The sequence below is a fragment of the Salvelinus fontinalis genome, chromosome 14, assembly GCF_029448725.1.
Source record: "Salvelinus fontinalis isolate EN_2023a chromosome 14, ASM2944872v1, whole genome shotgun sequence".
Classification (NCBI taxonomy): domain Eukaryota; kingdom Metazoa; phylum Chordata; class Actinopteri; order Salmoniformes; family Salmonidae; genus Salvelinus; species Salvelinus fontinalis.
In genome coordinates this window covers 42216743-42320884 of record NC_074678.1, presented here as the reverse complement: position 1 = coordinate 42320884, position 104142 = coordinate 42216743, and the positions used below count along the sequence as shown (strand labels likewise).

Genomic DNA, 104142 nt, shown 5'->3' with positions numbered 1-104142 from the left:
GGCTGTCCTTATATCTCCCTTCTCTCCCATCATAAAAGACCAGTGAGACAGAAACCAGCCGCCCTCTCTCTCCCCCTCAGCCCCAACCCCCCCAACCCCCGGCAGCCATTCCTGTCTACCTGCTTGTTCTGGCCATTAGATACAGTGGACCTCCTCATCAAAGCCTCTCTCTCTATTTATCTTCATAGGCCCTAGTAAAAATCACATTTTCCCCCCCAATTAAACCACGCTGCAGTGTCTTTTGACTTCCAGTAGGTTTATTCCTTCTTTCCTACAGACTGTCCTTTCTTCCCCCTCTTCCGCCCAGCGGAATAACTGTCTGTTTGTCGCTGCCTGCCTGTGCTGTTGCCAGACTGGAGGAGCCTGGGCCGGGAGAGCACAGCACACATAGGGGATGTGTTTTATGTTAGCATTGTATAAAACTGTTTCCCAATCTTCAAAAAAATTTAAATAGTTCTCAGGACAGCTGAGTGTTCGCAGGCTTGCCTGTGTAATTGTTATAGGGTGCTCCAGCTCTCTCTATCAGCGCTGTAATGGAAAACAATATTCTTCAATGTCCTCTGAAGTACTAGAAGACCTATCACAGCTGGCTTTGCTTATGCCTGCTCAACAATGTGTGAAGTTAAATACAAATATGCAAATCTAATTGTAATCAATAAAGAGTATACATCTACATTCACGTGTGGCTGGTAGACTTTACATCATGCTGTGGGCGTGTAGGTCTACATACCATTAAAAAAGATAGCTCAAATAACTGGGTCAGGTTTTTTTTATTTGGGGTGTTTCTCTGGGAATCTATTTGAGTTGAATGACTCTTTAAGCTGATTTCTATGATAGCTCTTCTATTTCCAATTTATTCATATGCCAGCTGCTTGGTCATCCCTATTTTCACTTCATGGAGAGGGAACTCTTTCATGAAGCCCCCCCCCCCCCCCCCCCCCCCCCGGAAGCTCCAGTTGCCCATCCTCTCTGAAAATTGGCCATAACTAAAATCATACAATCATGCTATGTACTGTATAACTTCTTATTTAAAAGTCAGTCTTCCCCGGAGGTCAAAGAACAAAGGTTCTGCCCTCATCTGAATGTCAGATGTGGCAGTAGATTGCTTTGTGGTGTCCTGGATCCAAACGTCAGTGCAAAGCTAGACACAAGCTCATGCATTGCTGTCTGTGGCTTGACTATAGACCCATACAGTATCCTTAGTTATTGAAGTTAGACATATTATTGTAGAATATGAATGACCCAAAATGAATTGTATGGATATTTCCAGGTGGATATGGTGCTTCAAATAATGTCGCATTGTTCAATTATTTTTCATATTTAACCACATTCTTGTGTATTTATCATGGTGTGCACCTTATTCTCAGTAACCAGTTCAAAACATACTATAATATTTATTTTTTATTTATTTCACCTTTATTTAACCAGGTAGGCCAGTTGAGAACAAGTTCTCATTTACAACTGCGACCTTGCCAAGATGAAGCAAAGCAGTGTGACAAAAACAACATCACAGAGTTACACATGGGATAAACAAATGTACAGCCAATAAAATAATAGAAAAATATATGTACAATGTGTGCAAATGTAGTAAGATTAGGGAGGTAAGGCAATAAATAGGCCACAGAGGAAAAATCATTACAATTTAGTATTAACACTGGAGTGATAGATGTGCAGATGATGATGTGCAAGTAGAGATACTGGGGTGCAAAATAGCAACAAAAAAAGAAAACAATATGGGGATGAGGTAGTTGGGTGTGCTATTTACAGATGGGCTGTGTACAGTGATCGGTAAGCTGCTCTGACAGCTGATGCTTAAAGTTAGAGACACTTACAGTATAACATTAAATACAGTAGGCCTATATGACAGAATCCAAGTCCATTCAAGACTTTTAGTCAATGTGATGATCATTAAGAAACGAGGCCCAAAGCTCATTGGTTCCCTATCCTAAAATACAAGGCATATGCTAAACTCAGAGATCAGTAGCCGGTGGGGGGCCCTCTGGTGTGACGCAGTTCTCTCTCCAAATGAGAATGGGCTTGCTTGTTGGGAGTTTGAGCCCTCCCTGGCTTTCAGTCGGCTCCCACGTTGCGTCTCCCAGCCAGGGTGCGCCCTGAGCTGAGAGAACTCTGCAGCCCGGGCACCAGAGGAGGATGTTCACAAGCGAAGGAACCTAATCTTTCCCAGCAGGGATCCAAGCGGCTCTGTAAGTGTATGAATGGAGATAATATCTCTGTAATGAGGCCTGTTTTGTACCATCAAAGTCTTCAAAAGGGCTTGAAACTCGACCTCCCTCTTAGCACTGACGATCCCTCAGTAATAGCTCCTATTATTAATTGTTTTCTCTCTTTTGCTAACTCCACTGACTCACTCCCTGTTTCTGGACTTAATCTCTCTCTCTCTTTCTCTCTCTCCCTTCCTCTCCCTCTCGCTCACTCTGAGGCTCAATTGCTCTTCCCCTTCCTCTCTTTATCTCACTCACTCACTCTCTCTCCCCCTCTTTCCCTCTATACTTCTCTTGCTGATCTTCAAGTTTTATTACAGTAATTGTATGAATGGGATACACATGTTATACACCATCCAACTAAATGCTTACTTACAGGTTCCTTCTTGACGATGCAACAACAATAATAAATAATAAAAGATAAGACTATGAACATAATGTAAATGGCTCAGTAGAATAATTATAGTCCAATATTTACACGTGTTTTGGGAAAAAGGGGATTGAGGGGCAAGTGTTTAAATTGTACAGTATTTAGCAATCATAATAAGAGTATGCCAGCAGCTATGATGTGTTTGTAGCATGAATATATATGTGTGGATGTGTGTATGTCTGTGGGTGTGCGTGCGTGAGTAAGGTGCAGAGAATCAGAGCAGGTGGTCAGTCCAGTTCAAGTGTTCAGCAGTCTAATGGCTTATAGAGTCTTTCAGTTCCTCACCCCTGACCTTTCACTTTTTAAGCGCATGATAGAATAATTCTGCTCTTTTATCTCTTATCAAAATATTTAAAGGCAGATTTCTATTGTGAGTATACAAATGTCTTCACATTTACTGTAACAATGTGATAGCTAACGTCTATTTGTAACAGCTGTGGGAAAGTTACTAAATTCACAAGGGACATAATGTGTAAATACAGTGCATTCGGAAAGTATTCAGAACCCTTCACTTTTCCACATTCTGTTACGTTACAGCCACATTCTAAAATGGATTACGTAGTCGTCACCCCCCCCCCCCCCCCATAAATCTACACACAGTACCCCATAATGACAAAGCAAAAACATGTTTTTAGAAATGTTTGCAAATGTATCAAATAAAAAAAACATATTTATGTAAGCATTCAGACCCTTTACTCAGTACTTTGTTGAAGCACCTTTGGCAGCTTTTACAGCCTTGAGTCTTCTTGGGTATGACGCTACAAGCTTGGCACATATGTATTTGGGGAGTTTCTCCCATTCTTCTCTGCAGATCCTCTCATGCTCTATCAGGTTGGATGGGGAGCATCGCTGCACAGCTATTTTCAGGTCTCCAGAGATGTTTGATCAAGTTCAAGTCCGGGCTCTATCTGGGCCACTCAAGGACATTCAGAGACTTGTCCCGAAGCTACTCCTGCGTTGTCTTGGCTGTGTGCTTATGGTCGTTGTCCTGTTGGAAGGTGAACCTTCGCCCCCAGTCTGAGGTCCTGAGCACTCTGGAGCAGGTTTTCATCAAGGATCTGTCTGTACTTTGCGCCATTCCTCTTTCCCTCAATTCTGACTACTCCCAGTCCCTGCCGCTGAAAACCATCCCTACAGCATGATGCTGCCACCACCATGCTTCACCGTAGGGATGGCATAGGCCAGGGGATGAGCGATGCCTGGTTTCCTCCAGACGTGACGCTTGGCATTCAGGCCAAAGAGTTCAATCTTGGTTTCATCAGACCAGACAATCTTGTTTCTCCTGGTCTGAGAGTCCTTTAGGAAGCCTTTTGGCAAACTCCAAGCGGGCTGTCATATGACTTTTACTGAGGAGTTGCTTCCATCTGCCCACTCTACCGTAAAGGCCTGATTGGTGGAGTGCTGCAGAGATGGTTGTCCTCCTCGAAGGTTCTCCCATCTCCACAGAGGAAGTCTGGAGCTCTGACAGAGGTACCATCGGGGTCTTGGTCACTTCCCTGACCAAGGCCCTTCTCCCCCGATTGCTCAGTTTGGCCAGGCAGACAGCTCTAGGAAGAGTCTTGGTGGTTCCAAACTTCTTCCATTTAAGAATGATGGAGGCCACTGTGTTCTTGGGTACCTTCAATGATGCAAAAAGTTTTTGATAGCCTTCCCCAGATCTGTGCCTTGACACAATCCTGTCTTGGAGCTCAATGGACAATTCCTTCAACCTCATAGCTTGGTTTTTGCTCAGACATACACTGTCAACTGTGGGACGTTATGTAGACAGGTGTGTGCCTTTCCATATCATATCCAATCAATTGAATTTACCTCAGGTGAACTCCAATCAAGTTGTTGAAACATCTCAAGGATGATCAATGAAAACAGGATGCACCTGAGCTAAATTTGAGTCTGTTTATTTTTAATACATTTGGGGTTCGATCTTGCAACCTTTCGGTTACTGACTCTAACCACTACGCTACCTGCCGCCCCATTTCCCAGCATGAGCATAGGGTATTGTGTAGATTGATTGTATTTGTATTTAATTGTATTTATTGCATTTAATCCATTTTAAAATAAGGCTGTAACGTAAGAAAATGTGGAAAAAGTGAAGGGGTATGAATACTTTCCGAATGCACTGTGTAACACACTGCCAATCAGTTATTATAACAAAATAACCTCTGTGAATATGCAAATTCATCTGTCTTCACTTGTCGACTTCCTGCCAGTTTGGACCAATGCACGTGTTCTTGATATCTCTGTGTCACACTGTGGGTGACTGAGTAAACATCCAGGCCTCATTCAGGAACTGACCAAACCACCACCATCACTGTGCCGTGGCCTAGTCAGAGCATGGCTCATTTGCATATCCTGCTTCGTGACTATTGTCGGTGTCCTGGTAATAAACGGGGCACCTATCTGATGGACTGAACTGTTTTGAGAGACCCAGAAGCTATCCTCATCCTCCTACGATGGCGGGAGAAGATCTCAGGGCGATAGCACAAACTGTGGCTTTTTGAAGAAAAAAAGAGACATGACAGGTGTGATTAAGTAGCTGTGATTTTGCACATCAGTGATACCAAAGCAGATAATCAGAACACTGATAAGGTGAGACACAGAGATAGCGGTATGTAGACGTAGTTACTGTAATGACCTCTGCTGGCTCAGCATTTTAAAACCCCTCAGAGGTTTTGGACAAGAACCAAAAGGGTACTTCGAGTCTAGCATTAAGTACAGTGATGGGAATAACTAAGCATCACAAAGGCAAACTGTTACATGCACCTCTGTAGTCTCAGCCATTATTCCATTAAGTAGCACTTGTAAATACCAGCATAAAAAATCTTTACAATATTTTCCTAGATGACTCACTAATTCAAACCATCTTAATGTGCCTTGCCTCTTTGTGTGGGAAACCCTGTGAGAGTGGTGTGAGTCAGAATGGTCAAGATGTTAGTATTAATCCACTGTTGACACTCATACTTCAAATATTTGCTCAATCTGTTTGGTAAACGAACAAAAGAAAGTCTTGTAATTAAAAATGTAATTTATGTCAATATTCGGAAGAGAAGATGAATAATGAATACTTACGTAATATGACCAATGAAAACATATTTCCTATAAATGGCTATGCATATACTGTACTCTGGCGTACCACACACCCCTGCACCCCCTGCAAGGCGGAGGTTGGGTTGGGTTGGGTGAACCCTGGAGGTCTGCCCCCTCCCCAGATAGCATATGAACACGTCATAAACCATGACAGAACATTTAGAATTACAGGAAATTAGTGGTAAAACTGCAAAATTTTAATGCAGCCTTATGGCAAAATGTGTAGAATAGCAGGAAAAAAGCTTTAAAAATCTAAATTCTCTCAGCCTCATTGCAAATTGTGTAGAATAGCATGAAATTAGCTATAACACTGCATTTTTTTAAATCTTTGCCCCATGGTAAAATGTGTAGAATTGTTTGAAGTTAGCTGTTTCCCACCCAAAAAATCCACCAAAACAAAACAAAAAAATATACTTTTGGGTGGGGGAGTTTGCTCAGAAACTGCAGTACGCCACTGAGTGTATTATACATATACTGTCCAGTACACACATAATCATTTCCAAAATATGTTTTCTTGACCATTTCAACATTATGACTAATATTTGACATGTCCAAGAATGACTCCTCTAGGAAGTCAGTTGGACAGCCTAAAGCAGCCATCTCGAAAAACTTTTTTCCACAGGAATGTCATTTGTTCCATCTGAGAGGAACACACACACACACACACACACACACACACACACACACACACACACACACACACACACACACACACACACACACACACACACACACACACACACACACACACACACACACACACACACACACACACACACACACACACACACATGCCAAAAGCATTTACCAACACAAGCATTTCACAAAGCATCTCCATCAAGTTTCCCTGGCCAGGTGAACTTTCAAAACAGCGTCCATCTGTAAAACATATAGCGAGCCCCTACAGAGGTGTGCAAAGAATCCAGATGATCAAAGTGTGTGAGAATGGCAGCCTTGTCCTGGCCTGGCTATTATCAGGGCCATGAATGGCTGTCTTCTCGCCTTTTGTTGGCCCAAGCATTGACAGTCACTCACCCGGCAATGACTGTCACACCAGCGTAAAGAGCCAGCCGCCGACAGAGGCCAACCACATCAAACGAGCCTGTCGAGGGGCCCTGCTCGTGAACCGTAACGAGAAACACCTCCTGATCCTCACCTACATCTCAGCAGCAGACACCAACCGCTGTGACTGTGATCCCAACCACCACCTCCATTGAGAAAAGATGTACTGCCTGGACCGCATTTCCCAGCCTGGCCTCTCAAGTAGTACTTATGTTAACTTCCAGCGCCTCACACAAAAGGCTGCACAAGTCTTTAGGAATGCTTTACGGGTGACAAGAGGAATCTGACACTTGTTAGGTCAAACGGCGTGCAGGCTATTAGAACGATGTAGAATTTATTTTCTGCATTACTTCAATTAAGGATACAATGAAAAGGGCCTATGAAAGAATATTCAATTTTGATGCAGAGTGTAAGTGAATCTCATTGTATTGCAGAAGCACTGTGCATTTTTTTCAAAGGGTATGCTGAGTATGATATTGTAGTGAACAGAGGGGCTGTATGCATCGCACCAGTAGGGTTAACCGAACCAATTTACAAGCAGAACTAATATGATTATTTTTTTTAAATGGTGTTATATCGTAATTACACATTGACAACGTGGATTGGCAGTTCAAATGTGTTTCAAAAGTTAATCAGTGCTATTTGGAAGCCATCCAAAAGGTTGTGATGTGGCAATTTTTCCCTCCAACCAACACATAATTGTACCCGCAAGACCACTTACGTGTTACACCTAGTTTGACCTTTGTTCTACTTATTTTATGGTGAGGCTGCCACCTATAGGTGATATAGGTCATATACAGGTTTGAAACTCATTGTCATTTATTTTTTTCAGCAGTGGTCATAATTTCTATAATTTATCAGATATTCCCGAATAATACAATAAAACTTCATTTTCAACAAACATAAAAGTTATTATTCACTGAGAATAAAGTTAAAACAAAATCAACTTTGCGCATCAAATCAAATTGTATTTGTCACATACACATGGTTAGCAGATGTTGAAGCGAGTGTAGCGAAATGCATACATTTCACAAATTGCATATTTATGATTCCTTGTTTAATTGGAAATATTCTACACTCCATTTCAGAAAAAAACTTGAACCTTCTTCTTTCCAAACAAACACTGCTCGATTTATCGGTGCTCTTCTATCCGTGCCTGTACTCAGATCCATTGTGTTCGATTAGCTGGTGTAATTCAAAATGGCAGCCTAGTGTGGGGAAAAAGTAATGCGGTTATTATGTCAACATGTCACTTTTGAGACTCTGTACCTTTCCAAAGTGTCTGAGTGGTCGCATACTGTTGGAAATACGTGTTCGTCGTATGCCATATGCCGACCATTGCCTTACAATCCGGAATAACATTGAAAGGCACATTTCAGGTATGTTTTGTCCCTCGCTATCTAGCTAACGTTACTTACTGTATGTCAAGCCAAGGGGACGGGTGCACGAGAGAGTTCCAGCACAGCATTGTCATGACTAGTTAAAATATCCTTGCAATATTTGGTATCTCTCGATAACTATTTACTAGTATTATAATATAATTGATTTACCAGCTGTAGTTGACCAGCTATTACATACCCATGCTCAATTCTCATCCTGTCGAGATTTTAAAACCACGTTTGTAAACGCAGAGATGAGCTAAATTACTATTTACAGCTTATGTAACTATATTAGGATCTCCATATTATGAATTTGCAGGCCGTTGCCTGTCAAAAAGGTCAATGCAATATTTGCTCAATTTTATTTCTAAACCTCAACACGAATTGGCATCTGATCTGCGAATGTCCCAGGATTGTTTTTGAAAAACACAACTAAAGTCACAGTGCATTCAGTGTGTCAGTTTTTGTCAAAGAAAAGCTCACAACACCTTCTACTTGCAGAGCCACCATGGACATCACAACGAAGACATTTCTCAGCTCTGATCCCAAAGAAAGAAGATGGGAAAAAACGAGTATGGGAACAATCTCAGCTGCTGGATGGTGCGTATTCATAGGCCTACTTGCTTTACTAGGTTTGGAAATGGTCAATGGTTTTACATTTTGCATGCTATTCTTAGCATGCATGAGATACCTCATTCTTATGTTGATTTTCTATCGGATTATTTCATTATTTTCTCTCTTCCCTTCCTCTTTGCAGTGCTCGAAGCCAGGATCCAGCAACTCCAATCTGACGTCATTGTAGATGTCCAACATGAAACGGTGCAATTTGTCAAAGCTTCCAAGTCAGGGATAAGGGCTTCTTCAGGGAACAGTCCCAAGAATGTGTCTGGGGAGAGGACTGAGGTGCCCAAGGCGGGACAGACTATTAGTAAGGGAGGAGGTCAGACTGGTAAAGGAGAGGGCAAAGATGTCTCAGCCTCCAAATCCCGCTGGATGGAGAAACTGAGCCAGGAGAAGAAGACTAAAACAAAGAAACTGAAGCAGAAGTTAGGACTAGAGGATAAACCTGTGAAAAGCAGCAAAGGCAAACTGATGCTACCAGGTACCTCACATAAAACCATATCGACAAAAGCAGGAATACAGACTGCATCAACTGTTAAAAAGAGCAAAACTCTGAAAAACCAAGAGCACACCGTGGCAGCTTCAAAGCACGAGCACACTATGGCAGCTGCACTGGTTGCTAACCCTATTAGAAAAGCCAAAGGGAAGGGGAAAGCCTTGAAGGAGCCGACTCCTGAGTTGTCGGAGGCCAGGAACAGGGCCGAGGAGCTGGAGAGTAAGGCTGAAGCCAAGGCCCGGGAGCTGGCAGAGGTGGAGGAGCTGGAGAGGAAGCTGAACCAGTGGGCTGTGTCGGCCAGCCCTGAGCTCGTGCAGGATAACAGCGAGGCCAGGGTGTACGGCGACATCCAGCGCAGTGTGCGCTGCTACCTGGAGGCCTGTGTGTTCTGTGGGGACATCGACAGAGCCCACCGCTTTCTGCTCGGCCACCACCGTATGCTCAGCCGACGCAACCTGCTCAACATAGGACTCTACAACATCATGATGAGGGTCTGGGCCAAGAAGGTAAGTACAGCTCAGTCTTGTATTTCTATGGCATGTAGAGCTGCAATTCTGTGGTATTTTACGGACTTGTGTAGAAATTATGCAGGGCCTCCCCATGTGGAATATAAGATAGAGAATTATCCTGAGTGTGTCTCTCCTTGTTGTATTCCAGGGCACTTTAAACCAGATTGGCCGTATGTTCATTCTGATAGAAGAGGCTGGTCTGAAGCCTAACCTTGGCTCTTACTGTGCTGCTCTGGAGTGTATGGGTCGAAACCCTGACTGTTCCCCACATGTCATCAACAGGTAGGCTGACCCACAGACATTTACAGGCCTTAACTCATTAGTGTAACTCTGAGCCTCTTGATCTTGGATAAAGATAATAATATTTGCTATACATTATATTTTTGAGAATGCTTAGACCTTCAAGACTGTTGGAAAGTGGGATTAGAATGTTTAAGATAATTATTTGTGGTCTTGTATGATTATTACTAGGTGGCCACTGTATGCATTGCCTGAGTTTGCCACTAGATGTCAGACTCTCCTATTGGCTTTGCGGTTCATGTTTCTCTTTATTCTAGCCTCTTCTGTATACAGTGTTAACAACAACGATGTACGCATGCATTACTTTAATTTGCTTTGGTTAAAAACTTATGCCAATTGGCATTTATTATTATTATTATTATTATTATTATTATTATTATTATTATTATTATTATGTCTAGACATACTGGATTTCACAAAAGCCTGATGAAATATTCTGAAAAATAGACATTGAGCAGCTAGTTTCTTTTTCAAGACTGTTTAAATATGAGATATCTGATATTTCTGCCCATTTTTTTTTTTTTTTTACCCCACCCCTTTACCATGGTCTTCTATGTTAAAGGAAGCTGTTATAATAGTTACTGTAATATGTTGTTGAGTGGGGCATTGTGGCTCATTGTGGAGTGCTGAGCACGTGGACCAGCTGTGTGTGCAGAGGTGTTATGAGTGCCAGCGAAGCGTCTCTCCTGGAACTGAGGTGGCAGGTCAAGGAGAAGTGTTGTAGTTCAGCCTCCCTGATCCATCATTTCCTGCTCTCCTCCATCACTATAGGGCCTATTGTGGTCTCCACATCAACCCAGTGGAGAAAACTGTTTTCAAGTGGACTGGTTACTATGTGTAACATCCTGCGCTATTTGATCAATTATCAATTTATCCTTCTGACATACACTATATATACAATTGACTTCTTCTTAGTCAATTTGCCTATTTCAACAACACCCGTTGCTGACAGGTGTATAAAATTGAGCACGCAGCCATTCAATCTCCACAGACAAACATTGACAATAGAATAGCGTTACTGAAGAGCTCAGTGACTTTCAACGTGCCACCATCATAGGATGCCACCTTTACAACAAGTCAGTACATCAAATTTCTGCCCTTCTAGAGCTGCCCCGGTGAACTGTAAGTGCTGTTATTGCGAAGTAAAAACGTCTAGGAGCAACAAAGGCACACCTGAAAAGTGGTAGGCCACACAAGTTCACAGAACGGGACCTCCGAGTGCTGAAACGCGTAGCGCGTAAAAATCGTCTGTCGGTTGTAACACTCACTACAGAGTTCCAAACTGCCTCTGGAAGCAACGTCAGCACAAGACCTGTTTCGTCGGGAGCTTCATGAAATGGGTTTCCGTGGCATAGCAGCCACACACAAGCCTAAGATCACCATGTGCAATGCCAAGCGTCGGCTGGAGTGGTGTAAAGCTCGCCGCCATTGGAAACACGTTCTAGAGAAGTGGAAACACGTTCTCTGGAGTGATGAGTCACGCTTCACCATCTGGCAGTCTGACGGACAAATCTGGGTTTGGCGGATGCCAGGGGAGGGCTACCTGCCCGACTGCATAGTGCCAACTGTAAAGTTTGGTGTAGGAGGAATTATTGTCTGAGGCTGTTTTACATGTTTCCGGCTAGGCTCCTTAGTTCCATTGAAGGGAAATCTTAATGCTACAGCATACGATGACATTCTAGATGATTCTGTGCTTCCAACTTTGTGGCAACAGTTTGTGGACAGCCCTTTCCTATTTCAGCAGGACAGTGCCACCGTGCACAAAGCAAGGTCCATACAGAAATAGCTTTGTTGAGATCGGTATGGAAGAACTTGCCTGGCTTGCACAGAGCCCTGACCTCAACACCATCAAACACCTTTGGGATGAATTGGAACGCCGACTGCGAGCCAGGCCTAATCCCCCAACATCAGTGCCCGACCTCACTAATGCTCTTGTGGCTGAACAGAAGCAAGTCCCCAAAGCAATGTTCCAACTAGAGGTCGACCGATTATGAATTTTCAACTCCGATGCCGATTATTGGAGGACCAAAAAAGCCGATACCGATTAATTGGCCGATTTATTATAATAATAAAAAAATATATATATATTTGTAATAATGACATTTACAACAATACTGAATGAACACTTATTTTAACTTAATATAATACATCAATAAAATCAATTTAGCCTCAAGTAAATAATGAAACATGTTTAAATAATGCAAAAACAAAGTGTTGGAGAAGAAAGTAAAAGTGCAATATGTGCTATGTAAGAAAGCTAACGTTTCCGTTCCTTGCTCAGAACATAAGAACATATGAAAGCTGGTGGTTCCTTTTAACATGAGTCTCCAATATTCCCAGGTAAGAAGTTTTAGGTTGTAGTTATTATAGGAATTATAGGACTATTTCCCTCTATACCATTTGTATTTCATTAACCTTTGACTATTGGATGTTCTTATATTGCAAGTGTAACAGTATAGCTTCCGTCCCTCTCCTTGCTCCTCCCTGGGCTTGAACCAGAAACACAACGACAACAGCCACCATCGAAGCAGCGTTACCTATGCAGAGCAAGGGGAACAACTACTAGAAGTCTCAGAGCGAGTGACGTTTGAAACGCTATTAGCGCGCGCTAACGAGCTAGCCATTTCACTTCAGTTACACCAGCCTCATCTCGGGAGTTGATAGGCTTGAAGTCATAAACAGCGCAATGCTTGACGCACAACGAAGAGCTACTGGCAAAACGCACGAAAGTGCTGTTTGAATGAATGTTTACGCGCCCGCTTCTGCCTACCACCGCTCAGTCAGATACTTAGATACTTGTATGCTTGTATGCTCAGTCAGATTATATGCAACGCAGGACACGCTAGATAATATCTAGTAATATCATCAACCATGTGTAGTTAACTAGTGGTTATGATTGATTGTTTTTTATAAGATAAGTTTAACGCTAGCTAGCAACTTACCTTTGCTTACTGCATTCGCATAACAGGCAGTCTCCTTGTGGAGTGCAACGAGAGAGAAGCAGGTCGTTATTGCGTTGGACTAGTTAACTGTAAGGTTGCAAGATTGGATCCCCCGAGCTGACAAGGTGAACATCTGTCGTTCCGTTCCTTGGCCGTCATTGAAAACAAGAATGTGTTCTTAACTGACTTGCCTAGTTAAATAAAGGTGTAAAAAAAAAAATCGGCATATCGGCCATTCCGATTAATCGGTCGACCTCTAGTTCCAACATCTTGGTTGTAAACCTTCCTAGAAAAGTGGAGGCTGTTATAGCACCAAAGGGGGGACCAACTACATTTTAATGCCCATGATTTTGGAATGAGATGTTCGATGAACAGGTGTTCACATACTTTTGACCATATAGTGTATTTTAATATGCTCCTGCTATATTGTGTTTTCAATTCTTTCGACTCTTGGCCAACTGAACGGAAGCTTGGGAAGTTGTGAATACTGTAGCAGAGTAGCTATAGAGAAGATAATTGATGTGTATCAGGTGTCAATAAGGGATATAGGTATTGCCTCGTCCAGATGTATCACAACTATAGTGGGCAAATAACTTCTTAAAATTAAACACATTAATCTGCTTTACAAGGGGGGGGGGGGTAGAGCCTAACTGGCATAAGCAGCATGTGAGTTTCAAGTTTGGGGAAGATAATTTTCACCATAAAAATGCACCTTTATAATAAAAGCATTACATACATAATTGCATTTGCGGGCACTTTTGATAATGGTGTTTTCCCGCTAATGGAACATTCGCGCATCCCACAGCTGTCCCAGACTATGTTTGGAATATTTATTTCTCTCACAGAATCGAATAGGTCGACTTTTGTACTATGGGGGATAGTAGATTGACATAGACTAGTGATTTTGCTGTTCATTAGGCCTACTCATCTTGTTGGCTGATGAAAAGTAATGTGGACAGTTCTTCCAGTATCGTTAATATGCACCTCAGAATTGGATAAGGACGTGCGCAGTTATGTCCCCCATGTGACTCTTCACTTGTAGCCTGTGAGAAAGACCCCATCACGTGATAAGTGACAGGTGATTCAGAGCGCTCAGCACTCAGAGAAAGTTCATTGGTCGCAAAAGGCATGGATTTCTTTTAGGGTGCTTTACGGCCACACAAAGGGGATGCCGCCGTGAAATTCTAGCCATTGTCAAGTACTTGTCAAATTGTGAATGAGTGACTGATGTAGTGTGTACAGTATGCACACAAAAAAACGAGGCAGCTCATGCCTTTCAAGCAACTTTTTTTCAAATCATTAGTCGCATCATGCAGCCTTACAATGTATTAAAAATCAAACATATAGCCCAATGTTTGTAGAACTAAAGTTACATTAATAACTTTAAGTTAAGAATATAGGAATACCTATTACTTTGTTAAACGCTCAACACATTAGCCGTATGTGCACACTCCCTCAAATCTTTTGGAGAATATATGCATTCTATTTTATTCAGCTTTATTCAAATGTATTCTTCATACTATAAAATAATGCCACTGAATTCTAAGCAAATCTTGTCTGCTAAATGAACTAGTGTAGCCCACAGCCATTTGGCATAGCCTGATCAGGACCTAATACAAGGACAACTCAAGAGTATGCTATTCTATTCTTCTGAAATAGACTACATTTTCTTCATATCATGCTTCTTTAGACCTGTCTAAAATAAATAACGGATTTATTGTGAAGATGTAGGCTATATTACATGGATTTATTGGACTTTTTAAAATGTAGATGTTCCAAAGGTCTGCATCAGTGGCTTGTAGGCTATGTGGAAGCCAGGAGTGGCTAAATGTGTTTATGTTAATTAACGGTCAATTACCGTGAGACCGACAGTTATTTGCTTGACAATCACCGTCTGACGAAGTTTTGTCACCACCACAGCATTAGCCTGGGGGAGAAATCACCATTGAGTGTTATTAATTGAGTTTAGGCCAGTGGTGGTGTCAGTGACTGTATGCTTCCTCCAGACATAGATTTATTGCATGGCATGACATTTAGCATGGAGGCACACGTAACGCATCGCCACACTGTTCACCTCTAGCTCTCCCAGTACTAGATCTGTCATAATGAGTGTCTCTGATGTAGGCTAGGCCAATCTGCTGGCTGACTATATAGAGACAGGAGCCGGATGGATTTCAGTCAGGCCAAATGGATTGTGATTGATACTGTATGTTTTTTGGTTTCTTAACAACTTGCTGTCAGTAATTTGATTTTGCTTATTGGACAAGGAACTTACACAGATTTTTCACCAAGCTTACAAACAATTTATCGTTGTCAATTTGCTGACTAGAACGTTAGGCTAATTGATTCAATGTTTTTATTTTTCTCTCTGCACAAACTGGCTGGTATGAAGGTGTTAATATTCATAATAACACAGGTATTTCTATCAGATTTTCATTCTAGTTGTGTTGGATTGCAGAACTTGTCTCCAGCTATCCCCCCCTACTACTGTTCCCCCTGAGGATGTCACCCTATGCGGTGTGGCCCAATGACAAAGCAGGTTGCAGTGCAGTAGGGGTGGAGAGGGGCAGCTGGTTGGTCCATCGACCGCTGTAAGGTGATACCAATGACATTGTTGTTCTGCGGTGGTGCTCTCTTGCTAACTCTTCAGCCCAGCCAGTACATATTTTTCGCACACTCTGTTCTTCTTCCCCTGTTCGTCTCCAGTTCCCCCTCTCTCTTCCTGTCTCTGGCCGTACTGTATCTCCTGTCCAGATATGGTTGCCATTGTCCGCAGTGGTGTTGTGCCTAGCGACTAGCATCCTTTTAAAGCACATGTCATTCCTGCAGAACTAAAGTAAGTCTTCAGCTTGCTCAATTCAGCTTGCTTCCTCTGAATGGTGTTTGTTTTCACTGGTTGCCCTTTTCTTGTGGCAACAGGTCACAAATCTTGCTGCTGTTATGGCACACTATGGTATTTCACCTAATAGATAGGAGAGTTTATCAAAATTGGATTTGTTTTTGAATTATTTGTGGGTCTGTATAATCTGAGGGAAATATGTGTCTCTAATATGGGCGTACATTTGTCAGGAGGTGAGGAAGTGCAGCTCAGTTTCCACCTAATTTTGTGGGCAGTGTGCACAACCTGTACAGCGGCCTCTCAATAGCAAGTCTATACTCACTGAGTGTACATAGTCAAAGGTTTCCTTATTTTGGGGTATGTCACAATGGTCAGGTATTCTGCCATTGTATACTTTCTGTGTATGTTTTTTGGTTAATTCTTTCCATTGTGTCATGTAATTATATTTGTATCTCTTTGTTGTCCTGGGCCAGCTTGCTGAGGGGACTGTTCTTCAGGTTCATTGCTCTGTATCAGAGTTTCCTAAAACAATAATTGTCCACCTTACGGTTCAGCTGTCAGAGATTTGAGCACATAATGCATCAGGGCATTGCATGCATAGGCCAATAGGCTTAGTCGTCCACTGTGTGACATTTAATATAAAAAAAATATATACAGTACCAGTCAAAAGTTTGGACACACCTACTCATTCCAGAGTTTTTCTTAATGTTACTATGTTCTACATTGTAGAATAATAGTGAAGACATCAAAACTATGAAATAACACATGAATCATGTTTTAACCTAAAAAGTGTTAAAGAAATCCAAATATATGTTAAATTTGAGATTCTTCAAAGTAGCCACCCTTTGACAGCTTTGCACACTCTTGGCATTCTCTCAACCAGCTTCATGAGGTAGTCACCTGGAATGTGTTTCAATTAACAGGTGTGCCTTGTTCATTTGTGGAATTAATTTTCTTCTTAATGCGTTTGAGCCAATCAGCTGTTTTGTGACAAGTTAGGGGTGGTATACAGAAGATAGCCCTATTTGGTAAAAGACCAAGTCCATGTTATGGTAAGAACAGCTCAAATAAGCAAAGAGAAACCACAGCATCATTACTTTAAGACATGAAGGTCAGTCAGTCTGGAAAATTTCAAGAACTTTGAAAGTTTCTTCAAGTGCAGCCGCAAAAACCATCAAGCGCTTTGATGAAACTGGCTCTCATGAGGACTGCCACAGGAAAGGAAGACCCAGAGTTACCTCTGCTGCAGAGGATAAATTCATTAGAGTTACCAGCCTCAGAAATTGCATCCCAAATAAATGCTTCACAGAGTTCAAGTAACAGACACATCTCAACATCAGCTGTTCAGAGTAGACTAAGTGAATCAGGCCTTCATGGTCGAATTTCTGCAAAGAAACCACTACTAAAGGACACCAAGAAGAAGAAGAGAAACACGCACAATGAACATTAGACCGGTGGATATCTGTCCTTTTCCTTTGAGTCCAAATTTGAGATTTTTGGTTCCAACCGCCGTGTCTTTGTGAGATGATGCAGAGTAGGTGAACAGATGATCTCCGTGTGTGGTTCCCACAGTGAAGCATGGAGGAGGATGTGTGATTGTGTGCGGGTGCTTTGCTGGTGACACTATAATAGACAGCCTCTCCATAACAATTTGGCCCACTACAATTTTATTTATCGGCGTATTTATCGGCAATTACCGGCTAGTGAAAACCCTGCTCTGTATGTGATTGCTTTGTTATGGAAGGTTTGGGAATCATTGTCTTTTAGATAGTTGTAGAATTTAACGACTTTTCTCTGGATTTTTATCATTTGCGGGTATCGTCCTAATTCGGCTCTACATGCATTATCTGTTTTTTTACATTGTACATGGAGGATGGTTTCGCTGAATTCTGCATGCAGTCTCAATTTGGTGTTTGTTCCATTTTGTGAATACTTGGTTGTGAGTGGACCCCAGACCTCACAACCACAAAAGGCATTGGGTTCTATAACAGATTAAAGTATTTTTCGCCAGTGTCTAATTGGGATGTTGAATGCCTTGTATCTCAGATCATTTACAGCTTTGTGGAAGTTACCTGTGGGGCTGATGTTTAGGGGGGGGGGGGGGTTGGCTTACTATTGTCTTGGGGCTGCTTGTCTGCAGGGCAGTTGGTGGAGGTGATCAGACGAAGGATGGGGGAGTCATCACCAAAAGAGAGCTGTTGTGCTCTGATCCCCTAAAAGTCCTGCTGAAACCGCACCACCACTGTTCCAGACTTGTACATGTTGACAGGGGTTGTTTCAGTTTCATGGTCCTCAATGTCTATTGTTCTGAGTTTCCACCCTGGGCCAATAGCCTTTTTCATGACAGAGGGGTAGTGTGCTCTTATAGCACAGTGCCATGCCAGGAGATGGTCTGTGTGGAAAATTAAGCCATGGAGTAGAGGTCGACCGATTATGATTTTTCAACGCCGATACCGATTTATTGGAGGACAAAAAAAGCCGATGCCTATTAAAAAAAAAATATATATATATATATATATCATACACACACACACACATTTTTGTAATAATGACAATTGCAACAATACTGAATGAACAATGAACACTTTTAATCCGGAAACTATCATCTCGAAAACAAAACGTTTATTCCGTTCCGTATTATTTCTAACAGGTGGCATCCATGAGTCTAAATATTCCTGTTACATTGCACAACCTTCAATGTTATGTCATAATTACGTAAAGTTCTGGAAAATTAGTTCGCGAACCAAACTGTTGCATATACCCTGACTCTGCGTGCAATGAACGCAAGAGAAGTGACACAATTTCACCTGGTTAATATTGCCTGCTAACCTGGATTTATTTGAGCTAAATATGCAGGTTTAAAAATATATACTTGTGTATTGATTTTAAGAAAAGCATTGATGTTTATGGTTAAGTACACATTGGAGCAATGACAGTCATTGATTGATTTTTTTTTATAAGATAAGTTTAATGCTAGCTAGCAACTTACCTTAGCTTACTGCATTCGCGTAACAGGCAGGCTCCTCGTGGAGTGCAATGTAATCAGGTGTTAGCGCATTGGACTAGTTAACTGTAAGGTTGCAAGATTGGATCCTCCGAGCTGACAAGGTTAAAAATCTGCCCGTTCCTAGGCCGTCATCAACGTTCCTAGGCCGTCATTGATATATATATTTACATTTTATTTTTTTTTATCTGCAAATCGGCGCCCAAAAATACAGATTTTCCGGTTGTTATGAAAACTTGAAATCGGCCCTATCGGCCATTCCGATTAATCGGTCGACCTCTACCATGGAGCAGTGGGCTGAAAAGGTCACTGCATTTGGCTGGGGGAGGCTGTGATGGTCTGCTGCCATTGTTGGGTTTCACATGCTTTCTCACTTCACACCTCAGTGCTAATTGAAGTTTCAGCTGGGACATCTATCCTGTCCTAGGAAGCTCGTTAGCTTAGTAGCCTTATTAACTTAACATAATTTATATAACACAATTACATTGAGATTATTATTTTACTTTTTGCCTTCAGTGGTAGCTTCAGTGTTAACATTACTCACTCAGTTTTGGGTTGGATGGTATTTCCAGATTTCTTCTGTGTTTCTTCTGCAGGTTTTGGTTTGACAGAAGTTTTTTTCTGGATAGTCCTTGGTAGTAATAATCCTTCCAGGTAATTTTGTCCAAAATAATGTTTTTTAGATTTGGAATTTTGATGTAGAATCCCTTAAAGTCATTGCGAAAGAATCCAGGTTTGTCTCAGTTTTTCCAACTCTAATCATGTGCAGAAGAGTTCAGGGAGCCCATCAGGTCATGACCCCCCCCCCCCTCCTCCATCATTGTCTGACCAGTTTACAGAGGAGTATAGAGTGCAGTGATGTGTCCTATAAGGAGCATTGGTGGCAAATCTGATGGTCGAATGGTAAAGAACATCTAGCCACTCGAGAGCACCCTTACCTGCCAATCTATATATTATGTCTCCGTAATCTAGCATTGGTGGGATGGTCATCTGAATCAGGGTTGATTTGGCAGCTGGGGTGAAAGAGGATTTACGATAGAGGAAACCAAGTCTAGATTTAACTTTAGCCTGCAGCTTTGATATGTGCTGAGATGTGCTGACAGTGTACCGTCTAGCCATACTTCCAAGTACTTGTATGAGGTGACTACCTCAAGCTCTAAACCCTCAGAAGTAGTAATCACACCTGTGGGGAGAGAGGCATTCTACTTACCAAACCACATAACCTTGTTCTGAACACCTCCAAAACAAAAGGTAAAGTGTAGAGAAAGCTTTTTGGATTCTAAGAAAGCTTTGTTGTAGAGCATTTAACACAAAATCCGAGGGGCCAGCTGAGTATAAGACTGTATCATCTGCATATAAATGGATGAGAGAGCTTCCTACTGCCTGAGCTATGTTGTTGATGTAAATTGAGAAGAGTGTGGGGCCTAGGATCGTGCCATTGGGTACACCCTTGGTGACAGGCTGTGGCTGAGACAGCAGATTTTCTGACTTTATACACCGCACTCTTTGAGAGAGGTAGTTATCAAATCAGCCCAAAGACCCCTCAGAGACACCAATATTCCTTAGCCGGCCCACAAGAATGGAATGGTTTTCCGTATCAAAAGCTTTGGCCAAGTCAATAAAATAGCAGCACAATATTGCTTGGAATCAAGGTCAATGGTGACATCATTGAGGACCTTTTAAGGTTACAGTGACACATCCATAACCTGAGCGGAAACCAGATTGCATACCCGAGAGAATACTATAGACATCAAGAAAGCGTCAGTTGACTATTGAGAAGTTTTTCCAACACTTTTGATAAACAGGGCAAAATAGAAATAGGCCTGTAACAGCTTGATCTCCCCCTTTAAATAAAGGACGAACCGTGCACCGTCTAGCCATCTCCAGGTCTTTAACTGTTTCTCCAGAACTTCTTGGTGTTAGACCCAGAGAGAGAGAACTGCTCCTTAAAGTAACTAAGCTTGGCCTTCCGGATAGCCTGAGTGCACTTATTTCTCATTTGCTTGAACGATAGCCAGTCAACCTGAGTATGCGTGTGCCGAGCCTTTCGCCAAATGCAATTCTTGAGGTGGAGTAACTCTGCGAGATCACGGTTGAACCAGGGACAGAACCTGTTTTTAATTCTCATTTTCTTTATGTGGATGTGTTTGTTAACAATACCACTGAAAATATCAAAAAAGAAGGTCCAAGCGTCTTCGACAGAGGGGTTCAAACTGATTCTATACCATTTTACAGAGGCCAGTTCATGAAGGAAGGCTTGCTCATTAAAGGTTCTTGGCAAGCGTCTATGACAAATCAGGCCAGGTTGTATCACTGAGCAGCCATTATGAACACAGGCTGTAAAACAGTGAACACTAAGGTCATTACAGAAAACACCAGACTGATACCTATCAGCATTATTTGTGAGGATCACATCGAGGAGAGTAGCCTTTTCTGGGTGTTTGGAGTCATACCTTGTGGGATTGGTAATAATCTGAGAAAGATTTAGGGAGTCCCATTGCTTTAGGACTGGGTCAGGTGGTTTAAGCATGTCCCAGTTTAGGTCACCAAGCAGGACAAATTCAGACTTAGTGTAAGGGTCCAGGAGAGAGCTTAGGGTACAGGCCAATGCTGATGGAGGACGATAGCACCCAGCAACAGTCAACAAAGAGGTATTTTAAAGTTTAACCTTTCACGGGCCTCAACCCCGGATCCGGGAGCGCCCCCCCCCCCCCCCCCCCCCCCACACTGATTAGCATCGCTAGCATAGCGTCACAATTAAATAGAAGCATCTAAATATCATTAAATCGCAAGTCCAAGACACCTAATGAAAGATACAGATCTTGTGAATAAAGCCACCATTTCAGATTTTTTAAATGTTTTACAGGGAAGACACTATGTAAATCTATTAGCTAAACACGTTAGCAAAAGACACCATTTTTCTTTGTCCACCATTTTTCTCTCTCCACCAGTAGCTATCACCAATTCGGCTAAACTAAGATATTGATAGCCACTAACCAAGAAAAAACCTCATCAGAAGACAGTCTGATAACATATTTATGGTATAGGATAGGTTTTGTTAGAAAAATGTGCATATTTCAGGTATAAATCATAGTTTGCCATTGCAGCCACCATCACAAATCTCACCAAAGCGACTAGAATTACTACAGAGAGCAACTTGTATTACCAATTTACTCATCATAAAACATTTCTTAAAAATACACAGCACATAGCAATGGAAAGACACAGATCTTGTGAATTCAGACAACATTTCAGATTTTCTAAGTGTTTTACGGCGAAAACACAATAAATCGTTATATTAGCATACCACATATGCAAACGTTACCCGAGCACTGATTCAAGCCAAAGAGAGCGATAACGTAAATATCGCCAAAATATATTAATTTTTTCACTAACCTTCTCAGAATTCTTCCGATGACACTCCAGTAACATCATATTACAACATACATATAGAGTTTGTTCGAAAATGTGCATATTTAGCCACCAAAATCATGGTTAGACAATGACAAAAGTAGCCCAGCTGGTCGTGCACCATATTAGACAGTGATCTAGTCTTATACATAAATACTCATAAACTTGACAAAAAAATATAGGGTGGACAGCGATTGATAGACAATTTAATTCTTAATACAATCGCGGAATTACATTTTTAAAATTATCCTTACTTTTCAATACAGGTTGCGCCAAGCAAAGCTACACCTAACAAAATGGCGGAACGTGCGTTTAACATTTTTCTACAGAACAACGATTTATCATCTTAAATATTTCTTACTATGAGGTGATCTTCCATCAGAATCTTGGGCAATGTATCCTTTCTTGGGTCTAATCTTCTTTTTGTCGAAAGATGTCCTCTTGTCTGTCGAAATGCCCACTAACGTTCGACCGGGACCCCAAAACGTGCCCGGCGCTTCAAAGTGCACAACAAAGCAATGCCTCAAAATCGCACTAAACGGATATAAATTGCTATAAAACGGTTCAAATGAACTACCTTATGATGCTGTTAACACCTATAACGAGTAAAAATATGACCGGAGAAATATTACTGGCTAAACTAAAGCTTGGAAGGAGGCGAGTCGGATGTCCTTCGCGCGCCACGCGCAGGCAGCCAAAGGAAGTTACTTCTGGTATTTGGTGATTTATAGAGGCACTGATTGCGCAATCGACTCCATTCAAAGCGTCATCACGTACTGACACCCAGGGGAAGACGTAAGCAGTGTCTGTTTCTCCATAGCATTTACAGTGACCTTTAAACTGACTCCAGATCAGTGGCCAAGATGTTTGAAATCTGACTCCCTATCATGAAAAGTGCTGTAGATTGAGTTCTGTTTCACTCAGAGACAAAATTCCAACGGCTATAGAAACTAGAGAGTGTTTTCTATCCAATAATAATAATAATATGCATATTGTACGAGCAAGAATTGAGTACTAGGCAGTTTAATCTGTAGAGCAAATTATGCTAATGCGAAACAGCACCCCCTATAGTTGCAAGAAGTTAATGCTTAAAACCAGCAAATCAAATTGTTTGGGGACAGACTTGGTGGAGTCAACCGAGCACTGAAGGTGATCCATGGTAAAGATTGCCACTCCCCCACCTTTGGATGATCTGTCTTGCCGAAAAAGGGTATAACCAGAAAGGTTAACCGTATTAAACAGTACAGGGACTTTAAAAGCCAATCCAATGTTTAATTCCCGTCCAAAAGTATTTTAAACGATACCCAACACATGCAAAGAAGTCGGGGTGACAGAGGCAGATATCCTAGCGTTAAGCGCGTTAACAGAAAGGTCGCTGGTTCGAATCCCCGAGCCGACTAGGTAAAAATTGTCTGTACCCTTGAGCGAGGCACTTAACCCTAATTGCTCCTGTAAGTCGTTCTGGATAAGAACATCTGCTAAGTGACTAAAATGTCATTAAAAGGGTGGATTCTGTTTGGTTCTGTGAATGCCTAGATAATTGAACTGGAGTGGTAACAGTATGGCAGCTGCTAATTGTGTTAGCCTGACGAGGGGCTGCTGGGTGTTTAAGCAGGATTTCATGTAGAAGGTAATTAAGGGCCTGTTATTTAATCACTGTCTTGCAGAAAGGTGTAGAGGGCAAAGGAAGGCTCTCATTGTCAGAGGCTGATGACAAATCTTACACCCTTCCATCCCTTTGTCACAGTGTTCTGTTTTACTCCACTAGGGGGCAGTGGTAACACGTAAGCCCAGCAGGGCCCTCTGTCTCTGGGTTACATCAAGGTGTTACACATCACATGCCACAGCCTAGGCTGACTCTTCCTCTTCCTACAGTGCTCTGAAGCAGTCACATATAGCAACAGTTTAAATCAGAAATGTAGGTTGACTTAGCCTAGTAATACACTTCAGCTTTGTCTCTTGTTTTGTTCACAAAGGCGCCATCGGTTAAGGGTCTGCTTTAAATTAATCAGGCTTTAGTTTCCTCCCTCCCTTTTCAGCTTCAGTTGTGGCTCCATACACTACCATCTGTTTCCCACTGGCTGTTTGCACATAGCTGTCTCCTGAATTGAGCAGTTCATTTATGGCAGGTGTGGAGTCTCTGGATGATATCATTTGAATAAACATGACACTGACGTTCTCTGTGACCATCTGTCTGTGGACTGCCTGATATTTCCAATGCGTCTGAAAGAACCAAGTGTCAATGCAAATATTCTGTTTGTTATTCTGCCATTGTCAATCAGATTTAATAAAGCCATGCATAATAATATCAGAGGTGCTTTCAATTTGATTAAGTCACCATTGGGCCACTATGAACGACACTGAGTGTACAAACATTAAGAACACCTGCTCATTCCAAATTCATAGACTGACCAGGTGAAAGCTATGGCCCCTTATCACTTTTAAATCCACTTAAATCAGTGTTGGTTAAAGGAGGAGACAGGTCAAATAAGGATTTTTAAGCCTTGAGACAATTGAGACATGGATTGTGTATGTGTGCCATTCAGAGGGTGAATGGGCAAGACAAAATATTTCCGTGCCATTGAACAGGGTGTGTTAGTAGGTGCCAGGCTTCGGAAATCCGGTTTGTGTCAATAACTGCAACGCTATTGCGTTTTTCATGCTCAACACGTGTGTGTATATAAATGCGGAAGACACATTACAGTTGAATGCATTATTGTACAATCAAATTTGAATCAATCACATTTATTTATAAAGCCCTTTTGACATCAGCCGATGTCACAAAGTGCTATACAGAAACCAGCCTAAAACCCCAAACATCAAGCAATGCAGATGTAGAAGCACAGTGGCTGGGAAAAATTCCCATGAAAGGCATTAACTTAGAGCCTGGTTCCTCTCTAGGTTTCTTCCTGAGGGGTGGCCAGTCTTCTTCTGGCTGTGCCGGGTGGAGAATTCTAACAGTACATGGCCAAGATGTTCAAATGTTCATAAATGACCAGCAGGGTCAAATAATAATAATCACAGTGGTTGTGGAGGGTGCAACAGGTCAGCACCTCAGGAGTAAATGTCAGTTGGCTTTTCATAGCTGGTCATTCAGAGTTAGAGACAGCAGCTGCGGTAGAACAGAGAGAGAGTTGAAAACAGCAGGTTCGGGACAAGGTAGCCCGTCCAGTGAACAGGTCAGGGTTCCATAGCCACAGGCAGAACAGTTGAAACTAGATCAGCAGCACGACCAGGTTGACTGGGGACAGGCAGGTAGCCCTGAGGCATGGTCCTAGGGCTCAGGTCCGGGGAGAGAATACTTAAATTCACACAGGACACCGGATAAGACAGGAGAACTACTCCAGTTATAACTGACTGATCCTAGCCCCCCGACTCATAAATACTGGAGGCTGAGACAGGAGGGGTCGGGAGACACTGTGGCCCCATCTGACGATACCCCCGGACAGGGCCAACCAGGCAGGATAAAACCCCACCCAATTTGCCAAAGAACAGCCCCCACACCACTAGAGGGATATCTTCAAACCACCAACTTACTACCCTGAGACGAGGCTGAGTATAGCCCACGAAGATCTCCCCCATGGCACGAACACGAGGGGGGCGCCAACACGGACAGAAAGATCACGTCAGTGACTCAACCCACTCAACTGGTGCTCTTCCATGCCTCCTAGGGCCGGCATGGAAGAGCACCAGTAAGCCAGTGACTCAGCCCCGTAATAGGGTTAGAGGCAGAGAATCCCAGTGGAGAGAGGGGAACCGGCCAGGCAGAGACAGCAAGGTTCGTCACTCCAGAGTCTTTCCGTTCACCTTGACACCCCTGGGACAGACTACACTCAATCATAGGACCTACGGAAGAGATGAGTCTTCAATAAAGACTTAAAGGTCGAGACTGAGTCTGCGTCTCTCACATGGATAGGCAGGCCATTCCATAAAAATGTAGCTTTATAGGAGAAAGCCCTGCTTCCAACTGTTTGCTTAGAAATTCTATGGACAATAAGGAGGCCTGCGTCTTGTGACTGTAGCGTACGTGTAGGTATGTACGGCAGGAACAAATCAGAAAGATGGGTAGGAGCAAGCCCATGTAATGCTTTGTAGGTTAGCAGTAAAACCTTGAAACCAGCCCTAGCCTTAACAGGAAGCCAGTGTACAGAGGCTAGCACTGGATTAATATCATCACATTTTTTGGTCTTAGTCAAGATTCTAGCAGCTGTGTTTAGCACGAACTGAAGTTTATTTAGTGCTTTATCCATGTAGCCAGAAAGTAGAGCATTGCAGTAGGCTAATCTAGAAGTGACTAAAGCATGGATTCATTTTTCTGCATCCATTTTTGGAAAGTTTCCGATTTTTGCAATGTTACGTAGCTGTCCTTGAAACAGTCTTGATATATTCGTCAAAAGAGAGATCAGGGTCCAGAGTAACGCCGAGGTCCTTCACACTTTTATTTGATAGGACTGTACAACCATCAATATTAATTGTCAGATCCAACAGAAGATCCCTTTGTTTCTTGTGACCTAGAACTAGCATTTCTGTTTTGTCCGAGTTTAAAAGTAAAACATTTTCCGCCATCCACTTCCTTATGTCTGAAATACAGGTATCCAGGGAGGGCAAATTTGGGGCTTCACCATGTTTCATTGAAATGTACAGCTGTGTATCAGCCGCATAGCAGTGAAAGTTAGCATTATGTTTCCGAATGACATCACCAAGAGGTAAACTATATAGTGAAAACAATAGTGGTCCTAAAACGGAACCTTGAGGAACACCGAAATTTACAGTTGTTTTCTCAGAGGACAAACCATCCACAGAGAGGAACTGATATCTTTCTGACAGATAAGCTCTAAACCAGGCCAGAACTTGTCCGTGTAGACCAATTTGGGTTTCCAATCTCTCCAAAAGAATGTGGTGATTTGATGCTATCAAAAGCATCACCAAGGTCTAGGATCACAAGGACAGATGCAGAGCCTTGGTCTGACACCATATAAAAGGTAATTTACCACCTTCACGAGTGCAGTCTCAGTGCTATCATGGGGTCTAAAACCAGACTGAAGCATTTCGTATACATTGTTTGTCTTCAGGAAGGCAGTGAGTTGCTGCACAACAGCTTTTTCAATTTATTTTTAGAGGAATGGGAGATTTGATATAGGCTGATAGTTTTTTACATTTTTGGGGTCAAGGTTTGGCTTTTTCAAGAGGCTTTATTACTTTTAGTGAGTTTGGTACATATCCGGTGGATAGGGAGGCGTTTATTATGTTCAACATAGGAGGGCTATGCACAAGAAGCTATGCCATGCTCAAGTATGCAGCTTGAGGGTTTAGAGCCCATTACTATTTTCATCAATGTGTCAAGAGATCTACTATTAAAAAACTTGTGTCTCCCTTGGTCCTGGCAGACTCAGGACAACTGAGCTTTGGAGAAATATGCTCATTTAAAAAGTCCTCTTGGGGAATGCTGCTTTTTGGTTAGCTTTGCGACAGTATACAATTTTTTGGGGGGGGGGGGTTGTTGTTATTCGTCTCAATTAAGTTGGAAAAAATAGGATGATCAAGCAGCATCGAGGGCTCTTAATTTTTTTTTATTTTACCTTTATTTAACTAGGCAAGTCAGTTAAGAACAAATTCTTGTTTTCAATGACGGTCTAGGAACAGGGGCAGAACGACAGATTTGTACCTTGTCGGCTCTGGGATTCGATCTTGCAACCTTTCGGTTACTAGTCCAACGCTCTAACCACTAGGCTACGCTGCCGCCCCGGCTCTTCGATATTGCACTGTACTCACAATATTTATTCCACGGGACAAAACTAGGTCCAGAGTATGACTGTGGCAGTGAGTATGTCCGGAGACATGTTGGACAAAACCCACTGAATCGATGATGGCTCTGAAAGCCTTTTGGAGTGGGTCTGTGGACTTTTCCTTGTAAATATTAAAGTCACAAAAATGTAAATCTTATTTGCCATGACTACAAGGTCCGATAGGAATTCAGGGAACCGTGTAAATTAAAATGTGGTATCGTAAATGTTAGCAACACCTCCGCCTTTGCGGGATGCACAGGGGATATGGTCACTAGTGTAACCAGGAGGAGGAGAGGCCTCATTTAACACCATCAATTCATAAGGTTTAAGCCATGTTTCAGTCAGGCCAATCACATCAAGATTATGATCAGTGATTAGTTAATTGACTATAACTGCCTTGGAATGTGAGATCACAATCTCTTTCAATAATGACAGGAATGGAGGAGGTCTTTGTTCCAGTGAGATTGTTAGAGCGAACACCGCCATGTTTAGTTTTGCCCAACCTAGATCGAGGCACAGACACGGTCTCAATGGGGATAGCTGAGCTGACTACACTGACTGTGCTAGTGGCAGACTCCACTAAGCTGGCAGGCTGGCTATCTCATTGTGGCGCTAGAGAAGTTAGAGCCCTGTCTATGTTCACAGATAAGATGAGAGCAACCCTCCAGCTAGGATGGAGTCCGTCACTCCTCAGCAGCAGGCCAGGCTTGGTCCTGTTTATGGGTGAGTCCCAGAAAGAGGGCCAATTATCTACAAATTATATATTTTTGGGAGGGGCAGAAAACAGTTTAACCAGTGATTGAAATGATTCGGTGAGCGAGTTTATTAGCAAGTGCATCGGTGATGTTGTACCCACTGCGACTATTAAAACCTTCCCCAACCAGAAACCGTGGATTGATGGCAGCAACTGAAAGCGCGATCCACTGCTTTTAATCATGGCAAGGCGACCGGAAACATGACCAAATACAAATAGTGTAGCTATTCCCTACGCAATGCAATCAAACAAGCTAAGCGTCAGTATACGGCTCAACGGGTCAGACACGAGACGTATGTGGCAGGGTCTACAGTCAATCACAGATTACAAAAAGAAAACCAGCCCCGTCGCGGACACCGACGTCTTGCTCCCAGACAAATTAAACAACTCCTTTGCTCGCTTTGAGGACAGTACAGTGCCACTGACATGGTCCGCTACCAAAACCTGCAGGCTCTCCTTCACCGCGGCCAACGTGAGTAAAACATTTAAACGTGTTAACCCTCGCAAGGCTGCCGGCCCATACGGCATCCCTAGCCTCGTCCTCAGAGCATGTGCAGACCAGCTGGCTGGTGTGTTTACGGACATATTCAATCAATCCCTATCCCAGTCTGCTGTTCCCACATGCTTCAAGAGGGCCACCATTGTTCCTGTTCCCAAGAAAGCTAAACAACTATCGCCCCGTTGCACTCACTTCCATCATCATGAAGTGCTTTGAGAGACTAGTCAAGGATCATATCACCTCCACCCTACCTGACACCCTAGACCCACTCCAATTTGCTTACCGCCCCAATAAGTCCACAGACGACGTAATCACACTGGACACTGCCTTAACCCATCTGGACAAGAGGATACCTATTTAAGAATGCTGTTCATCGATTACAGCTCAGTATTTAACAACATAGTACCCTCCAAACTCGTCATTAAGCTCGAGACCCCGCCCTGTGCAACTGGGTCCTGGATTTTCTGACGGGCCGCCCCTAGGTGGTGAGGGTAGGAAACAACATCTCCACCCCGCTGATCCTCAACACTGGGGCCCCACAAGGGATGCGTTCTCAGCCCTCTCCTGTACTCCCTGTTCACTCATGACTGCGTGGCCATGCACGCCTCCAACTCAATCATCAGGTTTGCAAACGACACTACAGTGGTAGGCTTGATTACCAACAACGACGAGACAGCTTACAGGGAGGAGGTGAGGGCCCTCGGAGTGTGTTGTCAGGACAATCTCACACTCAACGTCAACAAAACAAAGGAGATGATCGTGGATTTCAGGAAACAGCAGAGGGAGCACCCCCTATCCACATCAATGGGACAGTAGTGGAGAAGGTGGAAAGTTTTAAGTTCCTCGGCGTACACATCACGGACAAACTGAAATGGTCCACCCACACAGACAGCGTGGTGAAGGTGCAACAGCGCCTCTTCAACCTCCAGGAGGCTGAAGAAATTTGTCTCGTCACCTAAAACACTCACAAACTTTTACAGATGCACAATCGAGAGCATCCTGTCAGGCTGTATCACCGCCTGGTACGGCAACTGTTCCGCCCACAACCGTAAGGCTCTCCAGAGGGTAGTGAGGTCTGCACGCATCACCACTAGGGGCAAACTACCTGCCCTCCAGGACACCTACAGCACCCAATGTCACAGGAAGGCCAAAAAGATCATCAAGGACAACAACCAACCGAGCCACTGCCTGTTCACCCCGCTATCATCCAGAACGCAAGGTCAGTACAGGTGCGTCAAAGCTGGGACAGAAGCTGTTTTTCAGTCTCGATCTCAAGGCCATCAAACTGTTAAACAGCCATCACTAACATTGAGTGGCTGCTGCCAACATTCTGACTCAAATCTCTAGCCACTTTAATAATAAAAAATTGGAGGTAATAAATGTATCACTATTCACTTTAAACAATGCCACTTTACATAATGTTTACGTACCCTACATTACTCATCTCATATGTACTGTACTCTATACCATCTACTACATCTTGGTGGCACCTCTGACTGTCGCACGGCCATCGCTCATCCATATATTTATATGTGCATATTCTTATTCATTCCTTACACTTGTGTGTATAAGGTAGTTGTTGTGGAATTGTTTGATTACTTGTTAGATATTACTGCATGGTCGGAACTAGAAGCACAAGCATTTCGCTGCACACGCATTAACATCTGTTAACCATGTGTATGTGACCAATGAAATTTGATTTGATTGAGTTGTGAGACTCTGCTGTAGAGCTCATCACTCCCCCTAACTGGGCGGGGGCCAGAGACAATTACTCGATGCCGACACATCTTTTCTAGCTGCTTTACACGCTGAAGCTATGTTGCGCTTGGTGACCTCTGACTGTTTCATCTTAACATCGTTGGTGCCGACATGGATAACAATATCCCTATACTCTCTACACTCGCCAGTTTTAGCCTTAGCCAGCACCATCTTCAGATTAGCCTTAACGTCGGTAGACCTGCCCACTGGTAAACAGTGTATGATCGCTGGATGATTCTTTTTAAGTCTAATACTGCGGGTAATGGAGTAGCCATGCTTCGGCGTCTCAGACCCTGTAACGGGTGGAGGAGAGGCCAGAGAAGGCTCAACCTCTGAATCCGACTTGGGAAAACCGGTTGAATGTTTCTGTTGGCTGAATGAGTGACACCGGTTGAACATTCCTACAGCATTTCCTTCCAGAAGCCATGAGAAAGTTGTCCGGCTGCGGGGACCGTGTGAGAGGATTTATACTACTGTATTTATTTATTGGTGGCACAGATGCTGTTTCGTCCTTTCCTACACTTAAATTACCCTTGCCTAACGATTGCGTCTGAAGCTGGGCTTGCAGCACGGCTATCCTCACCATAAGGCGATCGTTCCCCTGTACAGCGACTGCAATTAGAAGGCATCCACCAGCTTCGGCTGTCCAGATAAAGCATCCGGGGTGAAAAAGTTGAATGAAAATAGTTGAGCGAGGTGGAAAAAAAATTCAAGTATAAAACAGTAAAAAAACAGTATAAAACAGTTTAATTTTTTAAAATTAAAAAGTAAAAACCGTAAGGTTTGCAGGTAGCAAAGTAACGTTATCAACAAACCGCACAGCAGTACGTAAACAAGTCCACAAGTTGTGACCGGAAATTACATCAAAACTCCTAGCTGAACCAGTCTTAGTCCTGTCACCTGACTAGGTACCCCCCTTTCCCTTTATCAATGATGGTCTACTAACCAAAGGACATCCAGCCAACTTGACACAACTGTTGAAAGCATTGGAGTTAACATGGGTCAGCATTCCTGTGGAACGCTTTCGACACTTTGTAGAGTCCTTGCCCCGACAAACTGAGGCTGTTCTGAGGGCAAAAGAGGGTGCAACTCAATATTAGGAACGTCTTAATGTTTTGTCCACTGTGTATGAGACACTTGGCCCCACCTTATGAAGACTAAGGTCAAAATATTGACTTCTATGTTTTTATACTGATAAATGTGCATTCCTAACTTTGAACTTCAAGCAAATAACATATATTACCTAAAGATGGTGATCAACACTTGTAATCGATCCGTTGCCTTTACCCCCAAGGCACTTGTCATCTGGAAGTAGGCCTGGATATTTCAAATAAATATGGCAAAATTCTACTTTTTAGGGAATACTGTGTATTTTCTAACTCAACCCATTGTGTTTCCTGGCCTGTCCTCAGGGTCCTGCGTCAGATGGAGGAGGATGGCCTGCCTGTGGACGAGCTGTTCAGTCACTGTGTGTTCAGGCAGGACGAGAGGGACATGGTGCTCAGAGCCATCCACACCGTGCAACCAGACTTCCAGCCCACCATCAACACTATCCTGCAAACCTGCTCCTCACCACTAGTCAAAGACTTCTACACAGAGGTAGGACACAAGTTGAACCATGAGTAAAGTAAAGTAGACACCTCAAGCCATGAGTAGAATAGACACCTCAAGCCATGAGTAGAATAGACACCTCAAGCCACGAGGAGAGTAGACACCTCAAGCCATGAGTAGAATAGATACCTCAAGCCACGAGGAGAATAGACACCTCAAGCCACGAGGAGAATAGACACCTCAAGCCATGAGTAGAATAGACACCTCAAGCCACGAGGAGAGTAGACGCCTCAAGCCACGAGGAGAGTAGACGCCTCAAGCCACGAGGAGAGTAGACGCCTCAAGCCACGAGGAGAGTAGACGCCTCAAGCCACGAGGAGAGTAGACGCCTCAAGCCACGAGGAGAGTAGACGCCTCAAGCCACGAGGAGAGTAGACGCCTCAAGCCACGAGGAGAGTAGACGCCTCAAGCCACGAGGAGAGTAGACGCCTCAAGCCACGAGGAGAGTAGACGCCTCAAGCCACGAGGAGAGTAGACGCCTCAAGCCACGAGGAGAGTAGACGCCTCAAGCCACGAGGAGAGTAGACGCCTCAAGCCACGAGGAGAGTAGACGCCTCAAGCCACGAGGAGAGTAGACGCCTCAAGCCACGAGGAGAGTAGACGCCTCAAGCCACGAGGAGAGTAGAATAGAGTCAAATAGAATAATTATCACATCTATAGTAAGTAGACTGGACTAGAATGACAGAATATAACACTACTTCCATTGTTGGCCCTCTGCCATGCTGTCTGACACATAACATGCTTCTCAGTCCATGCCTGGAGCCCTCTCTGAAAGCAGTGGTTGGACTAGGTTGTGTTTTTATGTCCTATAACAAGCTCTATGAAATCATGGTGCATTAGCTACATGTATTTTTGAACATAATGTACACTTATTTTTAGACCTCATGTTGTTGTCCTACATACAGTTCATTGGTAGAGCAAAGGAAATCAACATTCGGGAACAGAGAAAGCTTGATGAATTTATTGATGAGGACATCATCATAGAAAAACAACAACTGACAAAGTAGTGTTCTAGGAGTAGTGATGAAGTGGGTGTTAAATAGGTGCTTAGCTGACTGTAGAGTTGGAGCAGCAGTGTGAATGAGGAATATGCCAGCCAGGAGACCCTAGCACTAGCAGCATGACTATGAATGATATGATTGTCACTCCTCCTTTCAGACAGGTATCATGATATCCATTTTTAGACGTGGTGGCAAAACGCTGCTCTCTATCTGTGGGTGCTGCTGTGCTGTGCTTCCTCACATGATTCATTTCCAGCCTTTTTACAGTACACAGTTATGTTTTTAGCAGTGTTGGCCCACGTTCATTCTCTTTTATATTTTGTGACTGGAGAAAAAATCGATTTAGTTACATATCGGGATATTATTTTTGACGATCTATCGTATTGTTTTGACAATATTGCAATATTATTTTTGCGCTTGTTGGCTGTACCTGCACCAAAACTCCAGTATTTTCCTTCATAGCTTGTTCTCCATTATCTTTTTAAATAGGCAGCCAATTTGCTTTCAGCACTTCTATTTCCATGCCTTATCAACACTTTTTATCTTGGCTCCCTCTTGTTTGGAACATTGATCACAGTATCGAATCACAATACATAGAATCACAATACATAGAATCACAATACATATTGAATCGCAGTACATATCCTAAAGGCACCAGAGTATTGAGATGATATGGTATTGTGAGGTCCCTGGCCATTTCCAACCCTACTTACATTATTTGTCAGGCTGACATATTGCAGGGTGACGGTCCTCATGAGAGCCAGTTTCATCAAAGCGCTTGATAGTTTATGTGACTGCACTTGAGGAAACTTTTAAAGTTCTTGAAATGTTTCGTATTGACTGACCATGTCTTAAAGTAATGATGAACTGTCATTTCTCTTTGCTTATTTGAGCTGTTTTTGCCATAATATGGACTTGGTATTTTACCAAATAAGGCTATCTTCTGTATACCCCCTACCTTGTCACAACACAACTGATTGGCTGAATTGCACTAAGAAAGAAAGCAATTCCCCAAATTAACTTTTAACAAGGCACACCTGTTAATTGAGATGCATTCCAGGTGACTCCTCATGAAACTGGTTGAGAGAATGCCAAGAGTGTGCAAAGCTGTCATCAAGGCAAAGGGTGGCTATTTGAAGAATCTCAAATATAAAATATATTTTGATTTGTTTAACACTTTTTTGGTTACTACATGATTCCATATGTGTTATTTCATAGTTTTGATGTCTTCGCTAATATTCTACAATGTAGAAAATAGTCAAAATGATGAACAAGTAGCTGTTCTAAAACTTTTGACCGGTAGTGTATAGGCCTGTAGATAGAATCAGCGAACTCACACATGCACACCCCCGTAATAGGACCCGTCAATCAAAGCAACTAGCGTTTCAGACACAAGCACAAATTTATTCTTTCCTTAAAACTTATGAAAAACCTAGGCCTACCTTAGGCTTTCTGAAAGTACGCTATAAGATAATGAATTGACAAGGGAAGTATGAAGGGGAGAGAGACAGCTATGTGATTCGTATGAAATTGACTGTCATTAAAATAGAAACAAATACATGTAAAATTTCCATTGCCTATTTATCAGCATTTCATTGGCCTATAAATTAAGAAAATATTCTGTATCAAATTATACCATGCCAGGTGGGAAAGGTTTGGCGCGTTGTCCATTTGACACAACAGTAGGGCGTTCTAGGCCTCAGAGCCAGAACAATCTTGTCTACTGCTGTTGAATCATTTTTGAAAAGTCACACATCCAACCTTTTTTGATTTTTTTTTTTAAAGAAGAATGATTTTTAAAATGTTTTATTATGTATTTTCATGAAGGTCTTCATCCATAACCGTCAGTTACACAGGTATTCTATTACCGACACAGCCCTACTTCCTGTGTAGCTAACAGGGCTGGGTAGGGTGTACCAGGAGAGTATATGATCTATCATATCCAGAAAAGGTCAACAGAACACTGTGCAGCTGACTACATGTAAAACAGGTCAAACGACATAGAGTTGAAGTCTACATACACTTAGGTTGGAGTCATTAAAACTTGTTTTTCAACCACTCCACACATTTCTTGTTAACATACTATAGTTTTGGTAAGTCGGTTAGGACATCTACTTTGCGCATGACACAAGTAATTTTTCCAACAATTGTTTACAGCAGATTATTTCACTTATAATTCACTGTATCACAATTCCAGTGGGTCAGAAGTTTACATGCATTATGTTGACTGTGCCTTTAAACAGCTTGGAAAATTCCAGAAAATGATGTCATGGCTTTAGAAGCTTCTGATAGGCTAATTGCCATAATTTGAGTCAATTGGAGGTGTACCTGTGGATGTATTTCAAGGCCTACCTTCAAACTCAGTGCCTCTTTGCTTGACATCATGGGAAAATCAAAGGAAATTATACAATTGTAGACCTCCACAAGTCTGGTTCATCCTTGGGAGCAATTTCCAAACGTTCATCTGTACAAACAATAGTACCCAAGTATAAACACCATGGGACCACTCAGCCGTCATACCGCTCAGGAAGGAGATGCGTTCTGCCTCCTAGAGATGAACGTACATTGGTGCGAAAAGTGCAAATCAATCCCAGAACAACAGCAAAGGACCTTGTGAAAATGCTGGAGGAAACAGGTACAAAAGTATCTATATCCACAGTATAACGAGTCCTATATCGACATAACCTGAAAGTCCGCTCAGCAAGGAAGAGGCCACTGCTCCAAAACGACCATAAAAAAGCCAGACTACGGTTTGCAACTGCACATGGGAACAAAGATTGTACTTTTTGTAGAAATGTTCTCTGTTCTGTTGAAACAAAAATAGAACTGTTTGGCCATAATGACCATTGTTATGTTTGGAGGAAAAAGGGGGAGGCTTGCAAGTCGAAGAACACCATCCCAACCGTGAAGCACGGGGGTGGCAGCATCATGTTGTGGGGCTGCTTTGCTGCAGGAGGGACTGTTGCACTTCACAAAATAGATGGCATCGTGATGAGGGGAAATTATGTGGATATATTGAAGCAACATCTCAAGACATCAGTCAGGAAGTTAAAGCTTGGTCGCAAATGGGTCTTCCAAATGGAAAATGACCCCAAGCATACTTTCAAAGTTGTGGCAAAATGGCTTAAGGACAACAAAGTCAAGGTATTGGAGTGGCCATCACAAAGCCCTGACCTCAATCCTATAGAAAATTTGTGGGCAGAACTGAAAAAGCGTGTGTGAGCAAGGAGGCCTACAAACCTGACTCAGTTACAGCAGCTCTGTCAGGAGGAATGGGCCAAAATTCACCCAACTTATTGTGGGAACCTTGTGGAAGGCTACCTGAAACGTTTGACCCAAGTTAAACAATTTAAAGGCAATGCTACCAAATACTATTTGTGTATGTAAACCTCTGACCCACTGGGAACGTGATGAAAGAAATAAAAGCTGAAATAAATTATTCTCTATACTTTTATTCTGACATTTCACATTCTTAAAATAAAGTGGTGATGCTAACTGACCTAAGACAAGTTCATTTTTATTAGGATTAAAATGTCAGGAATTGTGAAAAACTGAGTTTAACTTCTCTAGGGTATGTGGGACGGTAGCGTTCCACCTCGTCAACAGCCAGTGAAACTGCAGGGCGCCAAATTCAAAACAGAAATCCCGTAATTTAAATTCCTCAAACATACAAGTATTTTACACCATTTTAAAGCTACACTTGTTGTAAATCCAACCAAAGTGTCCGATTTCAAAAAGGTTTTACGACGAAAGCACACCAAGCGATTATGTTAGGTATAAGCCAAGTCACAGAAAAAGACAGTCATTTTTCCAGCCAAAGAGAGCAGTAACAAAAACCAGAAATAGAGATAAAATTAATCACTAACCTTATGATGATCTTCATCAGATGACACTCATAGGATTTCATGTTACACAATACATGTATGTTTTGTTCGGTAAAGTTCATATTTATATCCAAAAATCTGAGTTTAGGCGGGACGCTACAGTCTCACTTGGCAAAAAGCCTGAGAAACAGCAGAGCACCAAAATCAAATTAATTACTATGAAATCAAACTTTCATTAAATCACACATGAAAGATACCAAATTAAAGCTACACTGTTTGTGAATCCAGCCAACATGTCAGAATTCAAATAGGCTTTTCGGCGAAAGCATATGATGCTATTATCTGAGGATAGCACCATTGTAAACAAAGAGAGAGAAGCATGTTTCAACCCTGCAGGCGCGACACAAAACGCAGAAATAAAAATATAATTCATGCCTTACCTTTGACGAGCTTCTGTTGTTGGCACTCCAATATGTCCCATAAACATCACAAATGGTCCTTTTGTTCGATTAATTCCGTCGATATATATCCAAAATGTTCATTTATTTGGTGCGTTTAATCCAGAAAAACACAGCTTCCAACTTGCGCAAACGTGACGACAAAATATCTCAACGGTTACCTGTAAACTTTGCCCAAAAATTTCAAACTACTTTTGTAATACAACTTTAGGTATTTTTTTACTTTAATAATCAATAAAATTGAAGATGGGATGATCTGTGTTCAATACAGGATTAAAACCAACTGTAGCAAGCTTTCTGGTTACGCACTTCTATCTAAAAGGAAACGTAATGTGACTCTCGTTCAAGATGGCCGTTCTTCTTCATTACACAAAGGAATAACCTCAACCAATTTCTCTAGACTGTTGACATCCAGTGGAAGCGGTAGAAACTGCAAGCATGTCCCTTCGAAATCTGGTTTCCCAATGAAAAATCATTGAAAAAAGTGACCTAAAAAAAAAAAGATCTGAATGGTTTGTCTTCTGGGTTTCTCCTGCTAAATAAGTTATGTTATACTCACAGACATGATTCAAACAGTTTTAGAAACGTCAGAGTGTTTTCTATCCAGATCTACTAATAATATGCATATCTTATCTTCTGGGGATGAGTAGCTGGCAGTTTAATTTGGGCATGCTTTTCATCCAAAATTCCAAATGCTGCCCCCTACCCTAGAGAAGTTAAATGTATTTGGTTAAGGTGTATGTAAACTTCCGACTTCAACTGTAGGCTATACGTACCAAGTGGCATCCTATTCACTGTATAGTGCACTACTTTTGACCAGGGCCTTGGGGCTCTGGTCAAAAGTAGTGTACTAAATAGGGAATAGGCTACGGTGCCATTGCAAACACACCAGAGGTCTGCAACATTTACAATCTGCTTCTGCTTTCATAATTGAGTACTGGCTGAGAGAGAGAGAGTTGTTGTTTACTCAGTGCCAAGGTTTCATAACACTGTCTCATGAGAAGTCTCAATTACTATCGGCATAAGCTCATTAAAATGTTATTTGTGTAATGTACTATTTGGAAAATGTATGAAGTTTTAGCAAATGCAGTTTGATCTACTATTTAGACATTGTCATTGAAGATTTTGTGTTTTTATTCTTATAAAGCACACAGCCTTCTTAGTGGTCATTCATTTTGATGCCCTCCTGGGCTGTGGCTTAGCTGACAGATAAGTCTTTGCCAGGGGCCCTTGAAAACAGACAGTGAGGAGGAGGAAGACAGTGGGAGAGGCGTGGTAGTTGTCCCAGTCCAGCCTATGCTGATAGCTGGGAATCGCATGACACTGCTCCCTCTCTGGACAATCTCACAGCCCCTGGGCAGCAACAAGCATCTGACTCACTTCTTCTCACGCAAACAACAATACACATGAACAAATGCTTATTATTCAGTCCCCTCTCTTGGCCCAGAATGAACTGCCATAGACACGCTGAAACACAATGTCTGAGACCTACACAGAGATGTGTCTATGTACGTCAGTGTATATACTGTCATTTCTCAGCAGCAAAGCTTGCTCTTAAAAAAGATTAAGAGCCCATCTACTCCACAGAGAAGGTAGTATTTTGCCATGATGTAGTGCAGCAGAGCCAATGCCCAAGTGATTTATCTCCCGGGTAACCTTTAGCTTTGTTTTGGCTGCGGTCCAATAGCATGCAGTCTCTTCTCTTGAGGACAGATTTAGTGTTTGTCTCCTGGGTTAATAAAGCATCAACCCCTATGTAATGTGTTTACTGATAATACCCAGGTGTCCTTGCACAGGCCACTGACGTCCTCTTTCAATAATAAATGACAACATGTAAAAGCACACCGGACCTCTCAGTATGTAGGCCTACTCCGTACTCCTCCTGCTGGACCACTTAGCCAGCTCTGTATTTATATAATGAGTGTATATGGGTTTTTTAATTGGGTGGCTGCCATACCTTTGGTGCTGGTTAAGCTTAAAGCAGCAGCACATAACGATATAAGCATATTTATTTTTTAATTAGCCACAGGGAGGGTGATGGGATGGAAGTTAATTTGCATATCTACTGGCCGTTAAATTAAGGCTTTGCGAGGTTTGGTTTGCATTAGTTTGTGCCCTCGTTTACTCCGTATTTGTCTCTGTCAGGTGACTGCAGGCACAGGAGGAATGATGGCATGGGCCTTAGTCCATTTAGTGCCATCACTCCAAGCACTATACACACCCACCCTGTTGGGCCAGTGAGCAAAAGGTTGCTGGTTCAAATCCCTGAACCGACAAGGTGAAAAATCTGTTTGTGCTGTTGGGCAAGGCACTTAATCATAATTGCTCCAGGGTCGCCGTTGAATGGCAGACCCTGTCTGTGTCCCCGCTCTCCGAGGGCGTCTCAGGGAGAGTGGGATATGCAAAAAACACATTTCCAATCCACACACGTGTATTAACACCCACTTGTACATGTGTGAAATATGACAAATATAAGTACACACCACACACACACACAGAGAGAACTACATTGATGTTAAATGTGTTACCATCCAATTCTAGGTGTAAGCAATATCCACACCTATGTAAAGACTTATACTGCAGTTAGATTTTCACTTTGGCATTTAATTTCCGAGATCAATCGGTCAAGGTACCAGCTCACAGTAATACAATTTGATGGAGCACACAGGACATGACTACACGTTTTAACACCGAGCATAATGAGCCATTTGTTTTGCTTTATAGTCTTGTGGAGCTGAGCGTCGTGTGATTAAGGCTGGGTAAGGCTCTGTGTGGGTAAGGCTCAGCAACCTGACCTGACAAAACCCTACCCATCAACACAGTCCCTCATTATTCAGCACACACACACATACCCTCTCTTTGGCCAGGATTGCACACACACACTCTCACACACATACATACACATTCTAAAATGTATCAAAGCAATGTGTGTATTCTCCACAAGGAAACATTGATGTACCAGAACTATTAAGTCTAATAATATACTTTAGTTTTAATGTAGGCTCCCTTCTAGTGTGTCTCTCCTATGATGCAAGGTAATAGTCTCTCCCTGGAGATCCCAGTCTGTTTATGCCCCCACCCCCCCTGATCCTCTGCTCTGTCTGTGTGTTTCAGAGAGCGGATGCTAAATACCCCAAGATGGCCTTCAGCCTGGAGGAGCTGCGGGAGAGGTTCAGCCGTCAGCTGAGCATGGAGCAGGCCAGCACCATCACCATTCACTCTGTGGAGGCCATGAAGCCCGTCACCTCACACATGGCCAAGATGGTAAATAAACTGGCAACCTACACGTATAATCTGGCCTAGCTGGAGTAACACTGAAATATACTACTATAGTAATACAGTATGGAATAGAAATGCACTATAGTAATACAATATGGAATAGTAACACACTGAAATATACTACTATAGTAATACAGTATGGAATAGTAATACATAATGGAATAGTAACACACTGAAATATACTACTATAGTAATACAGTATGGAATAGTAATACACTATAGTAATACGGTATGTAATAGTAACACACTGAAATATACTACTATAGTAATACAGTATGGAATAGAAATGCACTATAGTAATACAATATAGAAATACAATATAGTAATACAGTATGGAATAGAAATACACTATAGTAATACAATATAGAAATACAATATACTAATACAGTATGGAATAGAAATAAACTATAGCAATACAATATGGAATAGAAATACACTATAGGAATACAGTATGGAATAGTAACACATACTACTATAATACAGTATGGAATAGAAATACAATATAGGAATACAGTATGGAATAGTAACACACTATAGTAATACAGTATGGAATAGATATGCACTATAGTAATACAATATAGCAATACAATATAGTAATACAGTATGGAATAGAAACACACTATAGCAATACAATATGGAATAGAAATACACTATAGGAATACAGTATGGAATTGTAACACAATATTACTATAATACAGTATGGAATAGAAATACACTATAGGAATACAGTATGGAATAGTAACACAATACTACTATAATACAGTATGGAATAGTACCACACTGAAATACACTATAATAATACGGTATGGAATAGTAACACACTGAAATACACTATAATAATACGGTATGGATTAGTAACACACTGAAATACACTATAATAATACGGTATGGATTAGTAACACACTGAAATACACTATAATAATACGGTATGGAATAGTAACACACTGAAATACACTAATAATACAGTATGGAATAGTAACACACCTTGCTGTCCCCAGTCCACCTGGCCTTGCTGCTGTCCCAGTTTCAACTGTTCTGCCTGCGGTTATGGAACCCCTATCTGTCCCAGACCTACTGTTTTCAACTCTTAATTATCGGCTATGAAAAGCCAACTGACATTTATTCCTGATTATTATTTGACCATGCTTGTCATTTATGAACATTTTGAACATCTTGGCCATGTTCTGTTATAATCTCCACCCGGCACAGCCAGAAGAGGACTGGCCACCCCTCATAGCCTGGTTCCTCTCTAGGTTTCTTCCTAGGTTTTGGCCTTTCTAAGGAGTTTTTCCTAGCCACCGTGCTTCTACACCTGCATTGCTTGCTGTTTGGGGTTTTAGGCTGGGTTTCTGTACAGCACTTCGAGATATTAGCTGATGTACGAAGGGCTATATAAAATAAACTTGATTGATTGACACACTGATATACACAAATAATACAGTATGGAATAGTAACACACTGAAAAACACTCTAGTAATACAGTATGGAATAGTAACACACTGAAATACACTATAATAACACAGTATGGAATAGTAATACACTGAAATACACTAGTTTATTGCCTGCACCTAGCAAACAGTTTTTTAAATGATTTTGAACGGCAAGCCAGGCATAATTAAACGGGCCTATTTATATAATGAATATGAATTTGGAGGGCAGACATTATTAAATATTAAAGTAATAAAGGAAAATATATATATATGTTTAAAGTGTGTGGTGTGTGTTTAAGCAATACGGCGAAGGGCTGTTCTTAGGCACGACGCAAACCGACCTCAAAAAGCACTAATCGCTCAGCACTACCAATGACAAAATCATATATTTTCATGATGTTTATGTATTTTTTTAATGTTCAGTCATTGTCATCTGTGAGAAAAGTTTGTGTCCAGACTTCAGTCAAAACTTTGAACATTATGCATTGAGGCCACCAGACATCAGCTATATTATTCTTGCGATGTGTCCCTCTCCCCATATCTCAGTGGTCTGGGGCCAGGCATTGGCATTTACAGTTTAAACTCTCCCTGCATTTCCAGACAATGTTTCAGACTGGAAGCGGGAGGACGAGGGTCCCTGGTGGTCCTGCAACATTTACAGCAGGCAGAGCAGCATGATAATATATTGTAATGAGGCTCTCCTGAGGAGGGAGCTGAGTCACCTTTACAGGCCAGGCCAGCATATCTGCTCAGTGTCAGCTGGGCTCTCTCCTCCTGGAGAGATGGGGAATATGACAGTCTCCTGGATGCTGACCTGGTTTTACAACCTGGCTGGAGACTTCTGTTCTCTCACCATCTCTGAATCTGAACACATACTTACTGAACACATACATACTATTTTACTGCTTGCATGAGTTACTTGATATGGAATAGAGTTCCATGTAGTACTATGCACCTCCCATAGTCTGTTCTGGACTTGGGGACGTTGAAGAGACCTCTGGTGGCATGTCTTTTGGGGTATGCATGGGTGTCCGAGCTGTGTGCCAATAGTTAAAACAGACAGCTTGGTGCTTTCAACATGTCAATACCTCTCACAAATACAAGTAGTGATGAAGTCAATCTCTCCTTCACTTTGAGCCAGGAGAGAATGATATGCATATTTTTAATGTTAGCTCTCTCTGTACATACAAGGGCCAGCCGTGCTGCCCTGTTCTGAGCCAATTGCAATTTTCCTAAGTCCATCTTTGTGATACCTGACCACACAACTGGACGGAAGTTCAGGTGCGACAAAACTAGGACCTGCCTTGTTGATAGTGCTGTTAAGAATGCAGAGCAGTGCTTTATTATGGACAGATTTCTCCCCATCCTAGCTACTGTTGTATCAATATGTTTTGACCAAAACAGTTTACAATGGAAGGTTACTCCAATCAGTTTAGTGTCCTCACCTCGCTCAATTACTACATTATTCATTACAATATTTAGTTGAGGTTTAGGGTTATATTTAGGACTAACTTATTCCTTTCCACCCATTCTGAAACTGACTGCAGCTCTTTGTTAAGCGTTGCAGTCATTTCAGTCGCTGTGGTAGCTGAAGTGTTTAGTGAGTAATCCGCATACATAAGCATACATGGCATGTCGTTAGTAAAGATTTTAAAAAGCAAGGGGCCTAGACAGCTGCTCTGGGGAATTCCTGATTCTACCTGGGGGGGGATGCAGGGTGGTATGCTGCTGGCTTAATAAGTGTAAGTGCTTGTTGAATGTCCTTCCCTTTAAGCGTGCTGACAGTCTGTCAATTTGTTTACTGAAAAATAGCATTGGATCTGGTCAAACACATCTAAATGGTTGGTAACAGGCTGATTAGTCGGCTATAACTTTTGCTTCCCTCCATGCCCGAGGGAACACATTTTCTACTAGGCAATAGTTGAAGATATGGCAAAAAGGAGTGGCAATATCGTCCACTATTATCCTCAGTAATTTTCCACCCAAGTTGTCAGACCCGGTGGCTTTTTCACCTCTTCCACACTTACTTTACGGAATTCAAAATTACGATGCTTGTCTTTCATAATTTGGTCAGATATACTTGTGTAGTGTCAGCGTTTGTTGCTGGCATGTCGTGCCTAAATTTGCTAATCTTGCCAATTGAAAAAAAAATATTAAAGTATTTAGCAATATCAGTGGGTTTTGGGATGAATGAGCCATTTGAATCAATCAATCAAATGTATTTATAAAGCCTTTTTACATCAGCCGATGTCACAAAGTTCTGTACAGAAACCCAGCCTAAATCCTCAAACCACAAGCAATGCAGGTGTAGAAGCACAGTGGCTAGGAAAAACTCCATAGAAAGGCCAGACCCTAGGAAGAAATCTAGAGAGGAACAGGCTCTGAGGGGTGGCCAGTCATCTTTTGGCTGTGGCGGATGGAGATTATAACAGAACATGGCCAAGATGTTGAAATGTTCATAGATGACCAGCAGGGTCAGATAATAATAATCAGCTGAGTTTTCCTTTTTGCCCAAAATGTAATTTAAGGTGCTCCAACGCTTTTTACTATCATTCTTTGTCATTTATCTTTATTTCATAGTATAGTTTATTCTTCTTTTTATTCAGTTTTGTCACAATTTCTCAATTTGCTGTATGTTTGCCAGTTAGTTGTACAGCCAGACCTCTTTGCCATTTATTTAGCTTCACCCTTCTCAACCATACAGTTGCACCCCCTTTTGCCATCAGAACAGCCTCAATTCGTCGGGGAATGGACTCTACAATGTATCGAAGGAGTTCCACAGGGATGCTGGTTAATGTTGACTCCAATGCTTCCCACAGTTGTCAAGTTGTCTGGATGTCCTTTGGGTGTTGGTGTCACTTCCTGACCATTGTCGTGTCTTTGGCATCATTAAAACTGAAGACTTATTTATCAAATAACTCTGTAATTATTATTACGCGATTTAAACTGATTAATTATGTAACTGTAATTAACTAGGAAGTCGGGGCACCAAGGAAAGTATTTAGATTACAAAGTTATAATTTTCCTAATATAACTTTCAGATATTTTAATGTCTGATCACTTAGTCTTCTGATTAATGAGTTATTCTTTACCTCACGTTCTTTACCTCAAGTCTCATTCCAAACGTCGTAAATTGTTGGTTATCTGCACGAACCCAGTCTTCACTATGAGTCATCCATACATCAATTGTCTTAAAATCATTTATTTACTAACTAAGTAATTCACAGAAATGCATAACACAAACAAAGTAGATATGGTTACAAAGAAATGATAGAGGAATGTGCCCTAGTGGGCTAAACCGGCATGACGGCTTGTTAGACAAAAGGGGAGTGGGTGTCAGCTGAGAAGGCGCTACAGAGTTGATAATTATAACAATTGAAATGCTAATCCTTTGCACATGAACGCTCACGCATTCGGGAACAATTGCAATCAATATATATATTTACGCTCAGTGTGTCGTCGGGATCTCTGTTGAAAAGTTTGTTTCTGTTGAAGAGTCTGTCCGCCCTCTCTCTCTCTTTGTCATGGTTAGAATGGATAGTTCAGAGTGACATTCATTCATGTCGTTATAGTATAGATATTTTGGCGGTTGTCGGTCTTCGCGTTCAATGATACCGAATTCCTAGCTGCAGACTAGTAAATAATATCAAAGACTTGTTCTTATTCTGTCGGTATCGATAGTCTAAGAGTTTAACCACGTGGTATGGTTAAAAGATTCAGCCATCTACTCAAACCTTAGCTTATACTCAGGTTTATGGTCTCTACTCAAACCCTTGGCCCTCTCGTGGTAAGCTGGTCTGCAACCTTTAGCCATCTAGGTAAGCTCGGTCTGGTCTCAAACCTTAGCTCTGGGGGTTTTATTCGGAAGAGCGGAAAAGGGCCAATGACGCCATACAATAACTGTGCTCATGGGCGGTCCTCTGATTTAGTTAAACTCCGAAGGGAATTGGAGTTTCCTTCATTAAACAGTCCAAAATCACATTACACAATTTCACAAACAGTTCCTTCCTCACTCATTCATTTTATACAACAATTAGATGTAAGCCTCATAACTGAGGCTATTTTATAAACAGCGTTATGGTAATGTGACCATATTGTCTCATGAGTTTCACACAATTGTACCAAACGGACCAGTTCGTAGCTGGATTCTTCACCGATCTTTTATACCTTCTCCAGAACATAAATGTTGTTCGGTTCTCCAGTTCTGTGAGGTGGAAGAAATTCCTTTATTCTCTCTATGAATCTCACTCTCTGTCACGTTCCTGACCTATTTATGTTAGTTGTTATGTGTGTTAGTTGGTCAGGACGTGAGGTTGGGTGGGCATTCTATGTTTTCTGTTTCTGTGTTGGTTTTGGGTTGCCTGGTATGGCTCTTAATTAGAGGCAGGTGTTTGGCGTTCCTCTAATTAAGAGTCATATTTAGGTAGGCGTTGTCACAGTGTTCGTTGTGGGTGATTGTCTTCCGTGTTTGTGTATGTCGTTGCACCACACGGGACTGTTTTCGGTTTGTTTTGTTCATCGTTGTTTTTGTGTAGCCTGTTTTCTCTATTCGTGCGTTCTTCTTGTTTCATGTAAGTTCGTCGTCTAGGTCTGTCTACACCGTTTGTTGTTTTGTTAGTTTATTCAAGTTCGTGTTTTTTCGTTAATAAATATGTGTTCAAACTCCACTGCGCCTTGGTTCGATCAATACTCCTCCTTTTCGACCGAAGAGAAGGAGGACCGCCGTTACAGAATCACCCACCATTCCAGAGCCAAGCAGCGGAGTAAATGGAGTAAGGGACAGGAAAAGAAGGAGGAATGGACTTGGGACGATATATTGGACGGGAAAGGTTGCTACACATGGGAGGAGATCCTGGCTGGTAGGGATCGCCTCCCATGGGAACAGCTGGAGGCACTGAGGAGAGCAGAGGCTACCGGAGAGAGGAACCGGAGTTATGAGGGAACGCGTCTGGCACGGAAGCCCAAAAAGCCCGTGAGTAACACCCAAAAATTTCTTGGGGGGGGCTAAGAGGTAGTGGGCCAAGGGCAGGTAGGAGACCTGCGCCCACTTCCCAGGCTTACCGTGGAGAGAGGGAGTACGGGCAGGCGCCGTGTTACGCAGTAGAGCGCACGGTGTCTCCTGTACGAGTGCATAGCCCAGTGCGGGTTATTCCACCTCCCCGCACTGGTAGGGCTAGATTGGGTATTGAGCCAGGTGTCATGAGGCCGGCTCAACGCGTCTGGTCTCCAGTGCGTCTCCTCGGGCCGGCATACATGGCACCTGCCTTACGCATGGTTTCCCCGGTTCGCCTACATAGGCCGGTGCGGGTTATTCCACCTCCCCGCACTGGTCGGGTGACCGGGAGCATTCAACCAGGTAAGGTTGGGCAGGCTCAATGCTCAAGAGTGCCAGTACGCCTCCACGGTCCGGTATTTCCGGCGCCACCTCCCCGCCCCAGCCTAGTACCTACAGTGCCTACACTACGCACTAGGCTACCAGTGCGTCTCCTGAGCCCTGTTCCTCCTCCACGCACTCTCTCTGTAGTGCGTGTATCCAGTTCGGTGCCTCCAGTTCCGGCACCACGCACTAAGCCTCCTGTGCGTCTCCATAGCCCTGTACACACTGTATCTTCTCCCCCTACTAATCCTGATGTGCTTGTCCTCAGCCCGGTGTCACCAGTGCCGGTACCTCGCATCAGGTATAGAGTGGGCTTTGAGAGTACAGTGTGCCCTGTCCCTGCTCCCCGCACTAGTAGGAAGGTGCGTATCCTTAGCCCGGTGCCTCCAGTTCCGGCACCACGCACCAGGTCTACAGTGCGCCTTATCCGGCCAGAGCCATCCGTCTCCCCAGCGCCATCTGAGCCATCCGTCTCCCCAGCGCCATCTGAGCCATCCGTCTCCCCAGCGCCGTCTGAGCCATCCGTCTGCAATGAGCCTGCAAAGCCGCCCGTCTGCCATGAGCCTGCAAAGCCGCCCGTCTGCCATGAGCCTGCAAAGCCGCCCGTCTGCCATGAGCCTACAGAGCCGTCCGCCAGACAGGAGCCGCTAGAGCCGCCCGCCAGACAGGAGCCGCTAGAGCCGCCCGTCAGACAGGATCTGCCAGAGCCGCCAACCAGACAGGATCTGCCAGAGCCGCCAACCAGATAGGATCTGCCAGAGCCGCCAACCAGACAGGATCTGCCAGAGCCGCCAGCGAGCCATGAGCAGCCAGAGCCGTCAGAGAGCCATGAGCGTCGAGAGCCGTCAGCCTGCCATGAGCGTCGAGAGCCGTCAGCCTGCCATGAGCGTCGAGAGCCGTCAGCCTGCCATGAGCGTCGAGAGCCGTCAGCCTGCCATGAGCGTCGAGAGCCGTCAGCCTGCCATGAGCGTCGAGAGCCGTCAGCCTGCCATGAGCGTCGAGAGCCGTCAGCCTGCCATGAGCGTCGAGAGCCGTCAGCCTGCCATGAGCGTCGAGAGCCGTCAGCCTGCCATGAGCGTCGAGAGCCGTCAGCCAGCCATGAGCGTCGAGAGCCGTCAGCCAGCCATGAGCGTCGAGAGCCGTCAGCCAGCCATGAGCGTCGAGAGCCGTCAGCCAGCCATGAGCGTCGAGAGCCGTCAGCCAGCCATGAGCGTCGAGAGCCGTCAGCCTGCCATGAGCGTCCAGATTCGTCAGTCAGCCATGAGCTGCCCTTCAGCCTGAAACGGCTAGATACCCAGAACTGCCCATCAGTCCAAAGCTGTCTCTCTGTCCGGAGCTGCCTTTCAGTCCGGAGTTGCCCCTCTATCATTATCTCCCTCTCTATCTTGATCTACCTCTATATTCTTATCTATCCCTCTGTCTTGATCTATCTCTCTGTCCCGGTGCTGTCCCTATTAGTGATGTTACTAAGAAGATTTTGTGGGGGTAAAAGGAGGGTGGACATTCTTAGAGGGAGATGGAAGCTAGGATGGATTATGGTGGGGTGGGGACCTCGCCCGGAGCCTGAGCCACCACCGTGGTTAGATGCCCACCCAGACCCTCCCCTAGACTTTGTGCTGGTGCGCCCGGAGTTCGCACCTTATGGGGGGGGTAATGTCACGTTCCTGACCTATTTATGTTAGTTGTTATGTGTGTTAGTTGGTCAGGACGTGAGGTTGGGTGGGCATTCTATGTTTTCTGTTTCTGTGTTGGTTTTGGGTTGCCTGGTATGGCTCTTAATTAGAGGCAGGTGTTTGGCGTTCCTCTAATTAAGAGTCATATTTAGGTAGGCGTTGTCACAGTGTTCGTTGTGGGTGATTGTCTTCCGTGTTTGTGTATGTCGTTGCACCACACGGGACTGTTTTCGGTTTGTTTTGTTCATCGTTGTTTTTGTGTAGCCTGTTTTCTCTATTCGTGCGTTCTTCTTGTTTCATGTAAGTTCGTCGTCTAGGTCTGTCTACACCGTTTGTTGTTTTGTTAGTTTATTCAAGTTCGTGTTTTTTCGTTAATAAATATGTGTTCAAACTCCACTGCGCCTTGGTTCGATCAATACTCCTCCTTTTCGACCGAAGAGAAGGAGGACCGCCGTTACACTCTCCCTCTATACTGTGGCCATGAGGAGATAATCTCCTCCAGGAATTTACAACCTATTTTATTCATCGTCTTTAAAAAAAAATATATCGTACAAAAGCTGGCTATTACCTAGCCCTGCTACTACCATACCCTGTTCAAAGGCACTTAAATATTTTATCTTGCCCATTCACCCTCTGAATGGCATACATACACAATCCATCCTGTCTCATCCTGTCTCAATTGTCTTAAGGCTTAAAAATCATTATTTAACGTGACTCCTCTTCTGTATCTACATTGATATGAAGTGGATTTAACAAGTGGCATCAATAAGGAATCATGGCTTTCGCCTGGTAAGTCTATATCATCGGAAGAGCAGGTGTTCCTAATGTTTTGTACACTCAATGTATTTGGCCTCAATTGTATGTGCTGAATACCACATATACTACATATACTACAGATCTAATGTGTTTGTTGTTTAACCTTAAGAACTCATGTCCAGAGTGGATATAAGGCAGAACATGTTTTCATCCACACACGAGACCATGCAGTGAGACCATGTTGTCTGTTTCAGCGGGACCTTCTGGCAGTGCAGCGGTTAGTGTGGCACAAAGCCCTGGTTGGGGCCCTGAGGGAGAGCAAGATGATCCTGGCCAGCAGCACCCAGAAAGCCGTCAGACTCAGCCTCTACCCCTACCTCTGTCTGCTGGATGAAAAGGACTATGTAGACATCATGATCCAGGTATATAACCCGCTGAATACTATCAGTATATTGGTGCTTGGGTCATACACACATCTGTTGTTTTAAATATCACCTTTTTGAAATGTGATGATCTGAATAATCCAAAGTTGAATTTGACTTTCCGCAATGGTCTGCGCTCGGATCCCTCAGATAAAACCCACTGAATCCCAGCAGTATCTACGACAGTGGGTCCTATAGACCTCTGGTGTATTTAGAGTTCAGGGTTGAGGTTTATTTAGCAACTTTGTAGCATTGCATAAAATGTAATTCTATAAAATACGGATAGTCTGTGGTCTTTGTCTGTGGTCAGAGTCTGTCCAACCTGCCTCCCAGTGGGGAGTCTCTCCACATCCTGGCCAAGGAGATAGGCAACCGGGTGCACAACATGTTCTGCATCCGCACGAAGGGACACAATCAGATGGTGGACAAGCTTAGCCATATCTACAATGAATATACTGAGCTACTGGCCAAAGACTCTAAGGTATGACACTCCTCCACATCTGGTCTTTATCTGTTCTTTATCTGCATGCAATTAGAAGACGTATAAAATAATTGACCTACTGTTCGACTTAAAGAAAACCTCCTTACTGTGCCTTGCAGGAGTTTGACGTATTGCCTAGGGAGCGATGGTGGAAGCTGGAGGCGGAGCATAGCTCTGGTCCCTCCCTGCTGGGGGACGAGACCCACTGGCCTCACATGGTGGTGGTGGAGCTGGGTACCTACCTGGTGGACCTCATGGTCAAGCACATGAAAGTGAACAGCGACACCCTCAGCTCTGCCTACGACCGAAAGCTCATCCCTGTGCTCTACCACATGTACACCTTCCGTAGTAACAAACAGGTAAAGAATATACTAGAGTGGAATTGTTAGTTGAAGTGATTTTATGCCAGTTATTTTCTCCCAATTTATTCACCCAATTTCCCAGGCTTAGTGTTGGTTCCTCAGCTCATGCCTTAATCTTCACGTCGGCATTTATGAGCGAAATCGATCAGTAGTGCAGCAGTGAAAAGCAGCCAGAACATAACAGGTGACCTTGGTTTTGGACAGGGCTGTCTGTCATAGCTTCTCCATCTGTCTTCAGCTCTCCTCTCTCAGCTCAGCTCCCTCATATTACTCTCTGCCTGCACGGTCTGGCTCATAGGCATATGAATTATAAAACCGCTTTCCCTGCAAGAGTGGACGGTGGTGCAGTTGAGTAAGACGAATGGCTTCCAAACTAATCCTTTTTTTACTGTCCCCTTAATTGGCTGGCTGATTTACTGTCCTGGGATAACTGACAAGGAAATGAAGACACTTTCTATTTTGTCCTCCGAGGCCTCGTTCCTGGTGGGGGGTGGGGGGGGGGGGGGAGCACCTGCCGGCGTCTCAACCTGGTGGACTTGATGTGCTTTGACAGTGGAGTCCACTGGGTTTCGAAGCTTGTCTCTGGCCACCCATCCTTCTGCTGTGCTGGCTCAGAGGGATAGAGAGTAGGCCAGCAGGGGTGCAGCCTAATGATTTTACAGCATGCACAGTTAGGCTCTGCCTGGTTGATGGACTGAATCTGTTATAATATCTCTCTCTCTCTCTTTAGCTCTCTCTGTGCACTGTTGGTTTATACTGTAGTGCTCTACAATGCTGTTTCTGTCTGTCTGGGTTTCAGGGAGTAGTTAATTCATATAAGGCTGTCACGTGATTAAAACTGCTATGAACTGGGTTCCCGAGTGGTAAAGCGGTCTAAGGCACTGCATCACAGAGATAGAGGCGTCACTACAGACCTGGGTTTGATTCCAGGCTGTGTCACAACCGGCCGTGATCGAGAGTGCCATAGGGTGGCGTGCAATTGGCCCAGCGTTGTCCGGGTTAGGGGAGGGTTTGGCCGGGGTGGCTTAACTTGGCTCATCGTGCTCTAGCGAATCCTTGTGGCAGGCCGGACGCCTGCAGGCTGACCTCGGTTGTCAGTTGAATGGTGTTTCCTCCGACACATTAGTGCAGCTGGCTTTTGGGTTAAGCGGGCGGGAGTTAAGAAGCGTAGTTTGCTGGGTCATATTTCGGAGGACGCATGACTCGACCTTCGCCTTCTGAGCCTGTTGGGGAGTTGCAGCAATGAGACTAGATTGAAATTGAGGAGGAAAATGGGGTAAAAAATTATAAATAAAACTTCTATGAACTAGACACCTTAGCTGAAGCCATGATTAATGTGTTGTCACAGCAAATAAGCGTGCCTGTTTTACTGAAGCTTAATTGAAACATTCAGCTCTGTTTTGAGCATATATTTGATTGGGCTGGTACTGGATTTGTATGATTTGTATTTAATTAGATCTCTCGTGTTGTGATTGGCTCCAGGTCGGCTTCATCAAGCCGCACCCCATCCTGACGCAGATGCAGCAGGACGCCATGGACACCACGCTGACCTTTGACTCCTACGTGATGCCCATGCTGTGCCCCCCCGTGCCCTGGACCTCGTCTAAATTCGGAGCTTACCTCCTCACCCCCACCAAAATGATGCGTGCGGTGGAAGGCGCCAACCAGCATGAGATCCTGCTGGAGAAGTGCCAGGATGCTGACCTCCATGCCGTGCTGGACTCCCTCAACCAGTTGGGCAACGCGGCCTGGAGGATCAACCAGCCCCTGCTGGACATCATCATCTCCATCTTCAATGACAAGGGTAGCGAGAAGCTGGACGTCCCGCCGCCCAACTCCGAGGCTCCTAAGATTCCCCGCTACAACCAGCAGGACTCGGCCACCTTCACCTCAGCCGAGAAGGCCCACCTGAAGAGGGAGGTGGTTAATGCCAAGAAGAAGTGCAGTGAGATGCACAGCCTCAGGATGGACGCCCTCTATAAACTCTCCATCGCCAACCACATGAGGGACGAGGTCTTCTGGTTCCCCCACAACATGGACTTCCGTGGGCGCACATACCCGTGCCCGCCCTACTTCAACCACCTAGGCAGTGATGTGACCAGGTCCGTCCTGGTGTTTGCGGAGGGGAAGCCCTTAGGGCCGGGCGGGCTGGAATGGCTGAAGATCCACCTGGTCAACCTGACGGGCCTGAAGAAACGCAGCTCGCTGGCTGGCAGGCTGGAGTATGCCAACTCCATCATGGACGACATCCTGGACTCTGCAGACAACCCTCTCATCGTCAGTCTGCTAACCATGTTTTCTGTTTCTTATCATACTGTTGGAGCTCGTAGATTGAGATTATTATTCTACCCACTGGGAGATAATCGAACCGTTGAGTAGTAATGTTGTGTATCTAGTACTGCATTGTCTATGAGTATCTAGTACTGCATTGTCTATGTTTCCACGGCAGGGTAAGAAGTGGTGGCAGAATGCAGATGAACCCTGGCAAACCCTGGCCTGCTGTATGGAGATAGCCAACGCCGTCAGGTCACCTGACCCCACACACTTCATCTCCCACTTTCCTGTACATCAGGTAATGACGTTGACCTCTAACCCCTACCACTTGACCTTCCATGTAGATCTGAAAGGGTTATATAGGTACAGTTGAAGTCAGAAGTTAACATACACTTAGGTTGGAGTCATTAAAACTCGTTTTTCAACCACTCCACAAATTTCTTGTTAACAAACTATAGTTTTGGCAAGTCGGTTAGGACATCTACTTTGTGCATGACACAAGTCATTTTCCCAACAATTGTTTACAGATGGATTATTTCACTGTATCACAATTCCAGTGAGTCAGAAGATTACATACACTAAGTTGACAGTGGCTTTTAATCAGCTTGGAAAATTCCAGAAAATTATGTCATGGCTTTAGAAGCTTCTGATAGGCTAATTGACACAATTTGAGTCAATTGGAGGTGTACCTGTGGATGTATTTCAATGCCTACCTTGTAACTCAGTGCCTCTTTGCTTGACATCATGGGAAAATCAAAAGAAATCAGCCAAGACCTCAGGAACAAAATTATAGACCTCCACAATTCTGGTTCATCCTTGGGAACAATTTCCAAACGCCTGAAGGTACCACGTTCATCTGTACAAACAATAGTACGCAAGAATAAACACCATGGGACCACGCAGCCGTCATACCGCTCAGGAAGGAGACGCGTTCTTTGGTGCGAAAAGTGCAAATCAATCCCAGAACAGCAGCAAAGGACCTTGTGAAGATGCTGGAGGAAACAAAAGTATCTATATCCACAGTAAATCTAGTCCTATATCGACAGCAAGGAAGAAGCCACTGCTCCAAAACCGCCATAAAAAAGCCAGACTACGGTTTGCAACTGCACATAGGGACGAAGATCGTACTTTTGGTGGAAATGTCCTCTGGTTTGATGAAACACAACCGTGAAGCACGGGGGTGGCAGCATCATGTTGTGGGGATGCTTTGCTGCAGGAGGGACTGTTGCACTTCACAAAATAGATGGCATCATGAGGAAAGAAAATTATGTGGATATATTGAAGCAACATCTCAAGACATCATTCAGGAAGTTAAAGCAGTCAGAAAGTTAAAGTTAAATGGGTCTTCCAAATGGACAATGACACCAAGCATACTTCCAAAGTTGTGGCAAAATGGCTTAAGGACAACAAAGTCAAGGTATTGGAGTGGCCATCACAAAGCCCTGATCTCAATTCTATAGAAAATGTGTGGGCAGAACTGAATAAGCATGTGCGAGCAAGGAGGCCTAGCAACCTGACTCAGTCAGGAGGAATGGGCCAAAATTCACCCAATTTATTGTGGGAAGCTTGTGAAAGGCTACCTGAAACGTTTGACCCAAGTTAAACAATTTAAAGGCAATGCTACCAAATACTAATTGCGTGTATGTAAACTTCTGACCCACTGGGAATGCGATGAAAGAGCATTCTCTACTATTATTCTGACATTTCACATTCTTAAAATAAAGTAGTGATCCTAACTGACCTAAGACAGGGAATTTTTACTAGGATTAAATGTCAGGAATAGTGATAAACTGAGTTTAATTGTATTTGGCTAAGGTGTATGTTAACTTCCGACTTCAACTGTAGGTGTAAGCAATATGGTCATCCAGCCTAAATGGTGTGTTCAGACATCAGTTAGCTTCTGTCTGTTGGCTGGACTCTGGCTGTGTAGTAGAGCCAGTGGTAGACCAATCTGCAGGGGTAAGAACAATCGTTGCCCAGTTAAAAGAGCTGAGCAGCCCATTGACCTTGTCTTTCTCTGCTGCTTCAGTACTCCGTCTATGGCCACGGTTAATCTTTTATTTGCCACTCCAATAAAAGTTGCTTGCTTATTTGCTCTCTATTTTCCTTTCTATTCTTTTCGAGTCTCTCTCTCTCTCTCTGTCTGTCTTTGTGAGAAGTCAAAGTCCAGATGTTTTTTGGAATGAGCGTAGTAATTTGACTGGTACCTAATTGTTTGTTACTCTAGCCTCGGGAAAATTATAATCTGTGGGCTATGTCATTGTTGAATGAAACGAATGCTGCCAGCAGTATCACACCGCCTACTCGACTCCATCCACCAGTCTTGTGATATGTTATAGGGTTGCATCTCTCTCTCTCTCTCTGTCTATCTCTCTCTCCTCTCCCTCAGGATGGCTCGTGTAACGGCCTGCAGCACTATGCAGCCCTGGGTCGAGACGTGATTGGTGCCACCTCTGTGAACCTTATTCCCTGCGAGGAGCCCCAGGATGTCTACAGCGGGGTGGCACAGCAGGTCAGTCAGCCTGGGCACCAGAGGGCGCAGTGGGCAGGGGTTGTAGTTAATGTTGGGGTGGTTGAATCACCCTTCCCTTACCACCTGATTCAGATGGGTTGGGTTAAATGCGGAAGACACATTTTAGTTGAGTGCATTGTAGTAAAACTGACTAGGTATCCCCTTTTCCCTTTCCCTTATACTGTAGTAATAACACCAACGGTCAAAACAGCTTGGCTGTAATGCCCAAATTCATGTTCTATTTAACTTCCTATGTCATTGATGAGTGTCTTACATTATTGAGCTTCTTTATTCATTTACTTGGGTGGTTGGACTCCTAGGGAATGACAGTCTACCTGTTATTTTTCCTTAGAACAGTCTATAATAACAGCACCTGCTCTCCTCAGCCTTACATCAGGCCCCAGAGCTCCTCTTTGCCCCAGAGCTCCTCTTTGCCCCAGAGCTCCTCTTTGCCCCAGAGCTCCTCTTTGCCCCAGAGCTCCTCTTTGCCCCAGAGCTCCTCTTTGCCCCAGAGCTCCTCTTTGCCCCAGAGCTCCTCTTTGCCCCAGAGCTCCTCTTTGCCCCAGAGCTCCTCTTTGCCCCAGAGCTCCTCTTTGCCCCAGAGCTCCTCTTTGCCCCAGAGCACCTCTTTGCCCCAGTTCCTTCAGAACAGAAGGCACAGCCCAAGGATTCTGCTCTGAACATGCGGCTCATTTTAAGGGGAAATAATTTGAGGCTAATAGTGAGCCTATTGATTTTAGCACCGGTGAGAGTGGAGAGTGTTTATGCTGTGATAAAAAAAGCACAGTGCGGCCATACCAAAAACATCAAGCCTCATTTAACTGGAGCAGCAGAGTACATTGAGGAGTTCTCAATGAGCTGGGCTGCCCGTCAGAATAGTGCTGCGTCAGTGCTCTCTGCTCTCTCCTACCTCATTGTCCACTCACCCCTGGGAGCTCTGATTAGAAAGCAGCTGATGAAATCATCTTCGCTCTGAGTCCTAGGGAGGAGAAACACCTCCTGTACACACAGGGCCCCAATCATCCAGGTTACAATGTTTACAGGAAGTATACACCCTGTGTAACTTTTAAGTGATTGCAGTTCATTGATTCAGACTGTACACTTATATAACTAGTACAGCACGTTCTGTACAGGCTAAACAGCCAAGTGCTGCCTAAGCAATTGCTCTATTGAGGCAGTGTGGTAGCTGTGTCGCAGGCACTGACAGTCTAAATCATTGTATTGTCTGTAGCACACTGAGTCAATGTGGTGCTCTTATGCTCCCAAATAATGCTCTGTGCCTGTCAGAGTCAGTGAATGATACTATTGTGAGTCAGTGCGATTCCCTCTGGACAAGATGACAATGTGTTTGGTGCTCTCTGTGGGTTTTCTAGGTGGAGGAGTTCCGTGCGCGGGATGCGGAGAAGGGTCTGAAGGTCGCCCAGGTGCTGGAGGGCTTCATCAGCAGGAAGGTGGTGAAGCAGACGGTGATGACGGTGGTGTACGGGGTGACGCGCTACGGAGGACGCCTCCAGATAGAGAAGAGGCTCAAGGAGATTGATGACTTCCCCAAGGTAAGGCCTACCAGTAGCCTCCAGTACCTCAGTGAGGACAATAAAGATTGGTTCCATTTATCCATCCTCGGGTGTTGGCTAAGCTATACCATTATACTAGTGAATACCGATACCACGGTAGTATCACGGTACCAAAACGTCATGATACCTATGATACCAGCATTTTAGAATACCGTAGTACCATTTTATATGATACTACCAAATTTTCGTCCCCTACTGATCTAAAGAACCTTCTGGAGCCTGTTATAAAATGTTTATATATTCAGTTGAATTGAAGCGACAGCCCACCAGTCTCTGGTATGCGCCGGTCCAATAATATACACTTCACTTTCATGTTGCAACTGTAATCAGCCAGCAGTATCCCCTTCCAGCCATCACTCACCTGCTTCTCTCCATCCACTCTTCCTGTACATCTGTTCCTCCATCCATTTTGTAAATATAATTTAGGGGATGCAGACCCTGATGAGTCTTCTGGTGTTACATTGGAGCAGAGCGTGCAAAGATGACATAATTTCATTGACTGTTACCAAGAGCACAGGCTGGTCTTAGTAGACTGCAGGTTCACTGTCATGCGCAGCCTCTGAGTGCCTGAGAGGGGAAATGGACAGGCATGCTTGCAGCTTTACAGCAAAGAAATGGCTTGTCTCTAGCTTAAACGGTTAAAAAGAATATGACCCATAATAACGGAGATAACTTTTATTCTTTCTATCGGGATTCATGAGCATTTTACATAATTTCACAAACAATGTCACGGGCCGTTTTAAACTAATCCTGGGTTGCAAATGATTGGTTTGATAACAAACAACGTTGTTTAGTCATGTTACCTAGCTAGCTAACAACTTGGTAACTTGACAGTAGGTCTACGCAAATTTGATTGGCACAGGATGGAAAAAAAGGGTCTGCTACGCATGAGATGTGCTTCAAAGGTAGGATTTGTAAGCCTAAACTATTTTAAAGATCTCTCTTTCTGGTGCTCCTTAAATTCTGTTTGGTGTTAAACATTTTAAGTTGGGAGTAGTGTGTGTATGAGCAAATCAGCCACTCTATGCAGTATTCAATTATACAGTGTGAAGTTAAATTCAACGTGATGTATTGAGTAGAAATGTGAATTTAAGTGACAGGTTTTTGCGTAGCACATGCGCAGAACGTTTAGAAAACATGAATAAGCGCCTGGGGGCGAACAGGACATTAGGCCACTCAGATTTTTCGATACTACTCGATATTGTGATACTTGGACTGGTATCGTAAGTAACATTTTGGCATCGTGACAACACTACATTATACTGCTGTAAAGTAACTGCCACATATTAGCTGTTATTGTAGCTGTTTTGTTCTTTGTTTTTTAGTTTTATCTTTTATTTAACTAGACAAGTCAGTTAAGAACAAATTCTTATTTACACTGACGGCCTACCAGGGAACAGTGTGTTAACTGCCTTGTTCAGGGGCAAAACGACAGATTTTTACCTTGTCAGCTCGGGGATTCGATCCAGCAACCTTTCGGTTACTGGTCCAGACCACTTCAAATCCCCAAAGAGAGTTGTTGTTGGTTTTTATGATGTCACTATGAACTTTCTAGATGAATACTTAACAGTATTATATAACAATCTCCTATATCATATGACTGTGTTACGAGAAATGGCATACACAGCGATACATTCCCATGTGTGTCATACTGATGACTGATGTCATTCACTGTATATCCGTCTATGATAGCCATTGATTTTATTGATCTTTAGGTACTCCACACAAGCACGTAGGCCTGTTATAATACAGTAGCAAGGGTGCAACTTTCACTGGGGACAGGGGGGACATGTCCCCCCCAACATTCAGAAATTCAATTTCTGTCCCCCCTAGAGTTTATTTTCTCATAGCCAGAGAGATGTTAACACTTGTAATTAGTTCAACAGGGAATCTGGGAACAGTGTAATGGGAAATGATTACTACAGTGGAACAGCTGGGGAAACCGTCTGATCATACTGAGATTTATATACCACTGTAATGTGAAGATCGTACCTCTCATAACCTTTTAGTTCAACGCAGCAATATCACCATGAATTTAATACCCCTATTCTCAGTCAAATTCTATGCCAAAATCATTGATACCTATACAAATGGTAATTGTCTCCTCATAACCTACTGTATTATGGTAATTGATAACAGTAGAGAAAGCCCCCCCCCCCCCCCCCCCAGTTGATACAATCATACAGTTGAGTATGTAGATGTGGTGTTTGGGATGTCAATAGTTACAGTGGAGTCAGGGGTAATGAGAGTGCTGATGGCAGTTCCGTGGCCTCACAGCCTGTCTAAGGGGCCCTGTGGTAGGGTATAGTAAAACCTCTGTGCTCCCCCAACAGCAGAACTGGGAAGGAGTTGGGATCGACAGGCAGCAGCTGGGAGCTAGTGGCACCACACACTGATATCCATTTTTTGTTTCTGCTTATAATTTCCGACATTTTGGTAGGCTATGTGTTAGTCGACTTGTCTATAATTAGATGGGGCTTCTCTTTTGTCATTATGTTGCCCTAGAAGACTAAATAAACCTTTGCGCAACAGAATAATGTAATAGATCGATATTATTAATTATTTAATTTTGTTGAAATTGGTAAAGTTTTCTGTCATCTTTTGTGGAGCAAAAACGTCTAGGGACTGGCGAGAAAATAGAATAATGCAACAAAAAAACGGGAGAGATTTTCTGTGCAAAATGTCCTAATGACATCAGTTTAACCGGTGGTAAGGAGAAAGAAAGCTGTGAAAACGACCCAATGTCTTTCTAATAAGATTTCCGTTCGGCTTAGATGCATATTTTATGTGGTTAAAATACTATCCGATTTTATGACACTGTTATGATAAAGACAGCACCTCTGCAGATGGTATATAACTGAGCATTGCATTCTCTCAAGATGCAGAAAAAAATATATATTTCTCCAGTCCAGTCCAAATTTTGCCTACATTTGGTGTATCATTTTACTCGAAGAAATGCTTAATTTTGAAGGAGTTATTATTGAGGCTATGGCCTTATTCGCACAGGACTAGTATTACTAGAGAACGTTCTTTCTCTTTTTTTCTATTATTTTACAGATGTAACGGAAGGCTGGAGGTTTTTTTTTCTATGCGTGAAGATATTTCAACAAGTCCAGGCGATAACAGGCTACACTTATATCTCGAGCTTGGTTACCAAGTTTCTAAACCTTACCAAACCATCTTTGATATAGTGTCGCCATTATATTTGAAATGAGCAAGTGTGATGATAATCATTAGGATATTTTAGCGATCTGCCGTAGAAGATGTTCTACTTGCCACCCAGCCTTCATATGTGAGCTAAACAGCTAACTTGGTATGCACTTGGTATGCGTTTTTAGGTTATGGATGAGGAAGTGAAATTGTTCGAAACGTTGTATGCTGCTTTGCGATCTATTAACAGCAAGGGTTGCATGAAATAGACGCAATATTTTCTAATGATGCATTTGGCGATGTTCAATTAATTCGCACAAAAGCATTCAGCAGCATACCACCCTGCATATCACTACTGGCTTGCTTCTGAAGCTAAGCAGGGTTGGTCCTGGTCAGTCCCTGGATGGGAGACCAGATGCTGCTGGAAGTGGTGTTGGAGGGCCAGTAGGAGGCACTCTTTCCTCTGGTCTAAAAAATATCCCAATGCCCCAGGGCAGTGATTGGGGACACTGCCCTGTGTAGGGTGCTGTCTTTCGGATGGGACGTTAAACGGGTGTCCTGACTCTCTGAGGTCATTAAAGATCCCATGGCACTTATCGTAAGAGTAGGGGTGTTAACCCCGGTGTCCTGGCTAAATTCCCAATCTGGCCCTCAAACCATCATGGTCACCTAATAATCCCCAGTTTACAATTGGCTCATTCATCCCCCTCCTCTCCCCTGTAACTATTCCCCAGGTCGTTGCTGCAAATGAGAACGTGTTCTCAGTCAACTTACCTGGTAAAATAACGGTAAAATAAATAAATAAAATACAAAATTCACTGTGAAAGTTGATACATGTAGGCCCTTCATATATAGGCTATGCACTTCGTTCAATTTACCAAATCACTTATTGTTTTCTTGCTCAAACCGCTAGCAAAACCTGTCAAACCCAGACATGTATCTCAAAACACAGGAATGTCTATTCGCACAGGACTAGTATTATCAGAGGACTTTGGAGTTTGCCAAAAAACAATCGGTTATTCTGGTTAGTCAATGTCCAGATAAGACCTGAAGTTTAAGTGTATGCAATAATACTATATAGCCTAAAATAATTAAATAAAACCTCAATGTAGCCTATATAAATTGCACAATAATTATACATTTATGGATTTATTAAGGTATCGTTTCTCTTTATTCAACCCTCCCGCCACCCACCCGCCTTTCAGCCACACAATATTTAATGACCCTTAAACCATCTGCGCCTATCAACTAGGGCTGAGCAGTTTTACGATATACCGGTATTGATGCACAGACCTTCTTGCGTTTTTACTTTACCTTCTATAACTGTATTTGAATGTTTGGTTTGTTGAATATGATATGCCGTGTGTAACGCCCATTTTTATAGTTTACTCCGCGACTTGAGTCATCTCTCTCTGCTCTTTCTGAGCAAGTTGGGCCTAAATCGTGTTAGCCGCTAATGCTAATAGAGCAAACATAATTAGCTATACAGCTTGATAATACCGGTGATGGTGTAGACCTAAATCAGCATGTTGTTTGTGCAACAGTATCTTCTAAATCAAAAAGGAATATGCGATGCAAGAATATGTTAGCTACATGAAGTAGCTAAGAGAAAACATTCAATGTAGCCAAAGATTATAGGGTTCACTAGGAAAAACGTATCAACGCTTTGGTTCCTACCTTGTCACAATAACTCCTCCCTGGCATTTTCATTCGTTGTCATGTCAAACAACACTGTATTCAAGGTGCCCACTATTATATTCTAACTATAGAATTAGAATAATCATTCTATTTCCATGATTCCAACAGTTCATCCAAGGCTTTTGCTCTAAATCGCAACATTTTGTTAAAAATAAAGCCTTGATTGTTTGCCCATATCGTGCAGCCCTACGTGGCAGTGTGGAAATTCTCAAATGAGTGCACGATATACAGAAATATATGAAAATTATTTTTGGTTGAATTGAACAGTATAAAACAATCAGAATGGAGAAAGACCCATTGAAATTCCTTAGAATGTATGTGTTGCCACCCTAGGGTCATGCACTACTCATAAAACAAATGTAGAACTTTTATTATTCAAAAACGTTAAATATTGTCATTCTGTCCAATTTAAAAAATATATATATACTGTGATATGATATTTTGGCCATATCGCTCAGCCCTAATACATGTATCAATCCATTAATTGTATGGAACAGACCATCATTTACCTTTTGGAGTTCCTCAGGGTTCTGTACTTGGTCCTTTTACTCTTTTTGAATGTGTGCAAATAAATTAGTAAATAATTTGCTCGATTTGGATATATGTATTGTCCTGCCATTGAGATGTGTGTGTTGTGATTGCAGGAGTATGTATGGGATGCCTCTCACTACCTGGTCCACCAGGTGTTCAGCAGTCTGAAGGAGATGTTCACCGGCACTAGAGAGATCCAGGTACACGACACACATTACTAATATATCCATTTACCTGCTGCATATGCAGTCTCCACAGTTCACCCAGCGCGAAAAATGAGTGTGTGAACTTGTTAATAACGACTAATTGACTTTACTATTAGCGCAATAGCCGTGCTCGTTCATCATTTTCATCCCCTTTATAGTTCACATACATTTAGGACGACATTCACCAGCACCTGGTACGGTCTCATAAATTAAAACCATAGGAGTGAGAATGATCAGGGTATCTTAAGGACCCACCACCCACTGTTTCTATTAGCTCACCAGGGGGTGAGGGCAGACATGAAATATCCCCCCTTCGCCTCCCCCCTGCTCCTGGTTCATCTCTAAATGGGTCGGGTCCTGCTGGGTCTACACAGCAGTGGCTCAAAGAGAGAGCAGCAGTGGTTAAGTACATGATCAATCCCTCTCTCCTCTTCCCCTCCTCTCCTCTCTGCCTGGGTAAGGGAGGAGAAAGAGGAGCGAGGGAGAGAGAAAGTGGACCACAAGGAACACGGACAGTCTGATGAATGGGCAGTGGATGATGACCTCTGGGACGCTAATATGGCTTCCATTCCTAGAGAGTGAATTTGTGTGAGAGAGAGAGAGTGAACAGACTCAGCAACAGCCAGCCCAGCACTGTAATGTGTCTAGTGTAGTGTTCTACTGTCTGCAAGCAACAACTGTCCATCTGTTTATACGAAAACGCTGTTGGCACTGGATAGAAGTAATCACGGAAGAAGCTGCATCTAAGTTTAACCTGATCATACTTTCAAGCTGCTGAGTGAATGTAATGTCTATTTTCTAAAAGCTTCCTCAATTTCACAAACATCCTAATTTGAGCAGAACATAGTCCATATGTACTCACCAGTCAACAGTAGATGACGAAAGTGATTTGAATCCCCTAGCTCTGATGTGTATCTACAGTAGCTGGCAGCAGAGCAGTTGCATGCTGTGACCTGTGAGTGGTGTTTTAAGTGTCCTACTTAAGTTTCACTGAGTGACCACCTCTCCTCCCATTAGCTAACCCGTGGCGGGGCCTTCTGTTTCAGGACTGGCTGACGGAGAGCGCCAGGCTCATCGCTAAGTCAGGCAGCACGGTAGAGTGGGTGACACCCCTGGGCCTTCCCATCATCCAGCCCTACCACCGCAGCCGGACACAGATGGTAAGAGTAAATGTCACTTACTCTAGATACTTAAGATGTTGCTTAGTTGGAGCTCAGAGAAGCATAAAGAAATAAGTATATATTGAACATCTTACACCCAAGCGGTGATCCTTCCTACACTTGTGTTTACAGTAAAGGCACCCTGTGCTGCTGCACTGTTATACAAGCTCATACATGTCAACTTTGCCCTTTTTAAAAGAAAATATGTGCGTATTTATACAATATACAGTACCAGTCAAAGGTTCTGGATGTCCTTTGGGTGGTGGACCATTCTTGATACACACACGGCAAACTGTTGAGCGTAAAAAAAACAGCAGCGCTGCAGTTCTTGACACAAACCGGTGCGCATGGTAGCTACTACCATACCCCGCTCAAAGACACTTAAATTGTTGTCTTGCCCATTCACCCTCTGAATACACAATTCATGTCTCAATTGTCTCCAGGCTTAAAAATCCTTCTTTAACCTGTCTCCTCCCCTTCATCTACACTGATCGAAGTGAATTTATTAAGTGACATCAATAAGGGGTCATAGATTTCAACTGGTCAGGATATGTCATAGAAAGAGCATGTGTTCTTAATATTTTGTGCACTCAGTCTGTGTTCTGTAGACTAACCAATCTGGCTGTGTTCACCATTAATGCCAGTCACATGTTATCTGGAGAGGTCATGAAAATAACAAGCAGACTAGGGTCCCTTGTAAGGTCCCTTTTCCCCCCTAATTGAGACAGTGTCTCTCTGTGAGCTTGTTGTTTGGCTATAGTGGTGTGTCGTGAGCTGGTAGAAGGGCCTAAAAGCGGTAGCCAATTACAGGGCTCTCTTCACCTCACCTGACCTCTGCTGACCTCACTGACAGACAGGGGGCGGCGGCCTCTGAAAGGTCTCGTGCTGCCTCGTGGTCTTGTGAAACAATAAGCCAGCTGCAGCAGTGGCTTTGCATGCTCCCTCTCTTCCTCCTCCTCCACCCCCTTTCCTTCTCCCCTTCTCTCTCATCTGCCTCTCTGCCTGCCAGGCAGTATTAAGAGCCAGAGCCCGAGCTCAGAGGTGGTTGTGTTGTGTGGAAGTTTAGGCAGAGCTGCTTCTTCTCACTTCTGCTGAAAGCATCTGGCTGCACATCTGTCTCACTGGCACTGAGGTCTCTGTAGCATTTAATGGCACTGAGCTGGCCAATATACATCCTGTGGTCAACACTGGCACTGGTTCCACCAACACAAGCCTCTGGAGAAGGGTGTAGCATTAGGGCACCTGAAATTGAGAGCTGCTTAATGTTGGCTATGTATGCGTGTCTTTGTTCTTTTGCCACATGTTTTACATTTCAAATGTCATTCAAATCCAAGAAAATGTGTAACCGCCATTTTGTCTTTGAGCCTGACACCGCCTTGTGGTTGAACAGGAGGGTGTGGCAGGGCTTCCCTGTTCCGAACACATGAACCAGGTAATGGGCAGAGGGCACACTGACTCTACTGTTGCAACAGCTCAGCTCATCATCACCGCAATGCAGAGAGTGCTGTGACTTCTCTACCCTTGCTTGTCCTCTACTCTCTCCTCTCGTCCTCCTGAATAGAGTGCACCACCACCACCAGGCCTCTGTCTGTCCTTCAGGACTGTGCTGTCAGTCAGTCAGACAGCAGTGATGTCAGATGGCACCCTAATAGTCTGAGTTAATCTGACGGCTAGTATTCTGCTGCCCACCGGGACAGAGGTGCTGCTACTGCTGCTTCTGTGACCCTCCTTCCCCAATCTTCTCTGAGAGAGTTACTCTAATAACATTGCCCCAATTTTGGACTTAATTTTCCAGTGTTAAATGCAGAGAGTTAGTATGAATTTAGGAGGGTTCACAGAGAGGGTGTGTGGGGGTTGAGGTTGTTTAATCTCAGCTCCAAGGTGGAGCCTTGCAGGCCTATTTGCCATTAAATATCAAACTACTGTTATGTTTTGATTTGGTTAATATTCTCCCTATTAGTCTACTACCTGGCATTTCCTCGGGAAGTCTGGACTCGGGAGCTGGATATCATCACATTTTATTGGACTTTTACGGCATTTCTTGATGAAGGTCTTCATAAATCAGGGGGCTGTGTCTATTCTTCTCCTCTTGAATTCTTCTCCACTTAATCGTTGTTAATCACACACCCAACCGTGCTGCCATGCCATCTCACATGTTACCTGGCGCTGGAGAAAACACACAACACAATCTCAATGGATGAAGAATCACTAGACTACTACACTATACACTTAACTGCTCTGCCCTACCAAGCAAAAGAGCAGGAATTGCTTCAACGTTTTTCTTATTGTCCAGCAAAATACAATGTAGGCAGATCATTGGAGATGTGGTTATCTGTTGTTTTACTGCGAGGTTATTTTTTATTCATATTTACCCTGACCTCTGACATGACCTTTGACTGTAGCCGGCAGTTACTGCCTTCTTGCTTGGTACACCCACTGGATTACGTTTCCATGACAATTTTATTTATTTTTTTACACAAACTTGTGTTATTATATTTATTTGGATGTGGCTGTCAATGTCATTTAATTTGATACTTCTATCGGCAAAGAACAATAGATAATACCAAGGTAAACAAACCGTAGACACTGCAGCCCAAAGCTCAGTAAAACCAAGGTAAAAAGCTGACTTGAGTGATGGCAGTTACAGTGAAACCAAGGAAAACGGCAGTAACTTTTTTTACTGCAAACATGACCCCCCCCCCCCCCCCATTTTCTCCATAACACAACACAATGGAGGCAGGATATTTGTCCACATGATGAAGCATGTATTTAATGTATAAAAAATGTCAACAATTGTTTTACCAAATGTGCAGTTATTGCTCTTTTGAATCACTAGTCTACTACACTATACACTGAACCGCTGCACTCTCATTGTAACTAAAGTCCAAGATATATTTTGTATAATTCTACTAGAAAAAACATAGGCCTATAGCCTATTTTCATTTCCATTACAATAAAATATTAGTGTAATCCATTTAATAAACTTTATTTGTAGATTAAATTAGTAGTAGAGTTAGAGTAATTCCTAAAGTCCAAATACAAAAAAGAAACGAAAAAGATGATGATAATAATAATAATCAAATCAAATGTTATTAGTCACATGCGCCAGTGAAATGTTTACTTAAGAGCCCCTAACCAACAATACAGTTTAAAAATAATGCGGATAAGAGATAAAAGTAACATGTAATTAAAGAGCAACAGTAAAATAACAATAGCGAGACTATATACAGGGGGCTACTAAAACAGAGTCGATGTGCGGGGGCACCGGTTCGTTGAGGTAGTATGTGCATGTAGGTAGAATTATTAAAGTGAATATGCATAGATGACAACAGAGAGTAGCAGTGGTGTAAAGAGGGGGGGCACTGCAAATAGTCTGGGTAGCCATTTGACTAGATGTTCAGGAGTCATGGCTTAGGGGTAGAAGCTGTTTAGAAGCCTCTTGGACCTAGACTCGGCACTCTGGTACCGCTTGCCGTACGGTAGCAGAGAGAACAGTCTATGACTAGGGTGGCTGGAGTCTTTGACAATGTTTAGGGCCTTCCTCTGACACCTACTGGTATAGAGGCCCTGGATGGCAGGAAGCTTGGTCCCAGTGATGTACTTGGCCATTCGCACTACCCTCTATAGTGACTTACGGTCGGAGGCCGAGCAGTTGACATACCAGGCAGTAATGCAACCAGTCAGGATGCTCTCAATGGTGCAGCTGTAGAACCTTTTGAAGATCTGAGGACCCATGCCAAATCTTTTCAGTCTCCCGAGGGGGAATAGGTTTTGTCATGCCCTCTTCATGACTGTCTTGGTGTGCTTGGACCATGTTAGTTTGTTGGTGATGTGGACCCCAAGAAACTTGAAGCTCTCAACCTGCTCCACTGCAGCCCCGTCGATGAGAATGGGGGCGTGCTCGGTCCTCTTTTCTGTCGTCCACAATCATCTCCTTTGTCTTGATCACGTTGAGGGAGAGGTTGTTGTCCTGGAACCACACGGCCAGGTCTCTGACCTCCTCCCTATAGGCTGTCTCGTCATTGTCGGTGATCAGGCCTACCACTGTTGTCATCTGTGAATTTAATGATGGTGTTGGAGTCGTACCTGGCCGTGCAGTCATGAGTGAACAGGGAGTACAGGAGGGGACGGAGCATGCACCCCTGAGGGGCCCCTGTGTTGAGGATCAGCGTGGCGGATGTGTTGTTACCTACCCTTACCACCTGGGGGCGGCCCAGTCAGGAAGTCCAGGATCCAGTTGCATAGGGAGGTGTTTAGTCCCAGGGTCCTTAGCTTATTGATGAGCTTTGAGGACACTATGGTGTTGAACGCTGAGCTGTAGTTAATGAATAGCATTCTCACATAGGTGTTCCTTTTGTCCAGGTGGGAAAGGGCAGTGTGGAGTGCAATAGAGATTGCATCATCTGTGGATCTGTTGGGGTGGTATGCAAATTGGAGTGGGTCTAGGGTTTCTGGGATAATGGTGTATGTGAGCCGTGACCAGCCTTTCAAAGCACTTCATGGCTACAGATGTGAGTGCTACGGGTCGGTAGTCGTTTAGGCATGTTATCTTAGTGTTCTTAGGCACAGGGACTATGGTGGTCTGTTTAAAACATGTTTGTATTAGAGACTCGGACAGGGAGAGGTTGAAAATGTCAGTGAAGACACTTGCCAGTTGGTCAACGCATGCTCGCAGTACTCCTGGTAATCCGTCTGGTCCTGCGGCCTAGTGAATTTTGACCTGTTTAAAGGTCTTACTCATGTCGGCTGTGGAGAACGTGATCACACAGTCTTCCGGAACAGCTAGTGCTCTCATGCATGTTTCAGTGTTATTTGCCTCGAAGCGAGCATGGAAGTAGGTTAGCTCATCTGGTAGGCTTGCGTCACTGGGCAGCTCAATAATATAACCAGCGAGGTGCACAGGTGAAATTATTTGCTGTATTCCTAAGCAAAAACACCCGTTCATGACCAGTTGTAAAATATTTATTGCATAAAGAAATATTAGTGGAAATACATTTCATTTGTAAAGTATTCAGACCCTTTGACCTTTTCCACATTTAATATGTTATAGCCTTATTCTAAAATAGATTTTTAAATTATCCTCTGTAGCTCTATAAGGTTGGATGGGGAGTGTCGCTGAAAAGCTTTTTTCAGGTCTCTCTGGAGATGTTTGATTGGGCTCAAGTCCAGGCTCTGGCTGGACCACTCAAGGCCATTCAGAGACTTGTTCCAAAGCCACTCCTGCGTTGTCTTGGCTGTGTGCATAGGGTTGTTGTCCTGTTGGAAGGTGAACCTTCACCCTAGTCTGAGGTCCTGAGCGCTCTGGAACAGGTTTTCATCAAGGATCTCTCTGTACTTTTCTTTGTTCATCTTTCCCTCGATCCTGACTAGTTTCCCAGTCCCTGCCACTGAAAAACATCACCACAGCATGACGCTGCCACCACCATGCTTCACCGTAGGGATGGTGCCAGGTTTTCTCCTGACGTGACACTTGGCATTCAGGCCAAATAGTTCAATCTTGTTTTCATCAGACCAGTGAATCTTTTTTCTTATGGTTTGAGAGTCCTTTAGGTGCCGTTTAGCAAACTCCAAGCTGGCTGTCATGTGCCTTTTTACTGAGGAGTGGCTTCCGTCTGGACACTCTACCATAAAGGCCTGATTGGTGGAGTGCTACAGAGATGGATGTCCTTCTGGAAGGTTCTCCCATCTCCACAGAGGAACTCTAGAGTTCTGTCAGAGTGACCATTGGGTTCTTAGTCACCTCTCTGACCAAGGCCCTTCTCCCCCAATTGCTCAGTTTGGCCGGGCGGCCAGCTCTTGGAAGAGTCTAGGTGGTTCCAAACTTCTTCCATTTAAGAATGATGGAGGCCACTGTGTTCTTGGGGACCTTCAATCCTGCAGACATTTTTTGGTACCCTTCCCCAGATCTGTGCCTCGACACAATCCTGTCTTGGAACTCTACGGACAATTCCTTCGACCTCATGGCTTGGTTTTTGCTCTGACATCCACTGTCAACTGTGGCACCTTAAACAGACAGGTGTGTGCCTTTCCAAATCATGTCCTATCAATTCAATTTACCACAGGTGGGCTCCAATCAAGTTGTAGAAACATCTCAAGGAGGATGAATGGAAACAGGATGAACCTGAGCTCAATTTCTAATCTCATAGCATCGGATCTGAATACTTATGTTACTTAGGTATTTCTAAAAATAAATCTAAAAACCTGTTTCGCTTTGTCATTATGGGGTATTGTTTGTAGATTGACAAGAAAGAAAATATATTTATTCCAAAATGTGGAAAAGTGAAGGGGTCTGAATACTTTCCGAGTGCATTGTATACAATCGTCATGTCTATCATTGACACATTTTTTGCACCACTACAAATAGAAAAAAAATAATAATGTGGTTGAACGCTACCCTGTTTTGCCTCTACCTAACTGGGTATGAAGGCCCGGCCCTTACAATTGGATTGTCTTTGAGCTAGCTGTTTGTACTTTACACCCTATTGCCAAGCATGGGGCTGGGAGGGCTAAATTAAATATTGTCTTCCCTTGTCAATAACTCCTCCATTCCATCTACCCCCCACAGCCTACTTTGCCCAGTCAGGTTTACATGTTATACATTGCCAGAATTTCAGAGTGGATTTAGAGTGACATGCTCCTTCACCTTTACTGACCATTGATGGGCTAGTTATATACTGAGAGCAGTGCTGCTGCTCCCTCTCTTTAGCACTTGCGCTCTCTCTTCTCTTTCTGTCTCTCTCTGGATTTGCTCAGTAGGGGTTCCAGTTCCCTGTTTGAAAATGTCACAGTGCCTGGCCAGATTCATGCAGAACCAGCCTGGATTCCATTAATAATCTTAAAGACAGGACACCGACTCAGATCCGCACCACCACAGTCCTCTTATAGCCAGGACACCACAGCACAGATTTACTGCAGCGCCTCTACTACTGGAGTATAAGGCTACAGACAGTAGCTCTGGAGTTCATGTTAAGGTCCATTTCCTTCGATTTTCATGGATAAAGGACTGCCAGAGATTGTAATTGATGTGCCAATTCTTAAGTAGAAGCGATGTGCTTTCTTGGATATATTGTAGTACAGTCAGTGTATTTGAGTGTGCATTGAATGCAAGGTTTGGGATTGAAAAGCTTTTAAGTGCAGTACCTGAAATGGAAAAGCTTCTAGGACTTGCAATTGCATTTGTAAGTCTATGGCTTCATTATAATAGTACAGTGTATTGATGTGAACCGTCTCTGCCCAACCTGTGTTCAGCTAAATGTGCTCTTCCCCAACAATCTGTGTGTGTGGTGTGTGCGCATTTGTATGGAATGTTCTACCCAAAGATTTGTAAAGATGACTGATAGGGGGCGCTGTGTTGAAGCCACCGGGCCTCCATCTTGGTACTCCCCCACCATTGTAAAAAATATTTTGGAAGCTATATAAATGCATGTATTGTCTACATTCGTTTTTGCCTATTTTATTACTTTGCATACACCTTTAATGCATTCTTTGACATTATATTATGTGAGCTAAACATAAACATTTAAAATTAAGAAATATATAAACATTTTCCTTAAAGGGCAACTCCACCACTTTTCTTCCTCATTTTCATTCTCTCCATCACAATACCAGTGTCAGCATATGTGAAAACGTCGCATTTCTACGTTTTGTAGAAACATTTTTAAAGTTAAACATTTCTACCTGTTGACATCAAACATTTAACACAGTGATTCTTTTCAAACACTATGAGATTCACAGTGATGTGGGGAGCAAGGAAATACTCTCACTTGGGCTAGAACCTTGTTGCATGTTTTGAAAATCATTGTTCTTTACTTTTAATCCTATTCTGTGATGTCAAAAAGATGCATTTTTTAGGACAATTCTTCGTTATGTTTTTAACCACAGATCATAGAAATGCTGGAGATGATGAATATGAAGTTGAAAACTGGCGAATTTGCCCTTTAACCCCCTAGAGTCAATGTCCACGCACCTGCGGAAATCCAATTAGCATAATAATTTAAAAAATCCCCATTTAAAAATTTGAAATTTAAGCTAGAGAGATGTTTTTTTTGCATTGGATGTGTCTCAATCCACCAATGTTGCACTTCCGCATCTGCGGTGAAAGGTGACAGAGCTAGAGGGGTGTTTGTCAGACCATGAGACATCCCGAAAATCTGTCTTTTCACAAAGTCATCTGTAGCTCCGAACGGTTTGGCCTATAATCTATCATTTCTTCTATGGAAAGATGTGACACTCACGAACGCTATGGTGTTCTCCGTTTTGCTCTAGGACGCCCACAGGCCTCAAGACTCGTCTGAAGGTCCCCCAGTACCAGGAAAATGTATGGAAATACAGTACCAGTCCAATAGTTTGAACACACCTAATCATTCAAGGGTTTTTCTTTATTTTTACTATTTTCTACATTGTAGAATAATAGTGAAGACATAAACTATGAAATAACACATATGGAATCATGTAGTAACCAAAAAAGTGTTTTAACAAATCTAAATATATTTTAGATTCTTCAAAGTAACCACCCTTTGCCTTGATGATAGCTGTGCACACTCTTGGCATTCTCTCAACCAGCTTCATGAGGTAGTCACCTGGAATGCTTTTCCAACAGTCTTGAAGGAGTCCCCACATATGCTGAGAACTTGTTTGGCTGATTTTCCTTCACTCTGCGGTCAAACTCATCCCAAACCATCTCAATTGGGTTGAGGTCGAATGATTGTGGAGGCCGTGTCATCTGATGCAGCACTCCATCACTCTCCTTTTTGATCAAATAGCCCTTACACAGCCTGGATGTGTGTTTTGGGTCATTGTCCTTTTGAAAAACAAATGATAGTCCCACTAAGCACATACCAGATGGGAAGGCATATCGCTTCAGAATGCTGTGGTAGTCATGTTGGTTAAGTGTGCTTTAAATTCTAAATAAATCACCAATCGTGTCACCAGCAAAGCACCCCCACACCATCACACCTCCTCATGATGGGAACCACACATGCGGAGATCATCCATTCAGCTATTCTGCATCTCACAAAGACACAGCGGTTGGAACCAAAAATCGGACATTTGGACTCATCAGACCAAAGACAGATTTCCACCAGTCTAATGTCCATTGCGCATGTTTCTTGGCCCAAGCAAGTCTCTTCTTATTATTGGTGTCCTTTAGTAGTGGTTTCTTTGCAGCAATTCAACCATGAAGTCCTGATTCACACAGTCTCCTCTGAATAGTTGATGTGTCTGTTACTTGAACTCTGTGAAGCAATATTTTGTGCTGCAATCTGAGGTGCAGTTAATTGCTGATTTCTGAGACTGATGAACTTATCCTCTGCATGAACTTATCCTCTAATGAACTTATCCTCTGCAGCAGAGGTGACTCTGTTTTCCTTTCCTGTGGTAGTCCTCATGAGAGCCAGTTTCATCATAGCGCTTGATAGTTTTTGCGACTGGACTTGAAGAAACGTTCAAAGTTCTTGACATTTTCCAGATTGACTGACCTTCATGTCTTAAAGTAATGATGGACTGTCATTTCTCTTTGCTTATTTGAACTGTTCTTGCCATAAGATGTACTTAGTATTTTACCAAATAGGGCTATCTTCTGTAATACCACCCCTACCTTGTCACAACACAACTGATTGGCTCAAATGCATTAAGAAGGAAAGAAATTCCACAAATTAACTTTTCATTAATTTAGCTGCTGTTAATTGAGATGCATTCCAGGTGACTAACTCATGATGATGGTTGAGAGAATACCAAGAAAGTGCAAAGCTGTCATCAAGGCAAAGGGTGGCTACTTTGAAGAATCTCAAATATAAAATATATTTTGATTTAACACTTTTTTGGTTACTACATGATTCCATGTGTATTATATCATAGTTTTGATGTCTTCAATATTATTGTTGATACTTAAAGGGGTCTTTAAAATTCAAAATCAAATAGCAAAATGATCCTTGGTATTCCATATAGCTTAGGAGAACCCCCCCCCTCCCCCGTTTTAGACAGAGCGTAGACTGTAAAGGGTTAAAGTATTCTTTTTTTTAGATTACTGATGTTACTGTCCCCATTATAACCAAAAAATTGTGTGTGTATGTAGTTGTGTGGATCTGTTTGTGTGTGTGAAGCTGTGCTGCTTACGTGTCTGGCATTCAGCACTAACGGAGCGCAGACAGACATCCTAAGCAGGTCTGTCAGCTAGCCCAGCGTGCTCTGGTAGTGTGGCATCAAGCAGCGGTGATGCGCTGGGCTAGCAGCACCTCATCAGCAGGTGCTGGGGAGCGGAGGTGACAGATGGCAGGCCTCTGGAGGGCTCTCTCTCTCTCTCTCTCTCTGTAGACATGATTTGTTTCTGTAGTGTGAATCATATATTTAGCTACCGATGCGAATGTGTGTATCATAGTCTGCTTTGTAAGTAATAACAACCTCAAACATACACCCACACACACCACCAAGACGAATGTAACTCACCCCTACACTATTATTCCCACACTTCATGTCATTTACCCTACATACTTCTATTCCGTCTCCATCTACTTGCGCATCATGGGGCCAACAGAAATTAAACACTAACTTCTACAAAGGTCACCTTTTCTCCCTAATTTTCCACCATACTTGATTCCATCTTTCTTTTTTTCCTTTCATAAATGGACTCTGTGGAGCATTAATTAGAGTAGACGATATGGGAGAAGATGAAGTACCCGGAACAACCAGTACACAAATAAGCAGGAAGAGAAGAGAGAGAAGCGTCCCATAATCAGTCAGTGGCGGAGGGAGGGAAGGTGGCCCAGTGATGATGGGTTGGAGGAAATGACAGTAGCAAGCTGCGAGCAGCGTGGACATGCATCAATATGGCTGCCTAACGGGATTGTAGGCAACTAATCAGATTAGGGGTCGCTTTTGCCTGGGCGAAGATTTTTCTCCTTTCCACCCTCGCTGGCTGAGTTACGTATCAAGTGAAACCGGAGAAGTGGATTTCACCGGGGAGAGGAGTGGTGGATTATGGAGTTACTCCATGCTTTTATTACCCAGAGAGACCGACAGTGGATCTATGTTGAGTTGAAACCCTTGCGTATCCTCAACTAACCTTGCTGGTGGAAACCCAAAGGATCTGGGGTCCCACTGTTAAAAACACTTTATGTTTGAGTTTAAAAGACAACTCTCCAGTGTTTCTACACACTATTTTGCCTACTGTGTGGAGGCCTACTTAAGATTTCCTTTCCAGTCCTAACCCCTTGTCTTGATGAAACATGCTAGCTGCTGTAGTCAAGATGAGTATGCTAGTGGAATATGCACTGTACCATACACAGAATCAGAATGAGTTATTCTAATTCCATGATACCGCACTTCTCCAAATGTCGACTTGTCCTCTCCCTCACTCCCCGAGAACCAAAGCCAGCAACTCCCCGCGGTTGTGGGGTGAACTAATAAATGCTGCTGGAGTTTCAAGGACACCCTGGAGGTAAGATGGAGGGAGGGAGAAAGAGAGCGAAGGGAGGGATGGAGGAGAGGAGAGGAGGAGGAGAGAAAGGTCAGTGGGAATTTGGTAGGTCTCTCCAGGCGGGAGGTGAATAATTGTGTTGTATCTCATCTGTGGACTGTCTGACCATAGTGATCAATAAGGTGAGTGAGTGACAGCTGGGGTGAGCGAGGTAGAGAGTTGGAGTGAGATAGAGGGGCCAGGAAGGCTCAGGTTAGGCGTAGAGTGGTTGGCTCATTGGGCTGGAGGCAGGGCTGGGCTAGACATGGACTGATGATGGTTGTGGTAGGAAGTGCCACAACAAAGTTGTGATGTGATGAATGGGAATCCTCCCACTTCTGGCACAATGTTGCTTCTTCATTGATACTTATGACTGTTTTATATAGTGCTGTCTGATAGAGTAACTCTCAGGTGAGTTGGGACTATTCTCCATGGAGAGAATGTTGCACTGTATCAAGGGCAAATTCATCATAAGCTAAGGATTGGGCTAGGCTGGTAAAACTGGTGCACATATAATGATGTGGGTATAGTGTACAAATCAAGACATAAATTAAAATCTCTCTCTTCAAAGATACATTGCAGATCCATTCCTAGGGAAAATTACAATGATCAAGATTTTAAAGGTAGACTCAGCGATCTGACATGTATGCAGAAAGTGAACAGCATGAAGCTCAACTTCTCTGCTGTTTTGGTCCCGTGGCTCCCACACTGTATGAGTGTGAAGCGAACCGTGCACATGCGCAGATACTGGGCGACATCTTACGAGTTCCAACCCAACTTTGTTATTTAGTGACTTTTATCGTGTTTATCTTAATTTTTTGTACAGAAAGTTCATACTATCATCACATAATGACCACCAAGCACTTCTGGACATCAGATCGACAGCTGTTCCACTGTTCCACGACTCAGCTACTCCACTGTTCACCCTATTCCTTTGTTTCATAAGCTACCAAAACGCCGCCGGCGAGATGGAATCCTGGTCAAATTGAGGCAAAGAGAACTGAACGGCACTCCTCTCCGTTCTATTGGCTAAGGTTCAGTCACTCAAGAATAGCTTTGTTCGAGGGTCTCCTATCAGAGAGACTTGAAAAGCTGCAATATTATGTGTGGCAGGGCTTGCACACGATAACGGATTACAAAGGGAAACCAAGCCGTGAGTTACCCACTGACGCAGAACTCTCAAACGAGCTAAATATCACACTGTGCCTTGCGTGAAAGCCCATGTTTTTCCGGATGACTATGTGATCTCACTGTCTGTGGCCGATGTGAGCAAACCTTACCGGAGCATCATCTCTCGTACCAACAGGCTCTGAGACTGCTTCTTCCCACAAGCCTGCTAAATAGCCAGACTGCTAAATAGTTTGGCTACCATTAACTGACTATCTGCACTGATTCTATCTTGCACATATCCTACGCACATTCAATAGACTATATAGACAGTGCATTCGGAAAGTATTCAGACCCCTTGACTTTTTCCACATTTTCTTACGTTAAAGCCTTTTTCTAAAATATATATATATTTTAATCTACACACAATACCCCACAATGACAAAGCAAAAAAAAAATTTTTTAGACATTTTTGAAAATGTATTACAAAGAAAAAACTAAATATTACATTTACATAAGTATTCAGAACCTTTACATAGTACTTTGTTCAGGTACTTTTGGCAGCGATTACAGCCTCAAGTCTTCTTGGGTATGACGCTAAAAGCTTGGCACACCTTATTTGGAGAGTTTCTCCAAATACTCTCAATCTCTGTCAGGTTGGATGTGGAGCGTCGCAGCACTGCTATTTTCAGGTCTCTCCACAGATGTTCAATCGGGTTCAAGTCCGGGCTCTGGCTGGGCCACTCAAGGACATTCAGAGACTTGTCCCCAAAGCCACTCCTGCGTTGTCTTGGCTGTATGCTTAGGGTCGTTGTCCTGTTGGAAGGTGAACCTTCGCCCCGGTCTGAGAACCTTCTCCAGGGCACTCAGGACTTTATCAACGATCTCTCTGTACCTTGCTTCGTTCATTTTCCTCAATCCTAACAAAAAGACATCCCCGCAGCACGATGATGCCACCACCATGCTTCACCGTAGGGATGGTGCCAGGTTTCCTCCAGATGTGACGCTTGGCATTCAGGCCAAAGAGTTCAATCTTGGTTTCATCAGACCAGAGAATCTTGTTTCTATAGGTGTCATGTGCCTTTTACTGAGGAGTGGCTTTTGTCTGGCCACTCTACCATAAAGGCCTGATTGGTGGAGTGCTGCAGAGATGGTTGTCCTTCTGGAAGGTTCTCCCATTTCCACAGAGAAAACCTGAAGCTCTGTCAGAGTGACTATCGGGATCTTAGTCACCTCCCTGACCCAAGGCCCTTCTCTCCCAATTGCTCAGTTTGGTCGGGCGGCCAGCTCTAGGAAGTCTTGGTGGTTCAAAACCTCTTCCATGTAAGAATGATGGAGGCCACTGTGTTCTTGGGGACCTTCAATGCTGCAGAAATGTTTTAGTACCCTTCCCCAGATCAGTGCCTTGACACAATCCTGTCTCGAAGCTCTATGGACAATTCCTTCAACCTCATGGCTTGGTTTTAGCTCTGACATGCACTGTCAACTGTGGGACCTTATATAGACAGATTTGTGCCTTTCCAAATCATGTCCAATTAATTGAATTTACCACAGGTGGACTCCAAGTTGTAGAAACATCTCAAGGAGGATCAATGGAAATAGGATGCGCCTGAGCTCAATTTCGAGTCGCATAGCAAAGGGTCGGAATACTTATGAGTAAGGCATTTGTTTTTTATTTTTAATAAATGTGCAAGAATTTCTACAAACCTGTTTTCATTTTGTCATTATGGGGTATTGTGTGTAGATTGATGAGGGGGGGGGGAATAATTGTATCCTTTTTAGAATACGGCTGTAACGTAACAAAATGTGGGAAATGTAAAGGAGTCTGAATACTTTCCAAATGCACTGTATACACACTACATTGACACTCCCACACATTCACAACACAAACATACACACTTTTACACAACATTTGCTGCTTCTATTCTGTTCTTTATTTTACACTTATAATTATCTATCCTGATGCCTAATCACTTTACCCTGCCTTTATGTACATATCTACCTCAAATACCTCTGCACATTGATCTGGTACTGGTAGTCCCTGTATATAGCTTAATTCTTGTGTATTTTATTTCTGTTGTTAAAATGTTTATTCTTAAACTCTGCATCGTTGGGATGGGCTCGTAAGCAAGCATTTCAAGTCTACACAAGTTGTATTCGGTGCATGTGACATACGATTTGATTTGTGAGAGTGATGTCTTGCATTTCAATAACTGCAGCTCTAATCGTGGCAGCGTCATTTCGCTACGCCTACCTTTAATTCCTATTTTATGCAAACCCAATAAGGATATGGAAGATACATTTTAAGTCATTTACAGGAGCAATTAGGTTTAAGTGCCTTGCTCAAGGGCACATCGGCAGATTTGTCACCTAGTCGTTCGGGGAATCGACCCAGCAACCTTTTGGTTACTAGCCCAACACTCTAACCGCTAGGCTACCTGCTGCCCCTACGTACAATAGAGTAGTTTGTTGAGTTAACCCCAGATCCTTTCATCATTACCTCTTCCTTTCTCCCAAAATGTATCCCTGAGGACATGGGGAGATCGGAAGGACTTTCTGCCACAGTGATAGACACATCTTTCCTTCCAACTCCTCCTAGAGGGCTGATGGATGAGATCGCACTACATGGCACATGCTGATGGGAATGTATCGCCCAGTGTGTCTGTGTGTGTCTATTTTCAACCTGTTTGGTTGTTTCTGCAATAAATCAATGTGCCCTGGAGCCATTGACAGGAGAGGAGGCTGCTAGCTGGGTAAATCAAGAGAGCTGCTACCCTGCATGAAGGCTTGTCACTGTGGGATTGGATTTATCTCCAGAAGTCCTAATTCCTGATTTATCTGTTTAATTTAGCATAAAGAACGGACAACGTTTGCCTTCATTAGGCACAAAATGGAAGAAAACAGGTAGAAACAGGATGACACTATCTGAACCTGCCCAATAACAAATGCTTATTTTCTGTTGCAAAATGTTTTGCTACGGGTTCCACTAATGAATAGGACACATGCTTTTGCAACACATTTCCATTCGTGAAAGCAGTTGCAGACAGCATGAATTAACCGTATTCAGTTAGCGACAGTACAGTCTGGGTGATGGATTTAAGTGTTTTAAAGAGATTCCCAACTCACCTTTTTGGATTCTTTTTATCAAGTAGTTCTGAAAGTAGAGGTCACGAGCCAAAACTTGTCCTAGACAATATTGTACTAAGTCACATATGTGCAGATATGTGCACCACGTCATTGCTCTTTCTCTCGCTCTGCTGTGTGTTCAACTTGCTAGCTGTCACTCATGGCAAGGGACTGAAGCTTATTGGCTAGAACTTGAATTGCTAGGGGGCTGCCCCATGTGGGGGGAAATGTAGGGAAAGTGGCGCAGCCCATCTTCCAGAAAAACTGTTTTCAAACTAGGGATTTTGTGGCTAATTGAGGAAAGACAGTAATTCTACAAAAAATAATGTTTGTATGAACTACACATTGACACATCCAGCCCAAAGCGGGAGGTTTAAAAATACTTAGTCGCCAAAGTTCCGGAGCATGTCTTTAAGTGTTCTCAGTGCTTTTGATGATTTACTTTTAAGTGAACCAGTGTCGGTGAAAGCACTTAATTTGGAGAGCTTTCAGTTAGTCAGGAGTTCCAGACGAATGAATGGTTCTCTTCACTTGTGGCGGGCAGACAGACAGACATTCATTATTTTCCAGAACCAGCAGTGTTCATGTAATGTGTGCTATGATATGCAGTAGTGTCTGCTGTCTGAAGCCAGTCTTATCTGGTTGTTGATAGATGTTTTCATCACACAAGCCTACTGCCAGGGTGTATCAGTGGGAGGACAGCCCTGGCTGCTTTGGTATGGCTAGATGTAGGAGTGCAAACAGTGAATCCTATTTGATTCCGAGCTCCCAAAATGTTATTTTCTTAGATGGGCATCATTTTGACCCATAACTGAGTTCTTTCTTTCTTAGATGAAGGAGATATACTGCTACAATGATGATGACCTGATCCAGGGATGGGCATCTCCAGTCCTCGGAGTGCTGTCACACTTTTTCCCCATCCCTAGCAAACACCGCTGATTTTAAAGTAATTGCATTCTAAACTTAAGATCATGATTAGTGGTTTATTAGACACAAAAGTGTGTCACCAATCAGGCTCCCGAGGACTGGAGTTCCCCAGGCCTGACCTGATCTTTTCCAGTTACGTCCATTTATGTCAATATATCAGGGTACTCTATTATCGTAGAGAGCCTGTTCTGTCTATGGGTAGAGGTTCCCATTCACTGCTAGTCTTATCACTTCGCTTCACCTTCAACCTGAGTATAAAATACTGTTCTGTTATTTATTCCTACTGTCTCTGTAGAGCAGTGTTTCTTAATCCTGCTCCTGGGACCCTAAGGAGGGCCCTAGCTCTACACACCTGATTCCACTCTGACCCAGGTCCAAAGGCTTGATGAGTTGATTATTTGAATCAGGTGTGTAGTGCTAGAGCGAAAACAAAAATGTGCACCCCTTTGGAAGCTCTGCTGTAGAGGAATTGCAGGGCAGAATAACTAATGAGTGAGGCGAGTGAGTGAGAAAGGTGTCTCTCACCCCTAATTCTCTCACACTCTATGCCATTCTCTCTCTCTTTTTCTGACACCCCCCCCCCCCCCCCACTCTCTTTCTCTCATCTCTCCTACATTAAGTGGTTATTCCATTAATGGGGTCTAATAGATTCATAAATCATAGTGATTGATGACCACCCACAGGACTGCATCTCAATTTACCTCATGGCCAGCACACACACACTGCACCCAAGCTCCAGCTCTCAAGCTATCCTCAGCACTTCAGATGTCCCTCTCAGCTGTGTGCTGCTTGTCTCTCTCATGTTTCCCTGTCTTCTCTCTGTCCCGGCTCAATGCAGTGTCACCTTGAGCAGGGAACCTCTCTCCTCTACTGCTCTCCCTCTGTGTGTGTTTGTGTGTGAGAGAGACGGGGAGAAACTAATCTGAGCAGTAATGTGATTGAGGCACTCAGGGGCGTGACAGTGATAGGGCCAATGTGGCGAGCAGTCACTCACATTCGTGACAAAATGGCTTCCCTTATAGCTCTTACAGGGCCAAAGTGATGGGCTCCATTATTCGCCTGGCCAAACTCTCTTCTGTGGCAGAAGCTATAGTAGTTAGTGTGTCTGCTCTGTCAGTAGCTGTTGTTGAGCACTAGTCAGGTTTATTTCTAGGACTACGGTTCCCAACCTGTTCCTTTCCGGGGACCACCAAATAACTGTCAAAAGCTTTTGAGGACCACCATTTTTTTACATAAAATATCTTCGTCAATTCTATCAGTGAAAGTAACACATGAAATGCCTATTATTACAGATGGATTTTTGTTTGACAGTTTCTAACATCAAGATGCTCCCAACTATTATTATTTTTGGAAGACAATTGATATTTTGATCCCTTTTTTGATTTATTATAATTGACTCACAGGTTCGAAACTACTGTCCTAGGAGACAATTACTGTTTGTTAGCTTGTCACTGTACGCTTGTAGGTTGGCTCAAGTCAGGTTTTACCAGTCATTAATGTCTTGTGTTCTATTGTCATTTCTGTGGCAGATGGGCTGGGAATCAATGGGTAGCACTTGTAGGTCAATCAAAGGCTTTCAATAAGAATGGATTCCACATTCATTTGATTTTCCATCAATGTGTTAGAAATGTCAAACAGAAGGACTGCTTTGGGTGTTAGAAGTTTACCCTGTTGTGTTTGTTTACAGAATGTCTAATACTAATCCAGTCTCCCCTCTCCCAACCTCCACCATTTCATTGACTGAAATGACATCATCAAACCTACCTGACTCATTCATGTCCTCCTCCCTTTCCCTCCCATGTCTCCTGCAGCTGAAGGCCACCATCCAGTACCTGAGTCTCCAGATCACCCACGACTCTAAAGAGTAAGTTCCTCTCCCTCCAGACCCTTCTAACACTACCAGAGTTGGGATCAATTCTGTTTATATTCCTATCAGTTGCATTGGACATGGGATTTCTCCATAGGGGAAAGTTGTTACATTTCTGACTTGACTGGAATTTAGATGGAATCGACCCCAACCCTGTCATCCATCGGTATCTTCTCAAGGCTCACTTTTTTTCTCTCCACTCATCTCCAACTTGCTTTAGAGACTTTGACATGTACACCCTGTATAAAAACAGTATCAAGACATGTTTACCTCTTTTGATTGGTCACATTCTGATCCGTTCAGTGACAGCAAGCACATCATCAGGATGATGTGGCAAGTGACACTTTGCGTCTTGAAAATCCTATATTTTAACTTGACCGCTGACATGCAAAACATTTTGGGACTGTATTAACAGTGGACTAAAGGGAGTTTCCGGTGACGTCGTGAATGGGAAAACAGCTTGAAGACGCAGCTGCGACCCAAATGGAAAACTAGCTAACTACTACTGTAGTACTATATATTAAGTTGAATAATGACTTTGTCAAGTAGATACAACAACAATTAACGACAGTTCCAGAGGAGACAGGTGAGGACAGAGCCACGGTGTGTGACGACTTGGAAAATATGCTGAGGTGTAACAATATTCGGATCTACCAGGTAGCAGAATGCGTTAGAATAAATGATATGATGAGCTTTGTGAGGGCACTGGTTTCGAAGCTGAGAGATACAGAAGCACCGGCAAAGTCCATTATAGTGCAGTTTCTGGACTTTACTGTCAAAGAAACTATTCTACGCCAGGCCTGGGAGCAGAGGCAAGTTACATTTCAGGAGAAAACAATCTACTTTGACCATGATTATTCCCCAGACCTACAGAAGAAAAGGATGTGAGTCCCAGAAGGGATCTAACAGCTGAGAGGGAAAAACATAAAAGCGAAGTGCCCATACCCAGCCCAACTGAGGATGACACTAAACTCAGGCACGAAGACCTTCAGCACTTTTGATGGATGCAATCCCGACCCTGAGGGACCTGGGCATCACGGTACAGATGGAAGAAAGAAACCGTCTGGAGAGAGATTTCGAGAGAGACCGATGGCAGGTGCAGGAGGCAGGGACAGAATTGTGCTGTCAGATATGGATCTGAAGACATTCATCCAGGAAGACGTTTGAAATGTATTGCCCCATATTACAATATGTGTTTACACTGAGGTAATGAACACATTGATTTGCGATGTAGATGTAGGCCACTTTATTTGGTTTAGTTATTGGATGACTTTGTCGACAGATAGTATACATATACAGTAGGTTAGCAAGTCTAAAACTTTTTTTCAAACTGATAATAAGTTCAATGGGTCGTGTGCGGGGTGGTGGGAGTCCGGGTTTGAGCAGCAACTTCCTAGGATGGGGATTTGACTCTTTTGGATCATGGCATCCACACAGACTGTGTTTACTCCAGACAGACAAGAAAGGCATCAGCTCTCTGGACATATGTCAAAGGGGGATGGTATATTTTATTTGAGATAATCAACAACATTACTTTTTATTTGAGACAACCAGTTTTTGGGGGAAGGGGGGAACTGATTTTGTTTGGTTATGTTCCATTTATCCTTGACCATCATATTGAGCTTTGGAGTAGGTTTCTGCACTTCACAGACATTACTTTTTAAAATGGATTTATATGATGAGAGGGAGGGGAGTACATGTCGAGGAGGGAGTTATGTATCAACGCAAAACAACAGATTAAACGACTAGTTAATTGTCTTAGTTATAATATAAATGTTCAGTAGAACATGTCCAGGAGACACATTTAACAAAGAATTAACTAAAAAAGGAAGAAGAGAATGGGTAGATCAAGTATTTAGCGCATCTTTTCATGGTGGGGAAAAAAAGAGGTGTTGCAATCTTATTTAATACATCTGTGTGCTCTGCCAAGAATAAAGTGTTGAATGATGATCAGGGTAGATAAGGGTAGTGGGGACAGAAATTACTATTCTGAACTTGAATGCATCAAAATGAGGACTGCCCAGGGTTCTTTAAAGATATCGCAACTGTAATCGTGGACAATGCAAAAGGGATGGTTATTATTGGCGGGGTCTTTTAATTGCATACAGAATTACAAGCTTGACCGACTTCCTGCTGAGCACAGTCCACATTCTAAGAAATCTAAAGCCCTGGCTGCCATGATGTATGAACTGGGGCTTATTGATACTTGGCGTTCTAAGCATTCCAGAATGAAAGACATATTTTTTTCTCAAAGGATCATGGCAGCTACTCCAGAATATACTTATTTTCTATATCCAAGCAGTATTTACATAAAGTAGAGGAATGCAGCGTTAAACTATATCGGACCCCAGTCAAGTATGTCTAAAGATAGATCTAGGAATGGAGAAGCACTTTTGACATAACATATTGTAAAGCAAGAGTTACAATGAACATTTGAAAGATTACTTTCTTTTTTTTGATAATGATGTATCAATCCATTTTGTGGGAAGGGGAAAAGGCGGTATTAAGAGGGAAGATAATTGCTTTGTCTGCCAAATTAAAGAAGCAGGGTATTGAAAAACAGCAGGGTTTGGAAGATAATTTAGAGACTTGAACGAGAACATAAAAAAACAAGGGACGATAATACATTGCATAAGTTGAATGAATGTAAACAAAAGTTATATGAGTTATTGACTTACAAAACAGAAGGGACATTTAGATTTCCTAATCAAAGATATTATGAGATGGGTAATAGAGCCAGCCAGTTGCTAGTCTTCCAGCTAAGAAAAGCCCAGGCTAGCAGAGTAGTCCCTAAGATAATTCATCCCTTCTCTAAAGCAGAAGTCTCAAAACCAAGTGACATTTCGGAGGTGTTTGTAGCATATTATAAAGACCTTAATGATTCATCAGGACAAGACCATAAACAAGAAAACATTTGAACCCTCTTGTCTAACCTAAATCTCACAAAATGATCACAGGAAGATTGGGCCAAAATGACACGGCCAGTTATAAAGAACGAGATTGAGTAAGCCATCAAGAGATTGCAAAATAATAAATCACCAGGGGACAGATGGATACTGAGGTGAAGACCTTCATTGATGATATTACCCTGGTTTTGTGCAGAGTATATAACTATGCATTATCAAAGGAAGACCCACCCAAAACATGGTCAGAGACAATCATAACAGTAATCCACAAGGAAGGTAAAGATCCTTCCCAGTGTAGCTCATTCAGGCATATTAGTCTCCTCCCCACGGACCTGAAATGTACTAAGAGAATTCAGAAACATATACAGTAGGGAAACTGATTAACCCGGTTCAGACAGGTTTTATACCTGGCAGACAAATTATTAACAATATTAGGAGGGTATTAAACATTCGGTCACTGGCTAAGGGTAGACAACAAACAGCAATGCTTCTCTGCAACAGCCATGCTTCTCAGCCTAGATGCGGAGAAGGTATTTGATAGGGTTGATTGGTTATACCTAGAACAAACACTATTGAGAATGGGATTCATTCCATTGTTTATTAAGGATTCGAGTATGGAACTTCAACCCTATATCCAGTGAATGGCTATAGCTCACAATTCATTTCCGGGAACACCCCTTCCTTTATTGCTGTTTTTAGGCCCATTACATTGGAGGAAAGTTAGATTGAAGACTGAATGTGAAAGATACACTCTTAAGGTATGGACAGCAGTCCATAATGGCAGAAAGGGTTGATCACAATTGACCCTTTGCTTAGCCCCGCCCCAGAATTTCGGGGAACCAACAGCAGCAACTGGATAGCAACGGTCATCAAGTCCAACACCTCGGAAAAGCTCAAGTTTATATTGCATGAAAGCCAATGAGGGCTATGGCAAAAACGGAGAGTTTTCGTCCAAAAAAAACATGTTTAAATTGATCAATAATTTAACAGTGTACCAGGAGTACTTGTCCTTGTGATTCCTGAAATACATAGCCTGTTGAAGTATTTTTCGAAAACAAAATTATACTTTTGTTACATTGTTTTCTAACTCAGCTGCTTAGCTAGCTCTCAGTATCATTGACCACCAAACGTTGCTTGCTAGCCACTTAATAAAACGTATGTTCTCAAAATGTACAGTACCAGTCAAAAGTTTGGACACACCTACTCATTCAAGGGTTTTTCTTTATTTTATTTTTTTCTACATTGTAGAATAATAGTGAAGACATCAAAACTATGAAATAACACATATGGAATCATGTAGTAACCAAAAAAGTGTTAAACAAATCAAAATGTATTTTATATTTGAGTTTCTTCAAAGTAGCCACCCTTCGCCTTGTTGACAACTTTACACACTCTTGGCATTTCACTTATTCTACAATTTAGAAAATATTAAAAATAAAGAAAAGGTGTAGGTGTCAACTTTTGACTGGTACGGTATATATTTATACTAGAGTCTTCAAAGTAGCCACCCTTTGCCTTGACAGCTTTGTAAGGGCTATTTGAACTCCTTCAAGACTGTTGGAAAAGCATTCCCGATGAAGCTGGTTGAGAGAATGCCAAGAATGTGCAAAGCTTTCAAGGCAAAGGGTGGCTACTTTGAAGAATCTCAAATATAAAATATAATTTGATTTGTTTACTACATGATTCCATAGGTGTTATTTCATAGTTTTGATGTCTTCACTATTATTCTACAATGTAGAAAATATTTTTTTGAAATAGAGAAAAACCCTTGAATGAGTAGGTGTGTCCAAACTTTTGACTGGTACTGTATGTTAGCTAGCTAAGTTAGCAATGTTATGAATAAAACTTCCATCTGCTGTCAACATCAGGGTATGATTTTAGAGCACTAGCAAGCTAGTTTGCTCCAAAAGTATTTATAGCTTTCACTGCATGCTGACAGTGAATTCAGAGCCATTCAGTGGCTAGCTACACTACAAACATAATTTTACCAGGTTCCCTTTCCCGTGAAGCAACAGTCCACCACAACATACCCACGAGTTTCCTGATTAGCAAGGGGTAGTCAGTCTGTGTTTCATTTCATTGTGTATTACAAACACAGTTTGAGATCATTGTGGGGGGATTTCGAATGTGGTTAAATGGGGAATTGGGCTTCCAGGGAAAATGCTGTCTGAGGTTGCAACAGTAACCAAGGGGGGTGGGGCTTAGCGAAGGGTCAATTAACCAGCTTTTTGAAGCGAATGTTCACAAATCTTTTACTCCGCTCCAAACCAAATTTGGTCTACCTGCAAATTACATGTTTAGGTACTTCCAGATAAGACACATTTAATGACACACAAGAAATGGGAGGTCATAAAAAAATCAGCATTCAGTGTCGAGCAATATTTCATAAACATATTGGAAGGTCAAGTAGCCCAAAAATATGTGTCTCAGTTCTATATAAGGTTTCACACGCAGGATGTTAAAAGAAGATGGAAACTAGAAATTAATTTGGTGGTGGAAGATAAATCATGGGAGAGAATTTGTGAAAGTAGTCACAAATGCACTAGTTTGACTGGAACGTGAAGATGAGATGCGTTAACACCTTTCTTGATATCGAAATTGTATACTGGGGGGGGGGGCTGTGGACCAATGGGAGACCACACACATATCTTCTGGGACTGTCCAAAGTTACAGGGGTTCTGGAAGAACATTAAAAAAGAAGTAGTGAAGACACTCCTAGACATTTAGTTACCACTGGAATCACTTTTCATTTTATTGGGAGCAATACCTTGTAACCTGGATGATAAAAACCAAATGTACATGTTAAGGGTACTGTTAGTGATTGCACAGAAAATGACTACGGCTAATTTGGCTCAAACCACAGCCGCCAACTGTAAGTCAAAGGACTCAGAGACTGAAAAATGTGTATGTAATGTAAATTATAACAGCCGGGTTGCGACTAAAGACATATTGTTCCCTGCCAAATAACTGTATAGACGAAAACAGGAACGTGTGTGTTAATTCTATTCAATGACATTGAGGTAAACTGCTGTAATTATTATTACTATTACTTACAGTATTTTTGTCCTTTTAGGGATAGTTTGTAAGAAATGACTATTTCTCTTTCTTTCCCTCTGTCTCTTTCTCTTCCAAAAACATAGAGCATGATGTGAACAATCCTTGACATGTTTTATAATGTATTTGTGAAGTTTTTGAACTTGAAAAGGAAAGATATGTTCAAAACAATGGGGCCATCTGCACCAGATGGACGGACAGACAGGCCACTGATAGCCCTGGGTAGGGTGGCATTTGGGCTAAAATGTCACCGCTGAATGATTTCTGTAAAAGGGCCATTGAATGTGTGATTAGTATCAGAGGTAGAGCTGGAGGTTGATACACCGTGGTTGTTGTTTGTTGGGTATTTGGTTTGAAACTATTTTTAAAAGTAGCCTATACATATTCCTGTGCAACATAGGAAACTAGGCCCAGTTGGGCTAGTTAGTGTAAATCTTTGAGTGAGTGCCTACACTATAACACTAAACACTAGAGCTGTATCACTAAGATTGGAACAATGCATATGGGTCATTTCTAACTTTAAAATAAAACGTTAATTTCATACTCTGTTGTTCACAATGTCCATGCTGACTGACAGCCATAGACGTTTTGGGACTATTTCATCCAGCTCGTGACTGGGACAGAGCTCCCCTTTAATTGCTGCTGTCTGTAGCATACTGTCTGATCCCTCAGTGGGGTGAGGCCTATGCCTTGTGACAGTCTCCCCATTACTGTGAGGTCTGCCACTGACACCGAGAGAGACCATAAATACCTCACTGACACCGAGAGAGACCATAAATACCTCACTGACACCGAGAGAGACCATAAATACCTCATTGACACCGAGAGAGACCATAAATACCTCACTGACACCGAGAGAGACCATAAATACCTCACTGACACCGAGAGAGACCATAAATACCTCACTGACACCGAGAGAGACCATAAATACCTCACTGACACCGAGAGAGACCATAAATACCTCACTGACACCGAGAGAGACCATAAATACCTCACTGACACCGAGAGAGACCATAAATACCTCACTGACACCGAGAGAGACCATAAATACCTCACTGACACCGAGAGAGATCATAAATACCTCACTGACACCGAGAGAGACCATAAATACCTCACTGACACCGAGAGAGACCATAAATACCTCACTGACACCGAGAGAGACCATAAATACCTCACTGACACCGAGAGAGACCATAAATACCTCACTGACATCGAGAGAGACCATAAATACCGCACTGACTGAGAGAGAGGAGACAGATTGACAGCCTTCTGTCTGACCTGACATTCACCGCAACACACGAGCACGGCGGCACACACCAAAAAGCTTCCTTCTCTTTATCTCAAACTAAAGTGTGTGTGTGTGTGTGTGTGCGTGCGTGCAGAGGGATGCTGCTGCTTATAGAGTTATTCCTCTCAACTTAGATTTCTGCCAGAGAAAGTATCAGTATTTCACAGGCTGCCAGTTACAGCAGAGCTCAGCATTCCCTCCTCTCTGCTGATTTCCCCAGCTTTCACTTGTGTACATACACACAGCTTTGTTTTCGTGAATTTTCAGGACTTTTTGCGGAGCAAAAAATGTATTCCCATTCAAAATCCTATTTTTCCTAACTCCTAAACCTTAACCCTAAACGTATCCCTAACCTTAACCCTAAACTCAAACCTTAAGCCAAAAATAGCATTTAAAACAAATTGAGGACTTGAAAAAAGTCCTGGCTTTACAAAATGTTTCCTGTTTTCCTACTTTGTCAAAACATTCTGGTCCTGATAAGGTAGGAAAACATGTACTGTACACAAACACGCACACAGTATTGTGGTAATTAGAGTCTTAAAAAGGCCTTTATTAGGGAATGTAAGTAAGTGATGCGGTGGCGTGGTTGGCTGTGGCTCTCCTGTGCTTACAGGCCTCTAACCATCTAACCGTCCCACACTCAGATAGACCACTACCACCAAGCATTCTATCTTTCCCATACAATAACCAGCCCTGGAGTCACACCAGACGTTTGTGGCAGGGTTTACAGTCAATCACGGATTACAAAAAGAAAACCAGCCCCGTTGCGGACACCGACGTCTTGCTCCCAGACAAATTAAACAACAACTTTGCTCGCTTTGAGGACAATGCAGTGCCACTGACATGGTCCGCTACCAACGCCTGTAGGCTCTCCTTTACCGTGGCCAACGTGAGTAAAACATTTAAACGTGTTAACCCTCGCAAGGCTGCCGGCCCAGACGGCATCCCTAGCCGCGTCCTCAGAGCATGTGCAGACCAGCTGGCTGGTGTGTTTACGGACATATTCAATCAATCCCTGTCCCAGTCTGCTGTGGCCACATGCTTCAAGATGGCCACCATTGTTCCTGTTCCCAAGAAAGCAAAGGTTACTGAACTAAATGACTATTGCCCCGTAGCACTCACTTCTGTCATCATGAAGTGCTTTGAGAGGCTAGTCAAGGATCATATCACCTCTACCTTACCTGACACACTAGACCCACTGCAATTTGCTTACCACCCCAACAGGTCCACAGACGACGCAATCACCATCACACTGCACACTGCCCTATCCCATCTGGACAAGAGGAATACCCATGTAAGAATGCTGTTTATCGACTACAACTCAGCATTTAACACAATGATACCCTCCAAACTCGTCATTAAGCTCGAGACCCTGGATCTCGACCCCGCCCTGTGCAACTGTGTCCTGGACTTCCTGACGGGCCGCCCCCAGGGGGTGAGGGTAGGAAACAACATCTCTACCCCGCTGATCCTCAACACTTGGGCCCCACAAGGGTGCGTTCTCAGCCCTCTCCTGTACTCCCTGTTGATCCATGATTGCGTGGCCATGCACGCTTCCAGCTCAATCATCAAGTTTGTAGACGACACAATAGTGGTAGGCTTGATTACCAACAACGACAAGACATCCTACAGGGAGGAGGTGAGGGCACTCTAAGTGTGGTGTCAGGAAAACAACCTCTCACTCAATGTCAACAAAACAAAGGAGATGATCATGGACTTCAGGAAACAGCAGAGGGAGCACCCCCCCCCCATCCACATTGACGGGACAGTAGTGGAGAAGGTGGAAAGTTTAAGTTCCTCGGCGTACACATCACGGGCAAACTGAAATGGTCCACCCACACAGACAGCATGGTGAAGGCGGCGCAACAGTGCCTTTTCAACCTCAGGAGGCTGAAATATTTCTTGCCACCTAAAACACTCACAAACTTTTACAGATGCACAATCGAGAGCATCCTGTCGGGCTGTATCACCGCCTGGTAGGGCAACTGCTCCGGCCACAAGCGCAGGGCTCTCTAGAGGTTAGTGGGGTCTGAACAAAGTATTTAGCGGGGGCAAACTACCTGCCCTCCAGGACACCTACAGCACCCGATGTCACAGGAAGGCCAAAAAGATCATCAAGGACAACAACCACCCGAGCCACTGCCTGTTTACCCCGCTATCATCCAGAAGGCGAGGTCAGTACAGGTGCATCAAAGCTGGGACCGAGAGACTGAAAAACAGCTTCTATCTCAAGGCCATCCGACTGTTAAACAGCCATCACTAACATAGAGTGACTGCTGCCAACATACAGACTCAAATCTCTGGCCACTTTAATACATTTAATAAATGGATTTAATAAAGGCATTACTAGTCACTTTAAATAACGGCACTTTAATAATGTCTACATATCCTACATTACTAATCTCAAATGTATTTACTGTATTCTATAGCATCTACTGCATCTTGCCTATGCTGCACGGCCATCGCTCATCCGTATATTTATATAAACATATTCTTATTCATCCCATTTGTGTGTGTATAAGGTAGTTGTGTTTGTTAGATTACTTGCTAGTTATTACTGCACTGTCGGAACTAGAAACACAAGCATTTCACTACACTCGCATTAACATCTGCTAACCATGTGTTTGTGACCAATAAAATGTGATTTGATTTGACTAACTGTTGCTAAAGTGCTTGAAGCTAAACTCCCAGTCTATCCCATTCCCCATAGAGACAAAGTTAACCGCATAGTTTTCAGAGTAGGTAGAATTTACCCCTAAGCACTGATACAGGCTTGGCTATTTTCTCCATCACTCTGGCCAGTTCCCAGCCAAAATGCGTTACAGGGGAGTGGAGTTGACATCTGTATAGCTGGCATGCCTATGTCTAGTCTGTGCTGCTGGGTGCATCCCAAGCTATTATCCCCCTGTACTCCATCCTCATTACAAGTGCACTGGAGCAGTGGGTTGGGAGGGCAGGGCCCAGGCTAATGAGGATAATGTGTGCATATACAGATTGGGAAAGTGCTCACTTTCAGCAGAGGTCGATGTACATTTACATTTCTCCAACCCTTCAGTTGGATCACAGTTGCCAAAACGGCTACTAATACTGCAATATGTTTTTCTTTTCTCGCCAAGACCCAATTAGCTGTAAGCTTACATGGGAAATTGGAAGTTTAGAGTGCAGTTGTTATTGGCGAGGTGCCTTTGCCACGTGAACATCTGTTCTGTTGTTTCTTTGTCACTCATTCATAATTCAGATCTACCATCAGTGATTTATGTACTTGGAAACTGGCTTTTCAGTTCCTTGCATCATCAGGGACTTCATAGTGGGGGGTGTGTGAGAGAAACATACACTGCTCAAAAAAATAAAGAGAACACTTAAACAACACAATGTAACTCCAAGTCAATCACACTTCTGTGAAATCAAACTGTCCACTTAGGAAGCAACACTGATTGACAATACATTTCACATGCTGTTGTGCAAATGGAATAGACAACAGGTGGAAATTATAGGCAATTAGCAAGACACCCCCAAAAAAGGAGTGATTCTGCAGGTGGTGACCACAGACCACTTCTCAGTTTCTATGCTTCCTGGCTGATGTTTTGGTCACTTTTGAATGCTGGCGGTGCTTTCACTCTAGTGGTAGCATGAGACGGAGTCTACAACCCACACAAGTGGCTCAGATAGTGCAGCTCATCCAGGATGGCACATCAATGCGAGCTCTGGCAAGAAGGTTTGCTGGTGTCTGTCAGCGTAGTGTCCAGAGCATGGAGGCGCTACCAGGAGACAGGCCAGTACATCAGGAGACGTGGAGGAGGCCGTAGGAGGGCAACAACCCAGCAGCAGGACCGCTACCTCCGCCTTTGTGCAAAGAGGAGCAGGAGGAGCACTGCCAGAGCCCTGCAAAATGACCTCCAGCAGGCCACAAATGTGCATGTGTCTGCTCAAACGGTCAGAAACAGACTCCATGAGGGTGGTATGAGGGCCCGACGTCCACAGGTGGGGGTTGTGCTTACAGCCCAACACCGTGCAGGACGTTTGGCATTTTCCAGAAAACACCAAGATTGGCAAATTCGCCACTGGCGCCCTGTGCTCTTCACAGATGAAAGCAGGTTCACACTGAGCACGTGACAGACGTGACAGAGTCTGGAGACGCCGTGGAGAACGTTCTGCTGCCTGCAACATCCTCCAGCATGACCGGTTTGGCGGTGGGTCAGTCATGGTGTGGGGTGGCATTTCTTTGGGGGGCCGCACAGCCCTCCATGGGCTCGCCAGAGGTAGCCTGACTGCCATTAGGTACCGAGATGAGATCCTCAGACCCCTTGTGAGACCATATGCTGGTGCGGTTGGCCCTGGGTTCCTCCTAATGCAAGACAATGCTAGACCTCATGTGGCTGCAGTGTGTCAGCAGTTCCTGCAAGAGGAAGGCATTGATGCTATGGACTGGCCCGCCCGTTCCCCAGACCTGAATCCAATTGAGCACATCTGGGACATCATGTCTCGCTCCATCCACCAATGCCACGTTGCACCACAGACTGTCCAGGAGTTGGCACGAGATCCCTCAGGAGACCATCCGCCACCTCATCAGGAGCATGCCCAGGCGTTGTAGGGAGGTCATACAGGCACGTGGAGGCCAAACACACTACTGAGCCTCATTTTGACTTGTTTTAAGGACATTACATCAAAGTTGGATCAGCCTGTAGTGTGGTTTTCCACTTTAATTTTGAGTGTGACTCCAAATCCAGACCTCCATGGGTTGATAAATTTGATTTCCATTGATAATTTTTGTGTTATTTTGTTGTCAGCACATTCAACTATGTAAAGAAAAAAGTATTTAATAAGAATATTTCATTCATTCAGATCTAGGATGTGTTATTTTAGTGTTCCCTTTATTTTTTTGAGCAGTGTAGTTAGCGTGTGACTGTGTGTGTCTTCTCCTGTTGTGAATAACTCTCCTGTTTTTCATCCACAGGAGACCAGACACTGTGAAACAGAAGAATGCCTTCCCTCCTAACTTCATCCACTCTCTGGACTCCACACACATGATGCTGACCGCTCTCTACTGCTACAGGTACACTAAGGCCTAACCGATAACCTCTGACCAACACCACACTCTACAACAGGGATGGGGAAACTGGTGGCAGGCTGCATCAATTTCCAAGGAGGTCTCAAATTGCTGTTGAGAGTTAAAAAAAAAGTAGAATAGGCCTATTTCTAAAATGTGGTTGTGCATCAGCAGTTTTTCTCTTGTCACTCACTGACAGTCACTCAATTATCTAAACTTTTAGTATCGTGGTCGAATTACCGACTGAGGGGCCCCCATTAATTTTCTTAGTCACTCTCACTCAGATATCATATTCAAAACTGCAAACATTTCTCTGAACCCTATGGCAAAATGAGTAGAGTTGCAGGAAATAAGCTGTAGAATTGCACATTTTCTCTCCGGTCCATGGAAAACTGTGTAGAATTGCACATTTTCTCTCCGGTCCATGTGTAGAATTGCAAGAAATTAGTTATAAAATTGCTAAATTTTCTCTACACCCCATGGCAAAATGTGTAGAATTGGGGCCCGACAAAATGTCACTTAGGGCCCCCAAAAGGCTAGGGCCGGCTCTGACTGCATGTATGGGTACGCAGACCCTCGGGCCACTGCCCCTCATGATGAGTTCAGATTTTTTGTTGGCCCCACCACCATCAAAGTTGCCAATCCCTGCTCTAGCCTGCTACGGTATAAGCTCTCATGACCCCTCTGAAATCTGCATGGGATAGCCATCTGAATAACCATCTCTGTTTGAACCCATAAACTGTTGTCATATTATGTCACAGTGATTCAAGTCTTAGTATGTCTCCCAGGCTGTGTAACCTCATGTTACGGTGTCCAGTTTCCACCACGATTTCCTTCCATCGCGTCTAGCCCTATATCTCATGTCTCTCTCCTTCTTCCTCTGTGTGCTTCTCCAGCGCCGGCCTGACGTTCGTCTCCGTCCACGACTGCTTCTGGACCCACGCCATCACAGTCGACACCATGAACAAGGTACGTCATCTTCATTTTCTTCTATCACCTTCGTCATTCCTCCTTTGACCTTAGAACACAGCTCCTTGTGGCTAGGTATGGTAGTATACTTAAGCAATAAAGCCCAAGGAGGTGTGGTATATGGCCAATATACCACGGCTAAGGGCTGTTCTTACGCATGAAGCAACGCAGAGTGCCTGGACACAGGCCTCAGTCGTGGTATACTGGCCAAATACCGCAAATCCCCGAGTTGCCTTATTGTTGTTATAAACTGGTTATCAACGTAATTAGAGCAGTAAAAATAAAGGTTTTGTCATACCCGTGGTATACGGTCTGATATACCACAGTTGTCAGCCAATCAGCATTCAAGGTTTGAACTACCCAGAGTATAATACCCCATATAGGCCTTCCCTGGTGGCCAGAGTCAATTACTTTACACCACTGGCTGCCTGGCTGTTAATACATGGCTTTACAGCTATTGGCAGCAGACAGCACCATATGTCCCAGAGTTGCATCCTGTTACAGAGGGCCATTACGGAGTATAGATGGCTGTGTTGGCCTGTCCTTTTTAGCGTGACTCCGAGGTGTCAACAACACTAAATTGAGACGCTCTGTTGAGATACAAGATGGCCGAATTACCATAATGGTATTTCTGTGTGAATTATGTTAAGGAAAGTGCTATTTCTTCATCCAATCTCCAATGATTAGCATTGAAGCGGTTATTCACAGTGTGGTTATTTCTTGTCATGTTTAAATCTCAAAGTGCCCTTCCCTCATTACATAGCCAATTGAACACAAAGGCTAGGGGCAGCACTCTAAATATCTTGGTCAGCACCTTAACATATGACATGGGATTTTATATTATCATATTTCCATTCTTCAGGCGAGCATTAAATTAGCACCGACCTGGCAGCATAAATGAATGGCCCCAGTCACTCTAGCTAGTCTCCTATCCCTTTCCTTCTCCATTTCTACCTCTACCTCCTCTCCTTCTCTCCTCCTGTCCTCCCCTGTTGTCTATGTAGTATCAGGGTCTGTAACCGGTCTCCTCTCCTTCCTCTCAGAGGGATTGTGAGCGTTTCATCAACCTAGTTTAGATCTCCCCAGTGACACAATGGAGACCGACAGGACTGGAGAGGACAAATGGAGCAACCCCAATGGAGATCATTAGCATAACTCACCCTACAGCAGTGTGACTTAGAGTCCTTTGTCATTGAAGCTGGAGAGTTGAGTAGTGTTGTTGGTTCTGCTTGTATCATGAGGACAGAGTAAGTGACTCTCTCGGGTTGCCAGATCACTCTAGAACTCCCTGTACAGTCAAATGCCAGTGTTGAATAGAGTGATTGCTTGAGTGTTGGGAGTACAGTAGAGTGACTGTGTGTGTTGTGCTCTCTTGGGTTGCCAGGTTTGCCGGGAGCAGTTTGTGGCACTGCACAGCCAGCCCATTCTTCAAGAGCTGTCCAACTTCCTACTGAAAAAATACTGCTCTGGGCAACTGTAAGTTTCTACACACCACACACACTGGACCACTGATACACCACACTGGGACTGGCAGTTTAGTTTGCTTTATTTAGCTATAAGATAGAAGGAGGAAAGGAGCATAGAGGGGGAAAAAGTGCTGGGGAGGGGAAAAACCTGACTTTATATGTCTATATGCAAACCTCGCCTATTTTGTGCATTAACAGAACTTGTTATTGCACATTGTGCATTTTTACTGAGAATACATAACTCAACAAAAAGTAGATGCAACAGCACTGTTGATTAAACTTTCACTTTCTCTCAGCCATGTATGCAAAGAATGTACAAACATTCATCTACTTGGGAGTTTACTGCTGTGATCTCTCTCTCTCTCACCCTGTATACGCTATGTACTTGTTAAGCCTGGACAAGCCAGAGCTGGACTTTAATGATATGCAGTGCATTCAGACACTATTCAGACCCCTTGACTTTTTCCACGTTTTGTTATGTTAGTCTTATTCTAAAATGGTTTAAATAGTTTTTTTCTTCTTATCAGTCTACACACATAATAATGATGATGCAAAAATAGTGTTGTTTTTTTGGCAAATGTATAAAGAATAACAAAAATGATAGCACATTTACATAGTATTCAGACCATTTACTCAGTTCTTTGTTGAAGCATCGAATGTTCTTGGATATGACGCTACAAGCTTGGCACACCTGTATTTGGGGAGTTTCTCCCATTCTTCTCTGCAGATCCTATCAAGCTCTGTCAGGTTGGATGGGGAGAATCGCTGTACAGCTATTTTCAGATCTCTCCAGAGATGTTCGATCAGGTTCAAGTCCGGGCTCTGGTTGGGCCACTCAAGGTCATTGACACTTGAAGCCACTCCTGCGTTGTCTTGGCTGTGTGCTTAGGGTCGTTAACCTGTTAGAAGATTAACCTTCGCCCCCAGACTGAGGTCCTGAGCGCTCTGGAGCAGGTTTTCAAGGATCTCTCTGTACTTTGCTCCGTTAATCGTTCCCTCGATCCTGACTAGTCTCCCAGTCCCTCCCAGTCCCTGCCACTGAAAAACATCCACACATCATGATGCTGACACGACCATGCTTCACCGTAGGGATGGTGCCAGGTTTAGTCCAGGCATGACGCTTGGCATTCAGGCCAAAGAGATCAATCTTGGTTTCATCAGATCAGCGAATCAGGTTCTTGGTCACCTCTCTGACCAAGGCCCTTCTCCCCCGATTGCTCAGTTTGGCCGGGCAGCCAGCTCTAGGAAGAGTCTTGGTGGTTCCAAACTTCAACCATTTAAGAATGATGGAGGCCACTGTGTTCTTGGGGACCTTCAATGCTGCATAAAGGTTTTGGTACCCTTCCCCAGATCTGTGCCTCGACACAATCCTGTCTCGGAGCTCTACGGACAATTCCTTCAACCTCATGGCTTAGTTCTTGCTCTGACATGCACTGTCAACTGTGGGACCTTATATAGACAAGCGTGCCTTTCCAAATCATGTCCAAGCAATTGAATTGACCACAGGTGGACTCCAATCAAGTTGTAGAAACATCTCAAGGATGATCAATGGAAACTGGATGCACCTGAGCTCAATTTCGAGGCTCATAGCAAAAGGTCTGAATACTTATGTAAATAAGGTTTTTCTTTTTTTATTTGTAATACATTTGCAAAAATTCTAAAAACCTGTTTTCACTTTGTCATTATGGTGTATTTTGTGTAGATTGACGATTTTTTAAAATTGTTTTACATTTATTTTTAGATTAAGTCTGTAACTACAGAAAATGTGTAAGGGAATGGGTCTGAATACTTTCCTAATGCACTGTAGTTGCATGGTAAAGCATACACACATCGTTAACCTCTACCGAGCACCTACCCCGGGTCCGGGAGCACCCCCCACCCCCCCCCCCACACTGATTAGCATCGCTAGCATAGCGTCACAATTAAATAGTAGCATCTAAATATCATTAAATCACAAGTCCAAGACACCTAATGAAAGATACAGATCCTGTGAATAAAGCCACCATTTCAGATTTTTATAATGTTTTACAGGGAAGACACAATATGTAAATCTATTAGCTAAACACGTTAGCAAAAGACACAATTTTTTTACTCCAACAGTTTTTTCCTGCGTCAGTAGCTATCACTAATTCGACTAAATAAAAAAATATATAGCCACTAACCAAGAAACAACTTCATAAGATGACAGTCTGATAACATATTTATGGTATAGCATAGTTTTTTTTTGAAAAATGTGCATTTTTCAGGTATAAATCACAGTTCTACATTGCAGCTGCAATCTGAAATAGTGCCGACGCAGCCAGAACAATTACAGAGACCAACGTCATATAACTAATTACTTATCTTAAAACATTTCAGAAAAAAATACACAGCGTACAGATATTGAAAGCCCAACATCTGGTGAATCCAAACAATATTTCAGATTTATTAAATGTTTTATAGTGAAAACAAAATGTAGCGCTAAATTAGCATAGCCACGCCAGCCAGAACCAGCTGGGCGCCCACGACCAGTTCACATGCACGACAGATATATGAAATAACATCGTAAATTGGGTCTTACTATTGCTGATCTTTCATCAGAATGTTGATCAAGGTGTCCTTAGTCCTGATGAGTCGTTCAATCCATTCATAATGGCAACTTTCCCTCTTCATTTAGCATATGTACTGGTCGACTGGCCAAAGTAAAAAAAAGTCACAGAACGGAACACGGCAAAACTCCCGAAAAAATTCAAATAATCTGATTAAACTATATTGAAAAAACATACATTAGGATGATATGGTCACATGTATCAAACAAACTTCGAGACGGAGATAGTTTTCATCCGTAACGGCAGCAAAACAGTAGACAATCGCACCTCCAAATCGCGCGATTCAGAGAACCGGAAGTTGTCGGTCACGCCAAAGAAATAGGTCTTATTTCACGTCAGTACAAGATAAACAAAAAATTTCTCCTCTGACGTCCTCTTGACACCCAGAGGAAGACGAATGAAGTGTGTTTCGGGTCATAGGTGGCGTGACCATATATAGGCAGAGCGTTGAAGCGAGCATACACATCTTGCATTCTTCTTCTTGGTCAGGGAAAGTGCTGTCAAATTACTTCTGTTTCACTCAGAGACAAAATTGAAACGGTTTTAGAAACTATAGATTGTTTTCTATCCAATGGTATTAATTATATGCATATAGTAAGAGCAATAATTGAATAAGAGGCAGTTTAATCTGTAGAGGAAATTATGCTAATGCGAAAACAGCACCCCCTGTATTCTCAAGAAGTTAAAGTAATAATCGTTTCAGCACTGTAGAAACTAAACATAATAAACGCTGGATGGGCTTTTAACTATGCTATCCAATACAGACATGATTTTTAACGTGAACAAATTCCCAGATCCCAGACTGCCTTTGAAGGTAAATGTGTTTAGAATCTCAACAGACCACTTGTATTACAGTAAAAAGGCTGTTTTACTGTTAGTGAGGTTGCTTGTAAAAAGTTTTGTTTTTACGGTAATCCCCTGGGCTTGGGTTAAGTGTACATGGTATCCACACTGCTCCTTCTGTGGGGTAATTGGGCACCTCAGGCCAGTCCCTCACCCCCTGTGCCCAGGCCCCGTGAGGTCATTAGTCCCTAGGAGGAGAGGCGAGGAGAGACAGAGGAAGGCTGGAGCTTAGGGAGATGAGCCTGAGGATCCTGCACCACTGTCCTGCTCTTCTCACTAACCGGGACTCCTGACCAACCTCTCACCACCACAACAACAACAGTTAAATAAGGCTTTTATCCTGTCCTCCCTTCTCCTCCAGGAGCGAGGTCAAAAGCAAAAAGTTTCTGGAGTACCGTAGAATGCTGCTGCTGCTGGCCAAAGTGCCCCAAACAGGTCAGTGTTTTTCTCTCTCTCTGCCTCGTTCTCTCTCTGCCTCGTTCTCTCTCTGCCTCGTTCTCTCTCTGCCTCGTTCTCTGACTCTCTTTTGTGCGTCTCTCTCTCTCTCTGCATCTTTGTCTCTCTCTCTGCACCCTATGTGACCTGTGTGTTCTGTCCATCAGATTCCACCTCTAATCTCCACAGCATAGACAAAGAGGATGATTGATAACAGCGTCCGTTGTTCTGTCAGCACCACGTCCATCCATCAGTTCTGAAGGAGGCTTTACGCAACCTCTCTCTCTCTCTGTCTCTCTGTAGTGGTTGGTTGGCACCAGCAGCTGAATTGCATAAAATTGATTACCATTAATTGTCCCCACACTCCACCCGCATTCATAATCTGTTTACATGGCCCCGGCAGATGTGGTGGTCTGCTTTGTGTCCGAACCATACAGAGGCCATCACCACGGTAACCCCTGGCTGTCTCCTCTACCAGGATACAGTGGATGAATACTAGCTGGACATAATCCAGGATGATTTTCTGCATCACTCTGCCAGGTTACATTGAACAGGTCGTGGTTAATTTCAGCATCGCCCATTGTTATACAACATAATCGGAACATTTTGTTCCTCTCACATAGTAGGTTACATGTATTAGTTGAGATAGAATAGCTATGCACAGAGTGGGTGTCTTGCCTAGCTGTCATTTCCCCTCTAATGACAGAATCAGTATTATAATCTGGTGCCTTATATAGACAGACAGGCCCCTCCCTGCTCCTACACTCACATATGACAGGTTACAGTCAGCAGTCTGGCCCACCTATATAATGGTAGGGGAAGCATTGACTCCTATAATATATCTATAGGAGTCGACAGTCATGTACAGGGGCAACTTTTCAGAGTTGAATTCACTGCGGATCTGAAGATAGAGATTGATATTAGACTTGATCAATCACTCAGAATTGGACAACAATATTCGACAGATCAAAACTTAAGCAATCATCACGCATCACTTTTCACTGAGATGAGTTTGTGTTGTGTTTGTCTCCCAGGCAACTTTGATCTCCAGCGGGTAAAGGATTCCACTTACTTCTTCAGCTGAGAGGAACAGACAGACAGGAAACAGAAGCCAATGGAGGGAGATGAGTGGGATTGACAGGCTGTGAGGCTGAACACTGGGAGGGCTGCGTGGGGCTGGGAGGCTGGGAGGTCTTGTCTCCCTCAGACATCGGCTGATTGATCCACAGCCCGCTGGGCGAAGCCAAGGCCTTCGGAAGCAGCTCAATCACTCATAGTGACCCAGACAGCCAGCTACAGACCATTGTGGGAGGAGAGGAGGAGAGGCCAGCTCTGGAGAGGAGAGGAGAGCAGCTTCCCCACTCTGGACTGAAGATCTCAACAGAGCTCAATTATGACCCATGCTTTGACTTTCACTCTCCTGTTACTGTAGTGTGTGGATGGTTGTGAGAATGTTTCCGTGTGCGAATGACATTTCTTGACGAGAATGTGAGCGTTGCATTATACTGTATTACGCTCGTGTTCCTCGCACCTGTGTGTCCTCCCCTTATTAGGAATACCCCCATTACATAAAGAGCCAGAGACACTAAGAGAGACTTCTGAGTGAGCGTTGATCAGCGGTGTAGCCCAGTGTGGTCAGTCTGTGCCCTCCATCCCCCCTCCTTCTCTGGGCAGAGTCGGTCGGCTCTCTCCCTCCGGCTAACACCTGGGTCATTAAGCACATGATCCTGCCTTTCATCGATTCAGAGGCACCCAGGAAGAGATGCCCACTCTCACATTTCGAGCGATACTTAATTTACCTCACAAGTTTCCAATAGAGACAGTTACTCTCACTTACAGAGAGAGGGAAGAAGATAGAAATTATGGATGGGAATGAGGGAGAAATCTGTGACTTCGTGTTCTTATTTTCACCTTTTGGAGTAATTAAGCAATAGATTTTTTTAAATAAACATGTATTTCTTAAAGCATCTCTTGTTCATTTGATGATAAGCATTTTGAATGGATTATGTGTTTACAGACATGGGGATTTATTTCATTATATCTGTACCCTTTAATTGTGTCGAGCATCATAAGATGGTCTCCTTTTATGAGGCACCACAAAGGGTTTGAAGAATTGCTAATCAACAAAGTTGATATTTTTCTGGGCCAGTGCCCACATCTAGAGGTAAAAAAAAGCAGGAATGCTATCTGAT

The 104142-nt window shown here is 43.3% G+C and overlaps 1 protein-coding gene across 1 annotated transcript; it reads left to right on the top strand.

Annotated features, from left to right (window-relative positions):
• The first annotated feature begins 7966 nt into the window (after nt 1-7966).
• polrmt (polymerase (RNA) mitochondrial (DNA directed)) lies at nt 7967-103914 on the top strand. The gene is made up of 21 exons (XM_055861858.1): nt 7967-8177; nt 8679-8777; nt 8935-9800; nt 9952-10085; nt 32509-32695; nt 41105-41254; nt 50760-50927; nt 51238-51408; nt 51528-51767; nt 53253-54047; nt 54220-54342; nt 56434-56556; nt 57930-58109; nt 63623-63709; nt 64762-64875; nt 83299-83351; nt 95557-95655; nt 96546-96618; nt 98003-98094; nt 101877-101950; nt 102985-103914. Exons 1-21 carry the CDS (start codon nt 8045-8047, stop codon nt 103032-103034), a joined length of 4011 nt encoding a protein of 1336 aa, XP_055717833.1. The 5' UTR covers nt 7967-8044; the 3' UTR covers nt 103035-103914.
• Nucleotides 103915-104142: the final 228 nt, after the last annotated feature.

Bases quoted from the DNA above. Each gene is read 5' to 3' on its own strand.
- polrmt (XM_055861858.1), top strand. From the start codon at position 8,045: ATGTCACTTTTGAGACTCTGTACCTTTCCAAAGTGTCTGAGTGGTCGC. The intron at 32,696-41,104 runs GTAGGACACAAG...TGTGTGTTTCAG, and splicing joins TCAAAGACTTCTACACAGAG to AGAGCGGATGCTAAATACCC. The intron at 101,951-102,984 runs GTCAGTGTTTTT...TTTGTCTCCCAG, and splicing joins GGCCAAAGTGCCCCAAACAG to GCAACTTTGATCTCCAGCGG.